This window comes from Sinohyriopsis cumingii, chromosome 1, assembly GCF_028554795.1.
Source record: "Sinohyriopsis cumingii isolate HCF-2022 chromosome 1, ASM2855479v2, whole genome shotgun sequence".
In the NCBI taxonomy this organism is placed as follows: Eukaryota; Metazoa; Mollusca; class Bivalvia; order Unionida; family Unionidae; genus Sinohyriopsis; species Sinohyriopsis cumingii.
Window position 1 is genome coordinate 80,458,628 of NC_142961.1, and position 144,179 is coordinate 80,602,806.

The 144,179-nt window shown below is 36.1% G+C and overlaps 1 protein-coding gene across 2 annotated transcripts; it reads left to right on the plus strand.

The window, feature by feature from the left end:
- Positions 1–2,513: 2,513 nt before the first annotated feature.
- Positions 2,514–111,554, plus strand: LOC149807213 (SMC5-SMC6 complex localization factor protein 1-like). Of its 2 annotated transcripts, none has more exons than XM_089963656.1 (21): positions 2,514–2,611; positions 13,302–13,384; positions 18,372–18,541; positions 19,585–19,892; positions 29,399–29,582; positions 40,047–40,284; positions 40,862–40,935; positions 46,649–46,696; positions 48,592–48,762; positions 51,454–51,671; positions 53,836–53,964; positions 66,034–66,196; positions 67,955–68,105; positions 73,147–73,310; positions 76,928–77,019; positions 85,894–86,018; positions 89,120–89,191; positions 97,071–97,205; positions 102,994–103,113; positions 107,723–107,869; positions 109,257–111,554. In XM_089963656.1, the coding sequence occupies exons 3-21, from the start codon at positions 18,413–18,415 to the stop codon at positions 109,778–109,780; spliced, it is 3,192 nt and encodes a 1,063-aa protein (XP_089819782.1). In that variant the 5' UTR covers positions 2,514–2,611; positions 13,302–13,384; positions 18,372–18,412; the 3' UTR covers positions 109,781–111,554. The 2 variants fall into 2 exon arrangements, with proteins under 2 accessions (XP_089819782.1, XP_089819784.1); XM_089963658.1 differs by having other exon boundaries at positions 2,524–2,611; positions 13,302–13,346.
- The last annotated feature ends 32,625 nt before the right edge of the window (positions 111,555–144,179 follow it).

Here is a 144,179-nt window from a genome sequence, read left to right on the forward strand (position 1 = left end):
GGGGATTTGGAGTGAAAGGCTCCCAAGCGGAAGTGGTCTTCGGTGGCTGACTTGCCGTTGACGCGTCTATTGACTAATTTTGATTTATTCGATATGGCAAAGTCAGTAAAATATTTCAGACTAAATGGTCGACTTGTTTTCTATTGTCTTGAAAATGGTTTAGATACACCTAAATGTTACGTTTTAAAGGCATATAATTATATACATGTGATAGATTCTGACTGAGATGATGAGGTTGCGGAATTTGACGACAAGGAAGTGGATCCAGTGACATCGATTGCAATTTCATTCCATTTGTCGATGCATATATGCGGGAAAACGGTTTAACAAACCTTCGTATACACTGAAATATAATTTTGTTAAAGTCCAAGTAGATATCGACAGTTGGGACTTAATGTACGAATATCAACTCAAAGAGATCTTACAATTCTTGCATTAGCGAGTGAAAACATTTGGTCATTGACTGAACAGTGAAGCATCAAAACACCCAGGGATTGTTTTAAGAAGGATGAAGTAAAATGCTCTGACAAATTCATACCGGTTACATTACTAGTTAATTACGTTGAACCAACATTGCTAAGCTAATAAGACAAAATTCTGGATTGTTAAAGAAAAATGGACGCACTTGTTCATGTAACAGAGTTTGGGACGAAGACGAGAACGATCTTTTTGACACCATTCAGAACCTCTCGCGGCGGCATAAAGTAGTCTAAACACAATTGTCAATCTGTATTGGAAGGCTATTGAGGATAAAATAATATGCATAGCTCATTTAAACACCGTATTGATGGAAATGGAAAACCATCGTTGGCTCTGAGAACAGATACAGAACCGAAGCATTACCGACTCTGATTTTCAGGCGATGAAAATCAAGTAACTGTTGCCAGTGCACGTATCTGCGTAGGTCCCAAAATCATCACTTGCATTATTTTGAAAAAAAAGTGATCGAGTAGCAAGATAATAGTGGTTTTGTTTAATATGTATGTTAAACACTTCTGCCCTCAAGAATTTCCTCTTGTTGCATGTGGCGTCTGTGGGTATCGTTGACCCTTGGGCATTCGACCAATAAGTTCTTCTCCGCCGTTTTTTCTTTCTTTCTTTCTTCTTCTTATCTTGACATGACTGGTTGCAGGGAACAATTGTGTGAAGACACTATTTGTGTTGGAGCGTCAACTTCGTTATTCAGTCGGAATATCTAGCCGTCCGCTACTAATTAATAATTTTATTTTTGAATAACATTTATATCCAGACCCTAGGTATAATTCCTCTTCTAGTGATGCATTGCACTAAGTCCTTTTGGTCACCTATGTTTTCGTTACTATAAATCTATGTCAGAACAGAACAGAAACCCATGTGTATCCAGCGGTCGAAATGAAAACGCTTGCGTGGAAAGAAGCAGCCCCTCCCCCACCCCCCAAAGACAAGATCAACACGTAGTGACGGTCACAATCATAAGTCGGTTACCGGTTACCGAAAACTCCAAGAATCATAGTTATGAAATAGACAATCTCTGTCTCTGTCTCTCGTACGTGTGCCGTTAATATGCTATTATTAAAGGTGTGGGGCTGCTTAGGAATTTGTATGTTTTCCGCGCAATTCGCCAATGCAAAGCTTGTCAATTTTTGTGAGATTGGGTCATGTAACATTGAAAATTGCGTCGATGGGAACCACTCACAAAAGCATTGTAGACTAGTTCCCGTGCCTATATAGACCGTCCATCAGTGTAGGTACGATAGGGGTTCAGTTTAACTAGCCTGGTAACCTGGCCTCGAGTTATTCTCAGGTCTCACTGGACAGTTTATCGTGTGAATTTTCATCCAACAATGTCCTATTGCAGAAAAATGAGAATACTTTTACACTGAAGATACAAATAAAAACAAACTAATGATTTTTGTAGAAAGCATATATGTGATATTTTGACTTCAGCAATCAAGTTAATTCCTGATGCAAATGGTGGTTTTTACACTGAACCAACACTGCCACCAACCCTTAAATTTTACATTCATTTTTGATAGGAAATAGCTATTTTAAATATTTTCCTGTGACAAGGCAGCTAAAAGAATCAGTATGTGCCTTATGCATGAATAAAGTTCACTAGTACTATAACAAATTAGCATACTTTTCATCACCCCTCAACCATCTAGATTTTTAGCGATTTACCTCTGTAGCAGACAGACGTCAATACGTAAGCCAAGCTGGTTGCTCATTTGCAGCCTAAGTTATGCATTTGATCTCCAATGCTCGTCTATGACAGATATTCACCAACAAGCCAACCCATTTCCAAACCTAACTCAAAGTAAATATAAGCCACATTACAGATTTAGCTTATCTGTGAATTTATAAATGCTAGGCTTATTATAATTAGGTTATGCCTTCTACCTTAAGGGGTGTCAAAATACGAAACCATCCAGTGAGACCTTAATCAGCAGAATGGATTCCAGGGTTATACCTCGGCTGTAATGTAGGTTGTAATTCGGAACTACCTCGGCTATTTCTGCAAAACAAGTAAGAACTGTTGCGCGAAAGAGCACTATTTTGGCGGGAGTTCAAGCAAGTGAACTTGAATATTATTGGATATATACTGTTATTTTCCACGTCATGTTGATGAAAGGTATTTGAATATAGTATATATGAAGTGTAATTCGTTCTTGCTCCTGATGAAACTAGCTTAAAGTTCTCCTTTCTTTCCTTGTACCATTCTGTATGTTGTGGACCACTGTCACATTGCCCACAGTTGCACACAAGCACTTGATTTTGGGGAAACTATAGTCCTACATGTAAGACCTGACGCTGATATTTAAACACCTAAACAAAATCAACATGTGCTGTGCCTTACATGGATTTGGGAAACTAATAATGTGTACGCTCACCAAATGTTAATTGGTGAGTGTACACATTAGCTTACCTCGAAATCAAGTGCCTGTACAGTAGCATTAGTCCTACAATTTAAGATGTCTCCCCTGATATTTATGTTAGGTCGACCCTAAACATAAATTTCAGAGGAGACGTCTTACGTTGTAGAACTAATAGTACTGCTGTTGGTAATGCACAATTCAATACAAGTGAGTGTAGGACGTTACTTTGGGGGGAACAAATTGGCGAGAAAGTATGGGATATCCTAGTCCTAGACCTTGACGCTGATATTTATGTTGTGAGCACTAAAACAAAAACAACATGTGATATGTCTTACATTGTAGGAATATGGGTATCACATTTATTTCACTTAGTAACTGGATATCTCGGTCCATAACAAAGTCGGACTATTACAGATTAGATCGATACCAGTTTAATTAAGAAACTTCCCCATAACATACTCGGCCCTTTACGGAGTCTGCATACAACAAAGTTGGCCTTACCAGTGATGTTGTATGTCTTTGTAACACTTGTTGCTATTAAACAATACAATAGGAAACAGTCTTTAGTTCTGACGACGTTAGTATTTTTGTTATCAAGAACAGAGAAGTTTTAAACTCCAGATACTGGAAAATATTTACTCTTGATATTTATGGTATAAAGAAGAAGTGCGACTTTGATCAGATTATTATTATTATCGTGTGCAGTGCGTGCTCAGCCATTAAACAATATCATTGTCAGCAAGGTGCAGAGCCTGCATTTCACTGGGGAATTTTGTCAGTGGACAGTTGTTTACAATGTGTGACATGGTCTGAAGAGCTCCATAGCAACAGGACGAGTTAGTGGCCTGGCCTCATCAGACAAGGTTGACTGCACATTGACCCTGTCCTGTCTGAAAGCAGTTCAGTGTCAGAGATCTCGGAAATGCTTAATTACATGTATTTGGATGCCAATTTTTATATGGGATGCAGAAAATCACTGAGGCGGGAGTCCTCCATACGCATGTAATAGGAAAAATCAAAGACTTGCCAGTCCTGCTTTAGCCACCTGCTTTGTGGGGAAATGTTTGATCAATTAGCTGAGTTGATATTTACCATGACAGAATTCAGTGGCTGAAAGACCCCTTGATGTACATACTTGTTGCCATTATAAGAGTACATCAAAAAGAACTTGATGCAATAGCTGGTCAGCAATTTCAAAGGCTTTGACTGGCACCCAGGTGGGAAAATGTACTGATATTTACAGTGATTGAATTCAGAGTCAGAAAGACCCAGAGATGTACATGTGGTCATTTATAAAAGTGCTTCAAATAAACAACTTTAGCTTTCGTTATCGTTTTCATTTCCAAATGTATTGGAATAAGTAGTGCACGAGAATCAAGACATGTTGAGACTTAGACAAAATGCCATTCGTAAATTTGGATAAGTATGTTGGGGTTAAATGTCAAACTTAAGATTTTAACGAGATTCAGAAGAGTGCTAAAGCTGCTAGAATTGATAGTTCGGATAGGACACTAGCTACGTGTAAGAAAGTGCGTGATGTCTAGCTTAGTGTTTGGAATAAGTCCTTACTTGGCAAAATTCAGTATCACTCTGATGGATGAATAAGAGGTACCATATTTTTTTAAAATGCCCCTCATCTTAGCCTGGTTAGTTCTAGTGTTGTAGGGAAATGTATTCATCAATACATCAGTAGCTAGGCCTAGTTTTGATATCAATTACGTTAACAAACTCTTGTCCATTCACAAGCATTATGTTTTGATAGCTGATTGACCATTAACCCTTTTCAGAGTAAGGTAGCAACTATCAATTTCCTACATATCATTTGATGATAAAACATACAAATGTGTTTTAAGATCAGAATCGGTGATCTGGATATATATTAACTGTCTCTTGTACGCAATTTCGTTATAAAAAATAGTTTGAAGCTGTAAGTGAACCAGTAGGCCTTACGGGAAATAATGGCGGACTTTGTTAAGTGTGGGATGTACCAGTTTATTAGATTGTCCGTTTTTGTAAATCATCGGGCAAATATTTTCAGAAAAATATACAAATCATTGAAAGCAAAGACAAGGTATTACTTTATTAAAGATTTAACTTTAAACTGCAAATTATGTAGGTCAGAAACGTATAGAACAATGCTATGTTGTGGAATTTGTGAGGTGCGCTTTAAGGTCTAAGCTATTTTCTGACTTGACACATATTTGTGAAAATACGGGGAAAAACCCCAGCAAATCAGATACTATTTAACCATTACCTAAAATTACTTCAATGACGTAGACAAATAAAAAAACCATAAATTTGCAATCCTGTCAATGGACTGTTGTAATGAAGCTATATTAAAGTGAGTGATTACATTACAAAAACCTCTCCATCTAAACATAGATTCACTCATGTCTATTTGATTCTGTAGGAAAGAAGGGACTGCAACTTTTGATGGTGGGAGTCCTATTTTTACCAAAATGAGAGTCCTGGACTCCTAGTTTTAAAATCCTAGCGAGACCTCTGAGTGTGGTCCACAGATAACGTGGAAAGTTGAAGTCAGGAGGGCAGATAGATGGCTCAACTACAAGGGAGTGGTGTACAACAACTGTTGAAGACCACTTGACACTCCCTGCCAAAATAGCTGACATTACCTCTGGCAACGAACCTAACCAGATTGGGTGTCTCAAAGTCACATGGACTGCTGGATGTGAGGTGATGTTCATGTACAGTAGAAGTTTATCACTGGCATAAACCTTAGCCAACATTTTTGTTGTTGCTTCCTGGCAATGCAGATGTGGAGGAGAAATGTTGCTGAGTATCGGCAGCCATGGCAAAGGAGTAGGATGTAGTGTTTTAGTCCTGCATGTAAGATCTCGGCATTGATATTTATGTTTGGGTGTCTAGGTCTTACTGCCCAAATAAAGGCATTGTATAGCATGTTCTGATATCTGTTAACAACGGAATGAATGAAAATTTTCAGGTATATCTCATACACTGGGCAGCCCATATCAGCGCTTTTCTACAAATTAAAAGTTATAATGTTTTAGTCAGGCTTTATTTCCACTGATGTCTTTTTCCTACTAAATTCAAATTCCCACACAAGCAAATGGACATGTTTTCAAGTTTTGTTGGCCAACATTTCAGTTGGCTGGAATGTGATGGAAGCTGGGAATACCGAAATCGGTTAAAAGGATGGTAAGAATCTTGAATGAAACAAAGCTATCTAAACACTTTCTTCAATATTAATATATTTTTATACATTTTGTTAAAGAAATATACTTCAACTGAACCTATTTTGGCATTCCTGGCTTCTCACAGTCCAGCCAACTGAAATGAAGGCCAAAGAAACTAGAAAACAGGTCCATTTATTTTGTGAGAATTCAAATTTATTAGAGAAAAGACGTCAGAGTGAGTAAAGTCTGATCAAAACATTTTGAATTTACTTTGTAGCAAAATGTTGTTATTGGCGGATGCCAGTTGTGTGAGATATTCTTGAAAATTTGACTTTCATTATGATGTTAGTCGACATCAAAACATGCTACACAGCACTGTTATTTAGGCAGTAAGTCCAAGATGCCCAAACCATAAATATCACTGTCATTGTCAAGGTCTTACATGTAGGACTAGTAGTGTTCCAGAGATTATGCGCGTTGTTGTGTTGAGCTGGACATCAATTAACCTAGTGTGGGATGATCAAACCCAGACAGTAGCACAATACTTGGCTGTAAAATAACAGAGGGCCAGTGCTGATGTCTGGAGAGTCTGAGCACTTGTGCCCCAGGTTGAGACAGTGAGTTTGCAGAGTAGGTTGTTTCGAGTGTTAAATTTTGCTGCAGTTTTCTTAGGTGGTTGTAGTCTGTCACACCAAGGTACGTAGGTGTTGGGTCATATTTTATTTGCTGCCCATTGAGGAGGATGCAAAGCTCAATGTTTGCATTTTCATTGTTAAGATGGAAGACGCTGGAGACTGTCTTTGTTGGGCTTGGCTGTAGATGTCATTTCTTGAAGAAGTCTGTCATATCTTCCAGGCTTTTGTACAGTAACCCCCACATAGACATTGAACAAACTGGGCGAAAGAACAGACCCTTCTGGGAGTCCATTAGTCAAACACCTCCACAAGCTGCAGCTCTTTCCGATGAGCACTCTAAAGCGCCTGTTGCGAAGGAATAGTTCAGTAGTCTCAACTATCCAGCAGGCAATACTCCGGAAATTTTTAACAGCAGCCAGTTCGATCCAGAAAAACAACTCCAGTTTTAAGGTTCCTTTGAAACCTGTTTTCAACAAATGTAGTCAGGGCAAGGACTTAATTGCTAGTGCTACGGCTTTGCCTGAAGACTGCTTGCTCAACAGTTATAATATTCTCCAAGTCAGGAATTAATTCTTTGGAGAATCAGGCACTCCAGTACCTTAAAACAGGTGCTCCAGTACATTAAAACAAAGCAATGAGATCAGCCAATAACTCATCGCATTGTTTGGATCTTTGCCAGGCTTTGGGATTACAATAATCTTTGTTTGGCACAACAGAGTCAGCATGCACTTGGGTGTAAAAAGCAGCAAGCCATTCCTTTGCTTTTGGGTCAAGATGCATCAGGAACTTGAGCAGGATGTTGTCATCCTGCCTTTTTGCCTGATTTGATGTCGCATAGTACTGTTTCAAGTTCTGTAGTTGAACATGCCTCAGAAGTATTTTGATCTAGTTCGTCTGACTTCTGATGGCAGTATTGTTGCCAATATTCCTACTTGATTTCGGTGCTGTTTCTTCTTGGATGCTTTTGCCACTTAATAGTAAGTGGCTAGCTACATTATTTAGCTTGACAACAGGCTGAGCTTGAATTGGTGGTTGCTGAGCAGTGCCAAGTCTTCGAATCAAGCTCCAGCATTTCCAGCAGGATAGCATAAACTTGATTGATCCTGTAGTTTCCTCTCAGCGAGTGCACCTGGCAAGCGTCCAAGGAATCGATCAGGTGATCTGCTATGTCTGGGTCTGACATTCTTTATCCAAACAGGGCATATAGACTGGATGATGACCACGAGGGACAGACTGAGTGGCTGCCTTGAATATGGCTCTTTGTAAGCAGTGGTAGGATTCCTTGATTGGGATGCAGTGAGATGGTTTTAGTGACTATGCTACGCTCCAGTATGTCAGTGTAATTCATCCAATCTGCTTTGCAGAAGTTCCAGTGCCACTGAAGAGCTGCATAAAGCCAGCAGCTGAAGTCCAATATGGATATGTATTGGTCTGTACTGACTGGGAAGTCTTCTAAAACAATTTGGCTTACTGGCTGAGGATGGTCACCAATGGAGCTGACCCAGCAGAGGTCCATTGAGTAGTCCTTTTGCCATCTTGCAGAATGAAAGGTCCCACATTGCTTGGAGTGGTGGGTCAGAAAGAGGTCATTGTTCATTGCACGCTCTGCCAAGTGTTACCAGTCTTCATCGGAGTGTGACTAGCCCCAGTCAGGGTGATGGCTGTTGAAGTCACCAATATAGATGGCTGGGTTGTTTAAGATTTGGAAGCATATTGTTGTCCCAGTGGGCACTGGGTGGTTTGTAGTCATAAGCAATCTTGTACCCTCAAACCTGGACCACATCACAGAATCTGGTAGAGGAGACTGGTGAGGCATCAGTAATGTTGCAATTTGCGTATTTAGCACTGCCACATTTGGAGTCAGGTGTTGATGAAATAAGGTCAAAGGCTCCAATGGTGTATTGTCCTGCTACCTGGTCTGTTATGTGAGACTCCTGCAGACAGATTATGTCAACATTGTGATGTTGGGCTGTAGTGCTGATGATGGTTCATTTGGCTGCTGAGAGACCCTCGACATTAGGTTGTAAAACTCGTAGCGCTGGGCCAATGGCTTGATAATCAGCAGACATTGGCATGTTGAGGGCTGCTCTTTGTAGTGGCACATAACCGGGATTCATTGCTGAATTCAGTTTGTGAGTTGGATCCTTTATTTTCACAGCCTTGGGTGGAGCCTGGGCTGAGTACTGATGGGGAGCACAACATGAACATGGGTCCATGCTTTCCTATTTCCAGTTACTCACTGAATCTGATCTGTAATCAGATTACATGTGTCAACACGTTTTCAATAACAAGTAATGGAGTATACATGTGCTACCATAAAATCAGTTAACCGCAGCAGGACAAAACCGCTCCGGTGGCCTTGTGGTTAGAGCGTCTGCCTTGGATGTGGGAGGTCGTGGGTTCAATCCCTGGCCAAGTCATACCGAAGACTTACAAAAATGTTACTTACAGCTGCCTCGCTTGGCACTCAGCATTAAAAGGTTAGTGTTAGGACTGGTCAGCCTGGTGTCAGGATAATGTAACTGGGTGGTACATCATGCTACATGTCTGCAGCATGATTCCCCAGTACTAGACATCACTATAAACTGCTGCACTGCAGACATCGTAGTGATATGACTAAAAATTTGTTAAAGCTATGTTAAAAGTCCAAAACACACACATGCAGCAGGACAAGGCATGTTTCAAAATGTTGATTATGTAGTATATAATTTAAAAAAAAAATGAAATGACTATTAAACAAGGAACATTTCATTCACATTACTATTATATAAATACAGTGGTCCTCCTATTATAAGACCACCTCGATTGCAGCAGGGAAGTGGCCTGATAGTGAGGTTGGCCTTTCTAGAGGGGGATGACAAATGCGAATAGTAAATACATATGAAGAAAATCACAAGTACATTTAATTCTAAAACATTTAATATTTTCATTAAAAAAAATCACATGCATGTTGTGAAATAAATGTAAAACAAACTGTTTCATCATTTTCAAAAGAATGTTATGAATAACCATTGATATAGTTTTAAAACTGTCATTATAATTATGTTACAAATCACATCATCTGTCACTTTGTTGGTAACAGTCTAAAAAACAAACCAGTCTAATCACAAATAAAAATATCCTTGCTATCATATCCTCAGCATATATTGTCTAGTCTTTTGTTCCAATCTTCGACAACTTCATTATTAACATCAGCTGATTCTCCACTAAGGACAGGACACTTAATATTGTGTCAGACTTTGAAAGATGTGCAGCCATCCATTACTTGTGGTAGAGTTGTCATATCGCATTTCAACTGACGAAATTGTTGCTTTTTCTTGGATCATTCGACCGGTGAGTGGAATTTCCTTAGCATGCGCAGTGTAAAACCATTCAAAAACCTTGTCATTCAAATCAGGATGCAAACATCTCTTGGCTCAAACAATATTCCTTTCTCTGTCCATTTCACCTTCCCACTTCTGCAGAATTGTTTACTTATCTTTCATGATATTGTTTATTGGAGTCTTTCCAACATTGGTCAGTTGAATTACTGTCACTTTCTCTGCTAAACTGAGAATTTTTCTTTTCCTTGATGACATGTTGATCTTTTTGCAGTATGTTATTCATGTTGCCAACTACAAAACTGATAAAACAATTTTTTATGCATGTAAACAAATTGCTGTATGTTTTTAAAGGAACTGATCTTGTCACGCGATTTGTTAGTCGCAGTCTGGTACCCTATTGTTTTTATACATTTCTTTACACTAAGTGAGAAGCCAAAATGGCTTCGATTATGTACCATTAACATCATGCAGATTTGACCTTGCGGCCATTAGGATTTGTAATCTTAACAAATATTGTCAGTTAAGTAATAGCCACTAATTATCAAAGTGAACAAGCTCAACATCTTACTAAGGGAAGCCAGAAAGGCTATCAAACCATTTTCTTGCTGACTTGTGTATTGTACATCGATACTGCCACTTCTCAGCTGTTATTACTGTTCAATAATTGTAATCTTGACAATTATCAGAGTGACTAAACGGACATCTTAAGATAACACAGCAGTAAGGCTAATTGGATTACATGTACTTACCCTTTTGTATGGAATCAAATTAGAGTTTTTCTCGGCTTTATGGAATAAATGTGGCTTCTTGTGAGGCATAAATGATATAATGTTAACCTTAGTGGTACATGTACTTTAGTCAACACTTCTTTCACTAACGAAAATCTGACATCGGGGAAACAGGCATCGGATTACTTAACACACGTTATGAATAAAATACTGTTTCTGGATACATATTAAAATAAAATGCTGCCACTTGTGATTGGTAAATTTTATATTATTGCACTGATATGCTGGCCGCTGCTCGCGTTAGCCGGGTCGCCTTTTGTGAGGGGTACTTTTGAACACAAACTCATCGGTGCCAACAGATTTTGGCCACTGGTCAGGGGGGGCCGTTCAAGAGGGGGACTACTGTAGTGGACTGATGTTGTTGTTGTTGGGTTTAACGCCATTTTTCAGCACGATAGGCTATACATGGCGGCCAGTATTAATGGTGGAGGAAGAACCCGGAAAGAACCACCGACCCACGAGAAGCTACTGGCAAGCTTTCTCACATGCCCACATTGGCTGAATCTTAGACTCGCACCGCTGTAGTGGACTGAAAGGTAGGGATAACTGGCCAAAACTAAAATTTCATTTAAGGTTCATAAATATGGTATTTTTGTGAAGGTCAAAGCATAATTTTCAGTTTTAATTACACAGCATTTGCAATTATGAGTGTATGCCCAATCCAAAAGCCAAATTGTATGAAAACCATGTCACAATTTATGTTTTGGTCATGTGAAAGTGAAATACAAAAGGGATTGGTGACATCTACCACCTTACTTTTAGAATAAATCTAAAAAGACATTGTAACAGGACAGTCATTGTATTGGTTCATTATAAATGACTGCCTGTACAAGAAGTTTTTTTTAGACTAATTCATCTAAAAATTGTTTCTGTGATTGCAGGTTTACGTAAAATATTTATTTTTCTCTAATTATTCCTATGAAAAGTTCAATAAAGTACTTTTTTATTGTTATTTTTGTTTTATTGCATAGTTGTGCTGATATTTTTGTGTCATAACAATATTAACTTATTTTTTAAACTGGGTAAAATAATGGTAAAATCACCGATAAATGAAGACGATTGTGCAGGGGGATGGATGCTACAACAACCTTAGCTGTGAATAGCCTTAAAAAAATCCTTTAAAAGGCAACAACACAAAACAATTACCGATTTGGGGTGGAAGGGTGGGTCTTATTCTTCTAACAGAAAATAATCACATCTCATTTTTAGAAGATACAAGTACAAATTTGTATTAATCATTTTACTGCTACATTAATTTCATGCCAAATGTATTCAGCAAGTTTGATACTGTATTGTAGGAATTTAAAAAACCCCAAACTGAGCTGGTAGCAATACTCTTTGTGAGTGTACAATTGCTACCACAGACACAGGAGTCTGATGTTTTATCAATAAAGTTCCTTACAATAAATCACCATATCTGTATTATTAATAGATGTATATTTATAGTACAGGTAAGGTATGTTGTATTGTCACAGATTTCGTTGTACATTATTAATAAAACACCGTACTCCTGTAGTTGCTACTGCTACTAGTTGCTCAAGAGAGAGAACTGATACACATTTCCAGCTAAAGATTGAGCCGGGCTTATGATATCATAAAGTTCTATTCCCATGAAAGGAAGATAAGTTCTAAAATGTTCTCGACACATTCTGTATTTTGATACATAAATAAAACCTCTCCATGTGAAACCCTCACCAGTCCACACATTTTGTGGATTTTTCAGGAAAATATTCTTTGAGCCATATCAGATTCTTATTAATAATGTATAGTTTAAAAGAAAAGCCAAATGGTTTCCTTTATGCAGGTTGTGATGTAGAATTTTCCCACTGTCCATGAAATTATCCAGTCAGTTAAAAGAATGTGAGTCCAGTAAAGAGGGGTATCCTCTTTGTACAAAAATAGCAAGATGGTGGCACATGGCCTGAAGGAAGCGTCCCCTGGTTACGTTGCTGTTGTAATGAAATGCCAAGTATGTTATAGGCCAGTTGGGGTTGGCAGAGAAGGTTAATGGGCTGAGTAGTCTGGAACCTTTTCAGACAAGTATCTGTATCATTTAGCAGAGAGTGTGGGGAATGTTACCTTCTTGTCCAGTCTTTATCATTTTAGCAATAGCTATGTTCAAAGTATTTTGAAATATGCATTTTTAAGGAATCACTTGGGTCTTATTGTTACATGTACATATTTTTTTCCCGAAAGCCCGAAGTAGCTATGCTTAAGCATGGTGTGGGGATAACTGTAAGCAGCTTTTGGAAATTAACATTAGACCCAGAGAAATTGAAACAGGTCTCTTATTGCACCATACCTGGTGATTTTGTGAGAACATCTTACTTGGAATTATTGGTTTTAATGTAGAGCAAAAAGCCCAAAATCTTGCATATTTAGCCTTATTATAATTGTAGTATGCATTTTAAGAGGAGCAAATGCATGATCAAATCTTTAAATTGAATCTGATCATCTTATTCTGCCAAATACACACTCAGCATATACATTTTTAGAAAGAGCAGCATTTTGACCCATTTTTAAGATATATTTTTGAACATTTTAGCTGATGTGCCTTACCTGAAATTGAGTTTTGAATTGAGTGGTTCAGGTATGTAATCCAGATAGGAAGAAACATTGCCAGTAGGGGTGAGTATTGCCAGGAAAACATGTATTGCAATATATTGCAATACATCTTGTTTGTATTGCTATACATATCAATACATATTGGTCATTGACAACATTTTTTAAATTCTAACATTAATTTTGCTTATTTTGTACTGTAATGAGCAATTTCCTTGTATATAATGAAATCTAAACAAGAAAATAAAATCATGTTGCATTTTATTTCACTAAACAACCATGATATATGATAATTACTTACTCATCTCATCGGGGGCCCCGAGTGGCCGAGTGGTCTAAAGCGCTCTCCGTTACCGATCACTGCCATCTCACCTCTGTCTGTGTGGGTTCGAGTCTCGGATTCGGCCAATGTGGGTATGTGAGAAAGCTTGCCAGTAGCTTCTCGAGGGTCGGTGGTTCTTTCCGGGGATTTCCCGGGTTCTTCCTCCACCATTAATACTGGCCGCCATGTATAGCCTATCATGTGCTGAAAAATGGCGTTAAACCCTACAACAACAACAACTACTCATCTCATCATTGGACATTTATATTCCTACAACACAGGAATTACTCAGACTATACATTCAGAGAACGTTTATGAATTTCAACATGCCCCAATAACTTTGTCCATTTTACATAATTACGTTACCATAGATATTAATTTCATTATAATGCACAGTAATATTCAGACGAAAATAAACTGGTTTCCTGAATTAGAGCTATAATATGAACTATAACAAATATAATTTTATCTTTGTAAGATATTAGTTCTATGTGCAGAAATGGTATTTTGATGCAGTACTTTTCCAAAATGTTATTATGTTACTGTAAAATTGCCCTACTGTTATTTAAACTTCCTCAGAGTTCTTGTATGCTTTTCTGTGTTTGTCCTGATGATGGGTGGTGTTGCTATGACTAGGTGTGATATATACAATACTCCAGGATGACTGATGTCAGTATGGTGTTTGTAGGTTGTGAAAAGAATCAAATACTTCCTATTGCTACTGAGACTCACAAAGTAAAATATCAGAAATTTAATTTTGATTTAAATAAATTTAATCAGAAATTTAGTTTAGCAGATGTCATATTAGCTGGAAATACCTATTTTGAGTAGATTTGTGATTTCATTGAGGTTTTGTTGGCAGATTGGTAAATCAAAAGATTGGGGCCAAAATCAAAAGACTACCATATAATCTGAGAGACTTGGCATGTATGATCTTGCAAATGATAATAGCGGTTACTATGTACTTTAAGATGTCTTTAGTATTATAAATACTGAATTATAATCTGTTAGTAACACATACATGCTCATGATATCTCTTATTAAATGCTGCAATTTCTGCCAATTTTACATGCAATGAAAGCTTATATGGCAGAATTGTACCAGAGTATTGTAAGCTCTTTTTACATTATGTTCTTGGTTTTGGTCGCTGAAGGTTTATATTATGTGATGTTGATCACAATTGGTCCACTCTTACATTAGCCTTGAATAAATTTTGAAGACACTCTGGTGCAGTTCTGTATAGACATTTATATAAAAGAACTGCTTTGTGAAAATAAGTTCTTTCATATATTGTAAACTATTTTAGTTCTGTAAACAATGCTTTTGATGAATAATCAATAGATGCATCAAAACTAATGCCCTTTTCTGAAGCGTATAAATCTTCCTGATTCTTCTGAGTAAAGCAGTTTTGGATGAGAGTACTTTATCAAGCTTGTCAGTGTAATACATGTGTACATGTACATCTCATTGTAAATTATTATCCAAAGACACACCTCAAGGCTATTCATGTTTTACATTTTCAGACTGTCGATTATTTATTGTATGAGATAATTTTCATTTCCGTGATTTATGTAGTTTTTATGATGTTGCACAAATCGTCATTTTATTTTACCATCAATTACATCAGATTTCTTATTTGCCTTACTTAGAACTTTAAGGCAATAAAATATATTTCTATTTCCAGTCTGTTGTCAGTCCCTGTCTCTCATTGCAGACCCAAGAAGTTTTTCCCCATTGATAAAAAAAAAAAAATTAACATTAAATATATATATAGTAAATAAATACAAAATGACAGACCCACCCTAATTTTAAAACCAGTGCAATAGGACACATATATCTTTTGGGGGCTTAATAAGGTCAGAGAGATCGTGTTTGGATAAGTTCAGTATCTGAACGAATCATATACATTTGCAAGGCTGCATTAACAGAAATAAGAAATATGTATGATCAAGGGTACTGTTTGGTAAATTATAGCTAAACTTTATTGTCAAATAGAAATCATGCAAACAATACAAATGCAGCTGTGCGTTGTTGATTTATAAACTAAAATCCCAGGACAGGAAGCTCACAGCTGAAGAGGCTGATGATAATCATGGACACTCGTGTTGTGGATCTAATTTCTGTTCTAAATATTCACTTTTCCAGCAACATGTTTTAAGTTTGTATGACTTACTGCCATTCCTCATCATGTAAAATATAATTTGAACAATGGACAGTTATTTTAGGATACATAGAAATTGTAGAAAATTATGCAGTAGTCTTACTTGACTGTTGAAGAGCATATAATACTGGCAGAGTGAATATTTGTTAAATTAATAAATCAGTGATGTTAAAAACTGTAATGATATGTGTTTATCTGAATAAACAAAAGGCAGGTAAAGGTATTTGTGACCCCTCTTTAACTTTTGACCTGGTAGGGGTTGTTTGACCCAATTCTTGATTTCAGGAATGAGTTCTGCTGCATTATTTGGGTTCCCATGCTATTGGGAAAATGTTGGGAAAAATGATAATTTTTTCCCGACCGTGAAAAGTCCTGGAATTTTGCAAATATTGATGAAAGTCTGGAAAAATCCGGGAATTTTCCGCCACCACTTCACGCCTAAAACATACATGTAAATGAATCGTAACTAAACTGATCGTGAGTTAAATTTATTGAGTTCTGACCAGAATATTCAGAGGATGCAGTATGGATCATTTGGGTGCTTGCAGTAAACATATATCCTGTGTCAATCCAAATGCTCAGTGGATTAGATTCATCTAGTAGACTAATATTTTCAAAGTCGGCTTGATATCCGTATTTTTCCTTATGTGGAAGCTATGAAAACCATTCTAGCATCACAACAGGCAAACATTGTGTTGGCAAAGCATAGCAGCTTACCGGATGGCCTAGCAAACTTTAACCGTTAGGTCGAGTGATACATGCATGAAATCGATATGAAATTACTTATTTTCTCAGAAATTGTGAGTATTAAAATCGGAGTTGATGAAATGTGACCTGGTACTCGCGATTTGCATTGCTAGTCGCATGAGTACACAAATCTAGCAACTTGCATTTTCAAATGTTGTAGAGAAAAAATAAAAAACATTAAATGAAAGTCATATACTAGTTGTGATCAAAATACAAAAATGAAAGAACACAAAAGTTTTCCATATTTATATATTCCAAGAACACTTCTGGAGTTTTGTTGTATCACGGGACTACCACGTTGACATATGCTCTCTGCTTGATAAATCAGACTGGCCAGATTGCTGGTTTTTACAAAAAGTATCTGACTTTCATTTAATATAATTGAATTTCTCTACAATATTAAAATGGAGTTTGTTGTTGATATAACGTGACTAATGGACATACGATATCATCGTTTGAGATTCATGAAGTGACTAGTAATGCAAATGACGAGTTCCGGGTCAGGTTTCATCATTGCCTTAGTTTTGTTTAGTCTGTCAGTGGAATAAAAGAAAACAACAATTTTAATACTTGCCATTTCTGAGAAAATAACTCATTTTCTATCAATTTCATGCACGTATAAGTCGATACAACATAAATTTTCTAGGCCCGCTGGTAAGCGACTACCACATGTTGCTACTGCACGGTGGCGGCAAATTCCACATTTCCGATATATAGTTGCAACGACCCCACACCCCAACCTAAATGTCCAAATATGAAAAATGGGGTGGGAATATTTGGAGGAAACCCAGACTAGAAAATGGACTGCTATTTGTTTGCTAATCCAAACTTGTAGTCCAAATTGTTGAATCTCAGAGCTGAAATGAGAACTTGTCGTCCCTTGTATTATACATTAAAAAACTATTCGAGCCCTGTATCAATACAGGTTAGGGGACTGGTTTAACGAATTAAAAGAAGACAAGTTGATTTTACAGAAATTTCAGTCCTCGTTTATACAACAGTATATAATTTTGAAGATCTTTTGTCCAAATTTAATTCAATCCTTTTGAAAATGTTTATTAAATGATGGATTTTCAACCAGATCTTAAGGAGATTAGGTTGTTTGAAAGATCTTGCTTGGGATTTTATTGGCACAGATAAATTTAGGGTTAAGCTCTCTTTGTTACAAGACGAGGTTCTATTTGCATTTATTGCTTTTTATACTGTAATAGGAAATGTTTACTTTCTATAAGATGCATATATATATATATATATATATATTACTATAGAATTCTTTAGAATGAAAGGTTTGAAAGGAAACAAAACTAATGTAAGTTCATTATGTTGTTCCCACTTAGCAACATAATGCAGGTCAGCAAAATAAAGTTAGAATGTTTTACTTTGAAATGACTTTACATGCCAAATTTATAGGAATATAATCAAACTTGTTTTGTGTGATACATTTTGTGGTTTTGTACATCTTTTTTGGCTTAGATGTTTTGGAGAGTCTTGAAAGAGAAACATCTTAAGATTTAGAAAATGCATGTTTTATGATCTAAAATGTTCTTTAATTCCATTCAGTAATGGTCATATGTGAACCTTGAAATAATTTCATCCTGGAAAAATCATGGAAATTTATCTTTAGAAAAGCGCGGGAACCATGATGAAGCATTACATTCCCGTGATGAAGCATTACATATTTATCATCCACGATTTCCATTTGAAAATAAGTTTAATCTGGTATAGAGTCAGTTTTATACATATGTTCAGTGGCATCTTTCAAATTACTTTAATTTTACTCACTTGGGCCCCTTATTTGACGGGATTATCATTGTTTATTTCAGGAGAATACTAATTATCAGCAAAGAGGCCAGGATCAGCCATCATGACAGACAGGCTTAGGGGGCGTGAACAATCTAAGAAAATTTTCATTTTCTCATCTCTGGAGGAAAATGTGAGAAAAGAATGTGCCAGAAAGATCCATGAATTAGGGGGAGTGCATTTTAATATCAAGGTTTATATTTTTTTTAGCTAATTGTACACCAGAAAAGCATACAGTTGTCTTATTGTTTTCTGTATGTCCATTGACCATCCATTAGCCCAGGTACATTATCACTACTCCTAAACTACTTGGAGGATCGCTGTGAAACTTAACACACAAGTTCATCCCATGTTATAGTTGGCCCTCTGCAATCTGAGATTGAGTTTAACATTAAAGGTCTTGTAAACATGATAATACAAACAGATAGGAATGGATTTTATCTTATCTATTTGTGAATAAATCTGATGACTACCTTGAAGAGGCCGTGAGTGGCAAAGTGGTCTAAAGGTCTGACTGTTTCTGATCACTGCCATCTCGCCTGTCAGTGTGAGTTCAAGTCATAGATAGGCTCAGCTAAAGTGGATATGTAAGATGGTTTGCCAGTAGGTTCTTAGGGGTCGGTGCTTCTTCCCGGGATTTTCCCAGGTTCTTCCTTCACCAGTTACACAGGCTGCCATGAATTGTCTGTCTTGTGCTGAAAAATGTGTTATATCCTACAGCAACAGTAACAACATTACCTCGAATAATGCCACTTAAATAACTGTCTTATCATCCACCCATATTACTTTTTGATTTAACAACCCTTAACAAGTGTTATATTTTCACATTGTGTGTGTATAGTTGAATGATCTTCTGTGCATGACATCAGCTTTAAGGTCAGAAGTCATGAACAGAATATTTGTTCTACACTTACAGGTATTTTGTGAACATGTTAATTCAAGCATAAGAAAATAGTTTGTTACCAAATTTGGTATGTGGAAATTTCTGAAGAGTATCAGATGTTTCATTGCAATTTTACTGGCACACCATTTGCAAACCCCATTCTTTCCATGGATACATTATGATGACTGGGCAATCAGAACAAAATCATTTATTAAAACCTCAAATTTTAAACACTTAGCAATACATTTCCTGGTGGAAAAGTGAAAGTAGTACACCCTAGGTCTTAATATAGCATTGGATATGTGTGGCTGACGAAGCTTCTGCTGAATTTTACAGGTTGTTTTCCATTTCAGGGATTCAAAGCTATATGCACCCATATAATATGTGGGAAATTAACAAAAAGTGAGAAGTATTTAGGAGGCTGTGCAACAGGCAAGTGGGTTCTCCATCCAGACTACATTCTTAAATCTTACGAGGCAAAAGCTTGGCTGGATGAAGAAAATTTTGAGTGGTGCTTAGAAACAGGAGGTGACAAATTATTGGAAGATGAACTGAAAGCAGCTCCTAGGAGATGGCGATTTCTTTTGGGTAACAGAGGTGCCTTTGAAGGATGGAAGGTTGCAGTGTTGGCTGGGTCAATAAAAACCCCAGTGTACAAAAGGTAATTTGCAGCAGGTAAAATGAAGATAGGGCAGACATTATGAACATCTCTCTTACCAGTTTAAAGTCAGATGAGTAATATTGTGTCTATATATTTTTAACTCTCATATTTATAAGAACAATGTGACCTCTCCAGTGGCCTAAGTAGTGAGAACATCTGCCTCGACTGTGGGAGGTCGTGGATTTGAACTCCAGATGAGTCATACCAAAGACTAATAAAAATAGTACAAATAGCTCCCTCACTTGGTGCTCAGCATTAAGAGGTTTGTGTTATGACTGGTCATCCTGATGTCAGGATCATGTGACAGGGTGAGACATGATGCTACGTGTCTGCAGCATGATTCCCCAGTGTTAGACATCACTATAAACTGGCATGCTGCAGACATTGTAGTGATATGGCAGAAATCGTTCAAGCTATGGTTAAAATCTAAATCACAAACAGATGTAAGACCAAGTGAGCTAAATATATGGTACTACATCCAAAGTACATCTATCTGTGAATTTTTTTAAATTATCATTATAGAGGCCATATTTCTGCTCTGATTTTCATTAAACTTGGAATATAAACTTACATTATCGGGATCTCAAACAAATTTGATAATGAGATTGATGTAAATGAATGAGGTGATCTTTTTATCTGATTTGCTGATGTTTTTACCAATGAGGATGCCATATTTGTCATCAAAGTTTGATGAAACCCGGAATATTGGTTTATATATCAAGCTCTCAGCAGTGTATCCCCCAGAGGTGCAAGATTGTGAGTAAAAAATCCTCTTGGTGCCAGAACTGAGTAAAAAAAATCAAATTTGGTATAAAAACAAGGATTCAACTAAAAAATTTGGGGGTCTCTGAAGCACAAATGAGTATAAAGGGAAACACTGTCTTAGGTATGTTTGATACTAGGCAAGATTTATGTTAATGATGTGATCTTGCAGCTGATTGGTTCATCTTGTTACCATATTTATGCCATATTTTTAGTTGGATTTTGATTAAACTTGATTGTTATTATTAAGATCTCAGACATAATTAGCAAGAGCTGCATATAAATGAGAAGGTCCGGTATAGTATTGGCTGAACTTGTGATCAGGATATTTCTGCTCACTTTGAATATTGGTGTATATCAGTAAGGTCTGGGACATATTCCATAATGAGCAATGTCGACACATATTAATGCAGTGATCTGTCATTTGATTGGTTGAGCTAGTCACCACTCTAGAGACCATATTTCTGGTCTGATTTTAATCATTTTAGTCTACATGCTTATATCATTAAGACATACAGAACTGAAAAATGACAACTATTGTTCACATTTATTTTTAGCTCAAGTGGTCAAAGACCAAAAGAGCTGATGGGCAAACGTTTGTCAATTTAAAAATCTTGTTATCCCTGAAGAATATCAAAGGTTTTACACACCAGTCACCAGTCTTCATAGTTTGAATTACCCCCCCCCCTTCTTTTTTATTACATAATCCTGATGGTGTTGTAGAGTTGGATTGTACTTGTTCAGCTGGGGAGGATGATCAGATTGGCATTCATATCTTGCCATCTAACCCTCTGTTCTTGGGTAATGAGTCTACCCCAACCACTCATTCCACCCAAAGTGCCATGGATGTTCCCAGCCTTACTTTCAAGGTAGGGTAGATATGATAGGCCATGGAGTTGCTCCATCCCCTCTGGCCTTGGTCAGCAAATCTACTTTGTCCTAAGGTGACCTTTCTGTTCTGTTACATGTATGTTGGTGAACCAGGATTTCTGATTATAATCAGCTTCCTTCAGTAGCTCCACTTCCTATTGAGATCCTGAGTAATATCTATGCTTGGGATTATCAGGACAAGCTTGACTTTTTCCAGATAGGGTCTTAAGGTTTTATTTGGCTTCTACTAAAGGGACAAAGGCAGGATGGAAGCATCACTTCCTTCCTTATAATGAATCCAATGATATTTTGGTGGCCACCATTTCCAGGTGGATTGACCTTGAGAAGTACTTTTCTGAAGAAAGGCTAATGCTACATCTTCAACCTGTTTGAATCACTCATCTTTGTCATTGCACACTGCCTTCTCCCTTTACCATCAATCTTTGACATGTCTGGGTGAAGGCAATTTTTCTTGGGTCATATAGTGATGGCACAACCTTCTTCCAGTTTACATTAGTAAACACTCCTGATGTAAGGATAAGTGCAATAGTTTTCTATAATAGCCTTTTTTCGAGGCCATCAGGCTTCCTTCTGACTGGTAAATTCAGCTATGCAGTAATAGCAGGTATGTATTTCTGCTGTTAAAATTTTTACTTTTTATGAGTTCACCTGGTCATAGGTCAGAAGAACTTACAGGATCGTCTGTTGTCCATTGTCTGTTTGTCATCAATCATCTGTCTGTCCATTAGCACAAGTTCTTTATTTCCACTTGTTCTAAACTACATGGAAGATTGCTGTGAAACTTTACACACATATTCATCGCATGGTCTAGTTGGTCTTAAACGAAATTGATGCTGCCAGGACTGCCAATATGGCCACCACAGTAACCATCTTTGAAAACTTGTTATCACAGCTTTTTGTGAATGGATGCTCATATCAGCATGGTGTTTTCACTAGAATACTTATTATAATGCCTAGCTAATTGAAAATGAAACTCCTCTGATGTCCAGAGTGGCTATCTTGAAAATCTTTTTATTGCTTGTCCTCCTGAACTGAAAGTCATATTGAAATGGGGTTTTCACAGAAGACTTTCAGTGATGTCTACTAAATGAAAATGGTGCTGATGTGATGGCCAGAATGGCGATTTGGAAATCTTTTTCCCTAACTAGATGGTCATATCAACTGAGGTTTTCACTATGATGTCTACTTGGTCCTAAATGAAAATAAAGCTGATCTGAAGTCAGACATGGCTGCCACATGGGCCATCAAATTCTCCTGAATGAAAATTAATATTTTCATGGGGTTTTCACCAGAAGACTTCTTTTGATCTATTTGGTCCAGAATGAAAATGGTGTCGATCTGATATCCAGTATGGCTACTGCAGGGACCCTCTTGAAAATATTATCATTAGTTCTCCTGAATGGAAGATTGTATCAACATATGGTTTTCGTTTAATGATGTCTTGGTGCAATTTGGACATTCAATATGTCTGCCACAGTGGCCATCTTAAAAAATGATTATCACTATTTCTTCAGAATGAATGGTCATATTAAAATATGGTTGGCACTGTAGAACTTGCGATATCTTGTTGATTTTAAATGTAATTGGTGCTGATCACACACACACTGGAGCAAAGGTCAGTCCATTTTTTCTGCCTATACCGCCCTCCTCCTAGTAGAAAAAACGAGCTGGCTGACTCTCTTTTTTTGGAGCAGTTTCCGAATCTCCTGGACTATGGCAATTCGATAGGTGGCAACCTGATTATTTTTGGAGATTTCAACTTTCACTTTGACTGTTCCGGAAACTCAAATACATAAAAACTCATAGATTCCATTAATGTTTTCAACCTCAAACAGTCAGTTAACCAATCCACCCATAAACATGGTCACATTTTAGAGTGGATTCTTCATAGACCTGATGATAACATTCTACAGTCCTTCCTTGTTATCCCATGACCTTACATCAGATCACCTCTGCATTATATGCCATCTTGACGTATCAGTCCCTAACCCTCCACCTTTATCTGCTACTAAGAGAAACCTCCGTATGATAAATAGAACCAAATTAATGCACGACATCCAAGCTAACCTAACAACTTGCTTACCTCCTACTGCAGAACAACTCGATAACTGTCTGCGTTCATTACTTGACAAACATGCCCCAGCTACCAAGTGCAGAGTATCAATTCAAAAGTGTTCTCCATGGTATAGCAGTGTTAGGGTCCAGCTTCGCACTGCTAAAAGAGACCGCCGTAAAGCTGAGAACTCTGGCTTTCCACCAGACTCACTATTCATAAGCAAATCTATGAAGTCGCTAAGAAGAATGTCACAAATATAGTCCATGCAGCAAAATCAGCCCACTACACTACTAAGATCATGGAAAGTTCCAGCTGCAAAGAGCTCTTCGAGATTACTAACAAGCTAATGTCAAGGAAAAAATCAACACCACTTCCAACTACCTTCTCTCCAGTCGACCTTCCGGACATGTTTGCAAATTTCTTTCATGACAAAGTACAAACCATTAGAGATAAGCTTGACACCACAATTTCAATTGACTCATCGTCACCATACAGTTGGGATACAGAATTTGAGAGGCAACCATTAGCAGCATTTGAACCTGTCTCTATGGATTTCGTACGTACAATCGTGATGAAGATTGCTTCAAAGTCGTGAACTTGATCCAATTCCAACATCACTGCTGCTTGAGTGCTTAGATCCAGTATTGTCTTCACTAACTGATGTTATTAATACCTCTCTCTCATCCGGGGAATTCCCATCATTTTTCAAAACTGCCATTGTAAAGCCTCTGCTGAAGAAACCAACACTAGACCATAACGATTTAAAGAACTACTGCCCAGTTTCTAATCTCCCATTCATATCAAAAATGTTAGAAAAGGTTGTTCTATCCCAGCTTGTATCTCATCTGAATTCAAACAGTCTTTTTAGCAATGTACAATCTGCATATCGCCCTTGCCACAGTACTGAAACTACTCTTCTAAAAGTAGTTAATGACATTCTCTCTGCATTGGATAGCGAAACAATTACAGTCCTCACCCTCCTTGATTTGTCTGCAGCATTTGACACAGTAGACCATGATATATTACTTCACCGTCTCCAGCATGTATTTGGCATTCATGATACAGCCTTACTGTGGTTCAAGTCCTACTTGGTCAACAGGACACAAAGTGTATTTGCAAATGGAATACACTCCAGCCCAGTTGATTTATGTTGTGGTGTTCCACAGGGGTGTGTTCTTGGACCTGTTCTTTTTATTCTGTACACTCAGTCGCTCTCAAGTGTCATAGATCATCATCCAGTGTCTCACCAATTGTATGCTGATGACACCCAAATATACAAATCTAGCCACCCAACTGAAGTTGATGCTACCATCCAGGGTGTAGAGAGGTGCATTTCTGATGTGAAATCATGGATGACACGTATGAATGATGATAAAACTGAGGCCATTCTGATCACAACAAAAAGACTTTCTCATTCACATCCTTTACCTCAAACAATAAATATCAGCAACACCAACATTAAATTCACACAATCAGTACAAAACCTAGGTGTTACTCTGGACAGTACTCTCACATTGCACCAAGATATCATGAACATATGCAAGGCTGCATATCTTGAGCTGAGACGCATCAGCTCAATTTGCAAATATCTTTCAGTTGATGCCACTAAAACACTTGTGTGTTCATTAGTACTTTCAAGACTGGACTATTGTAACTCAATTCTGTCTGGTTCATCTCAATATCTACTCCAGAAACTTCAAAAAGTTCAAAACACAGCTGCTCAGATCATACTTAGAGTACCACTATCAGAGCACACCTCTCCGCTGCTCTGTACCCTACACTGGCTATCCATTCAATCCAGAATCAAACACAAAATTTGTTCTCTGTGCTACGTTTCACTGTCGGACTCTAGTCCAACATACCTATCCGACCTCACCCATGTGTACACACCAGCAAGATACTTAAGCTCCTCTTCTGACAATCGTATACTCATTATTCCCACTATGAAAACAAAGTCATATAGACAGCGTTCTTTTGCATACCAGGGCCCAGCAACGTGGAATGAATTGCCCACTGAACTTAGACACAAAGACACAGTGATCACATTCAAGAGGGCTCTCAAAACTCACTTATTTCGACTGCAAGAACAAACTTAAAGACCTAATAATGTTTCCTACCTGAAATATTCTCAGCATGTTTTTTATTTTTTAATGTTTTTCTAATTCATGGTGTTTGTTTTTGTAATAATATTATGATATGTTTTTTATCTTATAGGTGTTGTCTAATGTTGTAAAGCGTTTAGAGCTTCTAAAGATTAGGCACTATACAAAGTCCTCATTATTGTTATTATTATCAGACTTTTATTATTACTGCCACAATGGCCATGTTGAAAATCTTATTACTACTTCTCATAGTTGGTCGGTCTTATCAACATTGTGCTTGTACCAGAAGACTTTATATGATGGCATGGTGGTACTGAATAGAAATTGTGCCAGTCTGATATTGAATATGCTTACAGTGGCATTAATCTTGAAAATCTTGTTATTTTCACTTCACGAGAATAGAAAGTCATATTAACGTGGGGTTTCCACCAGAAGATTTATTTAGATGTACTGTATGAAAATAGTGCAGAGTTGACATCAGATATGTCCACCACAGTAGCTAATTTGAAAATCTCTGAAGAATATCACAGATGGTTTTAACACACTGCTGTTAACAGACAGAAATGGTCTCATCTTGAATTTATAAAAAATTATATCAGTCAGGGGAGTGTCAGTCTCTTTGAGTGACTTTTCTTTTGGAGTTGAACTAATATTAACTTTGTAATACTTTCCTTCTACTGTTGCAAAGATTACACATCCCAGTGCTCTTTGATGTCCTGTAGTCTTTTTACAAGTCAGAAGAGAAAGGTATTCCATACTTTGGATGTGACTGGGAGTCAGACTGGGATAATGTTCTTTTGAATTCAGGCTCTTTAGTTTAGTTTGGATGACGGACTATGAGTCCCAAAAAAGAAAAACATTGCAGTGGTAGCAGGTAATTATTACATAAAATTAGTTGACTGTTGAGTTTTTTAATCCCCAGAAAATTAATTTTCATGATAAAGGTTACTTTGTTCATTATTATATCATCAAGAATAAGCTGAAGAGTGATATTCTTTCTTTCAAGTCAGCCAGTGTTAGCTTAATACCTTTTTAGTGGACAGTGGTCAGTCAGGAATTACATGTACAGTTCCTATTGGGCATTGAAATGTGCTGAGTTTCAGTGTTATTTTTTTTCACCAATGTTTCCAAATAAGTGTAAAACTTTTTGGAAATTAAGAAATGGGAATAAGGGAGTTTTCAATTGGGCAGAGAAATTTAATAGGTTATATTTTCACTTAAAATTTGCTATTTGTGGTGGCTGTATCTTGTTTTTGTTTTGGGTTTAACACCATTTTTCAGTACAAGATAGGCTATACATGGTGGCCAATATAACTGGCATAGGAGCAATCTGGAAAAACCCAGGTAAGAACTACTGACCCATGAGAAGCTACCAGCAAGCTTTCTCACATATCAACATTGGCCAAGCCTATGACTCCAGCTCAGAGTAGATAAAGAAGTTCTACCAGGGAGACTTGTTTAAAATAATTTAAAATGTAAAGCAGTGTATTAGTAGCAGTCAGTACAATTAGAAATGGATTTTATTGCCTTGGGAAACACAAAGCTAGGCAGTTTCAGGTGATGTACAAGGAATTTTGGGTAGATATGTGTTCAGCTTCTGTGTAATACTGTACAAATTTCAAACAAAATACAAAAACACTGAATAAGAAGATAATCTGCATTTAAAATGTAAAAGCCAAACTGATATACAAAAACTATTTATTGTACAGTAAATACAATCACATCTATTGCATATTCTCATTTCACACCTAAGTTTGCATAAAACTAAGCATTTCTATTCGGTTTTGAAAGATGACGGTGTGATGGATGTCAAGGAAAAATTACTTGCTACTGCAATATGGAGAAGACTATTTTCCATATCGGGCCCAAAAAATTTTGTTTCTGGTCGGCCAACCCAAGTAATCTTTTCCCCCAGAGCAGAAAAAAAATCCAGAAATTGGTTTGTGTATCTGAGTTGGTTTTGACCATTACTTGAAACACTTAGTACATTATATATACTAATCATTATAATATGTTTTTAAAAAAAATACATACCATTCTACCGTACTTTTAAAACCAGTGCAAAATAAAAACATTTTGTTTTTGTTTTGGCCTCAGCACTTGCTAACTGGGTCCACCCATTTGTTCTATGCTGTTTATATATATATATATATATATATATATATATATATATATATATATTTAGGCATTTAGTCTTGGATTAATTCTAATTGTGAGCCCACCATTTGTACAGGTAAGTTTGAACTTAGTTTTGTTTCCCAAAGATTCAGTGACATTAGGTACATTATGGACTTATCATTAATTTGGCATTGTTGGCTTAATTGCTATACTCTATGTAAATATGGTTTATTCATATGTAACCATCTACTCTTTTTAGAAGAGAGTTTATGCTGCCACTATGGTCGTAATATTGGCTTAATTGCTATACTCTATCTAAATATGCATTTTGTTCATGTTATTTGGTGGCAAATTATTTTATTATTATTTACACCAACTTAAAATGGAGAAGCTGGTGAAATTTAAGAAGTTGGTAACTAACCTGATAAGCAATATTTGCTTGAAATGTATCTTCATCAGTGGATAAAAGGCACACGAGTTTAACTCCAGACAAAAATATTCAAGTCATTATGTTTTTGTTTTTTTTCATTTTAAAACTTATGTTTTATTATATTAAACTCATCAAATGATGAAACCAGCAATTATAAGTATAATTTGGGGGGGTTTGGAGCAAAAAATATGACGGCATGTACTTTGTAGAGTCTGTGGTTAAGGGGTAAACATGTGCCTATCTTCTAAATTCTCATGAAAATATATCACACATACACAGATATTTGATGCAAAAGTCAACCCACTAATAATTGATTGATTTCTCTCTCTCTCTCTCTCTCTCTCTCTTTACCTTGTTTTTTTTAAAATCACTACCATTAAACCTAATACATTTTGTGAAGCACCTAAATATTTTGATGGGATTCTTTGCTTGGAAATTTCATCTCAATCACTACTTATATGTCAATGTTTTTTAGTGGTCAAGTCTTAGAATGGTGAAAGGCATTGTGTACAGCTTGAAAATTGAATTTTGTAATGTATGTTGTTGCTCATCTGACCAGTAAGTTACATTTGATGTAGTGGACATCCTCTATTACATAATCTTACTGCTGTTACTTTCTGATGGCTGCAATAAAACTGAATCCATACACTACGTGCCATGACGTGGACATCCTTGATGACCACTATATTGGCTCCATGATAGACAACAACAATGGATTGATGTCTGCAGCGAAAATGTGAATTTGCCTGAACCTGTGATGTTTTCGTTGTATGCATATTTGTGAGGTAATCTTGTTTCTAATAGCAGAGCTTATTGGCATTCTTTGAGTTCACTTCTTAGATAATGGTAAGTAAGACCTGTACATATTAACAAGCTGTTCTTGCATCTGAATGGCAGGACTTTAACTCCCATCCTATTTGTATAAATAGATTTTTTAAAATGGTTTATTCATATGTAACCATCTACTCTTTTTAGAAGAGAGTTTATGCTGTCACTCTGGTCGTAATATTGGAGAATTAAAGTACATTTGACATGTTGGTCAGTGTTAGGCAGATTTGCATTCTTGTTGTAGTCAAGGAATTTTTGGGAACATGAATAAAGTTTTCTGTGATTCATTATTTGTATGCAAATAATTCTTTCTTTGTAGGCTTCTGATTTCTGGAGGAGCCGAGGTGTTCAGCCTGACGCTTCCTGTCAGAAACCCAGAGAGAGTAGCCAACACCCTGACATACCTATTTGTCAGTCAGCAGAATGTTGGATATGTCTCTCATCTCACGGATTATGGAGTTCTCTGTCTGAAGCCAGAGTTTATTGGAGATTATTTACTGAAGGTAGGATATCACCTACCATTTGACACTGTACTTTTTTGTATAAGACTGATAAATTCAGCAGCTAAGACCAGTCTATTTTGGCTCAAAATATAATCACCAGTGAATTGCAGAGAGTGATTGAGATGAAATATAAATTTCCAAGCAAAGAAAACCATTCCTCATTTTCTGAAATAATTACAAAGATTTAGTGAAATTTCTGAATTCCAAATTGACATAATTCATGCAAACTAAATTTAAAGGGATAGAGTTTTGAAAAGTTTTATGTGTGGACACAGCAAGAAAAGTACTTGGCATAATTATAATGCACTGGTACATTGAATATAGTTTCTGAATGTAAAACACATACTATAAAAAACAAAAACCAGTTTAAAAGACCATGGTTTATTCATGAACATTCTAATGTTTAATATGGCTGCAATAGTAGCATCTTGAAAATCTTGTTCTTCCTACTCCTGAATGGATAGTCTTGTCAGGATGGGGTTTTCAGCTTCTTATGAGGTCTAGCTGATGCTGAATAAAAATGGTGCCAATCTGATGTCCAATATGGCCAATACAGTGTCCACCATGGCAGCCATCTTGTAAAATCTTGTTATGACTCTGCTTTAACATAAAGTCATTTTGATATGGAATTTTCACCACAAGACAATCAAAATGTCCAGTTGGTCTTAAATGAAAATGATGGTAATCTGACATCCAGTATGGCTTCCAGAGTGGCCATCTTGAGAATCTTGATATTGTTACTCTTGAATTGAAACATGTTTCATGAAAATATTGTTATTTCTACTCCACTCTATATAGATGTCTGCATCAACATGGGGTTTTCAGCAATAGACTTTTTAATATGATACCTAGTTAATCCTTCAAGAAAATGGAGTGTTGTACACCCAATATGGCAGCCACAACAGCCATCTTAAAATCTGTCTGTTGCTACTCTCCTGAACAGATCGTCATTATAATAGGGTTCTCACCAAGTCCTACATGAAAATTTTGCCATTCATTCACCCATTATGGCTGCCATGATGACTGTCTTAAGATTCTTGTTGGCACTACTCCTCTTGATGGATGATCATTAGGTCATGAAGTTTTCACCAAAATACTTCTAATTAGGTCTAATTTGTCCTGAATGATAATTGTGTCAAGCTGGCATCCAGTGTGTACCAGATCAGCTGATTTGAAAATCTCATTATTACTGAAGAATATTAGAGATATCTTTAATACCTGGCACTTAAAAGGAAGAAATGGTATTGTCTTGAACTACTAGAAATTCTCTTAACTTCTTGACTAAAGTTTAAAGGTGTTTCAGATTTGTTAAAATGATGCCGATACATTATCAAACACAGCCACTATCAAAGACTTTACTCAGAATCAGAAAGGGGACCAAATTTGATAGAAAGGCTTCTGGTAATAAGGGCTTTCAGACTTTTACAACTTATGCCAGCTCACTGTCAAATATGGTTACCATTATGCAGATTGAAAAATCCTAAGAACAACTTTTCTTTAAAAAGATGCCTACGTTATTTACCATATATATTTGGACACTATATGTTGGGACACCTTAAGTAAATTTTTTAAGTAATTTTTTTTGTGCACAGTATGTTCTGGGACAAATATTTTGTTTGAGTCCTAAATTTTGGGACACCTTTTCAGTCATAATATTGATTGGTAAAATAAATAATAAAGGGTATCAATTGTAGGTTTTGAAAATGATATTGAAAACTTAAATGTCCAAAAATGGCACAAAAGCTTAAATTTTATTTAAAATAGTAATATATAAAAATGGTCATTGTTTGTTTACACCTTTATCCATTCTGCAGACATTTGAAGAACAAAATTTAGAGGCAGTATTGGAAACTCTAGATGTCTGCAGTATAGTGGCCCCCCTCGTGAATGGCCCCACTGACCAGCAGCCACCCACTTTTTATAGCTAGAATCCCTTGGCACTGTCAAGTTTGTGTTCAAAAGCACCCCTCAAGAAAGACAGCCCTTCAAACGCGACCAGCAGCCATCATATTAGTGCAAACAGTGTAAAATTTACCCCTCACAAGTGGCCACATTTTATTTTAATATGTGTCCAGAATCAATATTTAATTCATTCAGTATGGTAAGTAATCCGATTATCTTTACTGGTGTCTGTTTCCCGTCGTCAGGTTTGAATTACTGAAGGAAGTGTTGGCTAAAGTATATACACCACTAAGGTTAATTTTATATCCAGGGTTCCCATGATTAACAGGAAAGCATGAAAAAGTCAGGAGAAATGAAAAAATTTTCCCACCTTGAAAAGTCCTTGATTTTGGCAAATATTGCCAAAAGTTGGGAAAAACCTGGGAATTTTCCTCCAACTTGATGCTTGAAACTCAAATCAGTTACATAATTGAGTTGTAACTGAACTGATCGTGAGTTAAATTTATTGAGTTCTAACCAGAATATTGGGAGGTTGCAGTGTGGATCATTTGGGTGCTTGCCATAAATATATTTGGTGAGACAATCCAAATGCTCAGTAGATTAGATTCATCTGGTAGACTTTTTGTTTCACAGACAGTAAGATATCCATATCTTTTTTTATATGGAAGTTATGAAAACCAGTCTGGCAAGAGGAGAACATGGTGGGGTTAAAGCATAGCCGCTTAGCAGATGGGCTAGCAAGCTTAAACGTTGTTAAATCGAATTATACCTGCTTGAAACCGATATGAAAATTATTTTCTCAGAAATTGCGAGTATTAAATTTTTTATGTCTGTAATCTGCTGAAAGACAATAAAACTAATGCATTGATGAAATTTGAGCTGGTAATAGCGATTTGAATTGCTAGTCGCATGAGCACACAGAATCTCACAACCATTATTTTCGTATATTGTAGAAAAAAATATTAAATGAAAGTCGTGTACTGATTGTAATAAAGATACAAGAATGAAAAGAGCACACAATTCTCTACATATATTCTGAGACTTTCTTCCGGAGTTTTGTTGTATCACGTGACTACCACTGCATATGAAGTAGGGATACAGACTACACTGCTTGATGACTCTGACTGGCAAAGTTTCTTGTAGTTCTCGAAATAAATATCTTGAGAATTATGTTTTTTTCTGGTTTTGACAAAAGGTATCAGACTCTTATTTAATATATTTGAAATTTTGTACAATGTCAATAAAAAGGAGTTTGTTGTGAAGTCATGTGACTATTAACACAAATGGCGAGTACCCAGTCAGGTTTCATCTATGCAGAGTTTCATCTAGTCTGTCAGCTGATTAAAGACATAATGAATATAATACTTGCCATTTTTGAGAAAATAAATAATTTTCCTATCAATTTCATGCAGGCATAAGTCAATATAACATAGATTAAATTTGCTATGCCTGCTGGTAAGCTATCTTATGGTGGCGGCAAATTGCAAATTTCTTTTATGTAATTGCTCTGAACCCACACTCCAGCCTAAATGTCTGAATGTGAAAAAATGGGGTTGGAATATTCGGAGGAAACCCGGATTAGAAAAATCTCTGAGCTGAACTTTGGTGCGGAACTATTACATGGTGAAGCATTGGTTTCAAATCTTAAATAGAACGCAGGAGAAATGGGAAATAGTCGTCCCTTTTATTATATATTAAGAAACAATAAGAGCCCATGTAAAAATACAGGTTTTGGGACTGGTTTATTGAACTACAAGAAAAGTTGATTTTACAGAAAAATCGGTCCTTATTTATACAACAATATATAATTTTGAAAGTCTTTGTCAAAATTTAAATCAGTCCTTTTGTAAATGTCTTTAAATGATGGAATTTTTAACCAAATCATCTTAAGGAGGTTAGGTTAGTTGAAAAATCATGTTTGAGATTTTTATTGGCATACATAAATTCAGGGTTAATCTTTTTTCCTTACAAGATGAGATTCTAATACTTTACGTTTATTGGTTTTTTTTTCATACTGTGACAGGAAATGTTTACTTTGCATAACATGCACACATATTGCCCTAGAATTTTTAAGAATTAAAGGTTTGAAAGGAAACAGAATAAGTTATGCTTATTATGTTGTTTCCACGTAGCAACATAATGCAGGTCAGCAAAGTAAAGTTAGAATTTGTATTCTGTACATTGAAATGGCTTTAAATGCCAATTTATAGGAATATAGTCAGATTTGTTCTGTGTGACTTATTTTGTGGTTTTATACATGATCATCCTTTTTGACATATATGTTTTCGAGTCTTGAAAGAGAAACATCTTCTGATTTGGAAAATGCATGTTTTATAATCCAAAATGTTCTTTAATTCCATTCAGTAATGCTCTTATGTTAACCTTGAAAAATTAATTTCATCCTGGAAAAGACATGGAAATTTATAATTAGAAAAGCGTGGGAACCATGTATATCATTAACGCTGATGTTTACAGGAAATGGGGTTAGCAATGTTGTAATAGTTTTGGGTTTCATACAGCGGTTGAGTTATTTTCTTTGATGATTATGATTGGACATAATTATCAAGATCATAACATGGTCAGCATAGGCTAAATATAGATTTTGTGGATTAACACACAGAATTAAACTTGAACAATATAAAGGTACCAGACAAAGACTGAATAATCATGGGACAGTACATGTATAAATTTCTTTATAAACAAGGCATTTCGTCGACTCTCCAAAAATGTTGTCTGCATAATTAAGTTGCAGTACTGAACAATTGGCAACATAGGAATAAATCGTTACAAAACTTTAACATATCAAATAAATGGAGAATTAATACTTTAGAAGAAAAAGTAAATGTTATTCTTCAACTTGATGATAATGGGTAGAGTTAAAGAGTTTTTGCCAAAAAAAATTATGTTGGGAAGACTCAACTATACAACATTGTAACAGATAAGGAGAATATTCTGTGGCAGTGGGAAAATGGTGTAAATGGAAAGCGAATTACAGAGTAAAACCTGTTATGAGAGACTGTCTCTTCTGCCAACAAAACGTGGTCTTTCAAGACAGGTGGTCTCTCATAGCAGATTTGTACAAAAAGACCAGTTTCCAAGGTCCAGTTTCAGAAAAATTTTAAGAAAAATAACCACAATCACTGTACATACATTCTATTCTTTATTAATAGTTCTTGCTGAAATATTGAATGCATTCATCTAAAAACAAAATTATACAGCAATAAAGATATACTTCTATCATTAAACATGAAATCACATTTACATTTGAAGATCACATATTTTAGCATATGAAATCGTTTCTGAATTACTCATTTACCTTTATTACAACCTAAACTTGTTTTTCTGACATTTAAACCGCTTTTTGCGGGTGGTCTGCTCTTTTTCACTTCTTTCAGTTACAATAATTATTTTCTCCAGCCTTAAAATTTGTCTTTTTTTGTTGGAGGTTTGTCCATTGTTATTAAGGTTCAAGGTGTTAAAATTATTAGTGCTCAGTTGTAATATCAAATATAAAGACGGTTTTGATTGGGCCATGGGAAAATGTGAAAAATCTATACATGTGCATTGCATATCTGGCAATTAATGAAATAAACGAAACAATTATCTCATCCAGAAACAGAACCATTTACTCAGAGACAAAAGTCAGTGGCTTCATTCAAAGATGACATACAGGATTAACTCAATAAGCAAAGTGTGTAACCTGGTCACACCAGCTTGAATAGACGACGGCTTTGTGCTTGGGATGTAATCACTTAACATCGGGAGGAAAATACAACAAACATCACAAGTCTTGAACACTATCTATCGAATCCTGTTTATGATTCTCTCTTGCTAGTTTAATAGACAATGATCTTATTCACCCCTGGCAATACGGATTAGCTCTATAGACAAACAATATATGTGACCACTATGTCAACTTTGGCACTACAACGGCAATTTGTGGCATGTACATTAGCCTGGTTTATGGATTGTAGCATCTATCGCTGTTTGTTTTTGATCAGAGCAATTATTACTAATCAAGTGGTCATTGTAACAACTGATTATACATAGGTCAGTGGTGTCTGTCTTTTCTCACGAAACAGTCTTTGATAGGGATGCTGGCTCTTACGATAAAGCCAGGAAGCAGGCTAAGTGCAGGAATACTTAGTCTGGTTCCCTGGTTTTTATGCTCCCTGCGTTGCTCACCCCTATTCGAATAGGAGAGAACAACACAGGGAGCATACGAAGCAGGGAACCAGACTAGGAAATAATCGACATATACTTTAGACTGGTTTACGACATAAACTATAAAACACTATAGGCATAGCTAAAAAATTGAGTCATTGGTAGGCAGTCTTTTGTTTAAAAAAATTCAGCTTAGAACAGTATGAGCAGTCGTTTTTACAGGGATTAATTAAAGGTCAGTGGAGTTTATCCTCATTTTGCGATCGTTCATAGCAGTGTCAAAATGCAATGTTTGCCAAGAATTTGTGGTCGCTGGTCACGTTCAGCAGGTGGTCGCTCATAACAGCATTATATAATAATATTGATCCGTGCATTACGATTGTGGTTGGAAATGACAGGTGGTTGCTTATAGCAGTTTTTACCATATTTTAAATGCCAAGCAATGTATGTACAAAGACTTAAATGACATTTTTGAATGGATTTGCCATGCACAGTTCAACAATAACCTACTTGCATTTCATGTTGAAGAGTAAGAGCTGGTAATGTATGTTAATTTGAAATTAGTCAGTTCTTATGACAAGAAGAACCTTTTAATAATTAGCACTACTTTTAAATGAAGATATTAAATGCTTTGAAGTTATTTGTAGCTTCTTATTACATATACATACTTGTCACAAATATAGTCCCCCCTTTGGAAAAGCCACTCATCTTATACGGCCACTTTCCAGGTGCGGGGGGGGGAGGACTGTATAAGAGAGGGGGGGCACTGTACATACAAATCACTGTAACTTCAAACCTTTTTATGTTTTCATGCCACTATTTACATACAGACATGTTGTCTTCCAGGTTGGTTTTCTTTGTAAATAATATAGCCTTTCTATTTATATCATAAGTTTAAACTAGGGATTTATTTCTCTCTACCAGATGTGTTTATTCACCACTCACGCTTTGATTGTTTGCCACCTTGTTTTCATAATTGATACAAACATGCATTGATGTCTGCTTTGTAAATAGCGTACACAGCATTAATTGTCCTCAGGATTACATTTGTAACCTGTGCTAGCAAAAATATTGTCATTTGCACTCACAGTGAATGGTAATTTATAAACTGTATCAACTACTAGTTTTTATGACGGAGTTTTAGAATGTTTAGTTATACTGCTGCAAAAAACTTTGTGCACCTGCATTTTCATGGTTATACATAGCCTTTTTAGTTACAAAGAGAGCAACCTTGTTAACTGTTGCATACAGAAAGATCTGATGGAATGGCGTACATGTACTTAGTGTGTTGGGTTCAATAATCATATTTCTTTTGTTCATTTCATGCCTTCAGGATGAACTAGATTTGAAAGAGGAGCTCTCTTGAACCTTGAACTAGAACTACCATATACATCTGTGCCACTTGTCTTAATGTTTATCAATATTTATACCATAACTTGGAGGGAACTATGACGCATTAACATGGTGGTAACAACTTGATTACATTCAATAATTTGCACTTATTAAAGTTCTTAGCAACAGGAAAATCTTGTAGTACATATTAAAGTTGATATCCATTTCTTTTGAGAAACTTTTGATCTTAGGATACGAGTTTGGTTTTCATCATCGGCAGTTATGTATATTCCAGTGGTGTAGATCAAAATAACATGGAACCAAAGAACATGATTATGTATGTGAAAAAATATGCATAAGACTGATTCTAGTACACTTTTTTTATACTTTTCTTTTTTCTTTTTGTCTTTGTGATTTTTTTTTCTTCTCTTCAGCTAGCATTTTAAACTTGTTTTGAACTTGAACTTTGTTATTCATATAAACACAGAAGAAAGTTGATTATTGGAGATATAAAATCAATACTTTAATATATCATTGCATTTTTAAACTGTTAGCATGGTAGCGAAACAATTTCATATAAATTAGTACATTTAATGTTATCTCAATTTCTTTTATGTATTTTAAATATTTTAAGATCATTTGAGTATTTTAAAGAAAAATGTAAACATAATATACAGTCAAATCTTTATTGATGTTAAGTTCAGTTTTGTCACTGACACAGATTATTTGTTATGCCAGTGTTAGGTGGAACTTGAACAGTTTAAGCTAAATAATTATAAAATCATGATTTTCTCAATCACAGACAAAATTCAAAGCATTGCTGTTTTGGGAAGAAAGTAGAAAGATCACTGTAAACGAATAATTAAAAATGTGTAATTTTGTTATGCTTTACAGATTATAGGCAGCATTTGGTTTGCGGTTCAGTAATTTGTCCTTACATTTTTGGTTGCATTCAGTTTTTGCATTCAGGCCAGTTTTTCAGATAGTATCACTTAGTCTCACATTAATTGGTCATATATGCCAACCATTATGCTTTTGGTGTAATCATTACACTTTTTATCACCAAATTATGTTCTCAGCTAAACTATATGGATTACGCTTTTCTCATACATTAAAAAATAAAATGAAAATAAAGCAATATAAAGTTGATTATGTCATTTTTGTTATCTCTTTAATTTCACTAATATAAATTTGAGAATATTTTTAAAAAGGTGATTGCAGCATAAGAATAGCATAAGATCACTTTCCTTAATTGCTATTTATAGCAACTGTATATGACCCCTTTCAAGAAAACAGACTGGTTTCTTCAAAAGTGAACTTTGCTTAACAGATTCATTTTAATGATATGCTAGATAGTTAATGAACCAGTCTATATTTTTAAAGAAAATGGGACCAGATGCTAAGTGACACACTTTATGGTGTGAATTGTGAATGTTATATGATGGAAAATATTACAACCGATGGACACTGAGTACCTCACTATGTTCATTGCAGGATTCCTGTTCATGATCATTGAGCCAAAGTTACACATGTATACTAGTAGAAGTGAATGCTGAATATAAATAATATTTCAGTATATTTTGTGTTTGTATTCTGGTTCTAATCCTAATGATTTTGCCCTTTATGACAAGAATTGTTACCAGCTACAGAACCAGGCTAGTTACTAAAAATGTATCTTTTTCATACTTGCTGTAAATTCTGGCATGTAATATTTAGATTACAATTTTTGTGTCCAAATTATGGTTTTTTGCCACTTATAATATCAATAATTACGCTTATACCTCTTGGGGGTTGGGATGTACGGCTGGTATTTAAATGTGTTAGTCTGTTGATCAAAGGAACCAAAAGATCCACAATTATTGGTGTAAAAATTCATTTACAGTATTCATTTGTAATCCATCGACACTGCCATTTGCATTTGTCTTTAACCACAGTGTGTTGTATTAAAATTATATTGTTTAAACATATTTTATTGACACAATATGATAAAATGGGATTGGGCACAAGTTTTAACAACTTAAATTATCCCTTTCCCTACATGATACAAGTATTACCACATGACAGCATAATGAAAAATGATAGGAGAGAGAGAGAGCAGTCACAATAATAGTAATCACGATTTGAGCAAGTTATTGAAATTGTTCTGTTGCGATTTTACATTTGCATACATAAAAAATACTTTATTTGTCATTTGCATTGCTCTTTCCCCAAAGCAGTATGTCTAAGCTAATAGTTGCATATGACATTGAAAATAATTTTCTCATCATCTCATTTCATTGTCTACTGTACTTGGGACAGAACATGAAGAAATGCATGGTAATTTAGATTCCATTGCAGGAACAAAAAGAGGTGTCAGCAAGTTAAACACTGTAAAGATCAACTTTTAATGAGCTTAAATTATGTTGTAATCTAGTATGGATAATATCCAAGGTACGATTAATAAAACTTGACATTTTGCTGGAGACGAGTTTTGGACATAAACACTTTTTCAAAGCACTGTAAGACATACTTCATTATGATTTGGTAGAATTTAGTTTGAAATTGAAATTATTATAATAACATCAAAGGTTATAATTTGTAAATTTGGACATGGGGAAGGGAGTATTTCACTGAGACAGTCTGGAGTTGGCTCGTTTTAATGTTGAAGATTTAATAAGTTTTGTCTTTTTCTTCTACAGTGCAGACTTTCCCCGCCCTGTTTCAAAATAGAGATTGCCTATTAGTGTATTTAGTAAGTCCTGTAACTATTCTTGCCACTTCAGACTAGTTTTTCCAATTTTTATGAATTGATTGAAGAGTCTGTTCAAAGTACACTTACTTATTCCAAGATAGGCCTGATATAAGTTATGAACAGTCTTGATAAATTTATATCTCTTCATTATCAGGAAACATGAGACAAATATACAGTCATGTTTGTTAATATGTGTTAGGGGAGTTGTCTGTTGTAAGAAGTTCACACGGTAGTAATTCATGGACAGGAACTGTGCTGTGTTTCTGCCTCTGAATTCTGTATTTATGTTTTTTTGGCACCATGGCATTTCATTACTAGCTTGTTTGTCCTTTTAGATCCCTCCTCCAGATCCGATGGATTATTTAGCTCACGTTCTTGAAGTTGGCAAGGAGCTACCAGAGGTAGCTGACACAGACATTGATATTAACTCCCAGGTTTCAGTGACATCAGATCCCAACTCGATAAACAACACAAGTGGTCCTTCCAGTCCAGCTGTTTCAGTATGTTGGACCCCTTGTGAACATATCTCCCCAGGGCCTCTCGATTACTCAGTACCATGTAGTCAAAGTCAAGGTTTGTACAGTATGTCATATTTAGGGAATAATAGTCTTCTACGTCTGGACTTGAGAATATTCATGGTAGAATTTAGTTTTGTTGATAATATGCTTGTGCAGTGGCCTGTCTTCCAATAGCTCCAAGTTTGTTATTGCTGTTCCACCTGAACTAGTAAGTGGATTGCCACAAAATTTTATGATCATTCATCACAAGGTCTTATTGGTCCTAAATGAAAATAGTTTCTCTCATATGTACAATCTTAAAAATATTGTTGTTGCCACTATTTAAAAATGGATTGTTGTCTTTATATGGGGTTTTCACGAAAAGACTCCTTACGATGAGTTGTTTCTAAACAATCTGACATTCAATATGGCCACCACAGTGGCATTCTTGACAGTTGTATCACTACTCCTGAACAGATGGTCTTATAAACTCATGGTTTTCAGTAAAAGACTTCTGTAATGTTAGTTGATTCTAAATGAAAATAATGCCAATTTGCCTGCTGTTGGATTCTTCTTGAAAATCTTGTTATCTTCACTTTTGAACAGGTAGTTGTCTTAAATTGGGGTTTTCACTAAATGATTTTATTTGACAGGGCCTACATCCAGGAAAAGGAAACTCAGAGAACAGGATATTTATCTGATATTACATGAAGTAAAGAAAAAAAGGGTTAGTATAGCATAGTATGTCTCTCTGTGTATGTATGTATGTATCTGATATTACATGGAGTAAAGAAAAAAAGGGTTAGTATAGCATAGTATTTCTCTCTGTGTATGTATGTATGTATCTGATATTACATGAAGTAAAGAAAAAAAGGGTTAGTATAGCATAGTATATCTCTCTGTGTATGTATGGATCTGATATTACATGAAGTAAAGAAAAAAGGGTTAGTATAGCATAGTATGTCTCTCTGTGTATGTATGTATCTGATATTACATGAAGTAAAGAAAAAAGGGTTAGTATAGCATAGTATGTCTCTGTGTATGTATGTATCTGATGTTACTAGAAGTAAAGAAAAAAGGGTTAGTATAGCATAGTATGTCTCTCTGTATGTATGTATCTGATATTACATGAAGTAAAGAAAAAAAAGGGTTAGTATAGCATAGTATGTCTCTGTGTATGTGTGTTTCTGATATTCCATGAAGTAAAGAAAAAAGGGTTAGTATAGCATAGTATGTCTCTCTGAGTATGTATCCAATATTACATGAAGTAAAGAAAAAAAGGATTAGTATAGCATATTATGTCTCTCTGTGTATGTATGTATGTATCTGATATTACATGAAGTAAAGAAAAAAGGGTTAGTATAGCATAGTATGTCTCTCTGTGTATGTATGTATCTGATATTACATGAAGGAAAGATAAAAAGGGTTAGTATATCATAGTATGTCTCTCTGTGTATGTATATATCTGATGTTACTTGAAGTAAAGAAAAAAAAGGGTTAGTATAGCATAGTATGTCTCTGTATGTATGTATCTGATGTTACTAGAAGTAAAGAAAAAAGGGTTAGTATAGCATAGTATGCCTCTCTCTCTGTATGTATGTATTTGATGTTACTTGAAGTAAAGAGAAAAGGGTTAGTATAGCATAGTATGTCTCTCTGTGTATGTATGTATCTGATGTTACTTGAAGCAAAGAGAAAAGGGTTAGTATAGCATAGTATGTCTCTCTGTGTATGTATGTATGTATCTGATATTACTTGAAGTAAAGAAGAAAAGGGTTAGTATAGCATAGTATGTCTCTCTGTGTATGTATGTATCTGATATTACTTGAAGTAAAGAAAAAAGGGTTAGTATAGCATGGTATGTCTCTCTGTGTATGTATGTATCTGATATTACATGAAGTAAAGAAAAAAGGGTTAGTATAGCATAGTATGTCTCTCTGTGTATGTATGTATTTGATGTTACTTGAAGTAAAGAAAAAAGGGTTAGTATAGCATAGTATGTCTCTGTATGTATGTATCTGATGTTACTTGAAGTAAAGAAAAAAGGGTTAGTATAGCATAGTATGTCTCTCTCTCTCTGTATGTATGTATCTGATGTTACTTGAAGTAAAGAGAAAAGGGTTAGTATAGCATAGTATGTCTCTCTGTGTATGTATGTATCTGATATTACTTGAAGTAAAGAAAAAAAGGGTTAGTATAGCATAGTATGTCTCTCTGTGTATGTATGTATCTGATATTACTTGAAGTAAAGAAAAAAGGGTTAGTATAGCATAGTATGTCTCTCTGTGTATGTATGTATGTATCTGATATTACATGAAGTAAAGAAAAAAGGGTTAGTATAGCATAATATGTCTCTCTGTATGTATGTATCTGATATTACATGAAGTAAAGAAAAAAGGGTTAGTATAGCATAGTATGTCTCTCTGTGTATGTATGTATCTGATATTACTTGAAGTAAAGAAAAAAGGGTTAGTATAGCATAGTATGTCTCTCTGTGTATGTATGTATGTATCTGATATTACATGAAGTAAAGAAAAAAGGGTTAGTATAGCATAGTATGTCTCTCTGTGTATGTATGTATTTGATGTTACTTGAAGTAAAGAAAAAAGGGTTAGTATAGCATAGTATGTCTCTCTGTGTATGTATGTATTTGATGTTACTTGAAGTAAAGAAAAAAGGGTTAGTATAGCATAGTATGTCTCTCTGTATGTATGTATCTGATATTACATGAAGTAAAGAAAAAAGGGTTAGTATAGCATAGTATATCTCTCTGTGTATGTATGTATCTGATATTACATGAAGTAAAGAAAAAAGGGTTAGTATAGCATAGTATGTCTCTCTGTGTATGTATGTATCTGATATTACTTGAAGTAAAGAAAAAAGGGTTAGTATAGCATAGTATGTCTCTCTGTGTATGTATGTATGTATCTGATATTACTTGAAGTAAAGAAAAAAGGGTTAGTATAGCATAGTATGTCTCTCTGTGCATGTATGTATGTATTTGATATTACTTGAAGTAAAGAAAAAAGGGTTAGTATAGCATAGTATGTCTCTCTGTGTATGTATGTTTGTATGTATGTATCTGATATTACTTGAAGTAAAGAAAAAAGGGTTAGTATAGCATAGTATGTCTCTCTGTGTATGTATGTCTCTCTGTGTATGTATGTATGTGTCTGATATTACTTGAAGTAAAGAAAAATGGGTTAGTATAGCATAGTATGTCTCTCTGTGTATGTATGTATGTATCTGATATTACTTGAAGTAAAGAAAAAAGGGTTAGTATAGCATAGTATGTCTCTCTGTGTATGTATGTATGTATTTGATATTACATGGAGTAAAGAAAAAAGGGTTAGTATAGCATAGTATTTCTCTCTGTGTATGTATGTATGTATCTGATATTACATGAAGTAAAGAAGAAAAGGGTTAGTATAGCATAGTATGTCTCTCTGTGTATGTGTGTATCTGATGTTACTAGAAGTAAAGAAAAAAGGGTTAGTATAGCATAGTATGTGTGTATATCACACTAAGACAAAGGTTGTTCAAGGTTTTGAAAAATATCTCAACATGCAGTGTGAATATTCATGGAGAATTTATTAGAAAAATCTTCCAGTACAAATGCTAAGTACATTGAATATACTAATCAGTTATAAATAATCATATAACCAGCTCAGTTAGATGCACAAATTAATTTTGGGATTTTTTTGGGTAATTTTTATTTTTTAACATTGTATATATATTATAATGATTAATATATCTAATGTAGTAGCACGTAAGTCCTGGGCTAAACCAACTGAATTAAATGCACAAATCAATTTTAGAATTATTTTTTTTTTCCACTGGAGGAACACAAAGTGTTAGGGTCAGCAACAGAAAATGAATGATTGGCTGACCAGAAACAAACATTTTGTTGGACCTCAGTTCTGATCAGTCTGCTTTGGATCTAATGACAAAATGTTTACAATCCAAACACAAACTCTCGTTCTAAAACTGGCAATTTTCGAGAGAGAAAATTGTGTCACAAGAATTCTATTCTTATTTTTTAATACCAGAAGAATGTCTACATTTTTTGGTATTGTTGCAGAGCTGCATCTTTCTCTTTTTTGTAAAATACCTCCTGCTTCGTTGTGTATTGAATGATGTTGATGTTACAGAGCTTGGAAGTAGAATACGACCTCATGATGAGTAAACCTGACTTGTGAGGGTAATGAGTTAACAAATATCTTATCCATTCTGGACAGACTCCATTAATTATGAAAATTTATGTCAATATTCCAGAAAACAATGTTTATGGGTTAGGAACTAAACTTAGATAGCAGCAGAGACTTTAAATTCTAGAATGCTAATTTACTTGTTGATGAGCAGTTTTTCAGATGTTTCAGGGTTTGTTTAAAACAGTCTTCAAATTTGCATTTAGTGACAGACATTTTAGTACATAACAGAAATAAAAATAAAGCAATAAAAATTTGTCATTTTTGTTATTGTCTCTTGAATCCTACACATCATATTATTTGGAAAGTATTCTAAAAAAACAACAACAGAAGACTGCTTCATAAGCATAGCAGAAGAGTACATTAGTCCATGATAAACCTGCATGTTATTATGTATAATTGTATTTTGGACTTGACCTTGTCCAAAATCAAGTTCACTGTTTACCTGACTAGGGACATTGATGTTGTTTTGATTTTGTAAACAACAGAATACAAAGTTAATATTTCCCATTGAGGGTGGATCAAATATTAGGATAATTATCAATGGAGGTAAAAATGTTTATTTGGGTCTGGGTCTTGGACATTGGAATTTCCCTGTTGTACCTGATGTTTGCCATGTTTTTATTTATAATTTTAGAATCAGATTTTATCTTGTTGACAGCTTAGACGTTAATGAACTTTTGACCCTCGTCCTGGTTCTATTTTTTGTGTCTTTGCTTTTTATATAATGCTGTTTCCTTGAGAATGTTCTAATTCTTGCATTTAACTTAAGAGGCAAAATCAGTCTCATTGATTGTTCATTATCTCATTTGGGTGTAATTATTTATTCAAAATATTATTCACTGGAAATACAAAGTGCTCGTCCATAATATTCTTGGACTGGAACATTAATTTGGAATTATTTCAGACAATAACAATTTTGGATTATATTATTGGGATGCATCAAAAGACTGTTTGCACATTGTCATGCTGCAGGGTACATGAATTTTAGCATATTCAAAACTATAGGCACAACAATATGTTCAACATGGTACTTTATATTTTTGGACGTTTGATAAAACTTCTTGGACTATTTTGGATTTAAATCAAATACTGTTAGTTATTTTTCAATTTTCACTTTCTATTCTAGGTAGATAAAATATTTTGTCGAGTTTTACAAAACTTGTTGCTTTTTGCTCTTTCCTTTACTTAATTAAGGACCATAGAGTCATAATAATGTAGTTCACTTAATTCTTATTAGAATATTTATATAATGTACTAAGAACTTCAAATACTGGGTTAAACTAGCTCAATTTGATGCACAAATCAATTTTGGCAATTTAAAAAAAAATTGTTTTTCATTTTTACCATATTTTTGTCACCAGGGGTGGGGTGGGGAGAAGTGCTAGGGTTTGCAATGAAAAACATTGGTGGTTGGCTGACCGGAAACAATTTTTTATTTTTTTTGGGCATAGATACCGGTAACACTTTTTATGCACAGATCATTTTTTTTCTTCCCATTTAGGTTATGCTTTTACCTAGCCAGGGGATTACATGTATACATATGGTCACACTTACAAAAAAAAAATCTTAACATCATTTCTCAAAAACTACTGAACAGAATTTGACCAAATTTGACACAAAGCATCCTGGCATGAAGGGTTATTTTTTTGTACATTTGGTGCTCATTCACCTTCAGATATGGCTGTTGGTACTAAAAATAGGGAACTTTTTAATTTCTGAAAAAAAAGAAAATGCTATAGTTTATGGTAATTGGCCTCATTTGTGCATATTTGCCTTCATGCCAGAATACTCTACCATTTTCAATTAAAGTTTTTTTTTAAGAAGTCAAAAAGAGCATTTTAATGGCTGGCTGATGCATGAAATAAAAGAGTTTCCAGCTAATAAATACAGGTACAACACTTGACAAGTGTGGGATTATGGTAAAAGTATTTGACCAAATGCATATTAAGAACATACTGTACAATATCACAGTCACTAGAGGCTTCAATCGGAAAAGTTTTAGCAACTTTTCAGATGTAAAACTGTTATTTTGATGTGCAGAATGAGCATGAAAGATTTAGGATTTCATGCAGATCACATCCAATAGCAGATTTCAAATAAAAAATAATACTCCAACTTCTGAGTCAATAAATAATACTATTATTTGTAGATCTTGAATAGAATTTCTTTTGTATTATGAGTAGTTTCAACAGTAGTAAATAAAAACACAGATCCTAATCTATGTTATAGAGATTTCTGTATGATGGAAGACCAGCCTTGTTTTTTACACGGACTGATGTAAGTATTTTTAAGTTGTTTTTAGATTAATGGCTAATGTAAATATTTAAAGTTTTCTTTTCATGCCTGAAGTAATTATTTTGACTTCCTTCTTTTAATGGACTGATGTATTTTAAGCTGATTTTTTATACTTAAATATTGTAAATTTTATTTTACATTGGACTGATGTAAATATTTAAAGTTTAATCTTTATATATTGTTGAAGACATCCTAGGAATGTACACCATGATAGAAATATGTTAGTATCATGTCAAGTTATCTTGAGGAAACTACAGTGAGACAATCAAGCTTGGACAGATGATTACTTGTACAGTTTACATCCCAGAACTACAGATAAATGTGTTATTACAGAGAAAGCCAGGCCTTATTTTATATATATGTTGTTGCATCACAATTATGTATTTCAGTTTGATTCAGTGACATTGGAGTAATGCTTTGAATTTATTTTTCCAGTGCAAACTTAGTTTCCGAAAACTGATATAATTTTGTGTGCATATTTTGAGTCTACTGAGAAAAATGAGTCTTAGCAAAGATGTAAAGTCTAGTTTACACAAGTTAGTTGGTTCTTCTTTCTAATAACAGCAGATTGTACCATTAGTTCATATCTATAAATAAGTTTTAATTTCATTGGACTAAAGGTATCAGCTTTTTAAAATCTAAGCTTGTTACATCAATCAACAATGGTCCTGTAGTGATACTGCCAATTTGGATGAGTACACTATTCACACAAAATTGATCATCTGTCAACAAAATTTGAAATTATTTTTGTGCAAGAGCTCATGCATTGGATACTTGAACTCCTACAAACAAAACTCATTTATGCATGAATCTTGACCAGGCCTGGCCATGGTTTGTCTGCTTTCGTTTTAATAATCAAGGCAACCTTTTCCATGCATCTTTCCCAAGGGGCCTCAAGTGGCCAAGTAGTCTAAAGCGCTCACTGTTACAGATCATTATCATCTCACCTCTGTCTGTGTGGGTTAGATTCTCATATTCTGCCAATGTGGGTCTGTGAGAAAGCTTGCCGGTAGCTTCTCATAGGCCATTGGTTCTTTCCTGGGTTCTTCCTCCACCGTTTATACTGGCCGCCATGTATAGCCTATCTTGTGCTGAAAAATGGCTTTAAACCCTACAACAACTACAACAACAACAACAGAATCTTTCACAATGCCCAACTGTGTGTGATCAGAAATCCATTGAGGTGTGGTCAAAATAGCAAATCCTAGTGGTAAGATGACAAGGGATTGCTTTAAAGTTCCTCTGCTGAGACTCCTGAATAAGGGCACTGAATGTGTCATTGATAACTTGGAGACTGTAATATTTCAGACACTTGTTCAGGGAACTCTGATCAAATATAAACTGTTAAAGTTTCTCAGGATAAGTCCACTAGGATGTTGGATTGCATGTGATGAACCCACAAGGAAGAAACAAAATTTAAGTCAAAATTTCAGAAGTCATGGTTGTGAGAAAGCTTAAAAAGCTAGCCATGCACATTCCCTCTCCAAACCACAAATTGTCATAATACTTCTCTGCACAGATATATATTCACACTGCAGTTGTAAAGAAAGTTACTTCTGAAAGTGTCAAGAGATTCATGCTGATGGAGCTACAGGGTGGGTCATATGAAAGTTTCTGTTCCAAGAGAGTACTTTGTCCGTGCAAATGGGAAGGCGTGTGCTGAGATAGTACAGCTTATTTTCCTGACTACCTCAGCATTTTTGAAGCCATTGAATAGGCTTCATCACATTGGTAGTATCACTTGACCTATGATTGTCACATGAGTGTTTTCAGACACCTTTTAAAAATATTGTTTTTAGACTTTGAAAGACAAGAACATGCAGCTTGAAAGAAGTTTTAAACATTGGCACAATTAATATTCAGTACATTTGTTGCAGAGACTGACAGAAGGGGTATTCCCATTACCTGAATATTTTACCAGTATCATTCATACTTGTTTGGAAGAGAAACACATGATGTCAGCCCTAACAGAGATCAAAACTTTGATAACACAGAAATACTTCCCTCTTCCTAAGACGGTTCATGACCTGATGACAAAAATACTACAGGTGATAGTGGACACATACCAGTGTTTAATGATAATATATGTATTATGTCTAGTATTCATTAGATACTCTAATGATATTTTATGCATTGTGTCTATAGTACTCAGTAGTTACTCTAATGATATTTTATGCATTGTGTCTGTAGTACTCAGTAGTTACTCTAATGATATTGTATGCATTGTGTCTATAGTACTCAATAGTTACTCTAATGATATTTTATGCATTGTATCTGTAGTACTCAATAGTTACTCTAATGGTATTTATGCATTGTGTCTGTAGTACTCAATAGTTACTCTAATGGTATTTATGCACTGTGTCTATAGTACTCAACAGTTACTCTAATGGTATTTATGCATTGTGTCTGTAGTACTCAATAGTTACTCTAATGATATTTTATGCATTGTGTCTATAGTATTCAGTAGTTACTCTAATGGTATTATGATATCTTCATTTGATAGGTTGTGAGCACTGGGCAAAAATATAAAAGTACATATTGCACTATGAATATAATGCCATGCATATAAATAACAAATAAAATAAGTTGTTTTATCCAAGATTAAAACTTTCTTTTCTATTTCTCATTGCGATAGGTCTTATAAGAGTGCTTTTTCAACCCTTCTTACATTTTTGGAAACTATTGTCAGATTTGTATGATAAACTTTTTCCAACTACAAAAATGATTATTTAAGGTTATTCTGCAGTGCATATCAGTGTGGTCATATAGCGTATTTACTTGGATGAGTTATTGTTCTAAACTTTAATACTGTATTAGCTTCTTTTTCCACACTGCTGAATAACATTTGATTATATTTGATGGAAAGCATGAATGCCCATCAAACTGATACAGATATAAATATGCCATCGAGTAAAGTTACCATTATTACAAACAGACAAATCTTGAAATGGCTACTCCAAAACCACTGATGACCGAACTTGATAAGATCCTGACATAAGCTCTTTTCAAGTCTTTACAATTGATGCTGACCCACAATCAAATATGGCTGTTATTATTAAAAGTAGAAAAGACTTTAAACAACTTCTGCAAAACTGCTACATCGTTATTTTACAACTTCGTATGCATGAGCAACCTTTCAGATTCATACAAATAATACTGGTTCATCATAAATACTGCCACTGTTACTTAAAATAGAAAATGATATAAATAACTTTTTAAAAAGTGCTCAGCTGAATTTGGCCCAATTTGACAGAAAGCATCCTGGCACATGTGGCTTTCCAAATTTATATAAATGATGCTAATCCACTACAAGAAGTAGAAAAATATTTACACAACTGTATCTCCAAAAACTTCTCCACAGATTTTGATAAACTTGGACACAAAACATCCTGGCATTTGAGCATTGGAAGATATTGAAAGAGTAAGATTTCCTGGTTAGTTGCACTTACAGCACAGCAGTGGAGTTTTCTTTTTGAAACTGATGACTATTCTGTCTTGGCGTGTGAAGTAATAATGTATCTGAAATTGTTGTCTTGGTGTGAATCCTAGGGTTAATCACATAATGCTGGAAAATGCAAAAGTGAATACAAGAAAAAATGATATAAATCATATTCACTGGAATTGCACCGCTCCTGTGGACTAGTGGTTAGAGTGTCCAACTCATATGCTGGAGGTTGTGGGTTGAAACTCCGGCCAAGTTATCCCAAAGACTTATAAAAATGGTACTAACAGCTTCCTTGCTTGGCACTCAGCATTAAGAGGTTAGTGTTAGGACTGGTCGGCCTGGTGTCAGGATAATGTGACTGGGTGGGACATCATGCTACATGTTTGTGGTATGATGCCCCATTGCTAGACATCACTATAAACTGACACAACAAAAGACATTGTAGCGATATGACTGAATGTTTTTAAAGCTACGTTAAAAATCTACATTAAAAATCCAAATCACACACACACACACTGGAATTTTTGTAGTGAACAACCTATAAACTGAGTACATATTATTGTTATTGTTTGATGATGCGCATGTAGATAAATTACTTTCCTCCCACTATTTTTTTAATTGCCTTTCTATCTTGAGGATTAATGCAGTGTATCATAGAATCTTGTGGGCACAACTAGTCTTGCCAGTTTCTGTTTTAGGGGATTTTCAATCCTTCCATGTATATTGTACAGTATCCAGTTTATTTTAAACCAAATATAGTTTATATTACTAATTATAGTAACAAACGGTATGGTGTTACTAAAATTAGTAACAGTGTGTAGATCCCCCGACCTTTCAGGCAAATTTTGTCATGGATGGTAACTTAAATTTGATTAAACCATATATAGTAGTTATCTCTGTTGGGTGTAAAATTGCTCATGAATAGTATTATCTCTGAAGTTATGTTCTTCCATCTGATCTTGTGTAAATTAGGATGACTTTTTCATGACATTGATTGTATGGTTGATCACTGTGAAACTTAATAAAACTATGGTGATCATCATAAGTGTGCCATTTTACTCCCACTATTTTCAGAAGAGTTATTCACTCTTTTTATTATAGACTCGTCACCATTGTAAGGTGCAGTGCAGAAGACGTGGTTATAGGTTTGTTTGAGCAAATTTTTCACCATTCCTTTATTTCTATATCTTTTGCATTTTTTAAGAATTTCTTTTCAAATATTGCTTTATAGTTTTGCCTAAATATCACCATTGTATTTTGGACTATAACAGGGCTTTCTTATTTTGCACTACAGAATGCCAGGACTGAACATCAAGCAATAAGAGCATACGATGTTTTGATGACAATATTACAGCTTCATCCACCAGTCACCCCATTACTACAGGATTTGTATTACCAGTATCTTGCCATCTCATTATCTACCTCAGACAGCCAGAATATTTCATCTCCAGCTATCGCAGACTTCATGATTCAGTCCAGTAAAGAGTGGAATTTCATCAAAACTTGTATGAGGTACAACTCTGATTAGAACTATCACAGTTTTATGAAAAAGTCATTTATTTGATTTTGTTTGCTCACCTTGCTCCAAGTATTCCTAACTCAGAACAAACAGTTATAATCCATATGAAAATAAGGACACAGTAAATAAGAATTGAAGACAAAAAATATTATAGCCCAAGGCTTGACCAGGAATTTTGAGTGAATAAGAATATAATTTTTTTATGCCCATGGCTTGAAACGGCTTGACAGGAATTTTGAGTGAATAAGAATAGAATAGAAAGAAAATGTTATGTCCCAGTAGAAACTGACAGGAATTTTGAGCACGTTTGACATGGAACTGTTTGGTATCCGCTTTCTAGAGATTGTAAATCAGGTGAACTATGTCAGCCTACTTGTATCTCTTGTTAAGAAACATATCTTTGATCTCTAGTAAAATGCTTAGAACAGGCGCCATATCCTCACAAGCTTGTAGCATGAAACTCTAACTCAAAACCTGTAAATAAAATGTTGTGTGTTGTATGTCTAGTAGTGGTACTAAATTTACAGAGATGCTGTCAGGCCATGGGATCATGGTTTCTTGCAAAAATGTCAAGAGTCGCCCAACTTTTAAAACCTCAGGGGTAAAAGATCGCACAAATTACCTGAGGTTCCCGTGATTTGTCCTTCCTAGTGTGTGCTTTTTAAAGTTTTGAAATAGTGTTTACATTGATTGAATTGTTATGTTTTTGTGTTTTACCTCTGAGCTCAATCAGCCCTATCCATATGGAAATTAATATTTAAATACAATCATTTTTGTGATAAATATTTGCTGTAATATTGCAGAAACTATTGAGGTGTTCCAATTGAATTGACTCCTTTGAAGGATATAGCAAATTTATAGATTAATCAGTCGCTGGGAAAATATTTATAGCGCAAAAACAATTAAGTCGTATTGAAACAAAAGATCAATGATTTATTTAGGGAAAGGCGGCTAGATAGATCATTTGCTAAGGATGAAACTAGGGAGGAGGAAACATCCAAACAAAGTGCAGAAAGAGGTGATACAGAAATAGCAAGCACCTAGATATTTAGATTTGCGAAAAATCTGATAACAATGACAGAAATATCCTTTGAATAATGTGTAAATTGTGGAATATTTTATTTTGATGTATATCCTGAAAATCAGTCCCCAAATCAATTCAGACTGGCCATAATTGCAGTTGTTCTGCATTTATAAAAAAAGCGATTGTGAGAGGGATTCAGTTCTCAAAATAAAATACAGACTCCTCTGAGAAATAGCATGACTCTCTAATTGTAGTATGAAAATATCAGAATATCGAAGAAAAGAAGAAAAAAAACCATTTCAGACATAATATGGATTATATTTATCGATTTTTATAGATATCACTCTTTACTTGTTAAATTGAAATGGTTTACTTCCATACTGGGTCCTGTCAATTATACAGGAGTTAATCTAAAGTACGTTATGAGGTCAATACCTCTGACTTCCTGTAAGAAATTTTCATTTAAAGTATTTTTCAAGCTTAAATACAAATTTCTTTTTAGAAACTTGCAATGTCTGATATGGGCATTTTATTGTTGGTAAAATAAAAATAAGACTCTTTTGACATGTCCAGCAAATATGAATGTATTTCAGTATGAGCATTATAGTGATTATTTTGGTTTGAATGGAATCTTGCAAAACATTGCCAGAAATTGTGCTTTTTTGTGTGTAGATAGTTTCATTCAGACTATGGATGCAGTGAGATTGGCTGAAGATTACACTTAAGTTGCCAGGTTTCTTATTCACATTTGGATATAAAGAATCTAATGTATGAATCCAATAAATTTCCTTTTATCAGGCTATTCATGCCAATAGATATCGTGCATGGAGACATGAACCGACTGATAAAGGAAACTTATTGGATTCATATGTTAGATACTTTGTTATCTTAATGGCCTTACTACCAAGGCACTATATAAAATTGTATAAACTTAATAAATAAAATTAATATGTTGTTTATCCTTTTTAAAAATTTAATTATATATATGACTGTCTCAATTTTATTATTTTACTGGTCAGATATATTGTAATTTTTAAGTTCATGTTTTAAAAAAATAAAAGTAGGCAGGAATTTAGCCATTTTTTTCACGTGTGTAAAAAAATGTAAACATTTTCTTTTGATCCTTTTGGCAGAAATATTTTGGACAAATATGATGGAGAGATTGAAGGGCTTAGCTATGAAAGAAGAGTTAAAAATAACATTCTACTTCTGAGGTTTATCCATGGCGTTTTCATCAAGAACCACAGGCAGTATTTAGACAGGTAAAATTCTAATAATAAGAATTCATTACTTGCAGATGGCACTGTGAAGACTATTATATGTATGTCAGCTATGTTCAAACCAATTATATATATATATATATATATATATATATATATATATATATATATATATATATATTATTATTATTATTATTATTATACCTGTCATCATTTTCATTGAGGTGCATTTTCTGATCTTAAATATTGTTGTTTTAAAACTGAATAATATAATTTAATCAAAATCTGTTCAGTACAGATTGTTGAATGCTCTGTACCTTAAATGTCATCAGGGCTGTTCCAGTAAAACATATACCCCCCCCCGGGGAGAAGGCACTTTCAAATTCAACCAACCCACAACAGAAGCAATTTAAAAAATTATGATCTGCCGTCAGATTTTTTTAATCGGAAAACACTGCCCCTTACAGAAGCATATTTTTAAACATATTTTCTGGCTATGGGTTAGTGGGCAGTAGAAACGATTTTAATATTGGGTTGTGACAGAAGCGATTTCAGTGACAGCTGGCTGGAGGTAATCTACCAAATTCTTATAAATCATACAATCTACTGCATATTTTTATTTGTATTCATTCATTATAATCAATCTTTTGTCCTTTTGTTTGTTTGTCTGTCAGCCATGTATGTCTCTGATACTGTGAAATCACAAATTTTCATGGTGGCTTATTATTTGTAGATGTCATTGATCAGTCCCTTAATACCTACTAATTTAACATCCGTGAATACAGATTTTATAATAGGGATTTCTATTCTAAAACAGACATCATGAATTTGTATCCTTACTAATCTGTGTGTTTACTAAAGTGATCACTATGTTTTGCTATTTTTCTTTGTTCTCAGGCATGCTGCTTTTGATTAGAATAATAGTTAAATCTTGTATTGCTTTAAATGTGTGGTCAGATGCTATGATTCCTTGTTGTTTTTTTTTTTCAATAAATGTTTTGGTAAACTTATAATACATGATTTGTTAGAAAAAAACCCATTAATGCCTGTGGAAGTGATGTTGCATTATTTTTGCCTACTTTTACACTATATCATTTCTTATAAGAAGATATATTTCAGTTACTGGTGTCTTATTTTTATGCTTGTTGCAAGACTAATATAAAGTTTAAAAAAACAAAAGAAATATAGCAAGTCAAACATTTTTATATCATTAATTAGACTTTTTTAAAATGGATGAAAATCAAGGAATCATTTTTCCAGAGTACTCGTAAAATCAATGTCATTGCAGTTAACTGTATTGTCAACAGCATCATCATCATCACTGATGGCCTAGCAGTAACATTCTGCACTTTCAGTCCAGTTGTCACAGGTTCTATCTCCCACTTCTAGCCTTTCATATGAGACTTATACCTATGGCCTGATGGGCTTTCATGGCAGAGTGGTATAAGATGCTTGTCTTGTGATAGAGATCTGAGGGGCTTCCATGGCAGTGGTACAAGATGCTTGTCATGTGATTACTTGCCTCCAATGTGTAAATGAGAATGTTGTCAATTACTTACGGAAGGTCAGTGGTTGTTTGGTATCTCAGAAGTACTTGGATTTTCTTCAGCAGTAAAACTGGCTGCCATATATAGTCTTCATCTGAGAATGGTGTAAAGGCCATAATGATCTACCAAAACCTGAGATCTCATGTCTAAATGACTTCGGCTATTGGAGATAAACATCAAATCAACAGAGGCTCCATGTGCCCAAGTTTTCTAAGGTACTTGCTTTTACATCACTTGCACATCTCTCAGAGTTTTTGTCACAAATCAACCAATTTGGGTTGGTGATCTTTCGGGGTTCTTCCTCCACCTAATATATTGTTACCCCCCCCCCCCAAAAAAAAACAAGACCAAATTAAATCTACCAACTAATCCACTGTGGCAACAGCAGCAATGGTACTAGTCCATCATTTTTGCCACAGCTGTATGAGTTTATAAATTTTGACTAGTAATTTTTGTAGAACTTTGAATATCATCAATTATGCCTTTCTGACAGTTATCAAAACTTCATCATCAGTTGGTACAAATGGATTTTTCATGATGAGCATATGAGATGGAGAAGTCTTAAGCAATCCTGCATCACATGCTGCCAAAATGTTTACATTTTAGCTCACTTAAAGTTTCTCTAACAGTGTCCATTGTTCCAACTAGAACTATTATAACTTATTCAAGCTATATTCACCAATATCTGGAGATGTGCATCTGTAATAAATATTTGTAACAAAGTATGAGAATGCATCTATGTTTTTCAATGATACATTTGAATTGAGCAACAACCAGAATCAACAAACCAATGAATAAAATTATTCACATCTCTCAGGCAGAAGTACAGTGTATACTGGTAATCATAATCTGCCAAATTTGCTAGATTTTTTTCTAACCTTATTGATTCAGTGGACGTAATCACCAGAATGGAAAGAAACAGACCAGAACAGATATAACCAGAAGGTTAAAATCGATTTGATACATCTTTTAAGTAGCTAAATTCATATTGGTTTAGTTAACTGTACACCCTTTATTGTCTTCCCTTTGATGTAATTTCTTACTTAAGCTGAGAAAATAATGTTGCACACATTAAAATTGAGGCACACTTCTACTCATTGTTTTTATTATACTTCTCCATTCCAGCCTGTTCTTATGATCTTGTCCCCCTACATACTGTTTGTCTTGTTTATGATATGTATCTAAATTTGTCACTTATTTTTCCTACTATTATACTAATTGTCTGTGAATATGCATATCAATGTGAAATGCAATGGGGAGACTAAATCCAAGATTGAAAACCTCTACATTTCTGGATGTATTCTGCTTGGATTCCATGTTTCTGCACAAAACTCAATAATTCAGGACTCGCTGTACTAATTCAGTTCCCACTGTAAACCTGTGCAAACACCATGATATTAAATTTCAATAGCTTAAAATTTTGAGTGCTCATAATCAAATTTGTATCAGTACAGACACTTCTATGGTGACAGCTTTTGTGAAACGAAAACCATAACACCTGCACCATTTTCTGGACCTACACAAATTTGAAATGTGTGCTTTCAATACTGCACCAAAGAGTCAGCTGCTGATTTCAGTAACGAGTCTTCCAAACTCGGGTCTGTAAAGGGATGGAAATTATGTTAATAAAACAATGTCCCTCACTTTTTTCAGTTACAAATAGGAGAAGCTGTCATAAGATTCTTTTTGCTAAAATCTTACTTTCATTATCAACCAGTCAAGGACAGTCAAACCCATATATACTCTATTTTGTCTTCGCTGATTTATAGTATGGTTCTCGTTCTTTCATATCTGTAGTGAGTCCTCCAACAGCTCTCAATGGTTATAAGCATTTTTCGACCATGCTGTCTGGACACACTGTAAGATAATGTTCACGTAACAGAAATACCATGGGATAACCAGAGACCAATAAAATCAAATAAAATAGTCAAGTCATCTCCCCTACAGGGATGCTGCCAGGATTTCAGGATTTACTCAAAATTTTTTGTTTGTGTGATCTCCAATGAGGGAGTGGTGGCGGGAGGAATAGCCATTGTTAAATATCTCCCTAACACTTAAATATCTATCACTCTTTCTTACTGTTCCACTCTGTTAAGGCTCTACTGATATCAAAATACTCAAAGAGATGTCATCTCTAGTTGTATAGTGATTATTACTCTGATATCATTGGGTATGATCACGTGGTTGTGGGGTCTGGGTTGGGATGGCAGAAAGACCATAGGCTTACTCCATATTTGACAGCTAATTATGATGTTGTCAAAAGAATTACAAATTTTCGAACAATTCAGTTGTACTCAGATTATATACTTGATTCATAATCAATGAACAGGTTCTAAAATTGATTGTTTTTTTGGGAGCCATGTTCCTCCATCAATTCAAGATTTGAATATACCAAAGGTGAAATTAGTACAGTTGCATCCTAAATTACTATCGTGGCTACTTCAGCTGTTATTTAATGTGAGACTTTAATGACAGAAGTCATAGCTTCAGTGATTTTTGGGTACAAAAAATGAATTTCATCTCAAACAGCTCAATTTGGTGCAGATGACATTAGTTTTATTTAATGATATTGTGAGAATTCTTGATTTGTAAAATTTGCACAGGAAATGAACAACATCAGATCAGAAAATAAATACACTGGGAAAATACTGATAGGAATATGCAGAAATAATGATATTATTATATTATATTTTTTAAATGGAATATGTGGTGACAGTACGAGTGCTGGTTCTACAACTTTGCAAAATATGTCTTGTACAAATATTCTGTTGTTTCTAACAACACTGTACAATGGTAATAATTTCTGCGTGCATGAAGTTGACCCACATTTTACTTCAGTCCCTTGCTAATTAATAGTTTTAGATTTTACAACAAAACTTAGTACATTTTACCTTTTGACAATAATTCATGATTACAAATATTAAGATTGCAAGAAAATAGAAGTTACAATTTTATTAAAAGTACTGGTACCATTAAAACTAAAGGAGATGGTAAAAAAGATTGATAGTGTAGTAAAGAATCCATATATCAGAATGACATTAAGTATTTTTCATCCATTTCATCATTAGTTAATGACTGCTTCAAAATGTTGTGTACTAGATAATAGTAATCCAGTTTGTAATACAAATACCAAATAATGGCTTGGAACTAAGTGCCAAAAGGTCTGCAAAAAATATCACCATGATCAAAATATAAATAGGAAGAACCGAACACAAACAGGACAAAGTTTATCCATCTTGCTTTGAGTTTACACAGATCAGTCAATCTCTTATGTTTAATGTCATTTAATTTTTGCACATAGAGAGCATGTACTTCATTTGGTAATACATCTGCATGATATGAAAGTTTGTCAAGTTATTCTTTTGTTGCCATGGTGGTTCTGCCAACTAGAGATCTACACACATGTAATTATGTTGTATGGGGATTCTCTGATGTTCCCTATGATCATTAATCTGTTAATTGTTTCTGAATTTAATATGATCCTCCTCCTCTGTGTATGAATATTATTCTGTGCTGCGAACTCCTTTCATTGCCTGTCTGAAATACATATGCATAACTAGCTTGAACAAGTTACTGTTCTTTATGGTTGTGCAATTTTCAACATCTCACAGGAATGGTCCCATGTGTATTCTCTCTTGGATATCTCTGTTCCAAAAAGAAAAGTTTTCCAGAGGTCTCACTAGGATTTTAAAACTAGGGAGTCCAGGACTCCCATTTTGGTAAAAATAGGAGTCCCACCAGCAAAAGTTGCAATCCCCTCCCAGAAAACTATGCAAATTTTAAGAACTATTGCTTGCCATTGAATTTACTTTCTACATTCTTTATAACACTGACATTGTCCATCAGAGTGAGTCTAAATTTTGTCAATCCAAGGAAGGTCATATTCAAAGCACTAAGCTAGGCATCACACACTTTCTTACACTTGGCTACTGTCCCATCCAAACTATCAGTTCTAGCAACTTTGGCACTCTCCTGAATCTCGTTAAAATCTTCAACAATTTGCCATTGAACCCCAAAATACTCATTCAAGTCTATATCTCAACATGTCATGATTCCGAGGTCATGTGCACTGCTTATTCCGTTACACTCGGAAATGAACACAAGAATGAAAGCTCAAGTTGTTTATTTGATGTACTGTTATAAATGACCACATGTACATCTCTGGGTCTTTCTGCCTCTGAATTCAAGCACTGTAAATATCAGAAGATTTTCCCACCCAGCTGCCAGTCAAAGCCTTTGATCTTGCCACCTACCTTTTGCAGCATATTCATTTGATGTACTCTTATAATGGCAACATGTATGGCGGGGAGGCTTTCAGCCACTAAATTCTGTGATTGTAAATATCATCACAGCTAACTGATCACCACATTTTCCCACTAAGCAGGTGGCTGAAGCAGGACTGGCTAGTCTTTGAATTTTGCTGCCCACCTATTACATGTGTACGGAAAACTCTCGCTTAAGTGATTTTCTGCATCCCCAATAAAAGATTGTCATCCAGATACCCATGATTAAGCATTTCCGAGACTCTGAGTTTTCACTAGCATGAACTCTGCCATAGATTAACTTCCTTGAATCAGTGCTTTGCTGCTTCTTAATGCCAGATTTTTTTCTCTTCAATAATGCTGTATTAGGGTTTTAAGTCCAACATTCCCATAGTCTGCTTGTTCAGACATTGGTATCTTGAATAAATATAACTGCCAGAAAAACCGGCATATTGTCCATCCAACACGTACATAGGACTTGCACTCAGCATCAATTTTGGGCTGAAAATCACACACTGTAATTTTCAGTGACATTTTCCCAATGTTCAAAAAACTGATTTACATGAAATTCATTGTCATCATAGCCATCACCAGCCAGTATTTGCCGACTGAAAATGTTGTCTGAAGACAAACCCTGTTGTGATTCAGTTATTTTGGTTTGCTGTGTGGCCCTTACTTGAAACACGCATTTGTAAAACTTCCATGATGAAAATAAGTTTAAAATTACCATAAAATGCTTGTTCCAGGGCCAATGAACCAATCAAATTTAGCTTAACAGCCATTCATGTCGAACCGAAGTATCCAGCTATCATATATGTCACATCAAGCGCTGCAAGATCGCTACTGGAAGCGCGAATTGCGTTGCAAAATGCACTTTTAAAGTTAAAAGTTTAATAAATATTGCACACTGCGCAAAGCATGTTTTATATCTGCAATGTTGACGTAATTTGTGGAATGAGTATCACTGCTTTAAAAGTACGCAAGTTCGTACAAATTATGTGCACTCATGTGTACTGGCATCATTTTCTGACACAATGTTTTATTCATGTTAGACCACTGTGAGGGGGTTGGATGCGATTTTAAATATATATTCGGTTGTTTTTTTTTTCTTCTGACAACCCCACTAGTGATTTCTCATTTTTTTAACACAACCCACAACAGATATGATTTTCCTAACCAATCTTCCACTATCAGAATCAAAATAATTGGAAACAATACCTCCTAAAGAAGATTTTTTGAAGTGCCGTCCCCATGGGTGATATATGTTTTACTGGAACAGTCCTCATTCAGTTTCTAGACAAAAATTATATTTTGCTTTAGACTTCTACACTGGTGGCCAAGTACTAAACTGGGTCGAGAAAAAGGGACATTAGATGTAATCATAACAAGCAAAAAGAGACGTAACAATGGTTGACATTAAGTTTGATTTGTACTTAATCACATCATCAGGTTGAAATCTTCCAAAAATGTCCTTTTACTTTAACATTGTATTTTTACTATATGTATTTCTCGCAGTGTGTATGTGGTTTATGATTTATGCAAAATCACTGTGATCAGATTCTATAAAGTGACACCCATTACTGAAATATTTGGTGCTGACTGCCTTCATGATCTGCATGACTTGTACTTTAGGTGATAACAATACATCTCCCATGATAACGTGCACACTTCAGGGTTCAAAACATAGACTGCATATAAGCAAGGGTGTGAGTTAATAAGAGACCTCCAAATGAATAAGAAGTGATGCCATCCCCACTGGACATTGAGAAAACCAGGAATGGGGTAATGGGGCTGTTTAATAGTTGAATAATCATTTTATAATCATGGTGGGAATAATTGTCAATAAAGAGCTGCTGCTAATAAAGTTGTTCACTTTTCTATATAAATTAACATTATTTTCAAGATACACAACCTCTGAAAGATCGTTAACATTGTTCCAACTGGTTTTCCGCCATTATATATACATGAAAACATTGTGTATTACATCACTGCTGTTTGTTGTTGATTCACAACCAGACAAAATTCCTTTTTTTCAAAAACATGGGATATTTATTTTGTGAAACAACTGTCAGCATCAGATTTTTTTAAATGGTTCTGTTATTAAAATTTTAATGTTGTGATTTCATTGCAAGTATTACCAGACCTGGTAACTCTTACGATTTTGCCATAAGTCTTATGAAAATTACCTTAAAATACGGACTTACGGCATAGTAGCAAAAACTACAAAAAAATTATCGTTGCCAAAAAATCCGGATAATTGGTTCATCCATGTTTTATTTGGATCTGGGTTTCATCTTTGACTTAGGGAAATTAGTCAGACTAACTTTACAGCAGCACCCCATATGCTTAAAACTGCACCTGTCTGTCCATGCAAAGCATCTGCATGATCAAACTGTTGATTATTGATTTTTTTTTAAAATGGTGTCAGAAAGCGATGCTTGTTTTAACACAAAAGGGAAAATAAGCTTCTAGAAAAGTGTTGATAATCAACACAGAAGAATAAAAAAGGAGTATTCAGATTCTTGTGAATAAACACTGGAAACCACACAATTACGTTTATTGGACATCACATGCCAATTTGAGTATGTCTCGTGGCGGGAGATACGATTGCCGTCGTGATGTGAAATGGTATAGGTGAGATAATGAAAAACAGGCATTACTGTACTTGGCTTCAATTTGATGGGGCCCCAATTGGCCGAGTGGTCTAAAGTACTCTCCGTTATGGATCACTGCCATCAAACCTCTGTTTGCATGGGTTTGATTCTCGGATTCAGCCAAAATGGGTATGTGAGAAAGCTTGTCAGTAGGTTCTCGTGGGTCGGTGATTCTTTCTGGGGTTTTCCTGAGTTTTTCCTCCACCATTAATACTGGCCGCCATGTATAGCCTATTGTGTGCTGAAAAATGGCGTTAAACCCTACAACAACAACATCAATTTCATGATATCCATCCACCAGAAAATGCAGCCATACATGTATTAGAGCCATGATTGTATGGGTATTTTCCAAAGAACTGCCATATTTGTAATCTCTCAGTCAAGTGTTTAAGCCCCAGCTACCGTATTTACTGTATATGTTGGGACACCATAAATTAATTTTTAAAGTAATTTTTTTGTGCACTGTATGTTCTGGGACACATCGTTTTTTTCGAGTCTTAAGTTGTGGGACACCTTTTAAATCATTTGGAAATTGCACTTCAACTGAAATTTTATTTTAAAAAAAAAATAAAACTGTGCTAACTCTTTAATCCACTGCAGCAGCATCTCATCAACACAACCCTTCTCCTGCACACATACGATCTATTCTTTTGGTACATGATTATTTTTTTAAGCTTTCTCATACCATGAAAAATTGTTAGAGGCAACACAGCATCTGAAGCAGAAACTGCAAGGAAAAAAGTCAATTTTTGTTTCAAATCTGCACTAGTCTTGCTAATTCTCACACTTTTGATGCCCATCTTACTGTCAGTCCATCCAGGAATGCGATCAAAGTACACTAGAGTTTCATCTATTTTAATGATCATATTGTTGGCGAAATTCTGTTTCTCTTCTGTCCTGCACGAATTCATAACGTGATTTTATTTTCTCCAAATCTTCTGGATGATGCTGGGTCATTGATGTTTGCGCACGAAGGACTATATTGTGTATCTTTAAAAACTGTTCATTGTTTGACTTTATTTTCAAAATTGTTGTGAATACTGGTGAAAAGGAACCAAAGTTAGCTTCCATATCTCGGCCATCTTTGTATATTCAAAGCTCAGAAATAAAAAATCGGCACACTTAAAAGAATCTAGTCGTGTTCCGATGTCAGCTTGCTTTGCAATAAAACAACCTTTGTATTGATATCCTTTAAAAAAAATTTGGCTTCCGAGTCCAAAGTCAGCTTCCGACGTCGGCTTGCTATGTAATAAAAATAACCTTCGTCTTTGATGTCCTGTTGGTAAGTTCAAAGAAGAAGTTTACTGCTGGCTGTCAGTTGTGTTTATTTACCACCAGGGCTTCTATGTGCTTGGCATCTGCAGTAATAGAGTGCACCAAAGTCATGTGAACTTGATCCAATTCCAACATCACTGCTGCTTGAGTGCTTAGATCTGGTATTGCCTTCACTAACTGATGTTATTAATACCTCTCTCTCATCGGGGGAATTCCCATCATTTTTTAAAACTGCAATTGTAAAGCTTCTGCTGAAGAAACGAACACTAGACCATAATGATTTAAAGAACTACTGCCCAGTTTCTAATCTCCCATTCATATAAAAAATCTTAGAAAAGATTGTTCTATCCCAGCTTGTATCTCATCTAAATTCAAACAGTCTTTTTAGCAATGTACAATCTGCATATCGCCCTTGCCACAGTACTGAAATTACTCTTCTAAAAGTAGTTAATGACATTCTCTCTGCATTGGATAGTGGAAAGATTACAATCCTCACCCTCCTTGATTTGTCTGCAGCATTTGACACAATAGACCATGATATATTACTTCACCGTCTCCAGCATGTATTTGGCATTCATGATACAGCCTTACTGTGGTTCAAGTCCTACTTGGTCAACAGGACACAAATTGTATCCGCAAATGGAATACACTCCAGCCCAGTTGATCTGTGTTGTGGTGTTCCACAGGGGTCTGTTCTTGGACCTGTTCTCTTTATTCTGTACACTCAGTCGCTCTCAAGTGTCATAGATCATCATCCAGTGTCTCACCAATTGTATGCTGATGACACCCAAATATACAAATCTAGCCACCCAACTGAAGTTGATGCTACCATCCAGGGTGTAGAGAGGTGCATTTCTGATGTGAAATCATGGATGACATGTAACAAGCTGCAGATGAATGATGGTAAAACTGAGGCCATTCTGATCACAACAAAAATATTTTCTCATTCACATCCTTTACCTCAAACAATAAATATCAGCAACACCAACATTAAATTCACACAATCAGTGTGAAACCTAGGTGTTACTCTGGACAGTACTCTCACATTGCACCAACATGTCATGAACATATGCAAGGCTGCATATCTTGAGCTGAGACGCATCAGCTCAATTCGCAAATATCTTTCAGTTGATGCCACTAAAACACTTGTGTGTTCCTTAGTACTTTCAAGACTGGACTATTGTAACTCAATTCTATCTGGTTCATCTCAATAACTACTCCAGAAACTTCAAAAAGTTCAAAACACAGCTGCTCAGATCATACTTAGAGTACCACAATCAGAGCACACCTCCCTGCTGCTCTGTACCCTACACTGACTATCCATTCAATCCAGAATCAAACACAAAATTTGTTCTCTGTGCTATGTTTCACTGTCGGACTCTAGTCCAACATACCTATCCGACCTCACCCATATGTACACACCAGCAAGATACTTACGCTCCTCTTCTGACAATCATATACTCATTATTCTCACTATGAAAACAAAGTCATATGGACAGCGTTCTTTTGCATACCAGGGCCCAGCAACGTGGAATGAATTGCCCACTGAACTTAGACACTAAGACACAGTGATCACATTTAAGAGGGCTCTCAAAATTCATTTATTTTGACTGCAAGAACAAACTTAAAGACCTAATAATGTTTCCTACCTTAAATATTCTCAGCATGTTTTTTAATGTTTTCTAATTTCATGGTGTTTGTTTTTGTAATCATATCATTATGTTTTTTATCCTATAGGTATTGCCTAATGTTGTAAAGCACTTAGAGCTTCTAAAGATCAGGCACTATATAAAGTCCTTATTATTATTATTATTATTAATAATTAATACAATTGTCTTGTTAAATTCCTCTACCAGCCATTGAAAAAGTCTTATCTGATTAGCTTAATATTATTGAAGAATCTAAATGTTTGCAAGTTGTAGGCAAAGACGGGTCTTTTTAATCATGTATTATGATGTCATTCAAGAATAGGCTTTCATTTGTGATGAACAGCTGCTGGAGTCACTTGTGTCCAAAAGCATTTTCTGGACGCTGCATACAGTGTCACTCATTGTGTGGACCTAAATTTTACCAATCATATAATGTATCACTAGGCCATAAAGAGTTAATGTGGAAAGTATTGAAATTGAAATTAATTTGCCCTCCCAGCATAATAGCTTATCACTAGAAATTTATTGGGCGACAGTGATGAGAATATGATGATGCATCGAAGAAATATTTTCAGATTTGGTTTCCTGCTGGTCTCTGATCTTTTCAGGGAATTGGGCACATGTATAGAGTAAATTCATCTTTATTTGTTTTTTATTCCCTTAATTCTTGCTCAAACTTTTTGTGTTTATTAAATATCAATGGGAATCATTATTTTGTTTTCAGTATGAAAGAAGCCGAGGGCACTGATTGGCGACCTAAACGGAGCCTGATTGCTGAAGTGTTTTGGCCCAGATCCTGCACCCCAACAATGAATGACAAATGTAGGGAATGCATTTGTCTTCTTGGAGACTGCTTATTAGCAACTTACTTGACTGTCAACATCAAGGTTAGTGATACTGAATTACACATAGTACTTTGTAAATTTCATGAGGATATAGTTCGTCATAATTATAACACATAGACAATGTCTTAAACATTCTCCCCATTGTTTCACACTTCTCATAACTTGTATGCTTTCAGAATATATCACTGCCTTAAGGCTATTTTTAATCTAAACCTTTGTATATGATCTCCATGCATTAGTACAAAAATCAGGTATTGTAATGCGTATGGCAGCTACAGTGTGCTTTATTGTAATGTCACTGTTATAATGTAACACCTGATGTATGCTGCCTTGTAACATCATTAGCTTTGTGCTTCATCCCAGGGAAACCTGTTAACAAGCACGAAAAGAAAATATACTGTATTTTTATCCACAGTATACTGAATTTTTTTTATACCTGCCATAAGGCATAGCACATTGTGATGTTCTCCATCCATCTGCTTGTCTGTTACCAGCTTTGTTTCCGAACAACAACTTAAGTTCTCTACCTTCCACATTTACCAAACATTGTCAGTGTCTTCCACTTTAGGTTAACCCTATCGATGTCAGGGTAAAAAAACATCAAGGGTCAAGGTCTCTATTACTAAAAGAAGGAAAGTTATTTTTTCACAATAACTCAAGTTCTCCACCATCTACAGTAATCAAACTGTGTGTGGATAGATTGCATTTGGGGTAAGGAAGAACATATATATTTCTGGGTCAAAAGGTCAAAGATCAAAGTAACTCTGGCTGAAAGAAAAAAGATGGTTTCTGCACAACAATTCAAGATCTTCCCTATCCACAGCTACCAAACTTTGTGGATGGTTTGCATTGGGAGTGAAGAAAAGCTGCATTGATTTTGGGCTCAAATTGTCAAAGGTCAAGATCACTAACTTAACAGAAGAAAAATGGTTTCCACACAAATCATTCTGTTCTCTACCATTGCTTTTTGTGGATGGCTTCCACTTACGCTTAAGAACAACCCTGTTGATTGGGCTCCAGGGTCAAAAGTTAAGGTCACTGTGACTGAAAGAATGAAAATGGTCTCTGCACAGTAATGTTTGTTCTACAGCACAGATTTAGACCAGACTTTGTGGATGGCTTGTACTCATGGCAAGGGAGAAGGAAGAACATTAGTTTTACCTCACAAAGTCTGACCAAACTGGATATTTCCTTGCACTTAGGATAAGGAAGATTTCTGTCAATTTTGGGGTAAAAAGGTCAAAGGTTGAGGTCACTGGCTGAAAGAAGGTTGCAACACAATAACTTGAGTTCTCCATCATCTACAGTTACCAGACTTTGTGGATGGCTTGCACTTGGTGTAAGGAAGAATTATACTGGATTTTGAGGTCAAAAGTTCAATGATCATAGTCACTGACTGAAATAATAAAAGGGTTTCCACACGATACTTTATTTAAACATGAAATACTTAAACCAACCTCAGTGGATGGCTTGCACTTGTAGTAAGTGAAAACGCTATTGATTTTGGGGTCAGATGGTCAAAGGTCAAGGTTACTGACTGAAAGAAGGAAAATGGTTTAAATGGAATAACAAAAGCTCTACATCACAGACTTGGCCCAAACTTTGTTGATTCTTCCACTTATGTTAATGATGAACCCTATCAATTTGGAGATATTAAGGTCAAAGTCCAAGGTTATTGACAGAAAGGAGTAGAATGGGTTCTTTGCAGAAATTTCTTTTATGTACATGGATAACTATTAAACGTGTGGTGGGTGTATAATGTTCATGCCATTTATTTTATTCACTTAATTTCTTTTGCAGTTTGAGCTGGCTCACTTCATAGTGAGTTTGCTGGGTATGCTGATGGAGTCTTGTTTTATCCTTGTAACTGGGACCCAGGACCATGGGCTCAGATGTCTGCAGCAGTCAAGAGTGGCAGATTTAGTCCATGGAATCGCAAAGCAGATTAAAAGTAATCTTTAATGTTCATCATTTTACTGCAATATATGTGTTTTTAAACATGATGATGGTGATGATGATGATGGCATTGCCACAATGATGACATTCACAAATATGGAAATATTTGTCTGAGACTGCCTTCATTTTGCTGGATCCATAATAGGGTGTGATTCAGAAGAAACAGTCATGTCAGTGTCTGTCATGTCTCCAAAAAATGCACAGAAAGCAAAGTTGCCTTCACCTTTTCCCTCAAATTGAGACTTCCCATCCTTATCATTATCCCCGCAAATGAATGCTTTATTATTCAAAAACAGTTTAAACATATTTTGATAAGCTTCAGAGTGATTTGAATGATTCTTTATGTTTGCAGTTATGTTTTAATCTATGAGATTCCCACTAAAATGTTACACATAAAGCTTGAATAAGTGAAATTCCATGCGTTTTAGTAGCCCAATCAACAAATATTACCCTGTGGAGGTCTATAGGTTGATTGATAAAAACAAAAAATGAGTTTATTTAATATTTCAGACTGTAAAAATAGGAAAAAAGGACCTGTAACTCAATATCTGTTACCCAGTTTAGACAGTAACCTATTTTCAAGATTATCACCTTTTGCAGTAACAAAGTCGAGTAAATTTTTTTTTTTAAAATCAGACTAACAACAGTTGTAATATTTTAACCAAGTTTAATGAGTATTTTTTTGTTTAACTCAAAGATTTAGTAAATTGGCTGTTTTAAGGAACTGTTGTAAACATTCTAAATTTTGACTTCCTTATATATCTTATATTTAACAGTGAACCTGATCAACTTTAGTATAATGTGCCTGCAGATCAAGGTCTATGTTTTTTGTTCTACTGTTACTCCTAACAAGCTGCACAGACGGTTATCTGCCGATACATTATGTGACAGCAGGTATGGATCTGTGCAGTTTGTAGTTGGACTTGTTTTATAAATGAGTGTATTTAGTAAGTTACTTCTACATTATTCCTGCCAATTTTCTGAGTTAGAAGGGGGAGATAATCTGTGACTGTGCCTTCTCTGATGACTTGCACTACTAGATGTCCAATTGCAGATATTTGTGTTACATATTAGCCAGACTGTTCCCTCAAAATGAAGTGGTCTTCCCTAATATGTTTTAATAAATTTTGGTTAATGATTATTGTTCATGAACTTTTCATGGTCCAAAAATACAAACTTTTGGACATTTGACAGACAGACTGTAAACAGACACAGTATCCGATGGCTTGCACAATGATATAAATGTGAACAGGTCCAAAGATAAGGTAGACTCTTAATCAAGACAGGCAAAAATAATGAAATAGTCCTTGATTCAACTTTGATCTTGAATCAATTTACTCCTCAAGATTCAGAATTTTACTGAAGAAGCTATCTAGATCAATGCATTCAAAATGGCTGGACACTTTCAACCACTGCTTGCCTAAGTATGTAAATATGTTGCAATTAATGTTCATTTTGATTACAATAAAAGAATGTTCAAGTGAGAGTGGAAATCTGTAAATGTTTACTACTTTGTATGCACTTTGCTCACAGTAAATGGTGACGATAAAGGTCACATGTGAGGTAGGATGGAGCTAACCAGTACTGATGTTCAATACCGAAAAACAATCATGCAACTTACATTTGGAAATGTGAGAATATGGTTTAAAGATTGCTTAAATATTCAGCAATTAAAGTGAAGCAATTGTGCTATTTTGGATACCTGGAAATTCATTTGAGCAAAGAGAGTGTCAGTCTTTTTCAGGGATTCTCGCTTTTAATTAGTTTTCATTTTTGTGCACTTTTTGGACTTCTTTGTGGTGAAGACCTAGTCACCACAGTTGTGCAGAAGCTGCTGCACTTAGGCAAATGAAAGTTGGTTGACCTGTTTATATAGATATGAGGGGTATCATATTTGAAAAGTTCTAAATGTTTTTGTTATCACTTTTGTTTTTGTTAATAAATTTAATGCCAAAACAACGTTCTATTAAAGAAGGACAATTCCATATATATGTGTGTGATGTAACATAGGTAAATGACAGTTACATTAAAGTGGCACAGGAGAAAATTGTGACCTTGGGATAAGAACATACTATACAATCCAGGTTCACTTAGAAAAGTCAGGGCTGACTTGGGTGATGTTTATGGATGTAATTCTCTGTAATTTCCTACATTTTGGATGTGGTTCCATTGTTGTAAAGGTTATTGCAAATCCATGGAAGATAACCCATATTCTGTAAGAGTGTTGTCTTTGATGGGTGGGCAGGAAGAGGCTGCTGTGAAGAGTGCAATTCATGAAGATCCTCTATACAATGGATAATATTTCTCTGATCATGATCTGATCATTAATTCATCATTTTTTAATATATCTTTTTGGAACCTGATGCAGGAGAAAAAGATGCTTGGATCAGAGAAATGTTAGCAGGGACCACAAATTGCCTGTCTGAAGAATTCAATATGCATTTTTTTTAGTGCAAACAGCCTGGTCATCCTGGTACCAGTGCTGAATCAGTTAATGTCAATGGACATTTTTGAGCCAGGTGTTATTGTTATGCAATGCTACTGAACCACCTGTCTCTGCACTAGAAGCCGAGGTATTTTCATCTACCCCATGACAATGCTGCAACACAAAGCTGCCATTGACAGAGCACATCCTGCAAACTTTGCCACATCCCAAGTACAGCTGTTATCCATTGTTGAACCAGAAGTGAATACAAATAACTGGATAATCAGACTGAGAAAGTGTATTGAGGTGCATGGGGAGTACATTGAGGGGATATACTGACTGAGAAAGTGTATTGAGGTGCATGGGGAGTACATTAAGAGGATATACTGACTGAGAAAGTGTATTGAGGTGCATGGGGAGTACATTGAGGGGACATACTGACCGAGAAAGTGTATTGAGGTGCATGGGGAGTACATTGAGGGGACATACTGACTGAGAAAGTGTATTGAGGTGCATGGGGAGTACATTGAGGGGATGTACTGAGGTACTGTTCGGTAGTAAAGAACTTTGTTTTACTATACACTAATATTCAAAACTTTTTAAAATACAACTTGTATGTAAACAACTTCATAGATTTTCAGAGCCATTTAAGGAAACTTTGCTCTTTTTATTTGACACCTGCCATACTAAGTTATGATGTTAACCATCAATCCATCTATGATTTCACTGAGTAACTCGAGTTCTCCACCATAACTACCACCAAAACTTTGCAAGTAGCTTGCATTAGGGTAGAGAAGAAGCCTTCAACTCTGGAGTCAAAAGGTCAAGTCTCAATGTCACTCTTATTGAAAAGAAAATGACCTTCATATGGTAATAATAATTCTACATCACAGACTTGAAGTATTCAACTTTGTGGATGGTTTGTGCAAAAGAGGGTTATGAAGTTTTGGGTCAAAATATCAAAACTCAAGGTCACTGGGAGTGAATTTAGTTCAGCATCACATACTTGGACAAAATTTTGTGGAAGGCTTGCACATGGAGCAAGCTACAAGTTTATTGGTTTTGGAGTTTAAAGGTCAAGGTGACAGTGGTTCAGGCACAAAGATTTTAGTTCAGCATCACAGACTTTAACTAAAGTTTGGGAATAGCTTGTTTATGGAGGTCGGTCCAAGGCTATTGAATTTGGGCATGAAAGATAAAAGTTTATGCGCATTGTGGTTGAAAATGATTTTGGCACAAATGTATCACTTGCCCATGTACCTTCACCCAAGTTTGTAGTTGGCCTACACTATGGGTAAGAAAGAAGATTATTGATTTTTATGTTCAAGTTTCAAGGTGATTGTGACTCAGTAAAAAAAATGAATTTTGCAGAATAATGTTTATTCTTAGGTTTCTTGTGCGAACTTCATGGACAGCTTGCATGTAGGGGAGAAAAGACACATTTAATGATTTTGTGGTCTCAATGTCAGATTTCAAGGTCATTTATTTAAGTCACTAAGAACATGTTGGCTTCTGCACATTAAAATTTCCTCAAGACTCCATGGAATTGAGACTTGTTAGTCATTAATATCTAGAGTTGACCATGCTGTACTTGTGTCTGCATAGAAGATTGTTAAAGACAGGGCTGGTATCTAATGTTTTATTCGAGTCAACCATGCTGTACTGGTGTTTACATCAACGACAGTTAAATTGGGTCTAGTGTCTAATGTTTTATTCAAGTTGACCATGCTGTACTAGTGTCTACATTAAAGACTTAAAGATGGGACGGGTGTCTGATGTTTTATTCGAGTAAACCATGTTATACTAGTGTCTGCATAGAAGACAGTTAAATTGGGGCTAGTGTCTAATGTTTTATACAAGTCGACCATGCTGTACTAGTGTCTACATTGAAGACTGTTAAAGATAGGATGGGTGTCTAATGTTTTATTCAAGTTGACCATGTTGTACTAGTGTCTACATTGAAGACTTAAAACTGGGGAATTGTGCTTTTAGTGAAATCGTATTCAGCAACTTTACTTATAAAATGCTTGATGTATGCAAATGAAATTCGATAACCCAGTTTATGTAGATAGGTCAGTGACCTGGTGCAGATTTTCAGCCATTTATAAATGACTTTTACAAGTTTAGTTGCAGTCTATTTTGGACTTTGATATTTTTAGGAGTCTGCAGTAGTAACATAAACGCAAAAAATAATCTGTTTTTTACATTTTACATGGATAGTAAATGTACACAAAACTGATTACATGTATTGCTTTGAGTCAGAGAAACTATGTTTGATATTTCCATGAAATACGTTAATGTTGTATTCCTAGGCAATATCGAATAAGTTCATCTCCTGACTTAGAACAAAACATGAATTCGGTTTTATATTTATTATGCACCCCCTTTTTCACACTTACCCTGGTCGTTTGTAATAGAATTCAAAACACATGTGGATTTTTAGAAGATTAGTTGAGTGTATATCCAGGTGCAGATACCATTGGAATCACCATAATGTTCAGCCTTGGTGTGTGATAAATCTGTCTCAAATGCCATATCAACAATATCAGATTAAATAAGAATTAAATATGATTTAAATTAGCTTTAATAACTAATTATATGTATTTCACAGATGCGGATACAATGGAGAGTGATTTATTACGTAAAGTTCTTAGATCAATACACCCACCCTGGCTGAGGGCATGTGTTTGCAAGTTACTTTTGGAAAACATGGATGACTATTTGCTAGTTGAAGATCAAGGAAAAGCTGAGCAGACCATTAGCCTGGCATATATCGTATGTTATCAGTATAATGCATTATCACGTAACAATATCAATACCTGTCTTGAGCAGATGAGTATACATTGTGCATGAAGCCCATGCCCACATGCTAAATTGTTTCATGTGGTTATCTCATTTTGTTACATCGTACCAGCATACTGCTATATAGACAGTAGAAATGTTAAACATGGGGTTGGCATATAATGTGCCGTTCAAGTTGTTGTTTTGTCTTTAGCACTACTGGTCGCCCGCAGTTATAGAAAATTGTCATTCATGCTTCTGTCCATACTTAAATAAAATAATGGAAGAAATATATATGTCTATGTTGGTAGTGTTACATAATTTCTGTTGCATAAGTCAAAACGAGTTATTTTGGGCAATTTGCACAAGTCAAAAGGTTATTGTAGGCAATTTTCATTACCAAGTAGTTCACACTTCCTTTTCACCAAGTGATATTTGGAGTTTCCTTTGTGTAGAAGTATAAATCCACTTTCATCAAAGAAGTTCTACTATGAAAGATTGTACACATCTACTGGGAAAGATCGTACACATCTACTGGGAAAGATTTAATTGGTATGCTGCATATAGTCATGCTGATTTATTGAGAATGACCAGCAAGTTGCTGTGTTGCACAGTCGGCGAGCTCCTTACCATAACACCATTATATGCTGTGCTCTGGGAAATGAATTGTGTTTGCTTTTTTCTTTATCTTTTGCAGCATAGATACAATATTAGGTCATTTCTTGTCAGGGCAATAGGTATAGGGAAGTAAAAACTAAATGTATACACAAACCATTGGCAGGTTTTATTAATATCTGTAACACTGTTTGCACACACACACATGCACACACACACACACATGCACTTCACAACATTTTAGTATTGTACATAAGCTATCAGCAATTATGATTTCAAAGATATTAAGACTTCATCCACTCTTCTCACACCCCTAAAAATGCGCACATGCATTGCACCATATTCTAACCTTGAGGAATTTGACCATCTGTTCAAGAGACATATTGATATAAAGATTCTTAAGATGACCATCATGGCAGTCATGTTGGGTGGCAGATCAGCACCAGCATTAAAGACCATTTATATATCATAACTGTTTTAGTGAGAATCCTGTGTCCATACAAGAAATGTAGTAACATGAAGATTTATAAGATGGTTGATGTGGCAGTGTCCATATTGGATGCCTAATTAGTACCATTTTCTTTTAGTACCAAATATATATCAATATAAAAAAATGCAGTTATATGAGATAACCTATGTAAGTATAAAATGACATAACAGGATCAACCTTTAATATCATTACCATCACTTTTAAGTTTTATGATGTCTAGTTGATTTTAAATGAAAATGGTGCAGATCCAATGCCCAGTATAGCTACTACAGCAGCCATCTTGAAAACACTACTCCTGAATGGAAAGTCATATCAATATTGTAATTCCATCTTATGTCTGCTTGGTCCTAAGTGAAAATAGTGCAGTTTGGACATGCATTATAGTCCCCATAGCAGCCCTTTTGGAAATCTTGTTGTTCCTACATTTCCTGAATGATGGTCATATATAAGCATGGATATTTCACTAAAGGACTTCATATAATGTCTGGTTGGTCCAAGTACAGATGTTGTTGATTTGATGTCAAATGTAGCTGCAACAGAAGTCATCTTGAAAATCTTTTCATTGCTTCTCCTGAACAGAAAGTTATATTAACACAGGACTTTCATGAGACAACTGTTTGTAATGTCTAGTGTATCTTGAATGAAAACTGTGCTGAACTTATATCCAATATGGCCAGCATGGCAGCTATCTTGAAAATCTTGTTATCTCTACTCCTGAATGGAAAGTCTAGTCAGCATTGGGTTTTCACTGGATAACTTGTAGTATCTAGTTGGTCCCAAAGAAAATGCTGCTGATCCTACCTCCAAGTATGGCTTCCACATTGGCCATCTTGAAAATCATGTTATTGCTACTCATAGAAGTAAGGTGATATCATCACTGAGTTTTCACCTAAAAGTCTTCCTCTGATGAAATGAAAATGGCACTGATCTGACATTCAGTATGACCACCATGACTGATGTCTTGAAAATCTTGTTATTGCTATACCTCCAAAATGGAAAGTCATACAGACAGACATGTTGTTTTCATGAGAGATTTCTTATAACGTCTGCTTGGTCCTAAATGAAAATGGTGCTGATCTGGCATCCAATATGATCACCATGGCAGCCATCTTGAAAATCTTATCACTACTTGTTATAAATAGAAAATCTAATCAACATGGAATTTTCACCAAAAGAATTTTAATGATGCATGGTTTGTTCAAAGTGAAAATGGTGCCAATCTAACAGCCAATATGACCACCACAGTGGCTAATTTGAAAACCTTATTGCTCATAAATACAGGAAAAATGGTCATTTGTTAAATTCCTGGAAATTCGTTTAGTCAGGTTAGTATGAGTCACTTTAAGGGAACCTTCTTTTAATCATTCTGGTGTATTGTTAGAGGTTCCTAACACCATCCATATGTTGGACCTTGTTTTATCTAACAGTCATCAAAATTGATACGTAAATGTGTTTTAGGAAGAGGAACTAAATTTTACTACAAGTAGGTCAATGACTGTCGGAATTTCATTCTTGAAAGAATTATGTGGTTTTGGAGGCTTTGCCATAACACTATCGACGTTTTGAACCATATTTAACTTGCATTAAAACTGGTATATATTTTTGCATCCTGGGAAGAGCAAAGCATGTCAAACCAGGTTGACCAATTTTTCATTCTTGATCATCTTTGTCACAAAAGGGCATACCATCTTGTATCTTAAATAATAAAAGCCCAACATGAAATGAACCATTGAAGTGGAGCTTACAAAGCAAGTTATTTAGCAGAATTTGTGACAAAGGTCATTGTTTTGGCTTCTTGTATTAACATTCAGTCTGCAGTTGTTTTGAATGTGGAAAACAGAGTGTCAGATTTAGTGAACAGTGCTTATTTTTTCAGTGTTTGTAAGATTTTCACAAAGTTCTTATTCTGTCAACAAGCAGAATTATGAGTTACCATAATCATCTTTAGTTCATATATTTGTATGGGTCCAGGTGAATGTGGTCTGAGGCGTGTACCTTTACAGATCACGTCTCACCTCTGTCTGTGTGAGTTCAAGTTTCAGCTTGACCAATGTGGGTATTTGAGAAAGCTGGCCAGTAACTTCTCATGGGTTGGTGGTTCTTCATTGGTTCTTCAGGGGGGTCTCTCTCTAGCAGACAGGCTGCCATGTGCAACCAATTTTGTGCTGAAAAAAGGTATTAAAGCAAAACAAAACTAAAAATCATATTTATCACCATCTAGGGTCTTCAGTATCCAATATTAATACCTGCCTATAAACCAATTTTGTTTTTCAAACACTGATCACTGGAACTGATTTTCCCAGTTACTGGACATCTTAGCTATAAAGATGTCAATGGAATATAAATTCTAACCCATTCATTTGACAATACATGACCTATACTTATATTTGTCCAAATGAGATCATGCAACCTACTTTTATTACTACTTTTAACATGCATTCTTGTTTGCATTTACCAAGAGTAGAAGAATACCTTGTTATTGCTATGCCTCTTGCTAACTTTACAGGTCAGCCATTGCTTCTTTCTTCTTCCAAGACTCTGTTCCAAGAGTGAGCGCAGTGTTCTGGATGAACCCAGTTCTCCTGCACATGAACAAAGGTTAGTGCAGATTATATCTGGCTCACAAAATATCGATGAGACTTGTTACATTGCCGGTGGTTTTGTTGGCATTGTAAGAAGCATTAAAAAGTTCAGCTCAAAGACTGGAGGTGCATATTAACCATATATATTCACTTATTGAATCCAGCTGCAAACAACATAGACCCTGATCTCCTGGCGCATTATGTGTCTGTGAAGTTTTGCAGTTGGAGTCTACTTTAAACGAAGTATATTCAGGATGTGATGGGCCTATGTCCATGATTAATTATACAGTACCTGATAGGCCTATGTCCATAATCCATTATACAGTACCTGAAAGGCCTACATCCATAATCCATTATACAGTACCTGAAAGGCCTACATCCATAATCCATTATACAGTACCTGACAGGCCTACATCCATGATCCATTATACAGGACCTGACAGGCCCACATCCATCATCCATTAGACAGTACCTGACAGGCCTGCATCCATAATCCATTATACAGTACCTAACAGGCCTGCATCCATAATCCATTACACAGTACCTGACAGGCCTGCATCCATAAACCATTATACAGTACCTGACAGGCCTACATCCATAATCCATTATACAGTACCTGACAGGCCCACATCCATCATCCATTATACAGTACCTGACAGGCCTACATCCATAATCCAGTACCTGAAATGTCTACATCCATAATTCATTATACTGTACCTGACAGGCCTACATCCATATAAAATGGTATTGACATGGTATTTTCATGAGGAGACTTGTGATATATAATTTGTGCTTAATGTCAATGGTGCTAAGAACATGGCTGCCATATTGGTCATCTTGAGAACATTTTTATCATTGCTTCTCATCAACAGGTGGTCAAATAGACAAGAGGTTTTAACTTTACTCTTTCTACTTCATTGAGCTGTAAGGCAAAACATATTTATGATGTGGTTCTTTTTCTGTTGTCAGTTGTCCATTTGCAACAGCTTTTACAATGTCTCAAAAACTGAATTCCATTAAATTTTTATATTGTTTCATGAAAGTCTTTCAGAATTGTTCAAATGATGCCGATCAGCCATCAGATGTGGCTGCCATAATCAATATACAGACTTCTCAAAAAATGCTCTGCAGAATTTGAATTTGACAGAAAGCATTATGGTTTAGATGACTTTCAGTGGTATACAAATGATGCCAATTTGGCATCAGATATGGGCATTGCTTAAGAGAGAAGAATCTTTAAAGTACTCCTCAACATTGCTCAGCAGAATTCAACCAGATTTAACAGAAAACATCCTGACCAGAAATGCTTTCAAACTGATTCATGTGTGGCTGCCATTATTAAGAATAGAAAAATCTTTAATCATCTTCTCAATTTGTGGCCTAATTTCACAAAAAGCATGCTGGTGGGTGGTGCCATGTGCCATCAGTTACTGCTGCTGTTTCTAAAAATAAAAAAAGTTTTGAAATGACTTCTTTAAAAACATCCAATTCAATGGCCTAATAATCTGAAACATTACTGGCATTGATGATTTTCAGATTTGTACAAATGATGATAATCAATCCAGCAAATATGGCCATGTCTACTAAAAAAAAGCTTGAAACTACTTCTCTTATTAATTAAAATAATTTGACAGATAACATCTTGGTCTTTAAAATTTATACTGACGATGCCAATGTGCCATCAAAAAGTATGATCACCATTGCTTTAAACAATAATAAATCTATAAATTGCTTCTTTTGAGAAGCCTCTCATAGGAATTTGGCTGAGTTTGGACAGAAGTATTCTGTTATGAAAGGACTATGTCATCCATCAGTTTGTGAACACAAGCATGTGAACATTCTAGGCTTAATTTCTCATCTGATTTTGATTAGATTTAGTAAGCATAATTCAATACATCAGATGAGTTTGATTATGTGCAACATTCATGCATATTAATGAGGTGATCTCTTGCATCTGATTGCTTGGGATTGTTTTCCTTGACTTCAAGAAAGCCTTTGATCTTGTTGATCATGAAATTCTGCTGCAAAAGTTGAACTGTTACAGGTTTGACAATCCTTCTTTAAACTGGTTTAGATCACACCTAAACCAAAGGTCTCAACAAGTAAGCATTGGCAATATTAGCTCTCAAACTCGCACTATTCATTCAGGAGTCCCTCAAGGCTCAGTTTTGGGCCCTCTCCTCTTCTTTATCTATATCAATGATCTACCATTAAATAATGAATCCACAAACACAGATTTGTTTGCAGATGATGCAACCTTGTATACATCTAGTTCTGATACTGAAGTTATCCAAATGAAATTAAACTAAGACCTTATCAGAGTCCAAAACTGGGCACAACAAAATAGGATGGTAATTAATGAAGGTAAAACAAAATGTATGATTTTGGGGACATCACAAAAGCTACACAAGTCAGGGAACCCAAAACTATCTCTTGCAATAAATAATCATCCATTAGAAAATGTCAAACATGAAAGGCTTGTAGGTGTGTCTGTAGATAATAATTTATTATGGAATGACCATATTGATAAGCTTTGTAAAACAATGTCATCCAAAATTGCCCTTCTCAGCAGAATCAAGAAATATTTACCTATGAAAACTCGTAATCTATACTACAAGTCATATATTCTTCCAACAATGGATTATTGTTCTAATTTATGGGGAAACTGTGCTAAATCTAAGCTTGACAGGATTTATAAACTTCAGAAACAAGCAGCACGTGTAATTTTAGATGCATCTGTTGATCATCCCTCAAAAGCATTATTTACAGAACTCAAATGGTTCACATTATATGACAGGATAGATTTTCACAAGGCAGTTCTTTTATATAAATGTCTGCATGGAACTGCACCAGAGTATCTTCAAGACTTATTCAGGCCTTTTTCAGCACAATACCAGTTGAGATCAATATCACATGGAAACCTTCTAATACCAAAACCAAGAACAGAGCAATTTAAAAAGAGTTTTCAATACTCTGGTACAGTTCTGTGGAATAAGCTTTCACTACATGTAAAATCTGCTGAAAATATTAGAGTATTCAAGAAAAGATATCATGAGCATGTATGTGTTTCTAACAGATAATGGAATTTAGTATTTTAATACTAAACATGTTAAAATAAACAGTAATTATTGCCATCTTCATATAATGTGCATTGTTATACTCTCCTTAAGAGGGCCTCTCGGGAGAATAGTCCTTGACTAATGAGTCACCCTCTATAAATAAAGCATTATTATTATTATTATTATTATTATTATTGGCAGAGAATGTGAATCTTTAGAGGCCAGATTCTGACAACATTTTGATATTATTAGTATATAAACTTGCGTTATTAAGCGCACCGATGGACTCAGTTACTAGCAACATTTACATATATAGGTGATCTTGCATCTGATTGGCTAAGCTTGTGAACTCTAGAGATTATTTTTATGCACAGAACTTGATCAGATGTATGTAAGCTTGTAATGTGAAGATTTCAGGTGAATTTAATTAGGAATGACATCGATGCATGATAATGAGGTGGTCTTGCATATAAATGACTGAGCTTGTGAATGCTATCGAGACTATATTTCTGATCAGATGATGAGATTAGATATGTAAGCTTATGTTGTCAAGATGAGATTGATGAGATTAGGTATGTAAGCTTATGTCGTCAAGATGAGATTGATGAGATTAGTTATGTAAGCTTATGTCATCAAGATGAGATTGATGAGATTAGGTATGTAAGCTTATGTCGTCAAGATGAGATTGATGAGATTAGGTATGTAAGCTTATGTCGTCAAGATGAGATTGATGAGATTAGGTATGTAAGCTTATGTCGTCAAGATGAGATTGATGAGATTAGGTATGTAAGCTTATGTCATCAAGATGAGATTGATGAGATTAGTTATGTAAGCTTATGTCATCAAGATCTTGGATGAATTTTGAGGATGATAAAGATGCATGAATATTAAGGAGGATGTAAGGCAATCAGATGTTGGGAATAAAACCTGCAACCTTCGAGCCCCACATCTTAACCACTCTGCCAGTGCATCTCCCTTGGGATCCCAAGTGGTAGATGGGTAAACAGAGACCAGTAATCCTTGCTGATTGCTTCAATTAACTTCCCTTATAATGCCAAATAAGTGTATATTCTTTATGGGTGAGGCTATGAATAGTTTTTATGTTGTGAATCAGAGCCTAGTTCCTAGGGTGCAGGGCAAGTTCCATGGAAGAATGTAGGCTGTATAAATGACATATTCTTTTTAATTAGTGAAAATGTTCATTCAGGGCGAGTTCCATGGAAGAACGCAGGCTGTATTAATGACATGTTCTTTTTCATTAGTGAAATTGTTTATTCATATACATACATACATACATACATACATACATACATGCATGCATGCATACATACATACATGCACACATACATACATACATGCACACTTACATACATACATACATGCACACACACACACATACATACATACATACATAAATCATACATACATACACACACACAAACATACACACACACACACACACACACACATCAATATCAGGCTCACTTAGACTTCTTGTTACCAAAAAATTGTTTTCCAGTCTGTCTGTGCTTCCAACCCACTCTTTGGTTAATATTTCCTAAACTGTTTGTGATATTTGTATTAAATTTGGTGTGCTTTTAAATTATAATGATTTGTGTCCCATATAAGGTTTGTTTTTGTTAGATTAGTATTTTTAGAATCGTATTGCAAATTGTCTGTCCAATCATCAGTCTTCTGGTTTGTGTCCCATTGGTTCACTCTAAAGTTATTGCTTACTTCTGAAAAACAGGGAGAGGTGTAAGAAGTTGTTTGCACATGTAACATGTACAAAAGGAGAGAATGTTGGTATACCTCGTTGCTACTTTCATTTACTTTGATTGAAATTTCTATACATATGGTAAAGATGGAAATCATGCACTACATAAAACGCTCCAGAAATGAGCTTGAACGCATCCATAGTATACTAGCTTTAGCAATTATTAAAATAGGTAAGTTATTACTTCCAGAGTTGGAAATACCACTTTTTGAAAGCACTATAAATGAATTATATAGAATATATATAAAAAAATACAAAAGTTTTTGGCTAATTTTGTTTACAAATTTACCTTTGAAGTCAAGGAAGTGAAAATGACCAAGCAGAGCTATCAGTCTTTTGATGGGAAGTAAGGCCAAGATGTATATTCCCAATCCAAAATAAACCCTTAAAAATGCCAAAATAAAAGGAATTAAAAGTTCTTTTAACAATATGTAATATATATAAAGTTGGTGTTTTTTTCACATTGAGGCAGGGGCCTCGAGTTGTCTAAAGTGCTCACCGTTATTGATCACTGCTGTCTCATCTCTGTCTTTGTGGGTTCGAGTCTCGGGGTTTGGCCAACGTGGGTATGTAAGAAAGCTTGCTAGTAGCTTCTCGTGGGTCGGTGGTTCTTTCTGGGGTTTTCCAGGGTTCTTCCTCCTAGTTATACTGGCTGCCATGTATAAGCCTATCTTGTGCTGAAAAATGGATTTGAATCCTACAACAACAACGTTGAGGCAAATCGGGAAATTTTACTTAAAAATCAAATGCTATGTAAATCTTGGAACTGTAGAGTGTAACTAACACAGATTTGACAAATTAGTACTTGCAGAGTTTTCTCCCCATTTTCAGAAATTGTTGTTGTTGTTGTAGGGTTTAACGCCATTTTCCAGCACACAATAGGTTATACATGGCGGCCAGTATTAATGGTGGAGGAAGAACCCGGGAAGACCCTGGAAAGAACTACCGGCCCACGAGAAGTTACTGGCAAGCTTTACCCACATTGGCTGAATCTGAGACTTGAACCCACGCAGACAGAGGTGAGATGGCAGTGATCCGTAACGGTGAGTGCCTTAGATCACTCTGCCACTTGGGGCCCCAGTTCGGAAGTTGTATTTACAATTCATATCTCCTTCACCGTCTGATGTATCTTGATGAAACTTGGTACACTTAACCCTTGATAACTCTCACACAGTGAGGTCAAAAAACAGACTGCTGCATTGTTGAGGACATGAGTTGGCAAGGGACCTCTTAGGGGGCGCTAACCAATTAATATGTACTTTAGAGAGAGTGACGTATGTAAGGTGAAGTAGTTTGCATTTAAAACATGCACAGTGGAGAGAACGTTGGCAATACCTATATGCTACAGTAATGTAATGTGGATGATATTTCTTTGGATATTGTACTTTTGGAAATTTTACATGATTTAAGCACACCGCTAACTAAAATGACTGCTCCCTTGTGTTAAAAAATCAGCCTGAATTAGTCTAAAGTACACTATACACAGCAGCTATTAAAATATGGAAAATGAATTTTGCCAGACTAGACAATACCAGCTTCTGAAAGTGCAATGAATGAATTACCAAATATATAAAATGTAAAACAAGTTATCAGCTCTTTTTTATACAATTGACCTCTGAAGTTCAGGAAGTGAAAATGACCAAGTAGAGCTAGCACTTTTTTGAAAGGTGAGCATTTGAAGTTAGGCCAAGCTGTATACTCTATAACTATAGTACACCCATCAATCATACACCAAAATAAAGGGAATTAAAGGTTCTTTTAATTATACCTAAGATATACAAGGTCTTTTTTAAATAGCCAGTATAACCAGTGAGGAAAGCCGGGGAAATTCTTTTTCTTTAAAATCCTAACCCTATGGAAAATACGAAACTGTATAGCGCCACCTTAACAATTGAGAAAGGGATGGAGGTTGACATTGTGAAGAGAGAGAGTGTAGGGGTTAGATGGTTGAATACTCATTTTCTAATTGCATTGGAAACAATTATCAATAAATAGACTTGTCTAATGAACTTAGCTTTTCTGTATAACTTATCTTTATTTTAAAGACCACCAATGTTTGAAGGATCATTATCAACATTAATGCAAGCAGTATGAAGACACATCACATGTATACCTGTGAAAATATTTTGTATTACATAATAATTTTTGCATCAGAATGTGGATAAATTCTAGTGTTAATGTTGATTCAGAACAAAAGATTTATTTTAAAAATAAAGATGAACATTTGTTTTGAGAAAATGTTGAAACTTGATTTTCTGTTGTTCTGTTGGTAAAAATATTTAACCTGTAATATCATTGGAAGTAATTGCAAAAAAATCTCTTATCTTTGTGAAAACCTCGAAGTTCCAAGTCAGGAATTTTAAGTTCACTGAGAATTTTGGATTTTGCTTATCTATAATAAACCATGTGAAAATTGGCTTCTCATGCACTGAGTAGGCCATATTTATGATGATAACTTGTACACTGAAACTGAATTAAGACAAAATTGGTATCTATTCTTACAGTGTTGCCACAACATTTTCATTAATTGATATTTAATCATGTATTGTTTTTGCTGTTTATTGAGAATTCTTTAAAAAGGAACACTTAAAAAATATATAACTTGTTAAACGTTGTGAATTTGATAATGTTGATTCTAAATTTCCTGGAACAGACTACCATTTTTTGATAAGATGCGTGATATATAAAAATTTCATTTACCATTTATTACCACAATTTTATTCATGTGGGGGATTACAAAATTATTATTGAAAAATTTAATTTTATATATTTTATTTTTCTTCCAGTATAGTATATTTACAGTAAAAATTTTTCAGTCATATTGCTAAATGTCTGCAGTTTTGCAGTTTCTAATGATGTTTAGCACTGGGTACCCAGTCACATTATCCCGACAGCAGGCCGACCAGTCCTAACATCTTCCTCTTGATGCTGAGCACCAAGCAAGGCAGCTGTTAGTATCATTTTTATAAGTCATTGGTATGTCTCGGCCAGGGTTTGAACCAATGACCTCCCACATCTGTGACAGACACTCTAACCACTTACGCCACCAGAGGAGTCAAAAGGAAAATTATGGTGATAAGAAATGTTTGCTTATTATTTGGTTGTTTGCACTAGAACACTCTAATCATTATTGTTCATAGTAACCTTTTCCACTCACAATTTGCTTTATGGAGAATTTTTATTTGCTGTCTAAATGCACAGAAATCAACCAAGTCAGTTTTGAATGCAGAAAACCATTCTGTGGGTGTTTTTGACATTGAGTGAAGTAAATATATGGAGTCTATTGTTGGATTACATTGAAAGAAGACATTTGGAAACCAGTCAAATTTGAGTGGATTTTTAAAAATAAATATCAGTCATTCTTTTAGTACAAAGGTGTACAATTCAGATTTGCTGAATTTTAAAATAGCCATCCCACCCACCCCACCCCAAAAATGGGTCTTTATACCAACATCAGATACACAGTTATGCAGGGTAAAGTTAACATTGATATTTAAATGAGGACATGCTAATATATATAAATTTTTAATATTTATTCTTGTTTCTAGTTATAATCATGTGGTTTAGTACTTGATCAAATGTCTAATTCAGATGTTATGGGAAATTTGATAAATGCACCTTTTCTAAGCCAGACTGTTAAAAGTGTATGTTGAAAAAGTTTCATTTAAGAAAAACCCCAGATAAGACCCAGATTTTTTTTTTTAAACAATGGGGGGAACCCTGCTAGTAGTATCATGGTAAAATTAATATTGTGTACTTATTTTCATCCTGTGCTTTAGACTTCAGAACAAGGATCTGATGATTCCATTCAGTTTTCCATCCATCCATCTTAAATCTGTTACCAGATCTTTTCTTAAATGGATAAGTGGAGAATCAGGAAACCTAGCAATTATCTGGTTCATGTGTCAGCCATTTGCAACAGGATTTTTTTTTAACCAACATTAAGTTCCCAGAAGGGGTAATGGTCATATTTACGAAAATAATATGCATGAAAATAAAGGAATTGACAATAATTAGTTTATTAGCATTAAAATTTACCATCATTCATTACCAGGAAAGCGATAAGATCTAAGAGGATATTATCCATCATAAGCCAGTCCAACTCGGAAAATGTGGAGAATGGTCTTGAAGTTAATTGCAGTAAACTTGCCAAGAACATCCACAAGAGGAACAGTAAAGGTATGTTAATGTAAATATAAGCTAGTACCATAGGTATTTCAGTCTTCTTATCAGGTACCAGGTACATGATAGCATTGGAACAGTTTAGAACTAGTATCACAGATCATATGATGGTGTAACCTCTGTTATGAACATTTTCATGAAATAAATATCCAACCATGTACCATACAGACTTGCTTATAAATCAAATCCAACTGCAAAAAACATAGACCCTGATCTGTTTGCACGTTATAAGATGGCAGACCATGGTGTTTTTGTTTAAAGTTGGACTCAGCTTATAAGACAGTATATATGGTAGATTGACAAGTGGGTCATGTAGGTTTTCATTGCTTGCTTAGTTTTTTCACTTGGTGAAATGTGAGGCATACATATGCTCCTATGTCACTATTACTTCAGCCTATATGAAAACTTGTCTTGTTGCAAATTCATTTTTATGTCTTAGTGTAATTGATTATCTCTTTTTTGATGTACACAATTATGATAAAATAGAGAGAAAAACAACATTAATGTCAACATATTAAATGTTAAATAATGTCCTTTAACATCATTAAAAAGTCAATTGTAACTTGGAATTTTCAGGTATTTAGAAAACTAAAATATATATAAAGTGCAAATGTGAAGAAAGTAAATTACTTACGACATACAAGATCAAAGCCATTTATGCATAATTATCACATCCATGCCTCTGGATCAGTCCTATATTTTAAGCTCATCTGACATTAGTCAAGAAGAGCTTATGGGATGATATGTTTTCCACCGTCCATCTGTTAGTAGATGTTGTCGTGTTATTGCTACTCTTAAACAGCTTTGAGGAACTTAACTCACTGATTGGTCCCTGTTTGGTTCTAAATGAAATTACAGCTTTGAGGAACTTGACTCACTGATTGGTCCCTGTTTGGTTCTAAATGAAATTACAGCTTTGAGGAACTTGACATACAGTTAGGTCCCTGTTTGGTCCTAAATGAAGTTACAGCTTTGAGGAACTTGACTTGCACTGATTGGTACCTGTTTGGTCCTAAATGAAATTACAATTTTGAGAAACTTGGCACACAGATTGGTTCCTGTTTGGTCCTGAATGAAATAACAGCTTTGAGGAACTTGAAACACAGATTGGTCCCTGTTTGGTCCTGAATGAAATTACAGTTTTGAGGAACTTGACACACAGATTGGTCACTGTTTGGTCCTAAACGAAATTACAGTTTTGAGGAACTTGACACACAGATTGGTCACTGTTTGGTCCTAAATAAAATTACAGCTTTGAGTAACTTGACACACACATTGGTCCCTGTTTGGTCCTAAATGAAATTGCTGCTGACCTGATCGCCAGTATGCCTGTCATGGTGACCATAATGAACATTTTCTAATCGCTACTCCTCTTGGATTGATAGTCATATTGACATGAGGTTTTTACCAAAAGGATTCTACGTCTGCTTGGTCACAAATGAACTGGTGATGAAGATCTGGCATCTGATATGATTGTCATGGCAGCCATCTTAAAAATCATATTATTATTCCTTCTTCCTAAATGGAAAGTCTATGATTTATTTACCATAGGACATAGTATTAAGTCCTGTTTGTTATAAATGAAATGGTGCCAATCTAACCTCTAATATGGCAGACTTCTTGAAACTTATTGCTTTTTGTCGTAGTTGGACAGTTATATTCATGTAAGTTTTGTCTTCTTTTTTTTTACTGAACATAAGTTGTTAGAATTTTGCATGTTTTCATATATCACCACCAGACCTGTTATACATACAGTTGCCTTAAATTATTTTGTATGGAGACTGACCTTTACATATATATGTTAACACTTTAAAGATACATACACACTCATGTACACACATACATATTATCACAGATATTGTAAACAAATATGTACTTGCACACAACTTGCAGTGTTATTAATATGCCTGTTTTATTTACATTTAATATTGTTCTCTTATATATAAAATATTTCAGATTACTTACCAAAAGCTGATAGACTGCCCACATTTTTCTTAGATCATTAATTCTTTTAATTCTTGTATCCACTTTCGCTATATATCGTTCTAGCATATTTTGATACATATTTTTATAACAGGTGAGATTTGGTATTTTATTTGTACAATATGTGATCTGTATCTAACATAGTTTGCAAGCAAGTTCGCACATTTATCAAAATTTGTATTTCCTCTAAAGATCTATTTTGGTGATTATGAAATTCTGGTAATAATTGTTGATCTTTTCAATAAATAATTCCAAAAACATTCAGTAACTAGGCAGTCATAGAGTCAGTTCATAATATTTTCATTTCTCTTCTTCCAAACGTTGTATTTATCATTAACACTTAAATAGTTGTCTTTAAAAGAAAACTAGTTTGTGGCAATATTACTATGAAGAAATTTGAAATTTATGTTAATCAGTTTGGTATCTTTTGTACAAAGCTGACTCCAAAAAAAAGAATTGGTCCGTTTTTCTGCACTAATTAAACACTCTCTGCCAGTACCACATTTTATCTTTACTACATGTTATTTTGTTTCTTAGTTAATATTAGGTCTTGATAAATGAATTTATTCTTTTCACTTATCCAAAGGATTGACGTTTTGTAAAAAAATAAATGAAATCTATTTACTCTTCATAAAAACTTTGTGATAAGAGCAAAGTACTGTATGAAATAATTAGTTTGTGTTGTACTGTCTTGCTTTGTGCTTTCTGTTATTTTCATCAAAACTTGTGCATCAACAAGAATAAAGTACAATTCCATTTTTTTTCTATCTTGTGTATGATTTTAAATTATCTTAGCTAAAAGCAGAATATCTGAAGACATGTGTCCTTGTACATTTCATGGAAAATGTGTGCATATTGATAAGCGTAATTTAATAACATTTGTACAATACCTTCTATTCTTACATTGTCTTCTTTTCCAGGACTGTAGTCCCAGTTCAAGCTAATTATTCTGTTCTTAAGTTACTATAAGAGGGCCAGAATTTAAAAAAAAGCATCATCCCAGTCTGACTCCTTAGTCATAACCAATCTACACTGCAAACAATGTGTTGTTGAAAGATAAAAAAAGATCACATTTCTATCTTGACCTAATTCTAGAGGTTTTTATTTTCTTCCAGGTGAAGGCCCATTGCATGTAGCCTGCATGAAGAATGACATTGCCAAAGTGAAGCAATTGCTGTCTATACCAGGTGAATACAATTTAATATAATTATTTAACAGCACAGCCTTCACATTCTCTTGATGGGCACTTTTATATTTACATTGGGTCTCTGTCCAGACATGATGATATTGCCAGTCCATGTATGTTAATAAGCTTGTAACTAATTTTAGAAATGTTATCCAGTACAGCCAATCAGATGATTGGGTACAATATTACAGTGTGTGGTGCAAGTATACAAACTCTCTTCAGTGGTCACTGTACCTAGAACTGTGCCCAAAGACATTCTCAGTGACAAACACATTATTCTTGCTCTTTTGCTAATTCCTGCAATATATTCTTTGCTCAGAATGCAAAAGTACTGAACAGAATTGACCCACATTGGCTAGCACACTAACTATATCTGAATTTCAAAATAGCTTCTCCAAATATAAAAACTGCCTCTGTGATGTCTGCTCTTTTTGAACTTTATGAGACATGAATTATGTGCATATGCTGACTTTGTTGATGAACTGTATTAGAAATATACCGGAACTGGGTATTATGAAGATCATGGTACATTTTTACACAAGGTTGCTCAGTATCTAACACAACAGGGTATTGTGGATCAGACTTCCCAGGAGACTATTTTATTTATATCTATTTTCTCTGGTAGAAGGACACATGTTTTCATCATGAAACAGCACCCTACATTCTGTAGGTTTGTTCCAGCTAATGACACAATGCTATTTAACAGTCAACAAGGACAGAGAAGTTAAAATCTTTTAATTCTAACACTGCCAGTTATACTCCCATAGATTGCGATGGCCATCTGGCAATACAGTTGAATGGGAAACAATATAATTATGCAACAATTTTATGTGAGATCAGTTGTCACAGGCCTAACTACATATACGTAAATTATGCAAGACAGACTCTCCTGTGGTCACTTGTAACCATAAAGTTAAGAATGACAACCCCATTTAATGCTTCAAGCCATGCCAAAATATGTAAGACGGTTGACTATTACCTTTTCATGAGGGGCCCCGAGTGGCTGAGTGGTCTAAAGCGCTGTCTGTTATGGATCACTGCCATCTCACCTCTGTCTGCGTGGGTTCGAGTCTCGGATTCAGCCAATATGGGTATGTGAGAAAGCTTGCCAGTAGCTTCTCATGGATCGGTGGTTCTTTCTGGGGGTTTTCCTGGGTTCTTCCTCCACCATTAATACTGGCCGCCATGTATAGCATATCGTGTGCTGAAACATGGCGTTAAACCCTACAACAACAGCAACCATTTCATGATTCAGTGATGGATATGATTCAAGGAAATAATATTTGCTCCAAGTCTTCGCTTGCCACTATGTTGACCTTGAACAAGAGTTACCTAATCATCCAGACTTTAACTTTAATTGGTTTGTCTTAAGGTTTTCTCACTGGTATTCAGCACAAACCCTTAGTTTAAATAAAACACAATACATAGGTTCAGTATAACGGGGGCAGATTCTGTCTCTGCACACTGCACCAGCCAAGCTCTGAATTTTTCTATAGGAATACCTTGGGAACAGAGACTTGGTGGGGGGGTGTTGTAGGGTTGTGAAGAGTGTCTGACACCTGTATGTGGAGCCGCAAAGGGCTAATATGAAGTCTATAGAGACACTGATAACAAAACTCATCAAGTCTGATCCTGAGGATTGCTATGATAACAGACATCAGCCGATGCTCCATGCATGCACCATAGGAAGCGGGTCTGAAGTATATGGGCATAATAGTTGAGTACATTTAAGTACTGACACAAATTGGGGGTCAAAAGCAAAGTTGTGAATGCATGAAACTTGGCAATGGCCCAAACAAAGTGAAGGTAGCCCTGTCACTGTGGAACAGTGTGACTGTAACGAAGGCCCCCAATTTAAGGAAATTTAGGGATAAATGCAGATAATAATGATTGAGAATGCAATAACGTGGAAAACACATGATAATCCTGATGTGCCTAAAGGTATAAATATTATATATTTGTATTAGATAACCAGTTAGGATTTCACATGTCCACTGGTAGATGATAGAGCTGAAATGACAATGTAGCATAAGATGTGAAAATGAATGACTGAAAGTGTTCCAAAATTATATGATGGTATCACTAAGTAAAGAAGCAGAATAGTGCATTGATCGACACAAGTGTGTACCAGCTAGTGAGGCACACACTGTGACATCTGCCTCTACGCAAAGCTGGTTCTATCGGGATGCACCTGAATATATGTATAAAATGCATTAGAGGACCATTGACCCAAGGTTGGATAAGATGGTATGGAATTCCAGCCTTAGCAGCACTGGTAGCTGCTCCCAAACGGAAAAAGTGTCCATTATAACGATGTGAATCATAACTTAACAGCCTTAGGCCGCAACCATTGTCCATGAGGAACAGTGAATTATAAAGGTGAGCTCCAACTAATATCCGAATGAGATGGAATTTCTTCATCACATGTAAAGGACATCATAGCTTATATCATAAATATGATATCCACACCTTGATGGAAAACATCAGACTTAGATGCTCTATGATCAGAATGAATAGGTGTTTATCTGTATGAAATATTATGTCTGACAAACACAGATTATTTGTTGCCGAAAAAATGGGCTCCGCAAATAGCAAATCATCCACACCACACAAAAAAAAGGCATAAGAAGCCAGCGCACAAGTAGTTTGTAGTGAGAGTTCAGTGTACTCAATTATAAAATATATTAAATGACAGGCCCTCAAGAGGATGCCAGTTTGAATGTGACAATCGATTTGGAAGGAATGGTATCCAAAGAACATGACACTAAATGTATGTATGCAACTGTTCCTGAGCAGAAAGAAGATGGTTAGAGAGAACTCCGATGTAGTGCATTTAACATGACAAAGACTATTGTCCTAAAGTCTTAATTAAATGGTAATCCATACCAACTCCAGCTGTTGCTGCTCCAATATGAAACAAATGACCAGAAAGTTTTGCTCATGCGCACCAGCATGAGCTTCAAGTAAGATGAAAAAAGTTCCCTACCAAATGGACGTCCCATGGAATCCACAAATAAAGGAGCATTTGCACCATGCCCTCCGGCCAAAGCACCTTGCTGCTGCAGACTCAAATACTGCTCCAGACAGGACATTGGGCACAACCACAAGTTCCAGAAGAATGAAATGTTGACACCAGCATGAGATGGGTTCTTTTTTTCTTCTTTTTTTTTTTTAAAGATGGCTACATGAGTATAACAGATTTGTCCATTAAAAATGTCACATTTTGAATCCTGAGGTAGTTGCATGAGGAATTGCTCTGCATTGATAGAACTGTAAATTCACCACGTCACAAGAATCTAAGAAATGCCACCAGACACATGCACTGCAGCAACAAGTCCATAGCCAGTGAACTCCCTCATGCATCATAGGTGACAATTGCACCACCATCCTGTATGTAATAGGAAATCTGGGTTTACTATTTGGAATATTGTTCCTTTTTATTCCACGAAGTATACATTGTAACCTGTCAGACTCCTGAAAGGGGTTACTGTGACCAGCTTAATTGTGGAGTACTGTAACTGCAGCAGTGTGTGACAGCATGTGACGAAATAAATCAAAACATCTGAGAGTTCATTTAAAGAGTATGAATGAGCAACAATGCCTGACTTGGCCAAAAATTCGACAAACACAGGAATCCAGTTCTGCACACTGACCTAGTAGTAATGGACACAGGAATACACAAACTCCTGCACATTTTGTGTCAAATTATAGAACTCTGAAGGCAGGGGGTACACAATATCCAGAAACCTTTGTATTTCATGTCAAAGACTGCCAGTGGAAGATTGAAGTGTTTTAAGACAGTTGTCTTCAATGAACCCATATGAAGTGCAGTGCAATATGATATAGACAAATGTTTTGGTCTGTGTGCCCATGAGACTGCCAAACTGTGCATACAATATCCAGAATTTTTGTCTTCCATGTCAATGGAAGAATGACGTTTTGTAAGATGGTCATGTCTTCAGTGAGCCCATATGAAGTGAAGTGCTCTCCACTGAACCCATATGAAATGCAGTGCCAATATGGTATAGACTAATATACGATTTATGCACACATGAGACCTGAAAGAAGAAAAATTGGTAAGCAGAGCCAGGCAGTAGGAAGTGCTATGGTAATGTATAGAACAACTGAAGTCAGCACTGAATTACAAACTGGAAATTCTATCGCTCAGGCGGATATATTTCTTAAAGACATCTGACTGCCACCTACCTATGACCTAAAAAAGATTGTGTGATAGACTCTGCTTAGCACCCTCTGTTGCTGCCCCAATCCTAAAACTATGAGTCTTGATTAATTGAGGATTAAAACCACACAGCAAGAGCAACGTGGGCAATGCTTGGTTGAACTTCTGCTTAATTATGGGCAACCCTTTCATAGGTAAGGAAGAGTGGGCCAAAATGACAACCCAGCAGTTGTAAATATTGACGCAGTGCATGGACAGGGCACTGGTTTTGTAATTTTTGGGGCATGACACAGGCAAAAAGAGGTACCCTTGGAGTGTTTGTAATGTGTAAACTTGACAACTAAACCACTGTCGTGGATCTGAACCGGAGAGAACTGAAGTTAAGTTTGGGTTTCTGCAACCAGGTTGTCTAATTGTCATTTCCCCTACACTCAGAAATGCATGAAATGCATGTTGAAACATGGACTTTAATAGAGCCACATGGAAGGCATTATAAGTAAATCATGGCAGGACTAGAATGAGTTTCTGTATAATACATTATCAATTGGTAGTCTGACATCTGTGTGCGGTAATAGTTTATGAAGCAATTGCAGAAGTTTTGGAATAAGAAAGGAATTGGTTGGATAAGGGATATTGTTCAGTTTGTGCGCATAGCCAATAGCTGTGGCATCAGTAGATATGGTAGATAGTGCCTAGAGTTTTGCAGATAGATATGAAATGAAAAGTGCCAAATTAGTACTTGAAACAGGGAAAGTGCTGTGAAGTTTTAACGTGGTTGAAAAATCAATGTAGTTTCCAACTGCACCTGTAAGCTTCCATGGAGAAAGAGCACTTTATAGTAAAATGGACAATATTACTCCCTTCTGTTAACGTCAGTAGTGCTGGAACCTGTTCTGGGATTTCCTCTGCATAGGCTGAGTCAGAAATCTGGGCACTTTTTCACATCTGGGTATTTTCAATTCATAGTTATGATCACCGAGGTGAAAACAGCTGCCATTATTCTAGGTGATCTTGCAGTATGGTGGAAAGTAGGTCACTAAGCGAGTAATGTCATTCCGACCGAACATATAAGATGAGAGTTGGAAGAATCTGTGCACCTTCTTGAATTTGTTTGTGAAGATTCGGATGCACTGTCTCCACAAATGGCAAGGATTCTGCCATGTCCTTAGATTGTTTTAATGAAATTGACTACAGTTAACTCAAACAGATCTGAGATGTGTGTTGCAACCATTACAGAAGGGATGGAATTTGTCTTCCCCTAGCACTGCATTGTTGTCCAAGATGGGGACATCCAGAGGCAATGATTCTGCATGTCTTAATGAATAGCACATCAGATTGGTCCGTGTTTCCGTCACGCTGATATTCCTAGAGTCAGTCAAGGAGTGAATACTTTCAGTTAATGTAGGCACCATATTTTGCAATGCCACCACCACCCTCAACAATAGTGTCACTATCAAACCATTAGGCAGTGTTGAAGTGGCTTCCTATTGCGCATGTGCAAATTTATCTGTTTTGATAATTGGCTGACTGTTAGTATCAATGTTGCTGCTACATTTCCCCAAAAAACGAATTACACATCTCCTTAATCCTGGGCTGAAATGAATGCTTCATCTAGAAAGTTCTTGTCTAAGCTTGGGCAGAGACTAATTCTTCATTAGTGTCACATCATAGTTGGCCGTTGATGGAGAGCCTGGGGGAGCAAGAGGGTCGACTCTACAGTAATGGCCGCCTCACCGATTCCTGTAAGTCATGTTGTAAACGTTGTCCCAGTGTAGACCGGTTCAAATCCAGCACAAATCCATAAGAGTAGTTTGATGCCAGTAATCTAAATCCATTTTCTTTCTGCAAATAATGTTAAATTAAATGCAGCATCTACACTGAAGGAACACATCTCTACAGGTGTTCCATTTGCTATATGAATGCCCTAACTGACACATTGTTTGATCACATGCTTCAACTCAGTCATCTGATTGGTTCAACATGGTAATAAATCTAAATTTACTTACTAGCTTATTAACATATATTGGTTGCAATGACATTGTGTCTGGACAGAGAAACCATTGTAGACAAAGAAGGGTCCAGCGAGGGACCAGAGAAGGCTGCATTGTGTATTACTTAAACTACACTTAATCAATTAAATTATAAAACATTTTGAATGTAAAAACATGCTCAATTCTAACCACATAATAGCATATTTTGGTATGTATGATGTACACAAATCCATCATGAGGTCAACAATTTAGGTCTGATGTCTGACTGGTATAATGTTCTAATGTATATCTGGCATAATGATTTCACTTTATTTAGGTTGTGAAACAGCATTTCACTATTTTGGATAGTGTACTGTTTGTCATTTGTTACAAGATATTGGATTGGTTTACAATAACACAGTGCTAGACTGATTCTCTGTTCATTTCTGTTAGTGCTTAATACTTCTGTGTGGCTAAGATGGTTTACTTATCTGTCTCACTGCAGAAGCTTCTTGTCAATATTTTGACTGACTAGATTCTTTCAGATTCAAGGTCAAACACAAAATACTACATGAAAGTACAGGTTTAATATTATATGGACTTCATCATCTGGTGCTTCATTTCCTTAATAAATTACATAGTCTATTAAACATTTGTCACTGTATAGTCTCAGAGAAGTATCAAGTACATATTATTGCCTGGCTGAAAAAGACTGAAATATCAGATTCCAATTATTAATGAATCACCAAGCATGATTAGTAACATTCCTCTAATCAGACATTTTGCATTTGTCTTTGTGAGGAAAAGAAGCCTCGAAAAGATGGCTACTGAAGAAATGTTCATGATTTAAAACACTTTGCAAAATTAGTATTTTAATGAAAAAAATTATACAGTTTGTGTACAAAGCAAATATATTACAGCAATCATGGCTCAGATCAAGGAAACATTTGTCACTTTTAAAATGGAAACACTCACACTACAGTCTTGTCAAGTTGTTTAAACAGTTCAGTGATGAACCTAAACCATTTGGAGAAGTTATTAGCATCAGTATCTCTGACACTGAGGCAGCAACTTACACATTACCATGTATTGTTCCAATGTGTGATTGGATAGCAAATGGTGAGTTATGTAATTCTGGGTCAGCATTAAGGGTTTTAAATCAATAAATTGCAGGAGCTTTCGAGGGGAGTTACCTCCTTGGTCTCCTACTGCAGCATATGTTTTCCTCTTTTTTATAAATGCTGATCACAGCCCAGTTTTCACAACTTCAGTCTTTTTTTTCAGATAGGCAATAGTATCAGGTAATATTGAACGATTCTGACAATGTAAAGTTAACGGGGGAAAAAATGAGCATATAATAAATCTGATTGTTGGAGCTGGGAAAATGTTAATGGAAATTCCAGTAAGTGATATTGAGCCCATGTTATTAAATGAACTCTTACTCAGTTTCATTTAATGCCACAAACAGAGCAGATCTCATCCCTCACAGTCAGCTATTTATTGTGAGCCTAGTCCTTACGTCAGACTTAATGTTTACATGTCATGCTGACCAAGACAGAATGTACTGTGAAGTTATCTACAAAATTTTGCAGCATTACAAGAAGTAATAATAAAGTTCACCATGTTTCTATCTGTTTTGAGCAGAAATTTGATTACAGCATGACTTTTATTGAGTATTCTTGTCTGACTTTATAGCTGCAATGAATAAAGAAACATTTTTTTAATTGCAGGTATTGATGTGAATGCCAGAGACTATGCTGGATGGACACCACTTCACGAAGCATGTAACCATGGAAACATACAATGTGTCAAGGAATTACTTAGCTTTGTGCCTGCCAAAACCATGGAGCATTATTTTAAAAAAGGTACAAATGGATTAAATGAAATGTTTACATCACTTTTGAAAAACATTTTTTCTTATTTTTTTCTTAATTAGCATATGATGAGACACATGGATTATGAGAGGATTTTCTTTGCAACACAACATTTTATAAATGATGCATTGGAATTCTAGTAGAGGCAGTAAATACCATATCATTGTTTAGTTCCAACTACAAAATTAATTACAAGATAATGGATATTGTAATCATGTATTCTGTTTTCATGCCGATGATGAGCAAAATCCTCCCAATATCAGCAAAACCTGCCATTTCCCCCATCATTCCCATTCATATTCAAGAAATCCTGTTTACTTGTTGAAGATTTACTATCCAACATTTCCATATCTTACTGTTTTTTATTATGTTGTTGTTGTGGGGTTTAACGCCATTTTTCAGCACACAGTCGGCTATGCATGGCGGCCAGTATTAATGGTGGAGGAAGAACCCGGGAAGAACCACCGACCCACGAGAAGCTACTGGCAAGCTTACTCACATACCCACATTGGTTGAATCCTAGACTCGAACCCACGCAGACAGAGGTGAGATGGCAGTGATCCGTAATGGAGAGCGCTTTAGACTACTCAGCCACTCGGGGCCTCATTTTTCATTATGTATTCAGCACTTGCATCAGCAGAGCCATTTCTCCTTCAGATACATTCGCCAATCACATTAACATTATGGAAATATAAGCCTGCTTCCAGCTGAATCCAGCCCTACTAAAAGATGAAAATTTGTCTTTTCTGTCCACATCAGTTTGGCAAAGGCAGTAAATCTTGCCCATTACCTCCCCTTGTCATCACTTGATGTCACCAGTTTAAGCTTTGTCTTTGTACACAATATCTTAAGGAGTATACCTTCCATTAATCAAAGACTTTCTGTATGAAATTCTAGCCATCCATTCAAAATTTTGATTTATTCGGACTAGTGTTAATTCATAAACAGGTGGTATACATTATTTTTAAGTATGTTGGATAGTTTGTGAAATTTATCATTTCTCGGACTTAGTCTTTTTAGATCACATGGTACAACATGCTATGATTGATGCATTTGGCTTTCAAGAATTTGCATATGTTGTCTTTTGTTACTGCATTGAGTTTATAACAGGTATTATTTAGCAAATTATTTAACATTATTAATGCAAAGAAGTAATGAAATTTAGTTTTTCTTGTTTTTAATAGTTTCTGAAACATGCCTTCTAAATGCAATAAATGCAAGAAATACAGAGCAAGGAAAGACATGCATGAATTCTACCAGGCGTGTACAAAATTTACCTCCTCTTCCTTCTGCAGTGTGTGCAGTTTGTGGTCCGAGGACTTCTGGTTGGCCATTCTGCACAAACAAGGTATGATCATTCCTGTGTCAGTATTGCAACCATGGTTGGCTCACGACATGAATTCCTCATAAGAAACCCCAACTGACAATGATAATTTGCACTGACACTTGTTCCGATACAGTCAGCGGCAAATGGGGACCACGTGTATGATCTTAATATATGAACCTTCCAGAAATGAAAGCGATCATTAATGCCTTTTTGCTTTTGAAAGACCAACTTGGTGGAAAGTCAGTCCTGATTACATGTTCCTGGACCCAGAAGCTTGGGTTGTGGATGCACTGTTAATCAGTTGGCAGGGGTTATGGGCCTTTGCTTACCATCTCTCCTTCTCCTCTTCCCCCCCCCCCACTCATAATACTGAAAAATGTAATGTAGAAGATACAGGGTCAGAATTGCAAGATAATTCTGCAAATGCCTCTCAGATGAGACACATCCTGGTTCAGTGATTGACTCAAGCTAGCGATAGACCTACCCAGGAAGATTATGGCAAAACTGAATCTTCTGAAACAAACAATGGCACAGGTGTTTCATCCCTGCCTGGAATTTTTCCTCCTTCATGCTTGGCTTCCTGTCAAGACAGCCTTGCAAGAAAAAGAATTCTGATGTGCAGTTGTGGAGAGAATCTCAAGTGCAGGAATTCCTTCCACTCTGAAGGCTTTTGAGGAAAATTGGCATGTTTTCAGGGACTGGTGTAGAGTCAAAAACCTTAATTTCTTTAAGTGCCTCAATCCCTAGACTAGCCAAATTTTTTTTTTCTGTCTCAATGAGTAGATAGAATTGGCACTAATTACCATCAAAGGCTACAGCTTCATGATATCTGGCACATTAGGCACCATGGTGAAGGAGATACTGGTCATGATAAAGATCTATCAGCCCTACTTTTGATTTGAATAGGCCAAAATTCCTCACCCTGTTTCCGAAATGGAATCTGACCTCTGTCATAATACGGCTCAGTTTGAAGAAGTTTTAGCTGTTAGCCAGGACATCGCTGAAGCTGCTGTTATACAAAACTTATTTACTAATAGTTTAGGTTTAGCTTGCAGGATTAGCTAGTTATGTGCTATATTGGCTCAAAATATCAAAGTTATATCAGGAATATTTTAGCTAATGAAATTTGAGCTATCTCTGTGAGACCTACATTCAAAATGCATTGTTTTGATCTGAGACATGGACTCAGTTTGGACATGCAGTTGTCATTAATATCTCATGCAGTCATGTTTTGGAAATGCTATCATTAATATCTCATGCAGTCATGTTTTAGACACGCTGTCATTAATATCTCATGCAGGCATGTCTTGGACATGCAGTTGTCATTAATATCTCATGCAGTCATGTTTTGGCCATACAGTCATTAATATCTCATGCAGTCACGTTTTGGACATGCAGTTGTCATTAATATCTCATGCAGTCATGTTTTGGCCATACAGTCATTAATATCTCATGCAGTCACGTTTTGGACATGCAGTTGTCATTAATATCTCATGTAGTCATGTTTTGGACATGCCATAATTATTAATATCTCATGTAGTCATATTTTGGACATGTAATCAACATTAATATCTCATGTAGTCATGTTTCCCGATAGTTTAAGTACTCTTGATCCACAAAGAATAAGACAGTGGAGGTGTAAAAGCTTATCTCCTTATTTCTAGCCATAATCTTATCTTACAGTTGCAGTGTTGCTTTGTATTCTTTAGCCCTTACCTTATCTTACATTTGAACTGTTATCCTGTCTTTTGTAGGCTCACACTATACATGATATTTGGCATTTTGTCAACACGTGAAACAGAAAACTATGGAACAGTATATGTGCATCCACGCCAGTCATTACACTTTTGGCATAATAATGATGCTTTATTTCACCAAATTACATTTTATGCTTGCCTGTGTGGCCCAGTTTGGTAATTACATCTTGAAATTATGTCCTTTACATGCAGTCCTCTGCCAAAGATAACAGGAGTATAAACCGCCACTTACGGAGAGCAGTTCGCAACAATGGCTGGGGTACCAAGTTAAAGCAACAAAAAAACTAGACATTAATGCTGTGTTGTTCAAATTTCTGCAACAGGAAACTAACATGAAATATGTAAATTAAAGAATTTCAGAAAGATGATGTAATTTGATTGCAGATATTGAAAGGCAAGTTTTATGCTGTAGAAAGTCCACAATGATAAGAACTTTATATAGTTATAAGAACTGGAAACTTGATAAACAACATTTTGTGAGAGCAAAAGAGCAAGACTGCTCATAGAATTTGACAATGTATACTCATCCAAACAAATATAGTCATAGCAGATAATTGAATTAAAACTAAAACTAAGATATATTTATCAATTAACTATACAGTTACTGAATTATAGAGATTTAAAATTTTTGTGTTACTTTTTATGCATAATATTAACTGAGTTCATCCAAGAGACCCATTACTCATTTTTGACAACACAGAAAATCAAGACTCTTGACTAGAAACATGTAAAATGAGGTAGTCTTTCATGTCAGCCCAGTAATTCCTTACCAAACGGCTCCATTAAAATATTGTTTTGCAGATAACTAGCAAATGCATGTACATCATTGCTAAAAAAGAGTATGCGAGTTAAATATTTTGTATCTCCTATCTGAATAATAAATATTAAATTGTTGTCTTGGATACGGCCAAGAAAAGTAAGATCAGGATGAGAAACAAAGGTCACTGTGCTGCAAAAGATCTTCTTGTAGGTTAAGCCTTTATGCCAATTCCAATGTTACATTCAGGATCCTTCAAAAGTATGCCCCCTAAGATGAGAAATAACACGGTTTTAAAAATGGAAAAAGAAATGCATATAAATTACATCTATAGTGACCAAAATTACACATAAGTGTAATAGAGGACTTGAAGGAATACATAGTTTGATATCATTGGATACCTGTATACTAAAAGGGGAACAAATATTAGTTTTGTTGCCTTTAAATTGTAGAGTTTACCACACAAATGCATATCTGCTGTTTCTGTTGTCATGCTGTAGAAAGTTGTGATAATTATCGAATAATGCATGTTGCAATTTTGCCTAAAGAAATATAGCTCTGTTAGCATAGAGAATAGAAATTTAGAGAAAGTTTTCATGATGAGATAGTAAAGAATCTGTATTTCTTCATCTAGATACTATTTTTGACATTTGATGGCATGATTAAAAATGCTGTAATACAAATTAAAGTAGGATTATCATCCTAAGACCTCTGCATCAAATGACATGTGGTTTGTTGTGCTTTTGTCTGAAAAGCTCACCACTGGTCAAATCCTGATTCTGAATATTGAATATGGAGAGATTTCTGTGCAATTTTATTTCAGCGAGTCTCATAATTGAGTAAAAAATCATGAAAATTTTACATCGTGCAAAGTAAGAGAGTATAATAACATGTCACCAAGTGCCAGAATCGTGAAGAGTAAACATGCAGTCAGTTTCAAAATAGTACATTAATGAAAATGTATCAATGAAAACATTTCCAAAAATGTATTGTTAGGTTCAGTTTCTATTTAAGGGAAATTCATTGCAGTAGCAAGGTTAAGATATGTGATATTACCATGCGATCTTTAACTATAATTTCTATTTCTTCAATTTCTCATGAGAAAACCATTAACAGCATTACAAAAATCAACCCAAATGAAGCAATTTAAATAATTTGTCTCTGATTAAAAGAAACTGTTGTCTTCAACCTATCAGTTACAAATTTTCAGCACTTTAACATTACATGGTAGCTGAAATAATTTTCAGGTACTTGACTGATTTGTCTACCATAACATCTTTACAGTTAGGTAAATTAGGATTCAGTTACTTTGCATGATAAATTTTTTTGTGCTAGTGCTAATAGTTATGTTGTCAGAAGAAGAAAAATTCATCTTGTGTCCCATCAGCCAGGAAAGAAGACCATTGAACAAGCACTAATTCAATGCCAATTTAATGATGTGTGATACTTTTCAGTTTTTATATGAATAGAAAGATATAAATTGTTACAATGTTATTTTATGTTAATATCATAGTGTAGCAAGCGTTGTTTTAAGTATACCTGGTATAAACACTGTTGGATTTAAGAATTAAGACTTACTATACTTCCTAGAAGTGGCAGGAGGTGGACGTGCAATGCAAGAATGACAACTCTGCAGCAACTCTTTAAGAGAGGTAAATAGTGTTATTTAACTGGCCATATGGATTATGATTTTTTGGTTCAGTAAAAAAAATATTAAAATAGAGCAAGAAAAAGTTCTTGTCACTGTTAGTATCGACAGAAAAATCAGACTTGTAAATTTCATTGACAAATTATAAAATACTATTTTAGATCCTCATAAAGTATAAGAAGTTTTGGATGTAATTCCTGACTTTTTATTTAGTTAAGTTTAAAATTTTGTCAAGTTTTTGTTGCGTATTTATTTTCCTCCAATATCTGAGCATCCTTCTGTATTTTCAGATGGTATCATCAGTAAAAAGGTTGACCTGTTAGCAGTCACAGGGGAAGGTATCACACCACTCCATGATGCTGTACTCAATAATAAGATTGAGGTTTGCAGACTTCTTCTTAAGCATGGAGGTAAGGAAGTATTAATTTGTACAGGATTAAAATGCTTACTACCCTCATTAATGTTGAATTTTGTAGCAGTATATGCTCACCCAACAGACAAAGTACAGGACTTAGCATTTGACTTTGGGTAGGAAAGACTCTTTTAGAAAATCATATTTTTAACTTACAAAGTACAAGGCCAAGTGAGCCTTTGGTATATCCCATTCTTCTTGATTATTGCCACACTGGAGGCCATATTTCTGATCCAATTGTGATAACTTAGATAATACATTATCACATTACATCATCATAATCTGACTGCTCCGTTGGCCTAGTGGTTAGAGCAACTGCCTCAGATGCAGGAGGTCGTGGGTTCGATCCCCAGCAGAGTCATACCAAAGATTTATAAAAATGGTACTAACAGCTGCCTCGCTTGGTGCTCAGCATTAAGAGGTTAGCGTTAGGATTGGTTGCCCTGGTGTCAGGATACTGTGACTGGGTGGGACATCATGCTACATGTCTGCAGCATGATGCCCCAGTGCTAGACATCACTAAATACTGCCACACTGCAGACATCATAGCAATATGACTCAAAAATTGTTAAAGCTACGTTAAAAATTTCAAATCATACTCATCATACTCTTGGATGAGTTTCATAGGAGTCTAAACATAATAATGAGGTGAACTTGCTCTCATAGATTGAACTTGTTCCTATTCTGGAGGTCATAATTCTGGTCTACTCTGGTTAGTCTTGGAATACAAGCTTACATCATGAGTTTGATCATGAACCAGATCCAGGTACATTAATGAGGTGATCTTGCATCGGATTGGTTTAGGTTTTTACCACTCAGGAGGTCATAGTTCTGGTCTGATTTTGATCAAACTTTGAATGTTGGCTTATAAATCACTACCCTTGAAATTATATTTGTCATAAAACATGTTAATATTGATAATCAGTGACAGATCAAGGTATTAGCCCTCTGTTCTTACTTTTACAAGATGAAATACGGATTACACTTGGAATCAATGCTTAAATCACCACATTGTAATAACTTGCTTATGATTGGGTTATAAATGCATGGAATTTCAGTAATTTCTTCCAACTTCATGTGTGAATTAGTTTGGTGGAAATCTTGCATACAAAATAAATTGCCATAAAAGTTGATCAGAAGGCATACAGATACTATATTGTTTCTGTTTTACATTACTCCCTGAACAAAAAATGATAGTAGTTGAAATTTTATTTTAAAATAGAGCTCTTTAGCCAAAAAGAGGACTGGGATGAAGACACTGGCTTGAGAATAAAAGGAAGTAAACTTCAGTTTCTCAGCATATTTAGTAGACAAGACATTCAGTAGTGTTACAAATTTGACTACGTCTTTCCCTAGGTGAACTTTGAGTATGTAGACTGCTTCAGGTATTGCATAAAAATGTATTAATTGTTCTTCCAGGAATGTTTCATACTATTGGCATAGGTGCACAGTAGCATCACAAAATGTTTTCAAAAAATACATCTTATCATCATAAAATTGAGTGAAAAAATATCAAATGTCAGTAATGCCTGTGAAGTGAAATTCATGTAATGGTTGTGTGTCGAGTTGTCTCTTTTCAGTTGAGCATTCAAAGTTTTAAATATTAGCATGAAAATGATGTAATTATAGAGTCTAACATTAATCAATGGTTTATCCAGCTCATTCACAAATCTGGTCACAGAAAACTAGGGAACCAAGTGAAAGTCCTACTCAGCTTATGCAATACTTAGTTTTGTAGATAGGATTCAGTAGGTGGCTTGCATGCATGCACTCACATACTTACAACAACACAGACATTGAATAAGAAGATAGACAAAGTTTCTAAAACATCCACAACTTAACTGTGGAATACAGTATCGTAGTTGCTCAGTTTGCTGCTCTCATTAGCTGATAGAAGGGTTTCATGGTCATGTCATTACTGCTCATCTTTGCACTCATTAGAGACTGGATGGTAGTTTAGGACTGTTCTATTTAACATGTATGATACCCAGGGAAGGCAGTTTTAAAAAAAATATATGCCAGGGTACTTTGATTTCACAGAGTTCATATTAAAATAAGGAATTTCTAAATTTCATCTGTGGGTGAGTGTCCCGCTTTAAAAGTGATTCTCAGGGTCCCATGTATGTTTTAAAGGAACAGACCATAAACTAACCCAAAAGTTCTTGATGTGTGAAAAAGTATAAAATGCTCCCACTTGTTGCATCCATTCACAAAGCCAACTCCATCAGATGGGAGTTCTGAAATTTAGTTATACTGGGGCTTTGCTCGATTCACAAATCATTGATATTGCTTTTAAAAATGTATCACCCTTCCATACTGCAAGCTTTACCATTCCAATGACTGAAATTATCAAATTTTATATTTTATATATGGAGTAAAATCCAACTTCAAAAATAAATGTTGCTGCTTATCACAAATTAGTCAATAATCTTTTGTAAAGATGTCTTAAACATTTTCATTATAGGCAACAAGGTGTAAAAACTTTTGCTTCTTAACATACATTCCCAAACTTATAAATTAGTTTGTTCCACGTCTACATTGCCCATGCAAGTCATCCTCATGGACTCTCTCACAGCATTGCTCAGGAATATAAACTACAAAATTACCTTAGCTGCTGTCAGTCAGTTAACTGATGGTTGTTTATTTATGACCACCTTGACTCTTTAGTTGCCTCTGTGATGCTTAACTGTATGAAACTGCCCAGAGATGATGATTCACTTTATGAAACTGCCCAAAGGCGAATGCATCAAGTGCAACTCATGAAAATTCAGTTTTTATGCAGGTTATGAGCATACATCATGTTGTCAAGAAAGGTCTCTATTTTTTAATATATACATATAGACACGCACATGATTTACTAAGATTTTTTTTTTATAGAAACATAACTGAGTTTGGGAGTCAAAATTGTTTTTTGCTTCACAAGTTGTGATCTAACAAGTTTTTGGTTTGGAGGTGAAAAAAGAGAGCATGGTTGGAACCAGTTTTCTTTGTTGTTGCTTACATGATAAATATTTGTAGGGTTAGGGCTTAGGTTGGGGTTGACTCTGCTATCTGTAAATAGTCCTGATCTTTTTCGCCTTGAGTAAAAGTAACAGTTCAGTATTTTAAGTTTTCCATCACACTTTCCCTTCCACTCAGTACCTTCAAAGCCATTCGAAATTAAACTCTGTATACATCATCGTTACAAGGTGTTTTGTATACCACATTGGAGGACCTATCTTTAAGGTTACAGTATTCTTTGTTTTTCATCACATTTTTTCGTTGGCTCTACAACTTTTGAGTCATTTGAGATGAACAATGGAACACTTATGCATCATCATGAAATGTTTTTCATACCACAGTCTTCGGTGTCAAGGTCATGGTGGAATATTTTTAGTTTATTTTTTCCAGTACACTTACTTGGCAACTTGAAAGCTAGTTGAGATAAGGAATGAAACTTGGCATGCCCATCACTACATTGGTGTACTACAAACTATCTTTATGGTCAGGATTACAAATCAGTATTTCATCACATTGTTCCTTTCCACTCTTTAATCATCAATGAAAGATGTGTCAAGCACCACACTGGATTTCTTTCTTTGAGGCCAAGGTCAATATTTTAGAAAGCGGAAAAAATTCATTACATATGCTTGTTTCGTCTTCCTTTCCCTTGGGTCGTCCACCTGCAGATAATTATTTTGTCTTTACTGAAATAGATGCCTACCAATAATGTAGTAAGGCACGTGAAAATGTATTGAAAAATCAGAACTGACATACACTTAAGAGAAAAATATCAACATTGATTTTTGTTTAAACTAATGATGTCAATTTGAATGACCCCAAAAATGTATGCACCTGCCATAATCTGAAACGTATCATGTTACAATGTTGTCCATTCACCTATTACAGATTCTGTTTCAACACAGTAAATTTGGTTGTGTACCATCTACAGTTATCAAACTTTGTGGATCATTTGAACTTGAAGAATAAAGGAAGTCTTTTGAACTTATGGAAAGAAAAAAGCTATTGATTTTGGGACCTTATGGTCAAAGTCTGTGACTGAAAGAATAAAATGGTTTATGCACAGATACACAGTCCAAGAAACAAGACAAGTAATTCATGACAAACTTTTAAATGAAGGAATATAGATGCTAACTGAATTGTGATGTATTTTAAAGACAGAAATGTGTATTTTTATGATGCCTCATTCTGTTGTAGGGACATTAAGTATTAGCTTTGCATATCTATTTGTGCATATGCATCAAACCATGATTATGTTTTGTGTTTTGATCATTTTATGCACAATGCTTGTTTCTGCCAGTGTTAAATGTGTATGCAGTTGTGTCAGTGTGGGTGTTTGAGTGGTATTGATATATGAAAATACTAAAATTGCTAGTTTTGTTTGAATTTGTATTAAATTCTTCCTTGAAAACAAGTATTTTAGTTTCTTTTCTTCAAAATTGAATTTCCATTCATTTTCTGAAGGTTTGATGGACTACATTACTTATTTTGGTCATGAACACTGACTGCCTTTGGACACAAAAAATCTATTTTTTGCAACAAAAGTTCCACAACTGTCTGGAAGGTTGGCAGCTGTGAAACAATAATTTTGTTCTTATTTATTCCAGGCACAAAACTTCTGTCTGCAAAAACAGCTCTAAATTTTACTCCTGTGGACTTGGCATCATCAGAAGAAATGTTCCAGCTGCTTTCTTCCTTTCAAGTGTCAACCCATCGACATTCTCAAAGAATAGATTCTCTGAATTCATCACAAGGTATAAACCTGATTAGAATTTTAAGATGCCCAAATAGTGTTGGCTCAGCAAGATCTTTTTGTTGCCATGTAGGGATGACAAGGAGTAAATTGCAAAAACAATTTTTTCAAATGTCTGCTGTATGTTGTAATACATGTGATATAGAACCTCACATAATGCAGAGAGGAATGTGTCATTTGTTATGAAATTGTTTGCACTCTATTTGCAAATGTGAAATATGTTTAAACTAAACTAAATGATGTCATATAATTTAGATATGAAATATAAATTCATGTGTGTGTGTGTGTGTGTGTGCTTGCACATGTGCATGTGTCATCCTGCATGCAGTTTGTGGCATATTTAATTACTATGAAATTTTCAGGAATTTTATATCGTAAACAAAAATTAAAGATTCTGTCATTAGTATAGCTCTACCAGGGTCTGTTCTACAGGTGAAAATTTTGTGGGAAAATTCCTCCCGTGATTTAAAAAAGGAATATAATAAAGAAATAAAGGTAAGGCTTGAGCACATGGTGTGTAGAAATTGCTCATGGAGTTCAAACAAGCTCTGATTCTGCAGTTGTGCATTCTAGAATGTACTTTTGCTGTGCTGTGTGTTTATTTGCTTGTTTTGTCCACAGTGTCTTGTACAGTCCTTGTTACATAATTTTTTAAGACTGAAATAATTAATGATGCCAGTTCATTACCTTTTGTTTGTGTTTCTTTAGAAAACATTAATTACTGATTTAACTAAATTTAGCATGTGTATAACTTGACATTATCTGCAATAATATCAATTATCTTTTATCAGTGAAATTGGGTTCAAGTCAGATGTTATGACTAATGCATTTTTGAACATGTCTCAGATTTACAAGAAAATATTTTTGTTACCAAATTTGATATGTTGGAGTTTCTTGAGAGTATCTGAAATGATTTCAATACTCAGCAGTTGAAAATAATAAAAGTGGGAAGAAATAGACTTGTGAATTATTGCTAGTTGTTTTACCCAGTAGAATTCAAGTCCTATCGAGGGGCTTTTGTTTGAAATCATAGCAGTTAACATTACTGCCCAGGACACATGACAGCACATGTACTTTATAGTCATATATGTGAATGTAAAACTTGAACCAATATCACTAAACTTTCTAGGACAACGTTCCACTGCCACTGGTGGAAAACTTGCACCTTTTTAATTCCTTTACCCTTGGTTAATAAGCAGGGATTAATGTATTACTAACATTTCTCATTTGAAATAAATGGAATTAGTGCAAAAATGCCATTTTTCATGCTTAGTCTGGCAAAAGATAGAAATTATTGAACTCATTCTATATCAATTAATTACTTGTGTAAGCGTTCTGTTTTTGTAAAAGATGAAATAAGAACAGATTTATGTCAATTATTGTTCCAGATTCAGTGACCTCAACAGATAATATTAGAACCAGTCCACCTAGTGAACAGTTGTATGAAGAGGCACTGCAGCACAACGGCACAAAACTCTATGCAACCAAACAGGATATACTCAACTACATTGATGTTGTGACCTGTCTCTTTGTTTCATATGTACAGGCAGCTGAATTAGTCCAAGTTAAGACTACGATACCAAAAGTAGCTAAATATAGTAGCATTAGTAGATGCTTGCATAAAGCAGCCATCAAACTTAGACAAGCAACAGGTCTCTCTGAAGCAAACAGTCAGGAGAACATAGAGGCATCCTTGAGCAAGACAGAGACAAAACTAGAAAGGCTAAAGATCCTTTATCCATCGGAAGATGTACACATCTTGAAACAGGACATTAAAATTGTGACTAAGCTTAGAGATTACATTGAAATGTTCCGGGGTCATCTGATGAAAATTTCAAACCCTGAAGATACACCCTTTATTCAGAATGAACTGACAGAGATTGCTTGGATGATTGAAATTCTGCAGAATTAAAAAGATGCATATCTTGCATAAATATCCAGCAATATAAGCACGGGTATCCATAATTGTACTGTGATATAGCTGGCATTGAACCAGTCAGAAATTTCCATCTGACTTGTTCAAATGGGTTATGGAGTTTTTATATGCCTGCCATACGGCAGATTATATTATGTTATGATGTCCATCTGTCAAGTGATTTGCATGTTGGGTAATAAAGAAGCATATTAATTTTGGGGTCAAAGGGCAAGGTTAATATGATTGTGACTGGAGAAAAGTTGGGTTTTTTTGCATAACATTAGATCAAGACAATGGACCTCGACCATAGTCAATGGAATGCTTGCACTTACAGTGTGGAAAAGGCCTATTGATTTTGGGGTCAAAATTTCAAAGGTCATTGAGGCACAAAGAAAATGAGTTTTGCAGAATAACTATCATTCTACAGTAAATTCCTTGACCAAACTTGGATGGCTAGTACTGAAAGTCATAAAGAAACCTATAGGTTCTGGGGTCAAGAGGTCACAGGCATGGTAACTCAGTTAAGAAAGAAAGGTTTCTGTTCAGTATCTCATGTTTAAGACCACAAACCTTGACTCAAAATCTAGGTAAATGAGACTGATTTTTGGCCAGTAGCTCCAGTCAACCATGCCATAAAATTGTCTACATACAGAGCTTTAAAACTCAGAGACAAGTATGATGTGCTGTTCATGATACTCTTGTTTATCTGTGTAGGCCTCTGATTGTAATAGTGAACAAATCCTGCTAGCTTGCCATTCTTAGCTTACCTAATCGTAAGGCAATGTGATCGTATGATGCACTCCTTTTCTCCATCATGCATATATCATGTAAATCTCAAACAAATTCAGTAATGAGTGAGATTCATACATATTAATAAGGTGATGATCATCTGATTGATAGACCCCTCTACCAGTCTGGAGATGTATTTCTGATCCAGTTTTGATCAAATTTGAAATATTGGCTTATATCATTAGGATCGTGGATGGATTTGATAAAGAGACATCCACGCATACTAATGAGGTAATCATGCATCTGTTTGACTGATGTTGTTTACCACTTTGAAGGCCAGATTTCTTGTCTAATTTTCATCAAGATCATCGACAAATTCATTAATAAGCAAGAGTTATCCACACTTGAGGAGATCTTGCATCTGATTGGCTGACCTTGTTACCATTTTGGATGCCATATTTCTAATACAGTTTTAGAAAACTTGGAATATTTGCTTATGCCATTATGATGCTGAATGTGCTTTATAATGTGCTAGATCTGTGCATACTAATGAGGTGATCATGTATCTAATTGATCTAGTTTTGATCAGACTTGGAATATATGCTTATGTCATCAGGATCTTGGGCAATTTCAGTAATAAAAGTTGCACATTAATAGGATGAACATGCATCTGATTAACTGAACTTCTTAACCGTCTGGAGGACGTAAATGTGATCCAGTTTTTATCGAATTTTTGATCATACTTCAAAAATAGTATTATGTGATCAAGTTCTTGCATGTGTTTCATAATGCATAGGATCCACACATATTAATGAGGTGATCTTAAATGTGATTAGTTGAGCTTGTTAACACTGTTGAGACTATTCCTGGTTCAATTTTGATTAGATTTAGTATGTTTAAATTATTAAGGTCTTCAAAGAGTAAAATTATGAGCAAAATCCAAGCATTTTAATAAGGTAATTTTGCATCCAATTCATTCAGTTAGCTTCACTGTTTGTGATCATGTTTTACTTACATGTGATAAATAGGCTTATATAATCAAGATTTTTAACTTTCTTGTTTTATTTTACTAGTAAGATTTATGCATATAATATACATGCCAACCCCTAGAGAGGTATAAGCATAATTATTGCTAATATAAGTGGCAAAAAAGAATAATCTGAGCATAAAAAGTGTAATCTGTAAATTACATGCCATAATTACAGGAAACTATGAAAAATGTACATTTATTTTTGCTTCTAATTTGGATTTGCTGCTGTTAAAATTCTTGTCACAAATGGGCAAAATCCATGTGGATTATTACCATAATTCTAAAGCATGGTACCTTGATAAATTTTATATTGTGGTATTTTTTTTTTACATACCATAGTATGTACCATGGCAGGGAAATAAGATTTTTTTAAAAATTTCATTTCCAGCTCACAAATAGCTGGAATAAATATATTGCTTTGATTTAAATCAAACTAACACCACATTTTTATATCTGTTATATATTTTGTTAAAAAGAATTGAGGTAAAAGAAAATTTAATATCTTGGTTAAAAAAGATTGCAGCCCCAACCCTCACCCCCAAAATTGTACTGGTCAGTAGTACTTTATAATAGATGAATTTATTATGTGCATGTTAATTGTTAGGTTGTCGTCTAAAAACTGTACCTAAAGTGGGATGACTTAAACTATTGCTGACACCCTTTAAAAGAGACTGTGCTGAGATTACAAAACTTGTTGATGAAAATAGGATGTGCTGACGCTGAAGCCTACAATTTACTAGCTACACTATTGATATAATAATCGGGGAAACTTTGAGTGGAATGCTAACATCTAAAGTAAGATGTTTATAAGAGAGAGTGAGTAAACCAGTGCTATTAAAACGTCTGATTTGCCTGAGAAAACTTGGATCACACTAATGAAATGTGGAAATGTATTTTCAAGATGTTGACATACCTGCTATAGCATGGCACAGTCTGATTAAAATCAGATTGCCACTGTCCTACTAACATCACAATTTTGTACTCCCATATCCCTGACACAGACATGTTTTGAGAATAAAAATTCAGTAATCTTCGAAAATAAAAATAAATAAATAAAAGACCGTTTTCAGAATATGCCTGTTACATGTAGCATGTATAAACAGTAAACAGTCCTGATTGGAGCTGATGTAAAACTATACTTTGGGCAGATTAAACAGCGGTAATTAAAAGGCAAAGAGGTCTGGTATAAACCACTGTTTCACATATTACTTAATTGACTTGTAAAATAGCTAGTAAGATGTGTTTGAAGACTACAGTGGGTGAGCCCATTGTGTTAATTTGAATAGATAAGATCAGGAAGTGGAACAACCCAATATAATTCAATCAGAGAGATGCTAGATGCATGTTTGACCAACAAGCAGATCTCTGCTTTTTTCTGACACTGCTAGTATTGCTTCCAGTAATGTCAGAAAAAATGTGGTGATTTGCTTGTTGTTCTAGATGCTTACAGGAGACGAAAGGTTATTATGTATCATCTTCTTGAATGAGAATGTTTAAGCCCTTACCTTCAAATCCCCCTATTGAACCCTACTGAATTTATATTTGAATTGTGCCAATTGCAACGTAGCGTGACAAATAATGTTAGAAAAAGCAGAAGTTTGGGATATATGGAAGTTGGCATAATTAACATATGCTAGTATATAATGAAACAAAATTATTTTAGTTTCTAAATCCTAAATTTGGTCTGAATATCTTTCACAAAATCCCATCCATTTGCCATGTTTGTATATTTGACATGTGTCAAATATGTGATTAAAGGTTCATAAATATAATTATATTCATAATATTCTAAATTTGTGACAAATAAAACTACTTTGTAAAGCTTTTTAAAAAAATAATTTTGGATCATTTTGTCATGAAAAATAAAGAAATTATTTTAATATCATTAAATTTGTAATAAAATTACTATGGAATTTCTGTACTGATGGAAACTACAGAAGTACAGGTACAGTGAAAAAGTATTGAAGTGTGTATGACCAGAAATAAATATCATTTGCCAGTAATACCATGCACTAGGGGTGAAACAATTAATCGATATATTTATAACTTTTCCATATCAATACAAGAGGTGATGAGGGGGCCCCTGAGTGGTCTAAAGTGCTCTCCATTACGGATCACTGCCATTTTACCTCTGTCTGCATGGGTTCAAGTCTCAGATTCTGCCAATGTGTGTATGAGAAAGCTTGCCAGTCACTTCTCATTGGTCAGTGGTTCTTTCCTGGGTTCTTCCTCCACCATTAATACTGACTGCCATGTACAGCCTATCGAGTCCTGAAAAATGGCATTAAACCCTACAATAACAAGGTGTTGAATCAATACAAAATGATACTACCCTTCACAAATTACTTTAATATCTTGAGCAATTAGGAATAATTAATTGTTAATTGCTGTTTTTATTCTTTACATTTTTTTCCTTCTCCATCTCATACAGCAGTAGGAGGCACGTGCATTTATTTATGTCAGTAACAAAGAAAAACTGTTGACAACACCCACTTATGTTCTACAAATTAGCAAATGCATGGTTTTAAATCTGCCACACATGCCCAGGTCAATTCCATGATTATGTTATGAAGTCGGCATGATCAGTGTCACTAATTCAGTATATCAACATGAAAAAGACATTCCAGATTTGTTCTCCACGTATCACTGAAGTACTTTACTAATTATTTTTAATAGCCGTATTTATACAAAGTTTCGCTGTTACTTCACATATTGTCTACTTTTATATAGTTTGAGAGCTGGACTTCTGGAGCATCACACAGTGAAAAATGTTGCATTCAATTCTGATTGGTGGTTATTATTAAGTGCAAAGTAAAGCAATAACCACTAGTCAGAACAAACTAACTTATTCATTAGATGACACCTGAAGTATTGGCATTCAAATTCAATGTAACCTAAATACAAAGCAAGAGAGAAACTTCGCACCAAAATGAACTGTAAAGTACCTACATAGGGAACAAGCTTGGAATAATCTTTTTATACTAATATTTGTAATCAGTGACTGAACATGCAAACAGGAAAATATGTTAGCACAGAATTAGCAAGGGGACACATTCTAATCCTCACAAGTTTTCGTTACTTAGTTCATTTTCTGAAGGGGAATGGGTATTGTCAATAATTTCCGTTTGTATTCATAGACGCCAGTGTCTGTGTCCAAAAGGAAGAACCGTATGAAGGATTTGGTGGTTACTCATCTGGCCCACACTCAGACTTGTTCTAGAAAAGATATTCCTCACAAGAGGATATTGCATATATTCTTCTGTTTTGAAGATAACACCATAATCCCTTTCAAATTTAAGTGAAGACATGAAATTGGTTTTAAATGTTTTAAAAGCATTCATGCAGTGTAAAACAAAAGGCATGGTGATGGCCAAGATGAGTCCTGCACCTGACAAATGGAGTGGCCTGAAATGGCCCAAAAGGTTGAAAAAAATTACAACTGTTAGTCTATTTGAAAGTTTTTTTAATTGTCATGAACAAAAATGGCATATAAACAGATAAGTCTATTCCTGTCTGTAATCTGCAATCAAATTTGTTATTGCAGCTTCATATCACTGAGTTTGAATGTCAGTGTTCTGCATCATATGGTGGACGGTGATTTTCAAAATCACAAGATTGCTGAATTTCCGTCCAGCAATTTGGATGTTGTTAAAAATGGATGGATGAAGGGAAGGGTGAACAGAGTGTCACAAGACTCCATTGCTATAAAATGTGAATTTAAATTAAAAAAACCTGACGACTTTCATTATTATGGGGGGAAAAAAGTTTAAAACAAATACATTTATGAAATTCTTGGCAGTTAGGAAGATTTGGGCTCTTAAGAGGATTTGATACTTGACAAAGCCTGAGCGTATTTTAGTAAGAACCATCAGGGATGATAACCCATTTGACCACTCTTCATTATGTCCCTTGGAGTTTAATAGCTCATAGTCAAGGAGTCAACATTAAACATCAATACATACAGTTTTTACTTTGCAGTCAAGATGAAAACATTGTACTTTAATAATATGCTGTTGTATACAGAAAGCAACACAAAAACAAAGACTGAGTAGTATGCAAATGATAGTGTTACTAGGAGCTTCAAACAAATCATCCATATATATAATGCAGAATATACAATGCCCTAAGCCTCTGTTGGTGATTAACTTGGAGTCATCATGTTGATCATGTCCGTAATCTAGTTTTCAGACTAATACTATTACAATGACTAAAGAAATATCTACCATCTTATACAATAAAACAATTCTATTCACTTACATATTACCTATTATGAACTAATATTGCATAAACTGGAGTATATTATATTGTCTGTCTGTCTGTTACCAATTTCATTTTTGCATAATATTTTTACTTGTCCACCATCTACATTTATGAAACTTATAGCTTACCCTTGGGATAAGGAAGAATCCTGTTGTATTCAGGGAAATCGAGGTCAGTGGTCAAGGTCACTACGGCTAAAGGAAGAAATGATTTCTGCACAATTCTACATCACATATCTCGCGTAAACTTTGTGGTTGGATTGGACTTAAGAAAGGTGGCTGTTGATTTTGGTGTCCAAAGATCAAGGTCAGTGACTAAATAAGAAAAAATATTTCTGCACAATAGCATTAGTTCTACATCACAGATCTGCCTCAAAATTCACAGATAGCTTGCATTTAGGATAAGGAATAAGCCTATCATTTCAGGGTGAAAGGTCAAGGCTACATGTATATGTATGCAAATTTCAGATATTTACATAGAGTGCTATTAAAATTTAGGTGATGAAGATGTTAGTATTCCTCAGCAGCAATTGTAAACATTAATTATCTTGCAGAAAATAAATTTTAGAATAAAGTGAGCCTGACCTACTAATGTTACCCATAGAACAGGCCATAAAGACATTAAACAATAAAAGGAAGTTCTTCTCTATGATATCAAAGTAAATGCATAATGTTGATAAAGCAAGGGTTTTTCCCCTCGAGATAATGTTCATAAAAATGAGTCACCTCAGCCAAGGCCTCACATGAAATCCCACTCTTCTAATACCTGCTCTTTGAAATGTATGGTGTACAGTTAGGCTGTATGACAATATACAATGCAGTCATTAATAAGGAAAGTTTATCAAATCCATGCAGTCCACTCTTCTAATACCTACTCTTTGACATGTATGGTGTACAGTTTAGGCTGTATGACAATATACAATGCAGTCATTAATAAAGAAAGTTTATCAAATCCATGCAGTCCACTCTTCTAATACCTGCTCTTTGAAATGTATGGTGTACAGTTTAGGCTGTATGACAATATACAATGCAGTCATTAATAAGGAAAGTTTATCAAATCCATGCAGTCCACTCTTCTAATACCTGCTCTTTGAAATGTATGGTGTACAGTTTAGGCTGTATGACAATATACAATGCAGTCATTAATAAGGAAAGTTTATCAAATCCATGCAGTCCACTCTTCTAATACCTGCTCTTTGAAATGTATGGTGTACAGTTTAGGCTGTATGACAATATACAATGCAGTCAATAATAAGGAATGTTTATCAAATCCATGCAGTCCACGCTTCTAATACCTACTCATTGAAATGTATGGTGTACAGTTTAGGCTGTATGACAATATACAATGCAGTCATTAATAAGGAAAGTTTATCAAATCCATGCAGTCCACTCTTCTAATACCTACTCATTCAAATGTTTGGTGTACATTTAAGCTGTATAACAATATACAATGCACAGTTATTAATAAGGAAAGTTTACCACTGAATAGAGATATATGTTCCCACTTTTCAACTGCACTGGCCAGAAAGGGTTTTCAGAGTAGGCTATGTATATAGATCATGGAAAAATCTCTGATCATGTGCTACTAAGCTTAAAAATATTCACCTATATTAATAAAGCAAGACACGTATGTTACAATGATTATGTTTGCTTTTCAATGAAGTAAGATTCTACAATGAGCAACAACTTTGAAATGAATGTTAACATCACTGAAGGATAAAATAGATATTAAAGAGACTTCTTTTACAGCAAGCATGCAGTCCTTATTAAGCTTCATGCCTGTACCGATTTTCAGGATAGTATGTATATAGTATGCCAGGAATTAAAGTGCATATATCCTGTAATCAAGATTGCTTTCTGCTTACTACAGCATTACATTTTTAATTAAACATGTACATAAGACTGGAAGTCTGTTTTTGAATTTTGCATAATTGAAAGGAAATATATGAGAGGATTGGGTTTGTATTGAAATGAAAAGAGTATGTATAACTGGGAGTAAATTTATGTATTTTTTTTTTTTAAATGTTTTTAAAAAATCATAATTATTGCTTTTGAAATGCGTGTTGTAGACACAAAATATATTTGTGATTTTATACAGAAAAGTGAGGAAAAGCAATAATTTTTTTTATGGATTACATTGTAAATCAATTTACAGAAGTATTGTAGAGGGAAAAACTTTAGTAGATGACAGTATTGATATTGCATGTTATAGCAACAATTTATTGTTGGCACAATGCCTTTTTGATGTGTCCAGTGAAATTTATTCAACAAAGATAAACTGTTTGACCATTCATCAAGGAATTTTTGACTCGCAATATAAGTTTTGATATGGACACATATTGCATGTTTTGTCTGGAGACACTTTTTGTAAGTATTTAGCACGCATTCATATACCATCTATACTTGTATACAAGTCTTGACCAGCTGCAAACAACATAGACCATGATCTGACAGCAAAATTTGCCTTTGGGAGTAGCTTATAAGTGAGTATATACAGTTGATCTTTTTGTCAAGTTGACTAGGCCTTAAAATTTATTATAATGAAATGTTCAATGGACTGATCATTGGTGATACCATCAGTAATTTTCAACCCATAAACATGGGTAAGATCAAGTTTAGGTTGTTACTTTAAAGCAAACACAGATGATGAAATGCTCACCAAAAGTTCAACAGATGAAACATTTTCCCGATAAACGACACAAAATACAACCCTGTGGCTATTAAAGCGTAGGGACACCTCCCCATCTGTACATTATTAACATATGATCTCTAGTCTCACTCAACCAGATTTTCATGAAGGTCTACACAAATTTTGCCAAATATTGGTTGGTAAAACAATCCATGGTTTACGTGTGCTGCAAGAATAAGGTTTTCACAAATAATTAAAAAGTGTAATTTCATAAGTTGATGTTATAATCAGAAAACTTAAATCATTCTGTGTGTCATTGAGATGACAAAGTGTGATGTATAAGACAGACCACTTGAAATGATGTCTGTTCCATTATGTCCTCTAAAGATTTCAATTTAAGTTTGGCTTAAATAATAAAACTGACTATAAATATGGACTTTTCCACATATTTCTTAAAGTTCTAACATGGACACATACTTTTGTCAGAAAAGATATGTACCCTTCCAAACAGTGTCACTTCCATCTCCCAATCAAGTAAAGGTGACTAACTTGTCCCAACTGCATTCAGTTCTTTATGGACTCTTTAATACCATCAATATCTTCATGAGCATTGGTAGAGAACCTGCACCAACATAAGTAGTAAATGGGGCCACATTAGGGACAATGGGACTTAGCATTAAAAACACCCCTGGGCCACTTTAGGGACAATGGAAATTTAACATGGAGAAAAACGCTGGGCCACTTTAGGGACAATGGGAATTTAACATAGAGTTTGGGTCTGTCTAGGGACAAGGGAAATTAACATGGGAATAGAGTTTGGGTTTGTCTACGGACAAGGGGAATTGAATATGGGATTTTATTTTTTTAAAAAAGTTTTTTTTTTAAATTTAAATTTAAATTTAAATTTAAAAAAGGGGTAGGCAATGGAAAGGTTATCTCTTTTCGAGAAATATGGCTGGCCCTGAAAAGGGCCTTTGGGTTTATGTTAATATTAATATTAACATAGATGGCATCTGTCACATCTTCTTCTTCTTCTTAAACTCCTTCTAACTGCCGGTTCATACACAAGTACCCTCTTGAGACATCCTTGTCTTTCTATGTAAACTCTCCTCATCCATTGACTAGTATCTGTCCTATCAACAACAGTCGACTTGGACCTGACATACATGAGCATGTCCATCCTAAACATCATGGAAGACACAAGGGTGGATGACTCAACTGTGGTCCACATCTTGAAGCGACGAGAATAGGTGAATCAATGCAGTGAACTGCGCTTATTTATAGGTACAGGAAGGATTGAAACGGATTGAATTCATTCACCAATCCGAACACGCGTTACAAAATTCAGTCAGCTCGCATCCAATCCGAAGAGAGCAGTCTGTGACGTCACGTGGTCTATATAGATTCGTTAGCGCTTGTGTGCAGTCAATCTATGCGACAGTGATTCAACATGACGGAAACTCAGAAAACGATCCATTGGGGTGCACCAGCAGGGGAGACTGCCCAAGGGAACCCGGACTTACTTTCAGAAGAGGTACATTGGGATTTTGTGGATTTTCTTACCTCGCAAGAATTTGTTCCGGAACCTTCGTTACCTTCTTCATTACCGCAAGTGGAGAATTTTAGACAGAGACAGAAAGAAGAATTGGAGAAATTTATGCAACGACAAAAGGAAGCAGAACAAGCTTTTCTCCTACAGCAACAGCAACAGCAACAAGAAGAGGTAAGAAAAAAACAACAGCAAGAAGAAGTAGCAGCAAAGAAACAAGAGGGTGAAAATCAAATGGCTACGGTACTGTTGGACATTTTAGCAGAGTTAAGAAGTCTGAAACAAATGTATCGGACTTCTTTATCACGACCGAAGAGAATACGACCTTCACGAACTAAACACGCCAACCCTGTGACTAAGCCTATCGTACCACCCTTAGTGATTTCAACCCAATCATCAGAAGTAGGCCTCGGCCGTGGCAAAGGCTTAAGGCAGTTAAAGTTGATTGGTTAAACTCACCCCTACACCAAAATAAAAAGGCCCTTTTCAGGGCCACCCACTTCTCTCGAAAAGAGATAGCCTTTCAATTTGCCAATAACTCAAAAATCAACAAAAAAACAAACCATTTTACCCTTATAGTACATGTCTGTGTGTGAGTGTAGCTTCTTATTTTAAAATCAAAACTCAAAGACACTTACCTTATATCATTCATGTATTCTTTTCTCCATAGTTACAATCCAATTCACAATTCACCACAGAACACTTTAATTAAAAGTTCATTGACTTCTTCTTTCTCCTTGTTTAGTCTCTCTGTTTTTTGAATTTCTTCACCGTTTTTTCCTCATTTTCTTCCCTTCTTCTTTTCTTCTCCTGTTTCTTTGCTTCTTTTAAATAGAATTGTCTTCTTTCTTCCTCTTCTTCCTCTGAAGAATCCCTCTCTTCTTCCGAAGAATCCCTCTCTTCTTCTGAAGAATCCTTCTTTTCTTCTGACTCCTCTTGTTTCTTTTTTGGGCAATCTGGAGACCAATGTCCTTTTTCTTGACAATAATAACAGGTATCTTGACTTTTGTCTTTTTTAGCCCCAGTTTTTTTTCTTTTTTGACGGTCTGGACACTCTGAAGACCAATGCCTTTCTTCTGACAGATATAGCAAGTATCCTGACTTTTATCTCGAAAGGAAGGAGAGTAGTCCGTAGGCTGGTCTGAAGAGAATTTTCTAATGACCCCTCGCAAAGCTCTGACGAAACGTTCCATCTGGGTAGTCTCTTCCATCGTTGTGCTCGGTTTGAGAGTGAAATGAATAGTGAAAGGACAAGACACACACCCTTTTATATACGCTGGTTTGTCATGACTATAAATTAGTCTATGGTGTTTAAACTTGAGTCATTTGACGTTTTGCACTCAAGATGAAACGATCCTATTCATTCGAGAAGAAAGAAGAAGAAGAAGAAAGTAAGAGGCAGAAACGTGATCTATTGCCTCGTACCAGGGCTGAAATCTTGGCACAAATTCATGCCAGTGATTTTGAAGAGGACATGAGTGAACCAGAATCCGAACCCTCTAAACCAAGTTCACCACCCTTAGTCAACCCTGAAAAGTACTATTCCATTCGAGAGACGGAAAAGCGCTCCTTTAGAAAATTTAGAACCACGGCTTACACCTACACGGTGAAGTTTAAAGATTTCAAGGCGACGTACCCTTGGAGAAAGCAGAAGGGTTTAACACCGAGATGTGGGATTCTTTGCTCACCTCACTCAAGCGACAATGTCAACCCAAAGAAGACGATCGCTTGACACTATCCATAGATCACGACGGTTTGAAATCCCCTGTTTGGATCGAGTTTAGCAGACCCGCAGAACTAACCCCTTCCAAAGTCATGGACAAGATTCAACACGTACAACAATCTAATGACCAGTTTGACATCACCGATGGTAAAGCCACACTGAAAATGGCTCACGTCTCTCTTCCTCAAGGGACAGGACGCAAAAAGATGTTATTGGTGGACGACCTTCGCAACACCAAAAGAGTCTCGTCCGAATTAACAACCCTCAAGACCAGATGTGCTTAGCCCGTGCCATCGTGGTGGGACGAACCTATGCCAACAAGAACGACACGGCAGAATGGAAAAGAACCTGGGAGAACATTCGAAAATCGAACCGAACCAAACAACGAAACGAAGCAGAACTCCTGTTGCAACAAGCTGGCCTGTCCAAAGACACACCCTGTGGCATTCCTGAGATGCAAAAATTGCAAGATGCCCTAGCTCCACGCTACACCTTGAAAGTGCACCCTCAAGAAATGCGCGGACCTCTGTTGTTTCGAGGCCAAGACTTTAAGGACGGAAAATACATTCATGTTTATTATCACGATGACCATTTCGATACCATTACCACTATCACCGGATTCCTGGGATACAGATGTTACTGTGAGAAATGTGATTATGGTTATAACAATCGAGAGCAACACAAGCATTGTGGATGGAAATGCCCAGGATGTTTGGCCTCTCCACCCTGTCTGAGCGAAGAACCAGTGCCTTGTTCGACTTGTCTGCGCACGTTTGTCAGCCCTACCTGTTACCAACAACATTTGAAAACACAAGGTTCACAGAAGAAATGTGCTTGTCAACTCCTGAGATTGTGCCCTACGTGTTGACAAGGCATACGTACCAACAGTGCCAAGGCACACGTATGTCGAGGAAAGAAAAAATGTCACATTTGTCACCACATCGTCGACTTGGAACACCAATGCTACGTGCAAAAATACCAACCCCCACCAGAGAAAGAGGACGGTCACAAGAAGAAAGGCAATTTCATCTTTTTCGATTTCGAATGCATGCAAGAGACCGGCATTCACATTCCTAATTTCTGCGTGGCTCATCGAGCGTGCGAGAAGTGCATTCAAGAACCTATCTTCAGTCATTGCCCTCACTGCAGCAAGATTCCTGGAGGACGTGAAAAAATCTTTCGGGGACCGAACACGTTAGCCGATTTCGCTCGATGGGTCTTAGACCCCATCGACAAGACGTGGAGCCAAGAGGACATCGAACGTTACGGAGATTGTCATCGTCATGCCACGGTGATGGCTCACAATTTCTCCGGATACGATGGACAGTTTCTTTTGAGGTACTATACGGAACATGGCACCGAACGTCCTAAAGTCACTTTGAACGGAGCCAAAATCATTTTCATGCAAGTGGGACAAGTGCAGTTTAAAGATTCGATGAGTTACTTGGCCATGCCTTTGAGTCGAATGCCTAAAACGTTTGGAATGACAGAAATGGCTAAAGGGTACTTTCCACACTTTTTCAATACGGAAGCCAATCAAGCATGTTCTACCCCATTTACCTGAGGCTCATTATTACGACCCCGACAACATGCGTACCGAACAACGAGAAGATTTCTACGCTTGGTACCAAGCTCACGCCTCGGACCCTTTCGACTTTCAGGAAGAAATGTTAAAGTATTGTCGTTCCGACGTGGACATTTTACGACGTTGCTGTGGAAAATTTCGAGAACTGTTCATGGAACACGGAGGGGTCGATCCTTTGAAAGAAGCTTGCACCATTGCCAAAGCGTGTTCCTTAGTGTATCGACAACGATTCATGCCTGAAAACACCGTAGCTGTCATTAGCCCTCAAACGACCAACTTTGTCAAACGTCAATACTCGGTCAAAGCCCTACGTTGGTTACATTACTTGTGCGACAAGGAAGACAAGTGGATTCAGCATGCCCGCAACGGAGGGGGTGAAAAGACCATCGGAACGTATTCGGTCGATGGCTGGGACTTAGAAAACCCCAAGATCGTGTACGAGTTTAACGGTTGCTTATTTCACGGATGTCCCGTCTGCTACCCTGACCGAGACACTAAAAATCAGTTTTTCCAACGGATCATGGAAGACCTGTACCAGGACACTTGTCAGCGGCGCCTAAAGTTAGAACAGCAAGGATACCAAGTGGTGGAAATGTGGGAACACGAATACGATCACCGTTTGAAAACCGATCCCGAGTTTAAACGCCTCGTGGAAAGTTACCAGTTCATGGACCCGCTGAACCCGAGGGATAGTTTGTACGGAGGAAGGACCAATGCCACCTGTTTGCTGTACCAAGCCGACGAAGAGAAAGGAGAAGAAATCAAATACTTGGACGTGTGTTCGCTGTATCCCTACGTGTGCAAATATTGTCGCTTTCCTGTAGGGCACCCGCAATTGTTAACGGAACACATCGACCTGAAAAACATTCGACAATACGAAGGCTTGATCAAGTGCAAAGTTTTGCCTCCCACGAACCTATACCATCCCGTCTTACCTCACCATTGTCAAGGCAAACTGATGTTTCCCTTGTGCCGCACTTGTGCCGAAACGTGCAACCAAGATCAGCCTTGTCATCACACCCAGGAAGAACGGGCCTTGACGGGAACCTGGGTCAGCGTAGAATTGTTCAAAGCTCTGGACATGGGATACCAACTGTTAGAAGTGTACGAAATTTGCCACTTTCCCAAGACACAACAGTACAACAAGGGTGACCCTACTCAGAAAGGCATTTTCGCCGACTACGTGGATGCCTTTTTGAAACTGAAGCAAGAAGCCAGCGGCTATCCTTCCTGGTGTCACACTCCCGAAGACCAAATAAAATTCAAAGAGAAATACTATGAACAAGAAGGCATCACTTTAGACCACATCGAGAAAAACGAAGGCAGGCGATCGTTTGCCAAAGTGATGTTAAATTGCTTGTGGGGTAAAATGGCAAAACGACCGTGTTTACCCAAGACGGAATATTTGACAGAACCTTCCCGCTACTTCCAGATGATTCACGACAAAACCAAATACATGAAACACGTGGACGTCGTTCGAGAGGATTTGATCTTGGTCAATTACGAAGAAGATCTGGACTTTGTACAAGATGACCCTTTTGGAAATGTCATCATTGCGGCTTACGTGACAGCCCATGCTCGCTTAAAATTGTACGAAGCTTTAGAACTGTTAGGGGAACGCGTCCTGTACTTTGACACGGACAGTTGCATTTACATCCATCACCCGATTCAACATCACCCTGACATCGAAGGAGACCGTTTAGGAGCCTGGACAGACGAGCATCCCGACGACAAGATTCTAAGTTTCGTCAGTGGCGGCCCCAAAAATTACGGCTACGAATACCGGGACAAACAAGGAGAAGTGCACACGACGTGCAAAGTGAAAGGACTGACTCTGAATCATCGTACCAGTCGAGTGGTCAACTTTGGCGTATTGAAAGAAGCCTTGCAATCGGGAGAGGATGGAAACTTTAAAGTGACCACCTATCAACCGAACAAGATTGTACGTTTACCCACTCACCACATCGTCAGTCGACCCTTGGAAAAAGTCTATCAAATTGAATACCAGAAGCGAGTGCGACTTCCCAATCACTTTACGTTGCCGTACGGTCACGTCGGTATTGGTCTGTATATAAAAAGGAACCCTAGGCAAGATCGATAGTTCATTGAAGTAACTTACCATGTCGTTGACGAAGAAGAAACCAGATTGGTTTGGCTTGGACCCAAGAGGTGGCCCAGTATGCACGAGAGTTATTCAAGGAAAAAAGTTACTTTTCAACCCGTGTTAGTGACGGTGCCAGAAGAACCCGTCACCCAGGACGGGACTGTCGTGGACAGGCCTGAAAGACCCTTTCGGGAGGACACTTGTGTGACCTTACCCCCTACTATAGAACTGGTTAGAACTTTACCCAAAACATGTTGTACAGACACTTGTGTTTATTCCACGTTCATGGTTATCATGTGCCTTTTATTCTTGTACTTAAGCCTTTGGCTTTTATGTATTTTTGTCTTTCGTATTCATGTTTGAAAAAAAACATTCAATAAACGTGTTCTGAAAAAAAGTATATAAACTCTTGTCTTGTTTGTTTTCGTGTCACAAGTGACATTTCTCACACTATGGCTACCTCTGCTGTCTCTGCTCCCTCTTCCTCTACTGTCAAAGTCATCGACGAACACTTAGATCGTGCCAGTTGGGAGGCTTTGTATCTTCGCCATCCCTTTAACATGCTCATTGCTGGACCTAGCGGTTCAGGCAAAACCGAATTCGTCAAACGTTTGATCGAACATAAACATCATTTGATCGATCGGCCACCTCAACGAATCGTGTGGTGTTACAAAGAGTGGCAATCGGCGTACAGCCTCTTGCGAGAAAGTCAAGGCGATTCCATCGTGTTTGTGGAAGGCATTCCTAAAGAAGACGACGGCATCGTCTCTGACTCCCGTCAAACCCATTTGGTCATTTTTGACGACATGTTAGGAGAAGACGAAGAAGAAATTAAACTGTGGTTCACGCGCAAAGGGCATCACCGTAATGCCAGTGTCGTTTACATCACCCAAAATTTGTTTCAACAAAGTAAAGCCCATCGCACCATCAGTCTCAATGCGCATTACGTGGTCTTGTTTAAAAGCCCTCGAGATAAATCGCAAGTGCAAGTCTTAGTCAAACAGTTAGGAACGCCTTGGCTGACTCAGGCGTACGACGATGCCACTCAAACTCCACACGCCTATTTACTCGTCGATTTGAAACCTACGACTCCCGAGGAGTTGCGATTTCGTACCCACTTGTTTCACCACTGGTGCCAAGACGGAGGGCCTGTCCTGTACACGTCTCCGTCCTCGACTTCATTTCACTCCACATAAAAAAAAATCTATAAAAACCTCAGACCCTTTTTCGTCTGTCTCACTCTCAGTGCGAACATGACGTCCCTTCAGTCGCATCTTCCCGTCAAATTGATTCATGCCTTGTATGGCATCAGTCGAGAAAAAGATCCACAAACACGAGCTCGTGTCTTAGAAGCTAGTCTCAAAGAAGTCTTACGATGGTTCACGGTGACGGCACGTCAATTACTCCAAGGAATCATTCAGATTCCTCATCAAACCAAACGCTTTTTTGATCGAAACAAAGTCGCTTTGGTCCAACTGGCCGATCCCCGCATCGATACTCAAACCAAAAAACAAATCATTTTGAAACCTGGAGGGAGCGGTACTCTAGGAGGGGTCATCATTCGCTCACTCTTAAGATGGAATCCTAATGCCCCCAAAGTTATACCCAAGGCAAAAGTCCAACGAAGCCCCAAGAAGAAAAAGACCAGGTCCCCAAGGAGAACTTCTCCAGTGGCAGGACCCTCCTCTGACCAGACACCACCACCCCGGAAAAATAAAAGAAGCCCCCAGAAAAAAAAACAGAGAAAAAGTCCCCAGAAAAAGAAAAGTCCACAGAAAACTAGTCGCAAGAGAGGCACTTCGGCCAGGACGCAACCTTACACTCGCAAACCACGACCTGCCACGGCGGTGACTGCGTCTCCGGCAGCCTCACGTTTGTCCACTTCTCCGTTAATGACACCCAGAACTGAAGAGTACTTGGAGACGTTGATCACACCAAGAACTTCTCCGTTGATGACCCCCAAAAGAACTTCCCCAGTGGCAGGACCTTCCAATTTAGTGGCAGTGGCTGCTGCTCACAAAGTACCTTCTCCCAAAATCAAAGTTCAAGAAAGATGGGGCATGTTACAAAGTTTACTGGATTTGTCCAAGCAAGAACTGGCTCGATTTAGTCCGTTACGTACCCCTGCACGACGTGTCATGCCTGTCCTCAAACTAATACGACGTCAAGACAATCAGTGGCGACGCGTTCCAGTATAAAAAAGGCCTGTGACCAAGTCGGGGTATCAGTGTTTTTTGGTGCTCCTGAAGACTCAAAGATGTCATCCTCCAGAAAACCCCAAGGAAAGAAAAGGAAAGGACTGCCACCACGTTTAGCCAAACATGGGGACATGTTATCTGTCCTGTCCAAAGCTTCTCCACCCCTACGAAAAAAACTCATTCAAACGGCCTCCAAAGAGGTCATCGATACCGTGTGCGAATGTTGTTTGAACGTTTTGAAAGGCACGATCCCTTTGTCCAAACACCAGAAACAATGCTTAGGCAAACATCGTGACGTTCTTCGCCAAATGGTTCAAAAGAAAATTCCCATTCGTCAAAAAAAGAAGATGTTAGTGCAACGTGGAGGTATTTTGCCTCTCTTGTTAGGCCCCATACTGAAAGGAGTCTTGGGAACCATGTTGGGAGGACTGGTGGGAACAAGATAAAAAGGCCTCGGAAGTTCCAAGATCTCAGAATCGACCCCTGACAACCCCATGGAAGGACGAAAACTAGCTTTAGTGCCTTACAAACGTTGGATGGAATACCATCGGTGGCAAGAACAACACACCCCGCATTTACCTCCCAATCCCAATTTGAGCGAGATGTCCCAGTTAGAACACGAATTGCAGTCCTTGATGGATCGCCAAGATTTGTCCGAAACAGAAAAATCGCAAAAGTACGGTCAACTCTTGCAACGACTGCAACTCTTTCACCAGAAAGCTTTAGACGAAACAGCTCTACCCACTCTGAAAGATTTTAAGACCTTGATGAAAAGTCCAGCACCAGTACCAGTACCAGTACCAGTGTCCAAGACAGAAAAAGGAAAAGAAGAAGAAGAAGAAGGGTTTCAAACTCCACCAGAAAAAGTACGCAAGTTAACAACACCACCTACCTCCAGAATTGGATGGATTAAAAAGATGATGGCCACCCCTTCTTCATCACAAGAGAAAAAGAAAGTGAAGACAGAAGTGAAACAAGAACCGATATCCCCCGCTCAGACATCCTCCTCCTCTTTAACACCTATTGCCGGTCGCACACGCAAAGCATTGCAATCCAAGAAAATACCCCAGGAGAAAAAGAGTAGCATCCTCCAAGAGTGGGTGCCTTATTAACACACCAACCAGCACAAAAAAATGGAAAAAGTCTTAGCCAGCATTTACTACGATCCCTCGCATCCTGCAGGTTACGCAGGAGTTCAAAAATTGTATCGTGCTGCCAAAACGCGACTGAAAAGTCTCCGTTTACCTCAAGTGCAACGATGGTTACAAGAACAAGCTACCTACACTTTACACAAACCCATTCGACGCAAGTTTGCCAGAAGTCGCACCCGAGTGGAAGGCATCGATCATCAATGGCAAGCCGATTTAGCCGATGTCTCTCATTTGGCCAGCTACAATCGTGGCTACAAATATTTGTTTTGTGTCATCGACGTCTTTTCCAAATTTGCCTGGGTCGTGCCCTTGACTTCCAAATCGAGCAGCGAGTTAGTGCGAGCCCTGCAACGAGTGTTGAAACAAAGCGGTCGTCACCCTCTTCGATGGCAAACGGACAAAGGCACCGAATTTCTGAACCAAGCTTTCCAAAAAGAATTAAAGAAACGTGACATTCATTTTTTTACCACCGAGAATCCCGAAACCAAAGCCAGCATCGTGGAACGTTTTCAACGCACTTTGAAAGAACGCATGTGGAAATATTTTACGCATCACCACACTCTGAAGTACATCGACATCTTACCGCACCTGGTGCAAGCGTACAACCAATCTTACCATCGAAGCATCGGACGTGCCCCGCAAGACGTGACTCCCGAGAACGAAGTGCTGGTGTTTGAGCGTCTGTTTGGTACGTCCCCGACGAGGGCTGTCCCCAAGAAAAGTGGAATGTTGGCCGTAGGAGATTGGGTGCGCATTGGCAAAACCAAACGCACTTTCGACAAAGGTTACTTACCTAACTGGACGACCGAATTGTTTCGCGTCACTGGACGAGTGCATGGCCGTCATCCTACCGTCTATAAATTGGAAGACATGAACGGAGAAGTGCTCAAAGGAACGTTTTATTTGCCCGAGTTACAACGTGTCACCAAAAAAGAAGACGACGTGTCAAAGAAGTCAAAGTACGTTGGAAAGGATATCCACCCAGTTTTGATTCTTGGATCGACGCTTCGCAAGTCATCGACTATAAAAAGAAGTGACCATCATGCCTTTTCACACAGACGCAGCTACGTCGACCACTCCTCCTTCACCTAGTTCTTCTGTGCAAGATTTACAAAAACAACCCTTGTGGGTGTGGTGTGGAGAACGTGTGCCTAAAACGCAAATCGTCTTTTTCTGCCAAATCTTCGTGGTGTATTGTGTCATCGGGGCAGCCATCGCCAATTTGAGTTTGCAACAAGGAGACAAACAATTGTGGACCATTTTATTGAGCAGTTGCATCGGTTACCTGCTTCCTAATCCCTCCCTGAAATTCACCTCGAACGGGAACCCCGGGAACCTTGTGTCCAGTGCCAGTGCCAGTCACCACTTCAACCACAACCAGAACCCCATTTTAGACGGAGACACGCCTCTGACGTCCACTAACCCCTCGGACAGCCACAGAACTCTGGAAGTATGAGTCACCAAAACCAATTTTACTTAACTTTACCCAGTGACAGTTCCATGGAGGTGTTTCCCAAGAACACGTTGTGCTGTTACACGGCCAAATTACCTCAGGCCATCCAGTTAGATCACGAAGCCCATTGGGAAGTGGCTTTAGTAGAAATGATTCACCCGACCCAAGTCCTGAATGTCCTTCCCAATCAAAATGTTTTTGATGTGGAAGTTCATGACGAGCAAATGCAACAGTGGATGGATAGCAATGTCAAATATGACAAGAAAACCCGTACACAAAAGTACACCACCTATCACTTGTTCATTCCCCCAGGCTATTATTTTAGTGGTCAACATTTGGTCAGCACCATAGCCTCCAGGTTTAATGTCGTGTTTCTGAAAGCTTTGGAGGATGTCAACAAAAGTGTCACCATGGAGTACCACAAAACAGCTCGTCGCTTCTTGATGAAATTTGAACGAAGTAAAATCATGTCCATTTTATTTTGTCCTGAATTGTTTGACATGTTGGGCGGAGACATGGACATGAGAAAGGCCATGCTCAAGAAAAACGAATTGCCCATCGTTTACGACAACGAGTCTTTTAGCAAGTTATTTCGTGCCCCGGTAGAACTGAACCAAGAACTGAATTTGATGTTCGTGTATTCCGATGTGGTGGAGTACAACGTGGTGGGACACACCTCCGTACCGTTACTGCGTGTCATTCCTTTCAAAGTGGATTCTGCCACGAACACTGACGAGGAAGGTGGAAACACTTACCACGTCGACCGCGAATTTGTCCATCCTCACTATTTGCCTGTCAGTAAGTCGTATTTGGACACGGTCAACATTGCTATAAAAGGAGATCTGGGACAAAATATTCCATTCACCAAAGGAAAAGTCACGGTGAAACTCCATTTTCGAAAACGGTTCTCTCACGACTCGTAAGTAAGTCATGTATCCAGTGTACCAAGGGGTTGCACGACAGCGAGGACACGGTTTAGGAGACATGTTAAAATCGGCCTTTCGTTCGGTGGCCCCGGTGTTGAAACCGATGGTGACACGCGGATTGCACGCCTTGAAAGATGCGGCACTGACGCAAGGCAAAGAATTTCTCCAAAATGTCATCATCGACAAACAAAACCCTAAAGAAGCCTTCATGAGGGCAGGCAAAAATGTCTTGCTGCAAACGGGCAAAGACATTTTAGGCCAACGAGAGACACCTATAAATGCCCTGCACGGTACCGAGTCAAGCATTCAGCAAGGACAAGGCAGAAAGAGACGACGAAGAAAACACCCTTTCACCAGACTTCAAGCGAGAAAGGCCAAGAAAAGAAGAACCGTTCGAGACTTAGACGTTTTCGATTATTGAGAAAAGAGACAAAAAAAAATGATGCACGAGAATCTTGCGCTTGTTCCAAGACGGAACTGGACCTGTTTGCCATGCCCCCCACGATGATGACGATGCAAGAATCCCAGTGGGTGGAATTTCACCCCGTCTCCTCACTGACCGATTCCGCTCCCATCGAGTTTGAAATCAAAGGACAGCCCGAAGATTACATCGATCTGAATAGCAGTTACTTGTACCTGAAAGTCAAAATTCTAGATAAGACTGGAGGTGCTATAGACGATGAAGCAGTAGCTCCCGTCAACAATTTCATGCATTCCTTGTTCAGTGGAGTGGACTTGTACTTGAATAACAAACTGGTCAGTAGCAGCATGGATACTTACCCTTATCGTGCCTACCTGGAAAATCTCTTGACGTACGGAATAGATGCCAAGAACACTCATCTCAATGCCTGTGTGGTATGGGAAGCTGACGAACCTACCAAGTTTGAAATATTGGAAACTGATGAAAAGAAAGACAACAATGATGGATTTCTAGAACGAAGAAAGAGAATCACGGGAGCCGACACAAGTTTAGAACTGATGGATCTTTTGCATTTGGACATGTGGTTGCAAGAAAAGTATTTGCTGAACGGGGTGGATGTCCGCCTGAGACTGAATCGTAGCAGTGCCGCTTTCCATTTGATGGCTGATAGTGACGGTTACAAAACCAAAATCCTAGAAGCCAGACTCTACGTACGCCGTGTGGAAGTGTTACCTAAAGTGGGAAACGACATCAGTCAGACGTTGAGCAGAACGACTGCCAAGTATCCCATACGACGCGTGGAAGTGAAAACCTTCACCATTCCCAAGGGACAGCGATCCATGATCGAAGATCATCTGTTCCAAGGACAGTTACCCAAACGTTTGATCGTTGGTATCGTCGAGAATACAGCCTTCAACGGAGCTGCCGAAAAAAATCATTTCTACTTTCAACACTTTGGCGTGTCCAAAATCGAAGTCAGTCGCGATGGCAAGACCTTGTGTACCCGACCTTTCGAACCTGACTTTACCAAGAAGAATTACTTGAGATCGTACTTGTCCCTGTACGAAGCCACCGGACAGTTAGGAACCAATACCAGTCACGGTATTACGTACGAGGATTATGCAGGAGGCTACGCTTTGTGGGCTTTCGATTTCACTCCAGACCAAGGCAGCGACGAGGGACATTTCCACCCTATAAAATCCGGCCAGATTCGTGTGGAAATTTAGTTTAAAGACCCAGACCCTGATGAAACGGTGAACGTCATCCTGTATGCAGAATTCGATAATACCATAGAAATCAACAGTTTGAGAGAAGTCATCCTAGATTACTAGAAACCATGGAAGACTGTTATCCCTCTTTACCTAGTGGAGAAACTTTTAGTGTTGGATTATTATTAAAAAATGTTGGAGTTGTTGTTGTTTAGTGTTAAGTGATTTTTGAATAAAAAATGTTGTGTTTTGAAAAATTGTTTGATGTTATATTGTTGGATTATTGTTAAAAATGTTAGAGTTGTTGTTTAGTGTTAAGTGATTTTTGAATAAAAAATGTTGTGTTTTGAAAAAAATGCCTTTGTCTTTTGTTTAGCTATAAGAATGTTGGATTGATGCTCTTTCATTTCTTACTATCCCTCTCATGACATTCACTAAACGTTGCGACTCAAAAACCGTGTGGGGGATGTTTTCCTTCACGTCCGCGCTTTGACTTTAAGAACCGGGGTTGTTTCCAGTCTAACCATCCATTGTCGACTCATCCTCCTACGAAGATGTGCTCCAAACTAGCTAAGCTCAACGAAGCCTACGTGAATTTGCATAGGGTCAGACACAGTCTGATACCGAAGCCAGAAGAAATAGAGAATGTGAGAATGTTAAAAATCACTGAAGACCTGATAGAAGAGCTCTTCAGAGAAGAAATGAACAGGGAAAAAGAAGAATGGACAGAGAAGTACAGACTTCAGAGACAGCAGCAACAACAACAGCAGCAGCAACCTGAAGCTGACAGAGGCTTTGTCGATTGTCGTATCGACACCAAAGAGTTCTTCTTCTCTTTCCGAAGAAGCAGACCTATCGCCAGAAAGTCTATCCTCAGAGGACATCGCATTCTTAGAAACTAAAAAAGAATGCCATAGCAAACAAAAAAACAGCCCTTTTCAGGGCTACCCAATACTCTAGAAAAGAAATAACAATCCATTTGCCAATGTGTGTAGGTAGAGTAGTGTGAAAATAAACACTAACTCTTTTTTAAAAAAATGTGAGGGTATGTGTTTGTGTGTTTGTGTTTGTAAGTGGTTAAGTAAGTTGGTATGGATAGTAGATTAAAATGATGTCCTTTTTTTTGGTGTTTGAGGTGTAAATTTGGGGTTAGATTGGATTGCTTTGCGTATGTGGATAGTCTATTGAAGTGATTTATAAAAATTTTTAAAATAGTGATGGGAAGCGTAAAAAAAGTGAGTGATTGTTTCTTTTAGGTCCGCGCGTTGTTTCTTTTGGTCATGATCTAGGTAAGATCAATTTTATGTTTCTTAGGGGGATGTTTTCCTTCACGTCCGCGCTTTCACTATAAATTGAAACTCGCTGGGCAGTCCAACTACCCTTGTTGATTGATCAACACCAAAAATGAACACGAGACTGGAGAACTGTTGGAACTTAATGTGCATCTGGAATATGCCAGGCGCATATTAAATGAACTGGCCGCGGAAGCCATTGTGGAGGAGGGAAGGATAAGAGAGGAGGAGGAAAGAAGAAACAAAGAAGAGGAGGAGAGAAGATATAAAGAAGAAGAGGAAAGAAGATACAAAGAGGAGGAGAGAAGATACAAAGAAGAGGAGGAGGAGGAGGAAAAGGAGAGAATAAGAAGAAATTTCAGAATCCCAGAAACCGAAAATTGGGATTCTGAAGCCACATATCCTGCCTCTGCTCTCTCCCCCCAAAAGGTAAAAAGTAACTGGGGGATAAGATGTGTATGCGGCGCCAGGCTTGGAAGGTGCCACCATTAACCAGGTGTCCATGAAGTTCAAAAAAAAAACAGCCCTTTTCAGGGCTACCCAATACTCTAGAAAGGAAATAACGATCGATTTGCCAATGTGTGTAGGTAGAGTAGTGTGAATATAAACACTCTTTTTTCATAGTGCGAGGGTATGTGTTTGTGTTTGTAACTGCTCACGTACGATTGTGTGGATAGTAGATTATGGATTTTGTTTATTGTTTCTTAGCGTATGTGGAGAGTATAGTTTGGGTTTTGTAACCGCTCACGTACGATTGTGTGGATAGTAGATTATGGATTTTGTTTATTGTTTCTTAGCTTATGTGGAGAGTATAGTTTGGGTTTTGTAACCGCTAACGTACGATTGTGTGGATAGTAGATTATGGATTTTGTTTATTGTTTCTTAGCGTATGTGGAGAGTATAGTTTGGATTTTGTAACCGCTCACGTACGATTGTGTGGATAGTAGATTATGGATTTTGTTTATTGTTTCTTAGCGTATGTGGAGAGTATAGTTTGGGTTTTGTAACCGCTCACGTACGATTGTGTGGATAGTAGATTATGGATTTTGTTTATTGTTTCTTAGCTTATGTGGAGAGTATAGTTTGGGTTTTGTAACCGCTAACGTACGATTGTGTGGATAGTAGATTATGGATTTTGTTTATTGTTTCTTAGCGTATGTGGAGAGTATAGTTTGGGTTTTGTAACCGCTCACGTACGATTGTGTGGATAGTAGATTATGGATTTTGTTTATTGTTTCTTAGCGTATGTGGAGAGTATAGTTTGGGTTTTGTAACCGCTCACGTACGATTGTGTGGATAGTAGATTATGGATTTTGTTTATTGTTTCTTAGCGTATGTGGAGAGTATAGTTTGGGTTTTGTAACAGCTCACGTACGATTGTGTGGATAGTAGATTATGGATTTTGTTTATTGTTTCTTAGCGTATGTGGAGAGTATAGTTTGGGTTTTGTAACAGCTCACGTACGATTGTGGATAGTAGATTATGGATTTTGTTTATTGTTTCTTAGCGTATGTGGAGAGTATAGTTTGGGTTTTATTATATGAAATGAGAAAAGTAGGGGATGTTTTCCTTCACGTCCGCGCGTTGCTGTTTCTTTGGTCATGATCTAGGTAAGATCAATTTTATGTTTTAGGGGGATGTTTTCCTTCACGTCCGCGCTTTCACTATAAGAACCCACAGTATTCGTCGTTCAAACCATTCTACAAAGAAGATGGCTTCTAACCAAATGGACAAAATACAAACATTGCAAGACGTTTTAGACAACTTAGGAATGATGGAACAGATGTTAATAAGACTCGTTGAAGACCATTATTCCTATAGTCCCCATCGTGTAAAGATGGAAATTAATAACTTAAAAAAGGTAAAGGACAAGATTAGTGGTGTCATGAAAGAGATAAAGGAGGAGAAGGAGGATGAAGAGGAAAGAATAAGAATAAGCAAATGGAACGAAAAAATTGAAAAAGAAGAAGAAAATGAGAAGAGGAAGAAAGAAGAGGAGGAAGAGAAGAAGAAAGAAGAGCAGGAGAAAAAAAAGAAAGAGAAGAAGAGAAAGAGTGTAGGAGATAAAATAAGAACTTGGTGGAGAAAAAGAAGAAATTAGAAGCAGAAGAAGAAGAAGAAAACCCAAAGGCCCTTTTCAGGGCCAGCCATATTTCTCGAAAAGAGATAGCCTTTCCATTGCCTACCCCTTTTTTAAATTTAAATTTAAATTTAAATTTAAAAAAAAAAACTTTTTAAAAAAAAATCCCATATTCAATTCCCCTTGTCCGTAGACAAACCCAAACTCTATTCCCATGTTAATTTCCCTTGTCCCTAGACAGACCCAAACTCTATGTTAAATTCCCATTGTCCCTAAAGTGGCCCAGCGTTTTTCTCCATGTTAAATTTCCATTGTCCCTAAAGTGTCCCAGGGGTGTTTTTAATGCTAAGTCCCATTGTCCCTAATGTGGCCCCATTTACTACTAACATACATACACTCTGTTCCTTCATGGCACATGATACTTATCTTGAAGGAATCATTCCATGGCCAATTTTATTGATCTGCCATTTTGTTATGTTTTTTTCTACCTGTACATAGGAAACTGGTATCCACTTCCATTACGTCATGCAGCAAAATGCTATTAAATTCTGATTGGTGGCCATTGTTCACTTGGAGATGGAATAGATTTGTGTCAATCCCTTACAACCAGTCAAAATTATATGTATCATTGCACAGAGTGACATACCAGAACTGGTTATCTATTTTTAGCTGACAGTCATAAATTAGAAGAGGTTATGAAATGGTCTGTTGTCCATCTTCCTGCTTCTCTCCATGTTTGTTTTGTCTGATTTTCTGATGCTTCTGCCACAAGTATTTCCATTTTGGTATATTGGTTTTCTCTGCATGTGCTCAAGCCAAGATGGTGCAGGCTAATGGTGTATTGGTTTTCTCTGCATGTGCTCAAGCCAAGATGGTGCAGGCTAATGGTATATTGGTTTTCTCTGCATGTGTTCAAGCCAAGATGGTGCAGGCTAATGGTATATTGGTTTTCTCTGCATGTGCTCTAGCCAAGACAGTGCAGGCTAAGCATTTGATCTTGATAGTTCTCACTCTTGAAGATACCTTGGTAGTGACAAGTTGTTCCACCAATAAATCTTTGCATCATCCCCTACCTGAAGGAGGTAAAAATATATCATACGAATGGTAGCTTTTCCATCAGTCAGTCAAACTCATCCTTGGTTTATTGTATATGTTGAATTTTGTCCACAGTTTTGGAAGAAGTTAACTGCACAGGTGTACTAAATTGATACAAAGCATTACATTTCTCATCGTTGTGAGACATTACCAGACAGTTGCAAATGATCGTGATCTTTATCTTGACACTGAAGTATGAACTCCTCTAACATAAACTCCAGTAAGTCCATAATCAATGTAGCAGCTTTCTCTCCTTGGAATTGAACTCTTTAAATTTGACCTTGTAATAGCAAATGGGCATTTTTCAGGAAGCTGCCTTGTGAGTAGGTTGAAGGTGAAAGTAATCATCAGGTGCTACACAATGACTTTCTTGGGCATATCGTGACTCACTTGGTGTTAAGAAAGGGTGTGGATGGTGCTGGATAGGGATTCATCAGTTTATCTTCAAAATCACTAAGGTGAACTTCTGACATCTCAGGGTTTGAGGCAACACAGAACATCATCTTCACTTCACATTTGGTTTCTCCTGGGAAAGTTGTTTGATTTGACTAAGATTACCTCATTCCCCACTCCCCCTGCTCTATATACATGTAAGAGAATACACATTTATTTCAACCTATGAAGATGGATGAGCCACTTATTCGGCCTGTGCCATATTGGAATTAGCACATTCCCCTTATAAAAAACATTGAACATAAGGCCATCCAATTTGGCAAGTTCATTTACTTCATGTCTTCTAAATTAGGATAATATCAATGGAAGTAAGCATGTTTATCTTAATCTAAGTCTAGGACACTGGAATTCCCCCATGGAATAAACTGTTGTACCTGATGTCTCTCATATTCTTTATTATAATTTTAGTAACAGATTTTTTTATCATGTTAATAGCTTAGAATATTCTAGAAATGAACATTTGACCCTCATCCTGGATTTACTTTTGTCTCTTAGTTTTCTATATAATGTTGTTTACTTGAGAAATTATTTGTCCCAAATAATCCTATGTGTTCTATCACAAGTCCAAAATTATAAAATGTTCCAAATGAACTCTATTAGTTTTGAATGTCCAGATGTAACAAAACGATGCAATCCATAATGTCCATGAATGGGTTCACAAACGTTCAAAGTACATACTGTATAAATCCAAAATGTCCATGAGCACTTAGTAATTCCAGTGAATATTTTAGATAAATAATCAGGGGCCCCGAGTAGTCTAAAGCGCTCTCCATTACGGATCACTGCCATCTCACCTTTGTCTGCATGGGTTTGAGTCTCAGATTCAGCCAATGTGGGTATGTGAGAAAGCTTGCCAGTAGCTTTTCGTGGGTCAGTGGTTCTTTCTGGGGTTTTCCCGGGTTCTTCCTCCACTGTTAATACTATCCGCTATGTATAGCCTATTGTGTGCTGAAAAATGGTGTTAAACCCTACAACAACAACAGATAAATAATCCTCTGAAATATTTGAACACATCTGTAAACTATGATCACAAATAGATTTGCCAAGACTGACCTAAAACAAAATTATTCGTTTATGAATTCCCTATTTATATACATTGTCACTTTACCTACATCATAACAGAATATGATGATTTCAAACGGAAAGATCTAGTCTAATTGCAAACAAGGCTGGCTTTGAACGCTAGATATGTAAATATTTTGTTTACAGCGCAACTTAAATTGACAAATGTTAGGCATATAAACATTGAATTTACAACTTACATTCACGGACAAAGGTCAAGTGCACAATATAAATTATATATATATATATATATATATATATATATATATATATATATATATATATATATATATATATATATATATATATATATATATATATATATATACACACACAAGTCTATGCTCTTAAGTAACAGAAAAGCGTGAAAACAACAAGTTTTGTAAAATTTAACAATTTGTTTCCCTAGAATGTAAAGTGAAAATGAGAAAAAACGAACTTATGGTATTGTGAATTAAATCCCAAAATAATCCAAAAAGACACGAGCCCTAATAATAAAAAGTAAAAAGTCCTGAATAAAATTTATAGCCTATGGAGTGCTGATGTATCAACAGTCTCTTGTTGAATCACAGAAATCTTATTCCAGGTTTGAATCCAGTAGAAATTCCAGTGAATGTCTTTATCCAAGAATTTTATCAGAGCACTTTTGTATTTCCAGAGAAAATAATCACTGGAATTTAATAATCCTAAGAAAATAAAATTCATCCCAGACTGGTCACAACATAATACAACTTAAAGTGCTAAATGTTAAAGCATGAGTGGTCAAATCCTGACAGTCACAAGATTATATAGTTTTCTGCTTGACCTCAGGTCACAATTAGTATTTTCTTAAAACGACCATTACCTGATGGAAAATGACCTTCTAGAATGATCTAATGAGCCTTTATTTACAACACAATAACCTATAAAATTCACTTAGGAATCCCCAAAATCCTGACCCAAATCAACATATTTACTCCTTGTTTACCTGACTAATAATCCTAACAATAAGTTCATACACACGGAGAATAATGAAGCTATTATTAGTTGTTTAACATAAATGAAAAAGGTCAATCTGGTCAAGCAAAAATAGAAAGTCCAGCATACAATGTTAATATTGCAATAAAATATGAAATGAAAAAAATTAAACAAATTATATATATATATATATATATATATATATATATATATATATATATATATATATATATATATAGTCTAACCAATTTACTACGATGAAATTTCCTCTATAAAATTAGTATATTAAAACCTTGAGAAATCCATAATCTGGACAAACTTGAATGCTACATTTATAATAAGTTATGAAAAGAACCGTATCAGAAATTATTTACATTATTAAAATGTGTCATGGTTGTTAATTTCCAAAGAGTAAAGGTCTTAATTGATACAGTTTCGAAGTTTGGTTTTATGGCCTAAAATCTGTATTTAAGGTGGTTCTCGACAGTTTCGTATTTTGCATATGGTTAGATTTGTCAAGAATAAAAATTCCCTGGCCGTCCTAACTGGTTTTACTTTATATATTTGGGGTACTTTTAATTCCCTTTATTTTGTTGTACGAGTTTAGAGTGTATAGCATGACCTTACTTTAGCTGTGCATCTGTAATACCCCACACAAAAAAGATAAAATTAAAAAAATTGGCAGCTCCGCTTAGTCTTTTAAGTTTCCTGGACAGCAGAGGTAATTCTTTAAAAAAAAAGAGCCAGTAACTTTTATTATATTTTTGGTAATCCATTTGTTACACCTTCAGAAGCTGGTCTTTTCTAGTTTGGTAAAATTTGTTTTTCCTATTTTAATAACTGCTAAAGATATCGTACTTTAGATCAATTATGGCTTATCTTTGGAGCACATGGGATCAGTCATTTTCGTTAGCTGTACGCTTAGATCATGCACAATTTCTACAAGTACAATATTCAAAGAAATTTCAACCACAGAACATGAATGTAACATAGAGGTATGCCAATATTCTCGCCTCTGTGCATGTTGCGAATGCGAGCAACTTCACGTTGTACCCGTCACTCTCTCGGAAGTTCATTATACTTGTAATGTAATGCGCCTCCTAAAGAGAAACAGAAGACTGATATAAATGTTGTCGATCTGGATCGACTTAGTCGATTTTAAACTCTCCACACCCTCGGGGAACCTGGGATGTTTACGCAAACATACTCAGCTGAGTCGACCAAGATATTCCGATTCAGGTGTTAGAATAGGGAACGCTACTACCTCGCGCACAGTAAACTGGGAAAGTGACTATTTCTTATATTTTGTTTAGGGCATAAAACTGCGCTCTGCTTAGTTGACGTGATATTATGCATTTAGAATCTAGAAATGTTGCATATATATTCCATAAGTTTAAAAACAATGTATCGATGTTTGTTTTGTTTTATTTGTTTGTTTTTTGTATTTTGCATTAGTGATTTTATTAACCATTCTGATTCTGAGGCGTTAATCGGTAACAAAGTGAAGAAAAAGGGAGAGAAAATGTATGTTTATTTCAATGTCTGTTTTACAAACAATTCAAATAGTAATTTTGAATGACAGTTTAGAACATAAAAGATGCATCATGTACATTCGAGTTATGGTGTTGAAAAGAGCAGCACTGGTTGATTATATTTTTTCTACGTGGATAATACATTTCCTTAATTAAAAGATATATACAATTACATTTTAGGGGCTCCGAATGGTCTAAAGCGCTCACCGTTATGGATCACCCCTGTCTGCGTGGGTTCGAATCTCGGGCTCGGCTAACGTGGGTACGTGAGAAAGCTTGCCAGGAGCTTCTCGCGGGTCGGTGGTTCTCTCCGGTGCTTTCCTGGGTTCTTCCTCCACCATTTATACTGGCCGCCATATTCGGTCTATCCTGTGCTGGAAAATGGCGTTAAACCCTATAAAAACTATAACAGCAATTACATTTTGTCGGGAAGTATAATTGTATTCATGTATTGATGGAAACAGCAATAAAAAAACTGCTGTCCCTAATTACAACAGCCACCCTTAAAATGATACACATTTTACACACAAAAACTAACTGAAAAGGAAATAGTAGATATAAATGAATATTACTGGTTTCAACAAATTCATTTGGGACACACACACACACACACATATTTCTTTGATGTGTACATACAACAGCTTTACTCGACATAGATTTTAAAACAATACAAAAGGATGACAAAGAATTAAAATGTACAAAACTATTACTGTACACACTCGTATATTAGAGTAGAATACATCAAAACATTACATGGTGAGGAAAGAGCAAATAACAACTTTATTTTTGTCTATATGTCGTGAATTACGACGTGTTTCTAAGCATCTATTGGTGCTTTTGCAAAAAACCTTATGGCGGCAGCAGGACACAGTGATGTCATGGTCTATTTTAAACAAAATGTTGAATTCAGTGCAAGCGCCATGGCTGTCAATTTTTAGAAGTTGATTATACATACCTTTAAGAGGCAAGTATTCACTTCATTTGGATTCTCATACATCCACATTATTTTGGAAGGTCATTATTTAGATGGCCCGAGAAGTTCATACGGTTAAATCAATGTTAAAGTACATATACATGTTTGGCCAAAACGAGTGTGAGCCAGTGCAATCTGGATTGAATGTCACGTGCTGTGATGTCACAATGAAAGCTAGGCATATTGATAAACTAATTTGTTCTACCCTGTATTCTGATGATTCCACTCGACGTGCTCTTTTCTTGACCCACGTTTAGTATATGACCGCCATTGTAAAATACCAAAGACATTGATAGTTTTCGTCTTGTTGTTTGATGACTGTTAAGGTGTAGATCATTCAATAATCAGGATTGAATAGACTTTGGTTAAAGAAAAGTCTTGGTAAATTTTCAAAGAACAATTTATATTAACTTAAAATGAGTAAATGCGCATACATTACCCATGTGACTTTGATTATGAGTAGGGTAATTACGACCAGTCTTCTTGTGATGTCTTTTTAGCAAAGAATAAAAACCTTTTTATAGTACAAGTCACACAGGTCATTTAGGTATTCAACAGACTATTTCAGTAATGGTAGCTATTTTTTTTTTAGAATTTTAATCTACGTACCTTTAAGTGGCAAGCATTCACTTCATTTGGACTCCTATACATCCATATTCCTTTGGAAGGTCATTATTTAGACACCCCTAGAGGTGCAAACGGCAAAATAAATGTTAAAGTACGAAGACATTTTTGAACGCAATGAACCTAAAGGTGTGATCCAGTACAATCTTGATTAAATGTCGCATGCTGTGATATCACAATGAAAGCTACATATATTGAAAAACAAATTCATACTACCTTTGATTGTGATAATTACACTCGCCACGCTCTTATTTTAATCCAAGTTCAGTACATGGCCACCATTGTAAAAGTCCATAGCGATAATTTTCATCTGGACATTTCTTGGTGACAGTTAAGGTGCAGATCATTCAATAATCAGAATTTAATAGACTTTTGTTAAAGAAAATTAGTGTTAAATTTTAAAAGAACCATTTATATTTAATTTAAAAGGAGGAAATGCGCAAACATGACGCATGTGACGTACTATAGCAGTGTTTCCCTTTACATCACTTATGCTTCAGGGACCCCCATATTTTTTATTTGACCCCCACCCCCATTTTGATACCAGAGTTCATTTTTTATTCAGTCTGACCCCCAGTTTTGACACCAAGGGGTATTTTGACTCACAATCTTGCATCCTTTAGGGATACACTGCTATAGTGGTGCTATATTTATTCGGTTCTATCTCGTTGTATATATCAATTGACCCTCGGGGCAAGCAGCAAATTTAGATCAGTGAATCAGAGCTTGATCATTATATTTTTATTAGATTTATTGATACATAGAAACATTAGGACATTACTCCTGTTTTGATTATGCTCATATCTTTTAAAGTCTGTACCCAAAATTTCAAAATCAAATAAGTTTATGCTTCTATACTTATATTTTCATCCATCTAATCATCCAACCAACTATCCATGTATTTCGTATGCATGCATGCATATATGTATTCATGTCTGCATGTATGGCTCTGTGTCTAACTATTTATAAGATCAAACTCTTGCAGGATGCCAAAGACAAACCAGACGAGGAAAAGCATATGTAGTATGCATATCAAGATCTTGAGGCCGCTGTTTCTGCAGTTAAGTGCTGGGTTAAGCTGTTGATAAACCAGCTTACAATATGGAATCCCCAAAACAACCTTAGTGGATCATGTAACTGGTCATAGCCTTTCAAGGTCAAAACCAGACAACCTCAAGTCATACTGGCAAAGGCTGATGATGGGATTGTTGCAAAGTCATTGGAAGCATTGTCAACATTCAATGATATTATCAAGAAGCAGCTGTTGATGAAGACTGACGCATTATGTAAAAGAATAAAAATAATTACACCATTTAAAAATGCAATACCAGATGATTGGTGGAAACCCTCTAAAGGCTCGACA

Bases quoted from the DNA above. Each gene is read 5' to 3' on its own strand.
- LOC149807213 (XM_089963656.1), top strand. From the start codon at position 18,413: ATGACAGACAGGCTTAGGGGGCGTGAACAATCTAAGAAAATTTTCATT. The intron at 29,583-40,046 runs GTAGGATATCAC...TTGTCCTTTTAG, and splicing joins TTGGAGATTATTTACTGAAG to ATCCCTCCTCCAGATCCGAT. The intron at 86,019-89,119 runs GTATGTTAATGT...ATTTTCTTCCAG, and splicing joins CCACAAGAGGAACAGTAAAG to GTGAAGGCCCATTGCATGTA.